The sequence below is a fragment of the Scomber scombrus genome, chromosome 15, assembly GCF_963691925.1.
Source record: "Scomber scombrus chromosome 15, fScoSco1.1, whole genome shotgun sequence".
NCBI lineage: Eukaryota > Metazoa > Chordata > Actinopteri > Scombriformes > Scombridae > Scomber > Scomber scombrus.
Window position 1 is genome coordinate 24,470,141 of NC_084984.1, and position 144,179 is coordinate 24,614,319.

At 38.4% G+C, this 144,179-nt stretch overlaps 5 protein-coding genes across 15 annotated transcripts; 1 reads left to right on the forward strand and 4 right to left on the reverse strand.

Moving 5' to 3' along the window:
* Positions 1 to 4,931: 4,931 nt before the first annotated feature.
* LOC133995522 (arrestin domain-containing protein 3-like) lies at positions 4,932 to 18,707 on the reverse strand. 3 transcript variants are annotated; one of them, XM_062434946.1, is made up of 8 exons: positions 18,088 to 18,707; positions 13,883 to 13,964; positions 13,595 to 13,742; positions 12,154 to 12,247; positions 11,776 to 12,032; positions 8,941 to 9,094; positions 8,686 to 8,840; positions 4,932 to 6,365 (listed from the first exon to the last, which is right to left on the reverse strand). In XM_062434946.1, the coding sequence occupies exons 1-8, from the start codon at positions 18,365 to 18,367 to the stop codon at positions 6,294 to 6,296; spliced, it is 1,242 nt and encodes a 413-aa protein (XP_062290930.1). In that variant the 5' UTR covers positions 18,368 to 18,707; the 3' UTR covers positions 4,932 to 6,293. The 3 variants fall into 3 exon arrangements, with proteins under 3 accessions (XP_062290930.1, XP_062290929.1, XP_062290928.1); XM_062434945.1 differs by having other exon boundaries at positions 12,154 to 12,256; XM_062434944.1 differs by having other exon boundaries at positions 12,154 to 12,286.
* Positions 18,708 to 27,422: 8,715 nt separating this feature from the next.
* On the reverse strand, positions 27,423 to 80,192 carry LOC133995538 (multiple C2 and transmembrane domain-containing protein 1-like). Of its 9 annotated transcripts, XM_062434981.1 has the most exons (23): positions 79,716 to 80,192; positions 66,752 to 66,773; positions 54,324 to 54,410; positions 54,079 to 54,221; positions 53,262 to 53,341; positions 48,130 to 48,253; positions 46,093 to 46,137; positions 44,350 to 44,388; positions 42,250 to 42,417; positions 42,020 to 42,150; positions 40,824 to 41,010; positions 40,646 to 40,739; positions 39,815 to 39,917; positions 39,042 to 39,144; positions 36,762 to 36,863; positions 36,604 to 36,678; positions 32,965 to 33,084; positions 32,763 to 32,873; positions 31,487 to 31,540; positions 31,291 to 31,400; positions 30,483 to 30,592; positions 30,293 to 30,390; positions 27,423 to 27,553 (listed from the first exon to the last, which is right to left on the reverse strand). In XM_062434981.1, exons 1-23 carry the CDS (start codon positions 80,190 to 80,192, stop codon positions 27,482 to 27,484), a joined length of 2,655 nt encoding a protein of 884 aa, XP_062290965.1. In that variant the 3' UTR covers positions 27,423 to 27,481. The 9 variants fall into 9 exon arrangements, with proteins under 9 accessions (XP_062290965.1, XP_062290966.1, XP_062290969.1 ...); XM_062434982.1 differs by lacking the exons at positions 46,093 to 46,137; positions 66,752 to 66,773 and having other exon boundaries at positions 54,324 to 54,444; positions 79,725 to 80,192; XM_062434985.1 differs by lacking the exons at positions 46,093 to 46,137; positions 66,752 to 66,773; positions 79,716 to 80,192 and adding an exon at positions 43,539 to 43,541 and having other exon boundaries at positions 32,772 to 32,873; positions 54,324 to 54,433.
* Positions 80,193 to 85,688: 5,496 nt separating this feature from the next.
* On the reverse strand, positions 85,689 to 102,736 carry septin5b (septin 5b). Its single transcript, XM_062434994.1, has 12 exons — positions 102,694 to 102,736; positions 102,523 to 102,533; positions 98,714 to 98,804; positions 95,670 to 95,756; positions 95,442 to 95,565; positions 93,399 to 93,533; positions 93,194 to 93,311; positions 90,428 to 90,529; positions 89,225 to 89,321; positions 88,987 to 89,122; positions 85,948 to 86,053; positions 85,689 to 85,751 (listed from the first exon to the last, which is right to left on the reverse strand). Exons 1-12 carry the CDS (start codon positions 102,734 to 102,736, stop codon positions 85,689 to 85,691), a joined length of 1,113 nt encoding a protein of 370 aa, XP_062290978.1.
* A 14,539-nt stretch (positions 102,737 to 117,275) lies between these two features.
* Positions 117,276 to 119,986, reverse strand: spp1 (secreted phosphoprotein 1). Its single transcript, XM_062434197.1, has 7 exons — positions 119,933 to 119,986; positions 119,731 to 119,769; positions 119,586 to 119,627; positions 119,138 to 119,182; positions 118,910 to 119,002; positions 117,951 to 118,292; positions 117,276 to 117,755 (listed from the first exon to the last, which is right to left on the reverse strand). Exons 1-7 carry the CDS (start codon positions 119,984 to 119,986, stop codon positions 117,276 to 117,278), a joined length of 1,095 nt encoding a protein of 364 aa, XP_062290181.1.
* A 22,481-nt stretch (positions 119,987 to 142,467) lies between these two features.
* LOC133994955 (THAP domain-containing protein 6-like) lies at positions 142,468 to 144,119 on the forward strand. The gene is made up of 5 exons (XM_062434198.1): positions 142,468 to 142,547; positions 142,893 to 143,085; positions 143,211 to 143,324; positions 143,664 to 143,874; positions 143,992 to 144,119. Exons 1-5 carry the CDS (start codon positions 142,468 to 142,470, stop codon positions 144,117 to 144,119), a joined length of 726 nt encoding a protein of 241 aa, XP_062290182.1.
* The last annotated feature ends 60 nt before the right edge of the window (positions 144,120 to 144,179 follow it).

The window sequence follows — 144,179 nt, forward strand, 5'->3', positions numbered from 1 at the left end:
ATTACATCGTACCTGCTAAACTAAGTAATGTAGTTTCATTCTGCAGCCGAAATGTCTCTGTTCTTCTAGAAAATGAGACTAAAAGTGTAAATCCCTGCAGCGTGAGGAACCAGGCTGCAATGTTCATATTATCTCACACTGAAACAAAAACTGATATTTAGAACAAATAACACCCTGAGGATTTAGATATTTGCTTCTTGGTAAACCTCCCGGGTCAAAATTAAACCCTAAGACAACCGGCATTAACTCAAAAATTAGATATAGAGTAATTTAACCCTCCTGTTGTCCTTGAGTCAAGGAAGGAAGGGAGGAAGAAGGAAGGAAAGAAGGAAGGGAGGGAGGAAGGAAGGATGGAAGGGAGGAAGAAGGAAGGAAGATAGGGAGGAAGGACGGAGGAAGGAAAGAAGGATAGAGGAAAGAAGGAAGGGACGAGGAAAGAAAGAGAGAAGGAGGGAGGAAGGACAGAAGGAAGGAAGAAAGGGGGATGGAGGGAGGAAAGAAGGAGGGAGGAAAGAAAGAGAGAAGGAGGGAGGAAGGAAGGACAGATGGAAGGGAGGAAAGAAGGAAAGAAGGAACAGTCAAAATAGACGGGGTAAATTTGACCCGGGAGGACGACACAAAGGTTAAATGAGGCCTATTGACCATCATTTCCATTAATATGTGTAAATCCTGTGGTAATAAGTTGTAATGAAGTTGGCTAAAAAGGTCTAACACATAACTGGGTGATAATTTATACCTTATGCTTTATAAACAGTCAAACCAGACCGGGTCAATTTTGACCCAGGAGGACAAAAGCTGCAGGAAGACAACAGGAAGGTTAAAAATAGACTGATCAGAGCGTTCCTGCAGAATAGAAGCTTCCTCTCTGTAAAATGTCACTGAATAAATAAAGGTTAAAGTACGGATGTATTATAAGAGCTGCTGCCAGTTTCCCCCCCGGTGGTACTGCAGTAAAAAAATCCCCTATGGCCCAAAAAAGCCTTTTCCTCATAGACCACCATTGTTTAAGAAACATCTGTAAAAGTTGGTAGAAAGCAAAATAACAAAGACAGATCATTAAAACACTTGTTCATGGATCAACAACATATTTTATCTTCTACTTTGCAGGATTTGTTGGATTTCCATCATTAAGTTTTACTCAATTGTCAAAGATTTCAACTTAAAGCTTCATTCAGTCACGTAGAAATCAGACATGATGTTTATATCTGAGTAAAAAGTGCTGAAGGTGTTTGTTCTCTGAAGAGTCTCTGACCCATCAGATGTACAACACGTCCCTGTTTAACCTACAAACACACACACACACACACAGACACACACACAGACAGACACACTCATTAATGTGTGAGTACGTGTTCATATTAGCTGTCAGTTCTGATTTAAAGCTGCATCGATTGACAGAAGATCGATAAGCAACTATTTCAGCTGTTGTAAAATAAGTTGTTTTTTATTTTTTATTTTAAAGACTTTATTTAACGGGTTTTCAGTTATATAAACAATCAAACATAAACAGACATACAGAATGTCAGAGAACATAATCCCATATGCCTCCCATGGGGGACCAAGAGTACACGAGAGAAAGAAAAAAAAAAGACCCATCGACATTTGACAAGATTTCAGACTTGCAATGACCGTAGTGATCTTGAAATGATGATAATGATTAGGCATACACAAAGCATGGCTTGGAGTTTGAAAAGGAAAGAGTGAAAGAGTTCATTGTTAAATCTGTCAGAGACGAAGTACACTATCGGTGGACCAGTCAGACAGGTCAGCTATACTTATCATCTAGATGACATGATCTATTAGAAATTTAACTTCTTCACATATTCAATAAATGGAGACCACCCCCTCTCAAATTTGTCATCTGACCCATTCAATGTATGTCTGATTTTTTTCAAGTTGGAGCAGAGACAGTACCTCCTGGATCCATCTTCATTAAGATCATCCTGCGCGCTATGAGGCTACTGAATGCTATTGCTCTCTTTTGTGTAGTTGTGATATGTATTTCCATGGGTGTGAATGGGTTAGGTCTGAGAGATGCATTACACAGAGCTGATAAACAATCAAATATGGAGCACCAGAAAATTTGTGAGGCGAACAAATCTGCAGATTAATCGATAATAAAAAGTAATTATTAGCTTTGTTCTGAATGAATGAACATAACAAGGAATGAAGCTCAAATACGCGCCGACATCTCTAAGCTGCTTCTGCTCTGTACTGTAAGTTATGAAATAGCTAAAGTGAAAATGAACATTACAACTTGAAAAAAAAAGCTTGTTTCTATTTTTTGCCTGCGTGCAGTTTGGTCTGTGGAGGGGAATTAGGTCAGCAGCTCACGTGATGCTGTGTCTGGCCTACATCTGCTTTTCTGTCTGCAGCAAGAAGAAGAAATCAGCCACGCAGCCGACAATTTACTGTTCTAATCTATCTGAAAGCAATCCTGAACACGTGGCAAAATACAGGATTATAGTAAATTATGTAACACTTCACTTTACATTATTTATTTTTAATGTCTAAAAATAAATAAGGATACTAAAACACAGGAGCTAATAGAGTGCAAGTTAAAAAATAAAAAACCTGGTACTGGTTAAAGTGCTAGTTCAAAAAGTGCAAATTAAGAATAGACCATGTATGGACAGACCTCCTGACTTCCCCACAACATTGGAGTTGTACAGTCTGATGTTTCGGGTACAAAAGAAGTATAATTAACAAATAACACAATGCAGGAAAACGTCTAAAAATGTGTTAAAAAACCCCAAAACATACGGTTCAACAGTGCTGATTTAGAGTTATGCCTTGTATACAGGCCTACAGTGCAAAAGATATGTTATATACATGATGATATTAATATAATACTAATAACAGTATAGTGCAGTGTGCTCGGTAATGTAATGAACACAGTTGAGGAATGACAGCAGTTTGCCACAAGGCGGACGGATGAGATAGCAGTTCAGGGCTGAAGATATGTGCAAGTCAATGTGTGTGTGTGTGTGTGTGTGTGTGTGTGTGTGTGTGTGTGTGTGTGTGTGTGTGTGTGTGTGTGTGTGTGTGTGTGTGTGTGTGTGTGTGTAAAGATGTCCTTGCTGACCCCGAAGGAGTTGAGCTTCATCAGGAGATGTCGCTGCTGCTGCTGCTGCTGACATTTCCTGGTGATCTCTTCTATGAGTTGGTGCCCAGGTCCTTCTGTTCCTCAGCAGTCTGATGGACAGTGATGATAACCTGCAGTCATTAGTGTAGGATGAAGAGCAGGATGAGGATGAGGAGCAGGGGTGAGGATGAGGAGCAGGGGTGAGGATGAGAAACAGGGTGAGGATGAGGAGCAGGGGTGAGGATGAAGAGCAGGGTGAGGATGAAGAGCAGGGGTAAGGATGACGAGCAGGGTGAAGATGAGGAGTAGGGTGAGGATGAAGCTCTGCAGAGAACCAGTAAACAGTTGAAGTGTGTTTCAGTCAGAGAAAATGTTGTTGACCAGAACTCTGTTTGACCTGTTAGTTCATCATCATGGAGGAAGGGTCAGTAAGAAAGGGCAACTGCAGGGTGACTGTAGGGTGACTGTAGGGTGACTGTAGGGTGACTGTAGGGTGCAGGGTAACTGCAGGGTGACTGTAGGGTAACTGTAGGGTGACTGTAGGGTGCAGGGTAACTGCAGGGTGACTGTAGGGTGACTGAAAGGTGACAGCAGGGTAACTGCAGGGTGACTGTAGGGTAACTGCAGGGTGAAAGTAGGGTGACTGCAGGGTGACTGCAGGGTGAAAGTAGGGTGAAAGTAGGGTGACTGCAGGGTAACTGCAGGGTGACTGCAGGGTGACTGCAGGGTAACTGCAGGGTGACTGCAGGGTGACTGTAGGGTAACTGCAGGGTGAAAGTAGGGTGACTGCAGGGTAACTGCAGGGTGACTGTAGGGTAACTGCAGGCTGAAAGTAGGGTGACTGCAGGGTAACTGCAGGATGACTGTAGGGTGACTGCAGGGTCACTGCAGGGTGAAAGTAGGGTGACAGCAGGGTAACTGCAGGGTGACTGCAGGGTGACTGCAGGGTTACTGTAGGGTTACTGTAGGGTGACTGCAGGGTGCCTGCATGGTGACTGCATGGTGTCTGCAAGGTCACTGCAGGGTTACTGTAGGGTGATTGCATGGTGACTGCAAGGTCACTGCAGGGTTACTGCAGGGTGACTGCAGGGTGACATAGGGTCACTGCAGGGTGACTGCAGGGTGACAGTAGGGTGTCTGTCTGCAGTGTTCAGGGACTCCTCGGATGCGTCTGTGTGTCTATAATGAACTTCCGGGCCGTCAGCCGCTCTGGACCGACTCCATCTGGCCGTCTTGATGATGTGGTTTATGAGAACCTTCCTCACAGCCTTCATCACCACAGAGGCGAGAGCAGCAGGCCGAGGTTATGTTTTCAACACACTGCAAGTGTTTATTAATGTAATAATCAGCAACTTGTAACTATAACTCCTCCTGTGGGCAACCAGCTGTGTTTCCTGCTCTATGAAACAAAATGAACAATACAATACAACACAGTTATAATTATATCAATTATTTCCTCATAGGAGAAATTATAATTGTAGACAGATAATGTACATTAATAAAGATTTAAATGTCCACTTATAACTATATTATAGTGAGTTTATATACTATTTATAAATGTTAAATAAGGGGACTTAAAGAAAAGTGATTCTTCCTGGTTTGTAAACTACAGTAGAGAATAAATGCATAGCCCTTTAAGTTCAGGCGTAGCTTATGTGAAGATCCATGTTAGTTTTTAGGTTCCCAAAAGCAGCTTCAGTGTCTTTTTTGATATTGTATATTTATATTGACATTATAAATTCTCATAAATCCTCTTATTGCAGCTTTAAATTAAGTTACTGATGTCCTGCTGAGGTTTAAAAAACAACAAATATAAAGACAAAACACAACGAGAGTCTCATTATTTCATAAAATAAACCTTTTTATTTTATCAAAAGTTGATCATGACAATAACAATATATAATGCACAGAAATGGAATAAACAGCAACAGAGTATATGAAAAGAAACTAGTGCAAAAAAATCACAAATACAAAAATATATTGCACTTTCTGAAGTTGTTTAGGTGGAAGAAGTCATGTTTGAACAACATTCTCAATATTCGATATATATATATATATATATATATTCAACTGTAAACATTTTTTAATATTGTTTTTATGCTTTTTTATGACTTTTCTTTGTTGTGAGCTTCTTTTAACGTCTGGAACAAAAACAAAAAATAAAATAAAATAAAATAAAATAAAATTCTACAGCGAGAGAAGCTTTTTAGTTCAGAGCAGAAACCATCAACAGGCGACTTGTGGTACTTTATCTTGGTCGGAGTTGTGCTTTTTTTTTTTTCTTTCGCTAGACCCTGTCTGGCTATAAAACCTGGTCATTTAAACCAAAACACACACACACACACTCTCACACACACATACACACACCCACACACACACACACACACCCACACACTTACACTCGTCTTCTTTCAATCTCTCTCTCACACACTCACACACACGTTCATACACATTTTGAGCTTTACTTTAAGTGCATGAGGTGGTCGTTTACGTGACACATTTCTGCTGATTCATCATCAGAAACATCTGTCGTATATTTATTCTGTTTTTTTTTTGTTTTTAAAAAAAAATCTCTCAGTGAATTTTCAGCTTTGTTCACACGTAGAGATAAAAAAAAAATCCAGCCTGATGTCACCTTCAGGCCTCCGTCACCAGCTCAAACTATCATTTCTTTGAACTTGAAGATAGCTTTTCGTCCTGTCACACATGTGATTGTTTTTAATAGTTAACGTCTGTGGACAGAGTCTCTACTGTTCATCATGTACTGTAGGCCTGCTGGGTTTTATTATAAACCACCCATAGAGAAACAGTAATTACGGTATGTGCAAAATTCACTTGTGAGGCAGGAGGTGGCTTCTTCTTCTTCTTCTTCTTCTCCTGGCCGCTCTGTCTTGTCAGTCTCACGGCGACATCAGAGAGAACAGATTTCTATTTTTCCGCTTCGTCTTGAGGAAAAAAAAAAAAAAAGACCCGGCAGATCCAGCATGCCTTGGTCCGATCGCAGTCACCGAATACTCTCTCAGCTGACTTTGTTCCCCCCGCGTCAGAGGAACCTTATTTATCGTGATATATAATCTGGTGAGAAGCAGGCGAGGGCGAGGGGGGGGGGGGGGCGAGGTCGGAGGGGGGGCCGTAGAAGAGAGTGACGACGGTGTCTGGTTTTTATGGAGGAGCCCCTCTCTGAGCTCCTGAAGCTGGAAGTAACGACTCAGCGGGACGGACACGTGTCGGGTCTCCTGACGTCTGACGAAACCTCCACGGGGTCGGGGTACGGGTCGACCTGGGGGGGGGGGGGGGGGGGGAGTCATGTTAACAGGCTGCTGATGGAACGGTACATAAAATACGTTTGAACAGTCTTAATATTTAATTTTTTAATGCTGCGGATGTTGTTTCATGCTAATGTGTTTATTTTTTCTCCTTATTATTATTTCATGTTTGTATGTTACACTTTTTATGTATATATGTTTTATACTCGTTTTATGTTTATATGTTTTATACTCTTTTCATATGACACCAGAGGAGGACTGCACCTTTTCAATTTTGTTGCATTTCTTCTTGCAATGACAATAATAATTCTAATATTTATTCATTATTATAAATTATTACTAAAAATATAAATTAAATCATATTTTGTGATAATCTACCTAAGTGTTTATGAGATGTGAGCTATGAGAACATTTTTAAACAACAGCTGAAAATATTTATTTAATCTGGATTTTAATTAGTGTCAATTTAACTTATTCTTATTAAATGTCTTTTTTTTAAAACAAATTATGTAATTTTAATTATTTATTTGCTTTTTTTAAACTAATTTTTAAATTTTATTTATTACATTTTTTTAAATTTGCTTTTTTAAATTGTATTATTTTATTATTTATTTATTAATTATTATTATTTTTATATTATTGTATTAATTGCATTATTTATATCTACATTTTGACTTAGAAAGTAAATGTGATGACATAGTGTTTTATAAATGTTATATTTATATTTAAATATATGTTTAAGTGTATATATATCTTGAATGACTTTCTTATAATCTCATAATTTTGATTTAAAAGTTAATTTACAGTTAATTTGTGTCCTAACATTTCATATAAACTGACTTTGTTTTATACAATTATTATTATTTATCTTCATTTGATTTTGTCGTATTTTAAATTGGGTTCAAACTGTTTTGAGGAACTTTATCTTTATTTTTCTTCGGGTCGTTCTCAAGTTTGTGTGTTTACACGTCAAACAAACATTTTCTGCTGACTCGACAAACTGAAGCGACAGAAACTGGAAGCGAAGACCTCGTCAACAGATGACGGTAAAACTGGCCCGACGACTCGTTGAAGCTTTTCTTTAGTTTGTTTGTTTGTTGAGCAGAAGATATGATCGCTGTGCTTCATCTCAGAGATGTTACTGATTAAAATGAACCCACACCTTTAACCCTCCTGTTGTCCTCAGGTCAAGGAAGAAAGGGAGGAAGAAGGAAGGAAGGAAGGAGAAAAGGAAGAAGGAAGGAAGGAAGGAGAAAAGGAAGAAGGAAGGTAGGAGGGAGAGAGGAAAGAAGAAAGGAGGAAAGAAGGAAGGGGGGAGGGATGAAAGAAGGAAGGAAGGAAGGAAGGGAGGAAGGAAAGAAGGAAGGAAGGAAGGAAGGAAGGAAGGAAGGAAGGGAGGAAGGAAGGAAGGTGGATGGAGGGAGGAAAGAAGGACCGTCCAAAACAGACGGGGTCAATTTGACCCGGGAGGACGACACAAAGGTTAAATACAGAAGCTCCAACTTTTTTTTGGAGGCATCGAGCAGCTTTTAAATTTACGCTCATTTTTCTTGGTGAGAGTTCGATGAGAAGTTTGATGCCTCTCGTCTTTCTGTCTGTTTGTTTAACGATTAAACAAACGAGATACGTTTTAATTAGTCACATTTAGAGAAGTTGGCAGCTGTGTTTGTGAACTTTGGACACAGTCAGACTCGCTGCTTCCTCTTATTATACAGTGTTTATGCTGAGCTGAGAAAATGCTATTAGCTTCAATGATTCCCTGATTCTTTATTATTATTATTGTTACTATTGTTTAATTTTCATAATTTAAATGATTGAGTTATTATTATTATTATTATTACTACTATATTCTGATTGTTGCTTTACATTCAGCACACTACACTACAATATAGTATGTTTATGATCACTTTTATTCCCACTATTAAGTATTCATAAGCAGCATACAAACAATTAATAAGTACTTTATAATACACTATAATTTTAGCATATATATACATTATTATTCATGTATTAGTCAACAACTAGCAGTATTTTCTGCTGTAAAATCTGATAATTCATGATATTATTTAGCTAAATACAGCTGTAATAATATAAAATATGAAATATAAAGTTATAATTATTGATAAACAGTTATAAATATCCTCACATCGGCTTAAAACTGCATGTATTTACTGCTTATATGCTGCTTATAGATGCTTTACAGGGTTACTGATATGTGTTGTGAGCTGCAGATAAACTGACTTGACCCTGAGTACGTTCGGGAGGGGAGTTCATTGGTTGTGTGTGTGTGTGTGCGTGCGTGCGTGTGCATGTGTGTGTGGGCACTAACTGTACCTCTGAGTAGAGTGGCGGGGGCCGATATCTGAACTCTGTGATGTATGTTAGCAGAGATCCCTGGTCCTCTCCCTCCCCGTCAGACCTATCACAGCCCTGCAGGCAATCCCGCCTGTGAGACTCTGATATTGCCAGATCGCTGTAGCTCGGCGGCGCTGCAGACGTAAGAGAAGAGAGAGATGAGTGTAAAAGAGATCACGGTGTTCCTTACGCACGTGTGAAATGAGGACGTGTGCATGTTTACTCGATACTTACCCTCGGGTCTCTCCGGCGGGCCCATCCAGCTCAGAGTGCTGCTGTTGCTGCTGATGCTGGAGGTGCGGGTGGCGCAGGCGTGCAGAGGTATGGTCCCTATCACCAACGGCAACGAGAGAGACAAATTCAACCCGCCGGGAACGTCCACGTACACCTGCAGGCACAGACGCAGGGTTTAAAAAAAAGAAAGAAAGAAAGACAGAAAACATTTGCCAAACATTTGCAGTGGGAGCCAGTTCAACCTGTCCATATCAGCCTGATTAAAAGTATTGATACATGCTTGAGTTGTAGTACATAAAACAACCCGCCAAATGCTTCATGCATCGCCTGTAAGGAGACGACACGGACATTTTGTGCTTTACGCAACTTCCTGCATTCCAGTGTGATCAAACCTGCGTCCTGAAGCTCGCTGTACTAAATGAACTGCCTGCCTGTCTGAGATGATAATATCACAGTCTGGCACTCCAAACCACAACCTGCTCAATAATGATAATAATAATAATAATAATAATAAATAAAGCAGTGTTTGGTTTGTTTGGTTTGCAGCTGATGCAGAAAATACAGACATAAACAGTTCATGTTCAGCAACCTCGCTGTTAAAACATGACCAAAGTCTTTATGTGTTCATTATTTTATGTGTTTCTACTATATTTCTATATAATTCTACTTAATTAATGTAAACAATGGTTTTGGTGCATTATTAGTGTATTATAAGCAGGATATTAGTAAGATATTATAAGCAATAGCAAGTTTTTACTGTGTTTTTAGCAATTTTATTTGTAGTTTTACTGTTTCTGTGTGTATTTAGCAGGGTTTTAGTGTATTACTGGCTGGATATAAGAATGTTAGTAACATGTTTTGGTAGTTTTTTTTAGCACGTTAGCTGGTTATTATCAAGTTTTAATATATATTAGGACTTTTTTGTCATTTTAGTACATTATTAGCTGCTAATAGCAAGTTTTTGTTGTGTTTTTAGCTATTTTATTAGTAGTTTTAGTGAGTTTGTAAGGCTGATTATAGCAAGTTAGCAAGTTATCAGAAGTTTTTAGTGTATTTAGCAGGTTTTTAGTGTATTATTGGCTGGATATAAGATAGTAGCATGTTTTGGTAGTTTTAGTTTTTTGCACGTTAGCTGGTTATTATCAAGTTTTAGTAGTTTTAATACACTATTAGTGTGTTATAAGCAGGATATTAGTAAGATATTAGGACTTTTTTGTCATTTTAGTGCATTATTAGCTGCTAATAGCAAGTTTTTGGTTTTTTATTTCTAGGTTTAGTGAGTTTTTAGGGCTGGTTATTAGTGTGTTATTACTAGCAAGTTATCGGTAGTTTTTAGTGTATTACTGGCTGGATATAAGGATGTTAGTAGCATGTTTTGGTAGTTTCTTTAGCACGTTAGCTGGTTATTATCAAGTTTTAGTACATTATTAGTGTATTATAAGCAGGATATTTGTAAGATATTAGGACTTTTTTTTTTGTCATTTTAGTGCATTATTAGCTGCTATTAGCACGTTTCCAGTGTGTTATAAGCAATTTTTAGTTTGTTGTTAGCAAGCTATTTGTAGTTTTTAGTGTATTACTGGCTGGATATTAGAATGTTATTAGCATGTTTTGGTAGTTTTTTAGCACGTTAGCTGGTTATTAGCAAGTTTTAGTGTTATTAGTAGTTATTATCAGGATATTAGGACTTTTTAAGGACTTTTTTTTCATTATTAGCTGCTACTACCCGTTTCTAGTGCGTTATAAGCACATTTTTAGTTTGTTGTTAGCAAGTTATTTGTAGCTTTATTAGTTGGTTCCATTAGTGTGTTATTACTAGCAAGTTATCAGTAAATATTTATATGTAATTAGCAGGTTTTTATAACATTATTAGCTTGATATAATTAATATTAATTGGTAATTACAATGTTATTATTACAATGTTATGCTGCAACTGGAACAAACTACCAGCAGAACTGAAATCAACACCAAGTGTGAACATTTTTTGAATCCAGGTTAAAAACACTTCTCTTCTCCTGTGCTTATGATTGAGCTCTTTTAAAGCACTTTAAATTTTAATCTTTCATTTTCACTGTTTGTCCTTTTAATGATTTTAAAGCAAATCATTATTTTATGCTGCAACCTTATATTTAATGCTCTATTCTATTCTAGTCTAGTTTTTATTCTATTTTATGTCTCTCTCTTTCTATTTTTCTGTATCTTTGTTTCTATTTTATTTTTTTTATCATTAGTTCAAATTGCATGTTTTTATGTTTCCGATTCTTACTGTTAAATGTTTGTTTTATGTAAAGCTCATTGAGTTGCCATTGTGTAAGCACTTGAAGACCCAGCTCTTCGGAGAGTCCCTCCTCTCTTAACTTACAATTACTTAGCACTCTTAACTTACAACTACTTAGCACTACTTAGCAGTATTTATTTATTGTCACACTAATGTCTCTGTTGCAATGTAGCTTGAAAGTTATTCTCCCTTGTAAGTCGCTTTGGATAAAAGCGTCTGCTAAATGACTAAATGTAAAATGTAAATGAAATTCTCTATATAAATAAAGCTGCCTTGCCTATAAGATATGTACTTATTATCATGTTTTTCATTTTAGCCTGTAGGTTAATGGATTTTAATGAATTAACTGGTAACTCCTGTTCCAAGAAATGTGTGTAGTATTTGTGTAAATAATAATTCCAGTTATTCTGATTAGAAGGTTTTGTTTGTTTGAGTCTCTGTAAAAACTGCTGCAGTCTTTTTGTTTTCAGCCCGGTCCTATCAGTGTCCCTGGGTTAGATCAGCGTGGGAGGAGGTTGTTTTTCTCATTTCACAGAGCGGCTTAAAGTCCGACTCACCACGAGGGCGTACTCCACTCTGATGATGGGGCAGTCCAGGATGGAGGGCGAAACCGGGGGGATTTTTAGCAGTTTACCCTCCCAGCTCTGGCTCTTTCCCTGAGGCAGAGGATCGCCCCTCAAATTGGACACCAGCTGCTGGATCTGCTTGCCCTTGCCCTTGGCGAAGAAGGTCTGGGTCTGGTACAGCGCAGCCTTGGGCACCACGACACGGGACGAACAGTTCTCCACCTCGGCGAAGATTTGGATAGACTCGCCTTGGAGAGAGGGAAGAAGAGATCAGCCTGACAGACTGAGAGAGAAGTGGAATAAGTGAAATCTCAGAGGTAGAGGATAAAGAGGAACAGTGAGAGGAAATGAGAGGGAGGCGTCACTTACCTGGTGTGTAGCCCTTTCGCTCTATCTTGGCACTGAGAGAGATTGGGCCCGACGCACAGAACCAGCAGCACAAGGTTTTCTCCTTTGTACCAGCCTGAGGGGCCTGTTGGCACACAATCATTCGTTTTAACTGCTGGCAAAACAAAACGGCATTCCTGCTGAGAGTTAGACGAGAAGAACGATACCACACATCATATCTGTAGGGTAAATACGATACGGCTAACGTAACTTGGCATAAAGATCGGAAACAGGGGTAAACCAGCTAGCTTGGCCCCGTCCGAAATGTAAGAAATACACGTATCAACACCTCTGAAACTCACGGATTAAACTCTTTGTATCTTGTTTGTTTAATCTGAACACAAACACAAGTGTGCTGCTGGGACTATTTCTAGATAAACAAAAAAAACTGAAACATCTGATAAGAACTCCTGTACAAACTGCAAGAAGTTAGTTTAATTTTTTGTTTCAGTTTGTATATAAAAAATATACTTTGTTGTGTTTGTGTTTTTCATAACAACACAGCAACAACAGACTCAAAGGGCCTTGTTATAAATATATATATCCTTCATATATTAAGTTATTTATTATTGTGACTATGATGCAACTTGGTGACAGCTGTTTCTAAATCACCTCGAACCTAATGTGGCTTTTCTGTTCTATAATAAGTTGTTTCTTAGCTAGTCTGTCCAAAGGTAAAAAAAAAAAAAAACCCCTCTAAGGCTCATTATTTAACATGTTATATCCTCATTGTTTTTTGTTCTTTTTTAACATTGCTTTATGCTTCTTCCATGTCCTTTTAAAGTGAAGCACTTGGGTGTATGTAGTTTATTTTGTTGTAAAGCACTTTGAGCTGCATTTATTGGATGAAAGCTGCTACACAAATAAAGTTATTATTATTATTATTATTATTAGAAACTTATTGCATGTGGATTTTGCAGTTTCCCTGTTTTTAGTCTTTATGCAAAGTTAGGACCAACATCAACAACAACATAAGCTTAAACATGTCTTTTAGATCGTTTTTAGATACTGCAAGCATTTTATTATCATTTATTACATATATATACACATATATTTACTTTATTAATACAACTTTTGGAGTATTTTTAGGAATACATTTTTCCCATTGGATAGTTAGAGACGTGTTTCTATGTGATGTTATGTGTGGCTGCTCTATCTATCTATCTATCTATCTATCTATCTATCTATCTATCTATCTATCTATCTATCTATCTATCTACGTATCTATCTATCTTTCTATGTATCTATCTTTCTATCTATCTATATATAAGGTATATCTAAGGTTATAAGGTGACTGTTGCTGTATATCTACAGGACAGACATGAGAAAGGGATCGATCGTCTCATCTAAAACTTTAAGTCAGACCCAAACTAGAGAAACTACTCCTTTAGAAATGAACTCGAGGCGTGTGCAGCGTTCCTACCAGCAGCAGCGGCGTGTTGATGTCGATGTGTTCGAACACAATGAACTCTTTCTTCACTTTGACCGGGAGCAGCCACGGACGGTGCAGTTCAGCTTTCACCCAGTACCTCACGCTGCCGTGCTTCCCTTCGAAGGAAGTCGCCAGAGCCCTGACAGATGGGACGAAAGGGGGGGGGGGGGGGGTGGGCAGGAAAAGGACAATTAGGAAGTGTGGGTGGTCTGTGAATGTCTCATGGTATGCACTGAAGCAACATATATATTTATACATTTATCTATATTTAGCACTCACATCTGAGGCAGGTTGAAGCTGAAGGCGAACTCGTGTAGGCCGGCGTGCAGCACCGTTAGGCCTTCCTCTGGACAGTCTTCATCTGAAAGACAGAGAACAGGTTCCCAGTCTGTTTACACATACTGTACTCATAGCAGCACCTCGCTTTATTACTACACAATGGACTGTGGACTTATCACTCCACCTCAGAGGATTTGTTTCCAACTTCTTAGAGGCACGTAAGAAGCGGAAAAACATTTATTTAATCAGCACAAAAACAACGGAAAGCCATTTGAAACACTGTATTTTCTGTGTGTCCACCAGAGTTTCCAAGTATTTACCAAAAATGTAAAACTTCTTCTATGATCAGACAGTTGCTTATATTAAAATCATGTTAAATTTCAGGCATTATATAAACAAGAGGACTTTAAACACCAACTATTCTGATAATCGATTCATCTTTGTGAGGAAAAATACTTATTCCAGCTTCTTAAAAGTGAATATTTTGTAGTTTTTTATGAGGATAAACTAAATATATTTTAGTTATGCCCAAAATAAAACATTTAAAGTGGCATTTTGGGACATATTTCATCATTTTCTTACATTTTTGTGAACAAATCGGTTAACCCTCCTGCTGTCTTCCTGTTAACCATTGAACTTTTGTCGTCCTTGGTTCATTTAGACCTGGTTTAGTTTGACTGTTAAACATAAAGATATAAATTATCAACCAAATTCTGTGTTAGACCTTTTTTAACCAACTTATTACCACAAGTTTTACACATATTTGTATGGAAATTATGGTCAATAGGCCTCATTTAAATGAAACTGTGCCTCATTTTTGGGTTAACGTCTGTTGGGTTAATCGAGAGAATATTCAACAGATTAATCAGTAATGAAAATAATCCCTAAACTGTTTAAAGTAGATATCCGTACCAGTTAACGATTATCTTCATTATCTATTAATCTGATTATTATTTTCTTTAATTAACTGATTAGTTGTTTGGTGTATAAAGAGTCAGAAAAGAAATAAAGAGAAACATAAAAAGTCTCACAACACAAAGATATTCAGTTTACTCTCATAGAAAACTAAAAAAACAGAAAATATTCACATTTAAGAAGCTGGAAACAGAGAATTTAGAGTTTTTTAATTCACAAAAATGACTCAAAACTATTAATAGATTATCAAAACAGTTGCAGCTCTGTCTGGTTTACACACATACACTTAAACGTAAAGAGAATTTCTAGTAAAAAACAGCCAGTCTTTACTATAACACCCATTTTATTTGAACACTTGAACTGTGGTGTGAACAGGCACAGTAGTTAAAGAGCTGCTGGAGAGAGAAACACACCCTGTGAGAAAAGAACATGACCTCTATCCACTTCCTCATTTCTGCTGTTATTGTTTGTTTTCAAATTCTCTGAAATGTCTCCATCGCTTCGTTTCACTCTGCTGCATCTCGCCTAGCTTTCTGTCTGTCTGCCTGCGAGTGTGTGTGAGTGAGCTCATATGTGTTTGGCGTGTGAGAGCTGTCATGAACAGCTTGCGTACGTGTGTGTGTGTGTGCGTGTGCGTGTAAGAGCGTGCACAGCCCCCGTCAAGTCACCGGCAACACAGAGCAAAGCAGGAGTAGACCGGTATGAACCAGACTGAGCAGCTTCCTTCTGCTGGAAACTCCAACGCATGCATTACAACAAGGCCTCCCATTGGTGGAGAGCGTGACATGAAAAACAGCTCGGCGTCTGATTGGTTCACGTCCGACAAGCCCCCTCCCACATTAGTACAGCCATGTGGTGTGTGGCATGAGAGGAGGAGGAGGAGGAGGAGAGGAAGGGTGTTGTACACTAACAGTGAACTCCAGGTGGACCTGCAACTCTCACGCAAAGACTTGAATGAAGTAAATAAAGACAGATAGAGAGAGAGAGAGAAAAAAAAGAGAAGGAAAGAAACATCTGTTGCTTTTATAGTTTTATTTATAAATCAGTAGAATTTTGCACACAGAAACATTTACGGGAAAGAAATCATCACATCCAGCATCGTATGAAAGTTCACAGCTTTGATACAGAAGTTAATAAATAAAAAATAACATATTTAGCAGCTGTTTTAGGTTCATTATAATGTTTCTAACCTCGTCCACGTTGGCTTAAAAGTGCTTTAAAGCAGAAATGATTCATCAAGAAGCTACTTTTACAGTCAGTTAGTGATTTGAGTCGTTTTTTTTCTACCAAAAAGTCAAAAATCATCAGTTTCAGTTGTGAGGATTTGCTACTTTTCTTTGTTTTATGTGATAGAAAACTGAATATTTGGGTTTTTTTAGACAGTTTATCAGACAAATTGACAGAAATAGAGATACGAGAGGTTGATTAATTGTCATTTTTAATGCAAAGATGCTAAAAAAAGTTGCCTCCAATGTCTCAAATATAAAAATGTGCTTCTTTTCTTTGTTTTATATGATTGTAAAGTGACTATTTTGGTTTTTTTAGAGGTTACCTTTAGTGTAGGAGAATCTCAGATGAGCGTTTTTACTCATTTCATAGACTAAACGATGATTAATAAAGAAAACAGCTGGCAGACTTGTTAATAACAGGTTTAGTCTATGAAAAGTAAAAAAAAGAAGGGAAAAACATGTGTCACAACTTCCCAAAGCTCATTGTGATTATCTTAAAAAGCTAGTTTTATCCAACCAACAGTAAACATCTACTATCACATATGGTCAAAAACAAGTGACAAATCCTCTTATTTCACCATCTAGAACAAGCAAATATTTGAGATATTTGCTTGCAAAATGACTGAAACTATTGCACTTATCTTATCATAGCAGCTGTAGCATGAACACCTTGAAAACCCCACCACCAAAAAACATTTACAATCCCACCAGAACATTGTTTTGATGAAGAATAGCATATAATACAAATAAAAGCCATAGAAATTGCCACCAAGTTGATTCAGATTTTAAAAAATTGCCCCTTAAAGTGGAGCAAACACCCTGAACACTGTCTGTCTGATGCAAACAAAGTCCTCCTCAAGTAAATCCTCGAGGGTCTTCATCATGATGACGATGACGATGACGTGGGTGACGTCTTATTTTGAAATAAGTCATCTTGTAAGAGTCCAAATGTGGGGTTTTTTTTCAGTCTAATGAGTCAAATATTTCTCTTTATACTGGTAGGAAAGTCCGTTGAGGGAGGTGTAAAAAAAGACGGATATAATATAAAGTGTAAAATATAATATATATGTGTGTTTTATAGTGTGACCCACATTCTGACAAAGAGGCTCATTTACATTCATCAAACTGTCCCTTTTTTTTCTCTCACTCATTTGCATCATGTGTGTTGTACAAAGTATAACAGAACACACAGGTAAGGAAGTGGTAACCAGCAGCTGATCTATTACACACACACACACACACACACACACACACACACACACACACACACACACACACACACACACACACACAGTCAGTCTGGTCCTCCCTCCTCCTCCTCCTCCCCTCTCTGGCAGTTTCTGAACAGGTTTGAACCGCTTCTAACAAAGGGAGTTGCCTGAGCGATATAGCCCTACTACTTCTCCAGGATGGGTTTCTTTTTTTTTTTTTGGCAGTTAAAAAAATGTTAATTAAAACAGCACTTTGCATTAATGTTCGCACGTCAAACACCAAACTCTTTCGACTGTGAATCCATTTCCTTTTCTCCAAACACAGTTTCATACATGTATTGCAACTTTTTTCCTCCTCCTCCTGAAGCAAACTGATGCCAACTGCTTATGATAACGATGATATGCACATAAAAACACCTGAAATACAAGCTGGGGTCGTCGTTTTTTAACAGCATTATGTTTTCCTCTTTTAATAATTAATATGAAGTGAGGTAAAGAAACAAGAAGACCACTGTGAGCTATCGCATCAACGATCAGCTGTTGCATCAGCACCACCAGTCACTGATGGTACTGCGTGTTTTATTTTGGAGAGGGGGGGGGGGGGGGTGATTGTGTTATTATCTGCAGTTCGTTTTTTGACTCATGATTGCAACCTTTTTATGTGTTATAATAAAGTTGTACATCTAATATGACACCGAGCACACTTCAATCAGCTGTCTGTGAAAAGTTTGCGGTGATCAGCTGACCTGCATCACTTCATACACTGCGACAACAAGCAGCAGCAGCAGCAGCAGCTATGTGACAATAAGATGCACACACTTGGTTGGTGTTTTTTAGGGTTTGTCCTTACCTCTCTCCTCTCCTATCAACGTGTCGTAATGGTGTAAATATTCCACCTCCTCCGTGTAGTTTTGTGTGTAAGCCGTGTTAGCACCGGCGTTCCGGGACTCCGTCCACCGGACCTTGGCGACTCCTTTCGCGGTAATGTCCAGGCTCTTCACCCGCACATCCCCGGTCACGTCCACCACAACCCTGCCTGACACCAGATCCCCACCGGAGAACACCGGCAGGTTGTTCTCATTCAAACTGTCAAAGTAAATCGCCAAGGCCCTCACTTTGCCCAGCACCATGATGGCAAATGAAATGAAACAAGAGTACAAAAAAAAATGAGTCTATGGGGGAGAAGTTGTGAATTGAGCCTTTTGGCACAAATACATGCGCCTAGCTCCAGGTGCCCAGCACAGAGCCGGGTCTGTGTCGGTGATGGCTCATTTGGCTCGGACAGCACGGCTGATGGTCCTCTCAGCTCGGCTCAGCACGGCTCGGCTCTCCTCCGGCTCCGGGTCTGCCTGTGTGTGTCTCTCTCTGCTGCTTTCTGCCTCCAGCCGCTGCGCTCTTAAAGCCTCTGTGCGCAAAAATAACCTAACTGAGCATGTGCGCACAGACCCGCTCACACATACATGAGCTGAAGCACAGCCTATAGCCTCAGCAGTAATCTGACTAACACACACACACAGAGGAGGAGGATATGTCTGCACTTGTCCTCAACGTTAGTATTTATTATGAAAGGTGTGAGATAAGGAAAAATGTAATTCCATACTGATAAAAACTTGCAATATATGTTTTATTGCTCCTTGACAGGTAATTTTAGTTTGAGGTGTTTACAGATGTCATAATTAAGAAATATATAAAAATAACTATGAGGTAGCACTTTACTTCACAGGTCCCTTCATTGTATACTTATTTACATGATTTTTTTAGTAATTTACAGGTATTTAGTGGTTACGTTTTAGCACATTTGACAGAAAGGATGGTGCAATTTCATACACATTTTAAGAACAAAATAAAAAAATAAAGTAGTAAATATAGAACATTTACCAACTAAACCAATGTAACATGATTTCTTCTTATAATTTGTTCCAAATTGCATCACCATGTCTGTAAAATGTCTTAAACATGTACCGTAAAAACATATAAAACAAATTCTAAACAATTCTAACAACTATACTACACATTGTGGAAAATGTAATCTACAAATTTGTGTCCAGGAACACAAATTTTCAACCTTTTTCATTATTTTTGAAGTGTGTGTAAAGTGGCGATGACATATATATGAAGTGACACATTTCTATATTTGGAGGTGGTGGATGGATAGATCCTAATTTTAATAAGTGAACATAGTGGGCTTAGCTTGGCGCCATGACATTGGTCAAACAGCCGTTATTCTGAAGGCATTAGCTACAGCGATGGATCTGGTCCAATAATTTATCAACTATCGACACAGAATGAGATTACGTGCCAGCAAACTACGGGCTGTTGGTCCGGACTATTGGTACAAAATAAGTTTCTAGAATTTATTGGCCTCTTGTAGACAACTAACCGGATATTTTTTATGTCACATCAGGCATTTAAAGCGATGGTTCGGCGTAATTTCGACCTAGCGTCATATGCACCATGAGGTCTATCTAATCACCGCCTCAGCCCTTTTTTTTCATTTTACGCCGAACCATCGCTTTAAGTACAGTTCTGAGGCTTGGCCCAGAAATCTGTGAATGGGTCTGTGGTTGTGCTTTGATGAATAAGTATTGCAATATCAATAAGTGTTTCATAAATAAACTATTATTTAGCTTTCTTTAGCTTTAACCCTCCTTTAAGATATGAAATACATTAAAACATATTCAAATATAGACAATCTTATTAAAGCTTTTACACCATAGAGCTAAGTAAAGATAGCTGTCCTGCATTGTGTTCCCTTTAATCTAGAACTGCAACAAATTAGTCGATGAATTGATTAGTCAATCAATGGAAAATTAATTAGCAAACACTTTGATAATTGAATCAAAAACGTACCGGTTGCAGCCTCTCGAATGTGATGATTTGAAGCTTTTCTGTGTCATACATGATATTAAACTCAACATCTCTACACTGTTTGTCAAATAAAATAAAGAATTTGAAGATGTCACCATGAGCTCAGTGAAATTATAATTGTTTTGTGACATTTCATAGACAGAACGATCGATTAATAAGGAAAATACTCATAATAATAAATAGTTAAAGCCTTTGCTCTACATGCCTCAGTCTAGCCTTCATGCTCTGACTTGAAGCTCGTCGGGAACACTCTGACCTTTCGCTCTGCAGACATTTTGCCATTGAAAACACAGGTGTAATTAATAACATGAATCATGGTTTAATAACCTTCACGTGTGCAGGTTTCAGGGCCCTCGTGCTGTGCGTGCCGCCTCACTGGCTGTACTTAAGGCGACACACAAATGCTATTCCTGTCATGACACGTCAAAACGTCTGCTGTGGTAGAAGGTCCATACTTGTGATATTGTTTTTCAGCTCCATCAGCTTTTTGCCCGACTATTTTGTTTAAAACACGCTGGTTCTTATGCAGCTTTGATTTGGGTTAAGTACAAAATTGCCATGCGTGATGAACAGTAAATGAAGCCCACCCACAGTGAACATAGTGGAGCATTTAGCAGCTATAGAGCCAGATATTTCCCTCAGGAGTTGGTAGAGAGCAAAAACAGAGCTAAAAGAGCAACCATTAGCTTTGGTGCAAGGTAATGGGCGTGTTTCCAGAGCGTGAAAGGATGACTGAGTACAGTTCAGTAGTTAATAAGATCACTTTCAGATATTTGTCTGTTAAAATAGGAAATCAGAAGTAAAATATGGCTCTAATCTTTCTAATTATCTGTAACTCCACAGTCTGTTCTGTCAGTGTTTAATGTGTTTGTGTCGTAGTGATGAACCTACAGAGAATTATCAGAGACTCTACAGCTCCTCTCTGCTTTACGGAGCTTTATAGTGAGTTTCAGCTCATTGTTTAACTGTCCGGCTGCAACTTTGCTGTTCTGGTTCACTCTCAGCGCTCTCATAGTGTCGTTTTCAGAGAGGAAAAGCCACTGTACACTACATGCTAATGGGCACAGTTAGCTGTAAACTAGCTGGTGAACATAGTGGAGCATTTAGATATTTCCCTCAGGAGTTGGTACTGAGTATAAACAGAGCGAGAATATTGGACTTTACATTCAGACAGAAACACGATGAACTAATGAATGATAATGTTGATCAGTAACTGCTGGATGTGGAAATAAACTGTTGTTGTTTGATAACAAGTTCAACATATAAACTTGAAAGCTAACGATATGTCAGTGTTCACTACCGACCTAGTATCACGGTAGTTCGTGAAATAGTCACAAAAGTTAACCCATAGATTCGTGTCACTCAGCACAACTTTCAAACTAACGTATTTCACTTGGAAGTATCTTTCACACCTGCACTCCACGAAACTGGTTGTCTGTGCTTTCCAAAACTGTTTTTAAAAATCACTGGTAAACAATAATGATGATTTATGGTGTGACAGTGCTGTGGTTAAAGTCTGGTTAGATTTAGGGAAAGATCATGACTTAGGTTCAAATGTTCATTTGAAGTGTGGTTTGGGTTCAGGTTACTACTTCCTGTAAAGTGAGGCAACCTTTGTCAACATCGCAATTAAAATCAACACAAGTCAACATTCACTCAGTTACGTTTTTTGAAAGAACTGTCCCAACTCGCAACAGGAAATGTGACGCTCGCAGTTGAAAGTGGGAAGTTAATGTTAACTGTCCATAAATGTCCAGTATACCAAAACCCCAGTAGTTAGAAAAATGTTCCATTAGACTCACAGCCAGACTCTGTTCATATTGCTCAGTTTAACAGTTTTGGGTTCAACGTTACACAGATGATACTGTATGACTTTGACTCTTAAAGTCTTTTCTTTTTGACTTTTGTTTGACTTTAACATCTCTTCTATGAACTAAGTTAAATAAACTAAAGTAAAACTGTTTGACATTTCGAAACACGGCCTGTCATCACGTCCACGTAATTTTTAAATAGTGATATCATTCAGTCAGAGTTCCTCTTTGTGAAATCTGTCAAATTCATCAGAAGAACGGAGCAAATTGTGAAAAGGTCTGTTTGAACTTACATTTTTAAATGAGTTACTATGAGGCAGCAACACAAACATGCCAGCTTTTAACATGTTGTTTGCCTTACAGTCACCTGTGTACCACCGATTGATTGGAAAAAGTATTATAATTATTTTGTGACATAAATAGTGTTATATTGTGAAGTCCTGCATTCAAAACTTACATAACAGTCAACATTTATCAGTTGAATGTAATTAAATATCAGATAAAGTCTTTGGCTGTTTCCTTACATTTGAGGAAAACCTCCGTTAAAGCGATGGTTCGGCGTAATTTCGACCTAGCGTCATATGCACCATGAGGTCTATCTAATCACCGCCTCACCCTTTTTTTTCATTTAGTCGCAAAATAGTGGAGTTAGAGCCATCAGCCGAATGGCTTTGTATAGGCGCTAACCGAACCACCAGTGTATCTCGTAAATTACTCCACTAATAATGCCTGGATTGTTATCAAACTTCTACAGTAGTACAAATAGGGTCTTTACTCATAAATCGATGCATTGGAAAGTTTGTAAGTACACCAGGAGTTTATTAAAATAACACTTACCTGATGGCTTTTACTCTGCTGCTACTGCTAAAGCTGTAAACATCGTCGAAATCTCGCGCGACCACTGAAATACTGTGCGCGAGATCCCGCACAGCACATCTAGAGATCTGTGCGGGATCTCGCACGACCACGCGGTATTTCAGTGTCATTATTAGTGGGGTAATTTACGAGATAGACTGGTGGTAGCGCCTGTACTAAGCCATTCGGCTGATGGCTCTAACTCCACTATTTTGCGACCAAATGAAAAATAAGGCTGAGGCGGTGATTAGATAGACCTCATGGTGCATATGACGCTAGGTCGAAATTACGCCGAACCATTGCTTTAAGGGCAGTATTTAAAGAAATATTTTCTTCTACCGCTGGTGATACAGTATGTGTACAGTACTGCAAAAAAGGTTTTAGGAACAAAAGTGAAGATGCTCTCTAAAATAATGTCATAAATAGCTTTTATTTTGCAGTTAACTTGATATAAATTTGAGTAAACAGCAGAAACTTAACTGAAATCAGTATTCGTGTGAGCAATTTTCAGGTACTCGGCGGGTCAGTTGTTGTTCCTCCATCTTGGAGAAGTTGCCACAGTTCTTCTATGGATTTGGGCATCTCAGCTGCTTCTGTCTCTTCATGAAATCCCAGACTAACTATGATGTTGAGATCAGGGCTCTGTGGAGGCCAACACCATCAATTCCTTGTTCTTCTTGTTGGTGAAGATAGTTCTCTATGACTCTGGATTCATGTTTGGACTAATTTTAATGCTGCAGAATAACTTTGGGACCAATCAGACGCCTCCATGATGGTCCTGCAAAATGAATCTAAACAACTACAAGTGTCTTAAACTTTTGCACAGTTCTGTACATGCATATAATCTATTAATACTGCTATAATTTCACCCTTTCAACCTTGTATCCATCAGACATGGGTGTGCACACTATGAGTGACAAAGCTATAAAACCACCAAACAGGCCCAGGTACACTGTCGCCAAGTGTTACTCTAGCGCTCATTTATGTGGTTATATCATAATGGGCATGTGTACCTTATTAATTTATAATTATCTTTAATAGCTAGAAAACATGATTAAGTATCACTAAATAACAGACTACCAGAGCCATCAATTATTATTGTACTGTACATGACATGACACACCTGGCACTCCCACAAAAGCTGCCTCTCTGCCAAGCTGCTTTTTTCCCTCTTGTTTTTCGTCATGGTAAATGAAAAGTGTTAAATAACACCGGTTAGTGGCTAACCACAAGAATAATTTTTCTTCCATGTTTTAGATGGAACGGAGCAGGAATTATAGGGAAGGGAAGGTGAGTGGAAATGGTGAAATAAAAACATGATTGGTTGATGCTTCACCACTCGTGAACTGGAGTGCTGAAAACAGTTGAAGCCAGCTCAGTTTGATTTATAGAGTATCACATAGCAGCAAGTGTCAGGAATCTGTTTGTAGCTTCATGTTGGCTTCCACTGAAATGACTTGTAACCTGTTGCTTTGTCAGCAGTAGTCTGAACACTGTCTCCTCTGTGAGCTGCTGGAGCTCTGAGGATCACCAAAACCTTTGAGTCCCTCTGCTGGTCAAAACTGTGATGCACAGGGTGAAACGTTTTTTGGATTTAACAAATAAAAGTTTAGAAGTTCTTAAGAGTGAAACATTGCATTGATCAATCTGTTATTCATGTAGTCGAGACACTTTTTTACAGCTTGAAAATCCAGAGGTGTTTACATTTCATCCTTCAGACCAGACTTTGTTCAAATATACATCAGAAACACCCTGAGGGTCATTTTTAGCCTCCTTTTCTGTCTGTGTTAGTTTGTGTATGTAAGTTAATGTATTTATCTGTGTATAGCAGTGGTCTCCAGCCCTGCTCCTGGAGAGCTACTGCCCTGCATGTTTTAGGTATCTCCCCTCTCTTACACACCTGATTCTAATTATTAACTCGTTATCAAGCCCGTTGACAAGCTTCAGCTGCTTGATAACAAGTTCATTATTAGAATCAGTCGTGTTTGAGTGGGGTGATACCTAAAACATGCAGGGCAGCAGCTCTCCAGGAGCAGGGTTGGAGACCACTGGTGTATAGTATGGTCAGGCCCCTCCAAAGGGTCAGCAGATAAATGTGAGGGGTGGTGAGATGATTAATGGGAGAGGAAAGAAGAAAAAACTAAGTTCTGATACACAAATGTGTTTTCACTTTTTGGACCTTTTTCTCTAATCTTTGATTTTTGCTGAAATATTGGATCATTTGAACATTTATTGAAATGAAAGCATGTGAGAGGTTTAAAGGGAAAAATCACTATTTATTGGAGCTGTTAACAACTCATAGACATCTGAAATGTGAGCCGACTACACACTGCTTTTTGGTTTCATCTTTAACAATGTGTTGTATTTTAAAAGCTTGTTATATTATCAATTGTGTCAAATCTTCATCTGACAATGAATATACTTTCCACCAAATAAAATGAAATATTGACTTCACTTTAAAATGATATGAAACACAAGAGAGCCACAAAGATGTGTGTAGAAATATATTTTTATAAGTTTTCTCACATAAATGCTACTCAGTCAGTCCTGCTTTTGACGTGATTACAATAGCAAGCAAGTACCCATGACGCAACAGGGCATATACAAGTGCAAAATGACAAAAGAGATGATTTTACAACAGGTTTTCTCTTTAGTTTCCTCTGAGAAGCTAAAGTTGAAGAGCCAAGGACGATCTGGACTCACAACAAACAGACGTATCAGATGAACAAAACATTCAGTATCTGTAAATGCACTTGCATATAATTTATGATCAGTCGTGCAAAAAAACACTTTGACACATACAAATGACAACTCACAAAGACATGCAGGAAATTCATCCATATACGGAAGACTCAGGAGATTATTAAACCGATAATAACACATTGCTGAACAGTGACATCAATGCACAACAACTCTGACTGTACACGTCACATGAACACTGCAGGATCCTTACATGTGGCCAAAGAAACACGTATTCCATCATTGTCTGCCCTGGTGCATGCAAGTTGAAATGTTGAACTTGTTAGCAAACAGTTGCTTATTTCTGTTTTTACTCTCTACCAACTCCTGAGGGAAATATCTGGTCTCTTTAGCTGCTAAATGCTCCACTTTGTTCACCAGCTAGTCTACAGCTAAATGTGTTTGCCTGTTTGGCTTTTTACAGGCTTTTTCTCTGAAAAGGAAAATGTGTTCATTCTTATTTTCAATCTGCACATAAAAAAACTCTGTGTTTAAAATCAGAAAGTGTGGAGAAACAAAAAATCATGAAATGTTAAAAAAAAAGTTTCTAACCCTGATCAAATCTGGTGTATCAATAAAGCAAAATGGAGCAAAGTGCGATGCAACTCGTGACCTAAATGTCACTGAAGAGCTGAAAACATTAAATATCTCTGGCGCAATGAGGTGACTGGAAGCTTCCTCAAATTAATACATAAAATAAACAGAAATGTCATATTTTCATCATGTTTTCCATCATTTGAGCTTTGATTGCACCTTTAAGGTATCGACCGAAATAAATCGATACCAAGTAGTATCGAAACCTCTCTTATCAAACGATACCTGCAATCGATCCTTTTCTGCACCCAGAACTAGAAAATATGACTATTTATATGGACTTGCTCACAGCCAATCAATGCCAGCATTCTTGGATTTAATGCGACATGTGATTGGTCCACGGCCACAGCAGCTACAACCCGTCTGTGGTGGTGAAGTCGTGGTGAATTTGAGTTAGCATTTAGCAATTCAGCAGCCAAGATGCCACCTAAACGCTCTAAAGTGTGTCTACACTACACGCCTGTTACACCAGATAAAAGAATGATGGGTATCTAATGAAGTACTCAGTTGGTATCAGTATCACTTTAAGGGGATTTGAATTAGTACTTGTATCGCAATTTTTTTAAACGATAGCCGGCCCTACTCTTCAGGGTTATTTCCTTAGACTTGGCAAACCTCCCCCAGAGCTCAAGTAGACATTAAACAACTGTTTACAGACTGAATGGGATTCCTCACGATTAGTAAACTGAAGCTGATATGTGAAATTAGTAGACAGCCCCTTTAACATCCAAAGAATTTGATTGGTTTGCATTGCCATGGCAACAATTCCAGTTCGCATTTCCAAACCAAAACCCAAAAAAGGTTATTTTCCACTTTAACAGTTCATAAAATCAACATGCAGAGTTATAGTGTGGGTTTTGATATAATCTGACGCGTTTCATATGTTTACTGAGTGTGTACGCGTGCATACGGTCCTACATGGAATATCAGTGACTAATAACATGCATATCTATCTACAAAACAACATCAGACTCTAACTTTACATTCAAAATATCACAAAAATATTCAAAGAAATAAAATTAAAAAAACATAAATGAGAGATGCAAATATTCCATGCAACTGTAGCACACCTTCATACACGCATGCTCTTTGTAACATACACACATACATTCATGACATACATTATTACCACGTATATAGTTTTAGCTTCATCCTGTGAAGTGTCGTTACAAGAAATAAGAGATTAAAAAAAAAAAAAAAAAAACATCACTTGAAGACATGTTTTGTTTTGCTTTTTTTACAAGGTTTAGAAAATAAATCTCAAAACTCAAACAGTCACATCTTTTCATAATCATTCAAATATATATAAGAAATTTATAAATAACATAGTTTACATTGTTCTACAGTTGAAATGTTAAAGTGTTCAGAGAGGAGCAGCTAGCTCAGGTTCGTCCGCTTCCGTTTGCTGGGACTTTGACCCGGATCCACCTTCAGCTCCCGATACTGCATCTGTCAGGAAAACAAATCAATTCAATCAATTTATTGTCATTTGTACTATACATTTCTGCAAGGCATGATGAAAAAAATGTTTCTCTGGAATCATAGTGCAAGAGACACAACTTCTTTAACACTAAAAACACGAACAAATCACAAAACACATTCAGAGTCTCTACATGTATATTTTAGGGATGTGTAGCAGCGTATAATGTAATAATGGCCAATTAAGTAATCATTTTGCCTGTTTTAAGTATAATAAAGCAGATACGGGAATAACTTGCCAATAACATAATATTTCTGAACCAATAAGGAATTCATTTTTCCCCCAATAATGTAATGAGTTATTACGTTATTGGTAAGTAAAAAAACAAAAAAACAACAACTTTACAAATGTAATAACTGGAGCCGATAATATACTAATATCATATTTAAAACGGGCAAAATTTTTACATTATCGGTCGTTATTACGTTATTGGCTGCTACAGCTCATACATGACTTCATAGAGTCTCTACATGTATATTTTAGGGGCGTGTAGCAGCGTATAACGTGATAATGGTCAGTAACGTTATCGTTTTTTGCTCGTTTTTAAATATAATAAAGCCGATAACGGAATAACTTGCCAATGAGGTAATATTTCTGAACCAATAACCTAATAACGTTTTGCTAATAATGTAATGAATTATTACAACCTATTAAAAACCTTTACAAATGTAATAACCGGAGCTGATAACTTAACAATATACTAATATCACTTTACTTCAGTTTTATTTACGGGATATAACAAATAAAGTTATTGAAAAGTTATTACAGCTGCTAAAGGTCGTACATGACTTCATAAACTTGTCTTTACAATTCAAAATAACAAAAACTGACATGCATAAATGTTTTCATAACTTCAGACAGGTGACACAGTTTATTTAGGGAAAAATGTCTTTACTTATGAAAGACAAATAGTTTGCTGAAGAAGAGTAATATTGTAATCTGATGACCCTCTGGCTGTGTGTCAAATATTTAAAAAACACACATGCAACAACAGCAGCTTTGGTCTCAGATCTCACTGTAATTTGACCAATGATGTCTCGTTTTAAAGATCACCATCATTGAGCTTCTTAGAGAGTAATACATCTCTCCTGTTGGTCCTGCTTTTAGGACTAGAAGCAAAAACTGTTTTATCAGCTTTCTTAACAGACTCTTATCTGTGCTCATGTTTAGGAGTCCTGACCTGTTAAGACTCGCTGGGAGACTGTGTGCAGGCAGAGATAAGCTCATTGACCATGAAAACAAAACAAAGAGGAGGACAAGGACCCCTGCTGTCAGTACAGAAACATGTCCCAGCATCGTTACACTTCATTGTAACAGGGAACAGTGATGAATGAAGCTTTGATTGGGATTAGACAGATAATGTGAATGACGTCATCAGTGGGAACAGACTAGGAAAACCTGGCTGCATAATGAATCTCAACTTCATTACAACAGGTAAAATATTTCAAGGTCTTATACCAAGGGTGTCAAACTCATCTTAGTTTAAAGGCCACATACAGCCCAGTGTGATCTCAAGTGGGCCGGACCAGTACAACCATAGATATATATATATAAAATAGATAATAAGGCTTTCCTATAATAAACCATCTATTTATAAAATCTATTCATACATTTGTCCTATGTTCAAATCTGAATCAGATTGCAAGTCAGTTATCTCTAGGTGTCCATGGGCAGATCAGAAGCCTTGACTGTGAATGACGAGAGAAAATAAACGAGAATAGCATTTTATTGAAAAACTGGGGTTAATTTCCTGCAATTTTTCACACTTTGCAAACTTATCCAGGGGGCCAGATTGGACCCCTTGGTGGGCTGGTTCTGGCCAACAAGCTGCAGGTATAACACACCTGTCTTATACGTTATTATATTTTATTTAGTCTTTTTCAAATAAAAGAGTCTATAATCTTCGAGTGATATGTTCACATGGTTATGGTGCATTTCCCAACACTGTGACATTATAGGAACATCTACTTTTCCTCTCATGTTGGGAACATATGGTAAGAGGAGGTGTAGTTAAAGGTGGACTTGACGGTGGAAGAGAACTATGGTGACCCCAGAGCACCGTTTACACCAGTTTACCACAATTTATAATGTGTGCAACGTGCAAGATGCAGCAATATCACAGGAATTGAAACACCATGTGGTTGATTTCACAACTCACTCATATGACCTCCAGTTTCATTTAGTTTTATAGGCTACATTTATTTTTCTGACCTAAGTTTTTTTTAGGTTTATTTCACAGTCAATAAAGGTTATATAGTGCACCTGTAAATGAAATAAATAATAAATAATGAATAAATAATTTAATAATTGAATGTTTGCACATAACCTTAAAAAGTTATTTATGTTTAGCTACATGTAAAACTTACACAGGATAAATGGGACAAATATCTGACTGTAAACTTCCTCTCGCTTCACTAGCTTCATAACAACCTCTTGACTTGGTATTAAACCTATTTACAATGTATAATGTAGTACAAATCAAGAGGTTATGATTGACAGAATCATGTTCCTGCACATGCTCAGTAGCATCTGCAGTGCTTACACACAACTGCTCTCAAACACTGAAAACATGATTACTTTAAATTCAGGCTGCTGCAACCAAGTAGTTTTGCAGATTTACTTTAAAGACAATTAAACAAATGTCAAAATAGTTGCTGATTAATTTTGTCAAGCCACTAATCGATTAAAGGACTACATGAGTTACGTACCACTTGAACATCAGAGGGCACTCTGGAGAGAAAGTCAAGAAGCTCATTGTTGTCGATCATGTACGGATCACGAAGCTTCTTTGTGAACTTATTCACACCTACAGAAAGAGAGAAATCAGTTTTAGAGTATATATATGTGTATATTTTGTGTGTCTGTGTGATGAGCTGTTGGTGTGAAATCAGGACTCACCCCATGCGAGCACCAGGTATCTAAGAGGAATGAGGTAGAGAAGAACTGTGGCCAGAAATAAGGCAGTGATCGCCAACCAGCTTAGAAAAGGCACTGTCCAGTTAACGGTGCTGCAGGGAAGAGAGAGCAGGACATAAAACAGCTGCTGCTTCACATAAAGAAAGACTTGTCAGGGTTAAATTTTAATCAGCTGACGTCAATTAACATTAGTTTTATGAGTTAGCTAAATTACAAAATGAAAGGTGTGTCTCAAATGTTGTACTTCTGTACTTACACTTTATTGTGAGTGCATAACTGCATTCACACTGAAAAGTATGGAAACATGCAGCACTATGAATACCCGGACGGTGCACTCAAAACTATGGACACTCTTCGCCCTCAACAGTCGCCATGTTGGCTCCGTAGCAGAAGGGGAGGGACCACTTTTCAAACAGGAAATGGCGGCTGAGGACGTTGTAACTACGCTGAACATTGACGCGTTATACAAATGTAAATTATATATGTGTTTTTTATACCAAGCACCACTATACCGTTGTCACATATAAGCCAGCAGGTTTAATGGGTTAACTGAGCAGTCTGTAATGATTTGGTACCATGAACAATAACACTTAATCATTTCCAGTAAGTGCGCAACGGCAGTGTTTGATTTGAGACACTAACCTGTTGAAATGTGTGCACTACACAATTAAGTACACAGTGTACTAACAGAAGAGTGTGATTTGAGACACATGGATTTTTTTGCTGTTGAAGAGCTGTGTGTGACATGTGATATGCGCCCCCCTCTACCCAGTGGAAACTACGTCCTCACTTCTTTATCCTCTCTCCGTACGACGCCACCTCATCAAGCGCATTTTGCACACTGATGAACACATCCTGGATGGCGTACAGTTTATCCATGAAGCCTTTGTGCTCCGAGTCCTGACAACAACGAGGGAAAGGTCAGAGTTTAGTCATTTAATTCACTATACTGTGTTAAATGTGCAGCTGTTTTATGATGACAACACCTTGTCGTCTTTATCCTCCTCTTCATCTTCCCACTCAAACATGGCCTCCATAGTCTGCAGCAGAAACAGAAGCAATAAACTGTTAACTGATTGAAATACAGATGTTAAAGGACAGATCTGTCTTAAAACAACAGTCAGGAACCCAAATGAACATTAAAGCTGTTTTTCTTGCTTTAATGATTCCTCCTGTTCATACTGACCATTAGAAGATCCCTTCATAATGCACTTACAATGTAAGTGATGGAGGACTAAATCCACAGTCCTCCTTCTGTGGAAACATGGATTTAAAAGTTGATCTGAAGCTAATATGAAGCCTCAGTCGTCCAAATGAGTCAAATCTTCATCTTCTATGTTTCAACGTTACAGTGTTTTTAGTAGCAAAGTCTTTTTGTTACTATACTTCCACCACAGCTCAACAGGGAAACACTAAGAGGGAATCTGATGCTAAAAAGACTGTAAATGTGTCAGATATCACTTGATATGACCAACTCAGACTGCTGAAGCTGAGTAGAAGCTGATCATCTACTTTAAATGACTGTGTGGACTCAGACTGTGGATGCAACCCAGTATCACGGCAGTTTGTGAAATAGTCACGAAATTTAATGTATAGATTCGTGTACATGGACAACATTTTTCAGATTTTTTTGTGAAACTCAGCATGACTTTTGAACTATTGGGAGTTTGAATATGAAGTGTATTTCATGCCTACAACACATTTGAGGGACAGACATCTATATAAAGGTACAAATTTCCATGTTTGGAGGTGGCGGGTTGGGTGGATGACTGTTGTTGGCCTCCCATTTCTAACCACGAGTGTCGTGTTTCTAACCAGTTTTAGTGCCGAACCAGAGCTTTAACCACAGCGTTGTCGCACCATAAAGCATCTTTATCTTTTTTAACAGTGATTTGTAACGAGTACTGACTGGCAAAAAACCAAGAACAAAAAGTTATTAGACATTTCCAATTGAAATATATTAGTTTGAAAGTCCTCACGAAAAAGTAAAGCAGTGAAAAGTGTCACGAAAAAAATTGAAAATTCGTGTCCTCGTACACGAAAATATAGATTAAACTTCGTAACTACTTCACGAAGTATACACTTCCATTAAAAGCACATTTGAAGGAGATCTTTCAGTCAGTATGAACAGGAGGAATGATTACAGCAAGGAAAACCTCTTTCACTGTTCCTATGGACACCTGACTGCTTGTTTAAGACACACCGGAATAATTGTGAACCCCTCCTTTAATAAAGAAAAGCCTGTTTTGGTAGTTTCCTCACCATGTCTGCTATGTCCCTGCTTGAAGAGAAGAAGTAGTTCCAGACCAGCAGCAGCAGTAAGGCCAGCGGCAGCATGTAGATCTCAAAGTTCCAGACCACCAACACAAACATCTGGAAGGCAAACGCCTGATCTCACTGAAGAAAACACGAAAATACCTACGAGTGTGTGTGTGTGTGTGAGAGAGAGTGTTTTGTTTCATACCACGAAGGAGAAGATGCTCCTCTGTGCCGACTCCCATTCAAAGCAGCTGTTGATATACGTCCCATAGCTGATCAGGACCATGATGCATCGCTTCACACGGTTAAAGTTCTGCTGCAGCAACTGAGAAACACAAAGCACATCATGTTTTCTATCATTTTTAATTGATAATATATATATATATATATATATATATATATATATATTTTTTTTTTACCATCATCAAACCCCATTAAAAGACCCATACCAAAGTATTGTGTGTGTATCCAAAGTCTGATGTATCTTCTATTTCTCTATTTCCTCTGTTGTTGTTCAAAAATCACCATGAACACACACATACACACAGTAGTTTATTTGAACTTAATCCCACACATACACGATCCTGCTGCTAGAAATACTCATTAGAGCACCAAATGTGGATTAATCAACCGCTGAAAATAGTCCCAAACAAATGCTCTATCCTTTACGGAGCCCGTAAAGCATAGGTGTCAAACTCTGGCCCGCGGGCCAAATTTGGCGTAATTGTATTTAGTGTAATTGTATTTGGCCCGCGAGACAATTTCAAATTAATATTAGAGCTGGCCTGCCGGTATTATACGGCGGCAGCGCTGTAACACCGCATTCATCGCTTGTACTACAAATCCCATAATGCTCTGCTGTTGCTTTGGCGCCCATACGTCCGTTCATGACTCCGCCTCATGCCCATATAAGTAGAATCTGTGTTCATTTTTTTCCCAGAATGCACCTGAAATTTTCAAGATGGCGCTGCCTAGATTCGATACTATTGGCTTCCGAGCAGCAGTCCACAAACCAATGGGTGACGTCACGGATGTTACGTCCATTTCTTATATACAGTCAATGTGCACACCCCGCATCTCCGTGCCTCTCCCCCACACTGCGACCTCAAACGACAGCTGTCACTGTGTTACCCTACCAACAAATGGCGAAAAGAAAGGCAGAAAATAGAACTTTTCTGGACAGGTGGGAGACAGAATATCTGTTTACATGTATACAAGACAGACCTGTTTATCTTGTTTGTGGAGCCAACGTGTCAGTAACTAAGGAGTACAATATTAGACGACACTATGAAACCAAACACCAGGACAAATATAAGGACCTGGACACGGCTCAAAGGAGCCAGAAAGTAAAGGAGATGAAAAGAGGTTTGGTTTCACAACAGAAAATGTTCACAAAAGCCACAACACAAAGTGAGGCTGCTGTAAAGGCAAGTTATATCGTGGCACAAGAAATCGCCAAATCAGCCCGACCCTTTAATGAGGGAGAGTTTGTAAAAAAGTGCATGATGAAGGTTTGTGACCAAGTGTGCCCAGAGAAAAAGCAAGCCTTTGCAAACGTAAGCCTGAGCAGAAACACAATAGCTGACCGCACATGCGAGCTTGCCACCAATCTGCATGTCCAGTTGATGGAGAAGGGAAAAGATTTTGTTTCTTTTTCCCTTGCTGTGGATGAGAGCACTGACGCGTCTGATACTGCGCAGCTGTCCGTCTTCGTCCGCGGCGTGGACTCAAATCTGTGTGTTACGGAGGAGCTTTTGGGATTTAAACCAATGCATGGCACAACCACAGGGAAAGAAATCTTTGAGGAGGTTTGCAAATGTGTAACTGAAATAAACCTTCCGTGGAATAAACTTGTGGGATTAACCACTGATGGTGCGCCAGCCATGAGTGGTAAAAGGAATGGACTGGTGGGCAGGATTCGTGAAAAGATGCGCGAAGAGAACTGTGCAGGTGAATTATCTGTTTATCACTGCATCTTACATCAAGAATCCCTGTGTGGTAAAGCGCTGAAGATGGAGGATGTTATGTCCACAGTAACAGAAATTGTTAACTTCATAAGAGCCAAAGGTCTCAATCACCGCCAGTTTAAGTCTTTTCTGGAAGAGTGTGATTCAGAATACACAGATGTGCCGTATCACACAGAGGTGAGATGGCTAAGCCGCGGAAAAGTGCTGAACTAGATTTTTCGAACTGCGTGAAGAAATATGCCAGTTTCTGGAAAGGCCCACTGTGAATTTGAGTTTGACACCCCTGCCGTAAAGGATCATGGTAAAAAAAAAAAATTACATTGTGGCCACAATATAGCTATAACGTGCGCATGAAATACTAATTTGTGGCCATGAGATACTAATTCGTGCGCACGTTATAGCATACTTATTTCGTGGCCACGAAATAGGTATAACGTGCGCACAAAATACTAATTAATAATATTAATATAATTCCTCGGTGCACACAAAATACTAATTAATAATATTAATATAATTCCTCTGTGCTCGGTGCACTCTCAATGCCTCCCGTATTTCTGGTGACAGCTGCACATTGTAGAGCTCTGAAACTTTAAACTTGATGCAGCTGATTTAAACATTATGCTCAAGCTCTGACACTGTCCTATGAAATCACTTTAGTCTTTGGCAGATCAAAGTGGAATGATTTTTATTGATCAGATATTATCTGTGGCAATAAAGGATTGTGCAATTTTCTAATCAGGGTTCTATTAGCTGTAATATTGCAGTGTAAAACAAACTTCAGCAAATCAGGACCAAGCATAAAACATCATCAAAGTGTTAACGTAATGGTTTAAAGGAATTATAGCACATTTCATCAGACTGATCAATAATATAGTGAACTTTTAATCTTCTGTGATATAATTGAAGGACAAATGTCCAGAGAACACTACAGACACATTCAGTAGTTCAGTCAGAGCAACAACAACCTGCAAATCAATACAAACTTCACTGATAGGCTATAGGTTCCCTTGGCAACGTGATACATACAGTGAGCGCTACTGTAACTGCACGGCTTCGTCTGGTGGCATCATTAAATGCTGCGGTTCATATAACCTATGTATTCCCTCAGCTGAGTCTGACACACATGATGCTACTTTCAAAGGCACTTTTTTAAGATGATTTCAAGCTGAAACTGTGAACAGAATTTGGTCCGGACATAGGCTATTGCAGGTTCTAGAGAAGGTGCGCTCGATTTGCTTACCCAGCTGTCCAGGAATGATATTAATAATATTAATTAGTATTTCGTGCGCACGTTATACCTATTTCGTGGCCACGAATTAGTATTTTGTGGGCACGTTATAGCCTACTTATTTCGTGGCCACGAATTAGTATCTCGTAGCCACAAATTAGTATTTTGTGCGCACGTTATAGCTATATTGTGGCCACAATTTAATTAAACATGCACACGAGTTAATAAAACGTGTACATAAGTTAATAACGTAAGCACGAATTAATGAAACGTGCACATGAGTTAATAAAACGTAAGCACGAGTTAATTAAATGTGCTCACGTTTTATTAAATCGTGCGAACGAGTTAATAAAACGTGCGCTCGATTCTGTCAACATTAAAAATATATTGCATGATCCTTTACGGGCTCCGTACTATTCTCTCCTGGCTGTTTGATTTTATTTAAAAACCCCAAAAAAAACAACTACAGTGGACAGCTGTTTTAGGAAATTACTGAGCCTTTTAGTTTTGAGCTTTTTAAAAAAAAAACATGAATATTTGAAATATGATATTTCCAGTCACTGTGTAATTATAATAAGTGTAATGTAATTAATGGTCTCTTCTTATTACGATGAACATACTAGTAAATACTAAAAACACATTATCATACGTGTTTGGAGACTTTTGGTTCTTCCTCGATGTACTTCTGCTCAGCAGGGACGACGGTCTTCAGAGCAGCTTTCACCTGAAGAGAAAAAAACAACTCAATCTTAAAGCCAGTCAGGCGTCACATACAGTATGAATAAAAACACTCTGGCTGACACTCACTGTGTTGTAGATAACATCCACTTCTAGGTAGATGACTCCTTTGGTCGTACCTGTCAGCTCCTTATTCTTCAACACGTATCCCTTCTGCTCTCCGTTACGGAACTGACAGATAAAAGATGGTCGGCGTTAAAGACCGTGTAAAGTTAATTCAGACATTTTCTTCTAAACACATTAAATAGGTCATAAATGTATTTCTAAAAAAGGTGTAAAAAGCATTTCAACCATTTAGATTTGAATTGTGGAGCTAGGCTTCACAAACTGTGTTTCAAGATTTCTGTCTGGATTTAATGGGTGGGTCTGAAAATCATTACGTTATGTAACCCGGCGGTGTTAACCAATAGCACGGTTACACACCGGAGCATAAACCCGCCCCTGCTGCCGTAGGTATAAATACATTCAGCGCACACTACTACTACTAGTACTACAGTCTACAGTTAGCTGAGTTAGCCACCGAGCTAGCTGCCGAGTTAGCCGCCGAGCTAGCAACTGAGTAAGCAGCAGAAAGCTCTCAGGCCTAGCGTCCATGTTTCTGGTAGAGGTGGTGACTTCGATTGACAGGTGACACTTGGTAGGGGGCGGGGCTTCAGCGAACTCGGCGGCCACTCCCACAGCGTTTGGGAGAAGAGAAATAGGCAAACTTTTACACAACTTTGAAGCCTAATTTCATATATTTGGCGATTTTTTTAATCATTCAAATTTGGCAGGGTGGTTAACAAAACGTTTTCTGTGGTATGTCAAACTCATATTTATTTTTACTTTACACAGACTTTAATTAATTATAAAGACTTCAAACACACTTCAAGACTTTTTAGTAGCTTTTTAATGCTAACTGGAAATACATTTAGGACCAATTTAAACATGCAATATATATAAACTACTGAGTACAACCCTACTGATGCATGTTTACTGTTTTTACTAAGCTTCCTCCGTCACTATATGTGTGTAGATGTTGCTGCAATTCTTTGTCGTTGAAACTACCTCTAACGGAAAAATCGGAACACTAATCGGGACACCAAGTCAAATTTCATCCACTTTTACTTTATGTAGTGTTAGGGCGTGTACACATGTAGCCAGGTATCTGGAAAAACGGATCTAGCTTTTCATCCACACGAAAACGATTATTTCTGAAAACTTCGGCCAAAGCGGAGATTTGGGAAAACTATCTCGTCATTGTGTGTACAGGGGAAAAATTTGTTTTAGGTTCCCGAACGTCATAGTATACGACAGAAAATGCATCAATGTCAGGTGTGCGACCGTTGTTTAGGCTTTATGCAATCTGGTGTGGACGATGTTATTATTGAGAACGGAGGGGGGGAAATATCCGTTTTTATAAATACCCGGCTACATGTGTACATGGCCTTAGTCTTGTAGGATCATCCCCATGTTCCCACATTTCTAAGAAATGTTCCTCCCATCACAATTAGGCCCTATGTTCCCTCAAGGATTTTCCATCAGTTTCCCTAATGCACATAACATTTTTCATCTAAGACAGGTTAAATTCTTTATGTTATTATTAAACTGAGGGAACATAGACACGCTCCTGTGTTATGAAACTATATGCCATTTACATTCAGTTGATTTATGTTTGAAAGAAGTCTTTTAGAGCAGGTGTACTATACTAGCCTACTCCCTCCATCTCTTTTAAAGTGTGTTAACCTGCTAAATCAGCAGCTGGAATGAGACTCTGCATGTACGTGATCCTCCTAACAGTTTGCTGCAGGCGTCCATGTTTTCCAGAGCAGATGCACTGAGACGACTTCAGATTCAAAATTAGGAATATCAGCTCTGAACTATCCATTTCTGACTTGCAGTAGATTGCAGCATTTGTAAGTAAGATGTATGTAGATACTGTTTAGAGGCAGGTGTACTGTACATACAAAAATACACTTTTCATTTATAAAGTGACTTTCAAAATATGCAAAGATGCTTTTTAAATAAAATCTATTAGATTTCTAAAAGGTGACCTCAAAGTTAACAGTGGAGGTTCTTTGGATGTTTTCATCTTTAACTGATATGTATGATATACTGTAATGCAAGAATGTGATGCATTAACTTATAAACAACAGAAAATTGAAAAAAAAAGAAAAACTGCGTGCAATATTCATGTCTCCTATTGTAAAAATATACAGAAGTACATCTCTGATTTATGAGATGGTACAGCTACACGTTTCAATCTTAATTATGACCCTGAAACCTTTATTAGGACATTTTTATACACTGTAGATTTTAATTTTAGGGCGTATAGATAACAAGACACAATCTGTTGTTTCATGCACTCACATATAATAAAGGGATGGCCACTTTTCCCAGGAAGTCAGCGCTTCTGTCTCTGTCCTCGTCAAACACTGTCACCTCCAACACGGAGTGAATGTCTTTCACATTACTGACAGACAGAAAGAGAAACACAAGGTGATTCATTCAGACTGATGTAAAGAGCTGCCAACATGTGGAGTTTTATTATATAAGGTTTCAGCCAGTGAGTGACAACCACTACAGCCGCTTTATTATTTAATGAATCTGTTGTGCTTTTAAAGATCTATCATACATTTAATATCATTGATTCATCCCAGAGGTTCCCATAATTTGAGTCTTAAAAAGCCACAAAACCAATCGATAAACAGAAAATGAATCTGACTTGATCAATCATTTAATTTTTTAAGCATGAATATCACACAGTTGCTCATTGGAGAATCTTAAATGTGAAGATTTTGAACTTTTTTTGTGTCGTACATGATAATAAACTGAATTTCAGTTTTTTTTGTGGCTTTTCATCAGACAAAACACAACATTTAAAGTTATAACAGGCATTTTTCACTTTTACACTACACTACCAATTGATTAATCTATAAAAACAATCGTTAGTTGCAGCCATAAAATAAAACAAAAAAACAATGATAACCACATAATATATAAAGGTACTTAGAAGCAGCTCCATTCAAAATGTTATTAGTAACATATTTAAATTTGTAATCAGAAATATGTTAACAGCAGGGAATGAAATCTTTCTGTATTATGGGGATAAATGAATAAAACATGGCCACAGATTCACTCACAAGGTGAAGACTTTGTTCCACTCTGGGTTGAGGTTCTTGTAAACGGTGTGTGTCAGCAGTCTGTCGTTATTCAGCTCCAAAACGCAGAAAGGATCGCTCTTACCTGAGAAAAACCAATGTGGGTAAGTCACATTATATTTAATATATACTGTAACAACAATCACAGAAAATATAGCAATAAATAATAATTAAAATGTTTATATTATACTGTGATAGCAGCGATCTGTCTTACACTGAACTACTCCCCAGAGACTGAAAACATGATCACTGTTATTAGTCTTTGCAGCTGTTTAATAGTTTTTATTAGTCAGTTTTTATTAGTCATTCACATATGTGTTGTTACTTCACACATGTGGTGAAAACTTTAAATTGTATTTTTAATTCTGGCAGTCATGTTTTTTTCATGACTGTGAGTGTTTCACTGAAAAAGAGGAATGACCAAACGTTGTTCTGCATTTAAAACAGAAAAATATTGAACACCAAGGGTTGTAATGTTAATGTTAAAGAAGACCTGAGAGCCAAAAACATCCTCATCCGAATAAAAGAGAAATACATATGGATCTGGGCTGCACTTTTTTCCTGTTGTTCTTCACCTTTGACCCCTACAGTTAACACCTGATGCCCTGTTTTTGACATTCATTATATCACAACCGATTATGAGCCAATTTATGCACTTAAATATTGCTTTATGAATGAAAACCTTATAAAAATTCTCAATTCATGCAAAGATCTTTTGTAACAGCTTAGGACATCCCTATTAAAAACATGTACAACAAGTAAAATAGGGAACACATGATGAAGAAGATTTTTTGATGATTATTCTAAGATTACCATTTACATCTGCAGCCATGAGTCCTTCAGCTCTCATGACCTTCACCTGCACGATGCCGATATCCTTCAAGTTAGAGAACGACTTCAACACACTCTAGAGAACGAAAAAAGAGAGATGTTGTTAATGCTGTAGAGATACTCCAGCATCATCATCATCAGCACTGAGAAAGCTGCTCACGTAGCGTTTGAGTATCTCCGTTCGCTCTTGCGGGTCGTCCAGTGGTGTGACGGACAGGTCTGCAATGGAGACGTGAGCGGTGGCGGTCAGCGTGAGCAGCAGCACCACGTAGCCCCGCGACTCCTCCAGAGGAAGCTCCAGGTGGTGCGTCTGCTCTTTAGCCAGCGTGGAGAGGTCCAACTGACAGCTGAGCATCAAACAACCAACACACACCGTCAAATCATGAAGTTACACACTGAGTTATAGCTGCAATTAAACTTTTTAATGTCTGTTTACCATTTTAAAAAGGCCGTTATGCAAAGAAATGTGTTTGTGAAATGAGTAGTAACTATAAAACTGAGCTAAACACCAAACAAACAGCCTTTAATTATTCCCCCTGGACAAACTGGATATTAATAGATCCCTTCATAACACACTTTTAATGTGATTCTTTTTATTTTCAGTGATGAAAAACATAATCTGCAGCCCTCATTTTGTGCAAAAAGAAAAAGTAACTCATAAATACGAGATCATTTTCTCGTAATTATTAGATAATAAGTCCTAATTACAACATAAGAACTCACATTTTTGGGGGCTTTGGTGTTTTTAATGAGCTTTTATACAACATTAACAACTTCTAGTATATTACAAATTAAACAAATGCATTAGGACCCGACCAATACTGGATTTATGGCCCGGTATTAGAGATTATTATGGGCCGATAAAAAAACTAAATTTGGATTAAATAAAAGAATCAAATATACATAAAATGCTGCCTATTTAACCCTTACTCACTGTTCACTGTCAAACTTTTAACCCATTTTTATATTTGAGAGCTGTAAAAACACCCTATACACATTTCTTTTAGCCAGCTCTTTCCTAATGTGACCCGCAGTATACAGAAATGGAAATAAAATGCATCAGTTTAAAAACAAATGTTGTGTAGCTGATACAAATATGTACAGTATATATGCAAATGTGAATGTTTAACCTGTGTTTATTATTATCAAAAATCAGCAAAATAAAATGTTCACCTGGACCATAAAATAGTGATTGATAACATTTATTAATGACTGACGGGGTATTTATGAATGGTGTAGAGACAAAAGAGAGAAAAATATCAGCACATATGCCGATACCAATATTTCTCTGATCGGCCAATATCGGCTACTCGATATATCTGTCGTGCTCTAAAATGCACGTAGACAGAAACTGACCGTCCGATGAAGTCGTCTCTCCGCCCGGTGTCTCTGTCCCACACTGTGATCTCCAACACGCCTCCTGACTCCTCGTACAGATGGAGGTCGAACTGCTCCCTCCACTGTGGACTCAGGGTCTTTGGCACCGTCTGCACACAGGACAACAACACAGGTGACATCCCCCAAAATAAACCTCAGCAAGACGCTCAACAGAGACTGAACTGCGGGGGTTTGGGGGTTAATGATACCTTGCTTCTGTACTTCTGGGGTCCTAGCCTGAACTTGACGTATGGGTCGCTCAGACCGTTGTGGTCCATGGGGATGAGGTTTCGCCCTTCGATGAGCGCGATGCTGACGATGCCTCTCCACAGCTGCCATTTTCGATGTAGCTCTGAGAGACGTGTTGACTGCTGCTGCTTGTCACACACACACAAAAAATCACACACACACACACACAAAGATTTATTCATCACATGTTGAAAATAGATCTCTGTTGTTTGTATGCAGATAACTGAGTAAGACTGATGATGATTTACGACAATTGGACCCAAGTTTATCTGGAGCAACAAGTCCTCAAACAGACTAAAGACATGTTCTGCTTTTTTGTGATTTCCACTTATTAATACCCTGTTATAATGTTGTATATTAAACATGGTCAAAGTTCAATAACTTGAGGCGAACGTATGTAGACATGCTGCCTACAAGTCAAAAGCGAAGGCTTCAAGTTGCTTTCAACACATCGCACAAGCCCGTAAACTGCCGTCTGTTCCGGAAGCTTGGTTGCTAAGCTGGTTGCTAACGTGGTTGCTAAGGTGATTCAGCTCCAACATGGATTTGAGAAGTTAACATTTGGTGACATTAGGAGTTTTTAACTGGAAATCATATAAAGATATTCCAGTAGAGACCCAGAATATAAATACAGAGCTGGAAACGTACAAAAAACTGAGAGTTAACATAATAATTTTAGGCTAATACTGTTAACCATGGTCAGTAAGCCACGTTTAAAGACTGCAAGAAGTTCAAATTTAGCCTTGTTATAACACCAGTCTTTAAGACGTGTAGATTTACATAACACGAAATAATACTAGTTGTTACGTAGATAGTAAGATTCACACCCACTAACTGTTACGTTAGCTAACTGAATTAACCAACGGATAAAGTTAAAATTTGCTTGCTTATATCAGAGCCTGTCACTTTACATTTCACAGAAAATACACATTAAACCTCAAATTATATACCATTAATGTTAAATTACAATAATTTAGCATAACTGAATACTGTTAATTCCTAAACACACACAAAAGATTGGCAGTTTATTTTATTTTTTGGCTTCTAAAACATTTTTTTTCTCAATAAATTTTGGTCATGATGCAACAGTCCCTCCTGTTCACATAACTTGTTGCTTCTTATTGGATGTTTCCTAATCTATATATTACTAAAGTGTTTACTAGCCAAGACATTACATAAAATGCAATGGTGCAACCTGTTTAAGTAAATCACAAGATTGAAACTAGTTCTTAAGAAGGAATTAACACACAAACTTAGTGAGATATATATATATATATATATATATATATATATATATATATATATATATATATATATATATATATATATATACATGAGCATGGAAATGACAGCAACAAACAACAAAATTTAAAAGGACGAGTTAACAATATTTCAATTCTGTCTTAAAACAAGAGTCAGAAGCCGAAATGAACATTGAAACATTGTTTTTTCTTGCTGTAATCATTTCTCCTGTTCATACTGACCATTAGAAGATCCCTTCATAATGCACTTACAATCAGTCTTTTTAGCATCAAATTCCCTCTTAGTGTTTCCCTGTTGAGCTGTGGTGGAAGTATAGTAACAAAGAGAGGGACTTTGGCATTAAAAACACTGTAACATTAAAAGAAACCTGCTTGATTTGAATCATTTAGACAGCTGAAGCTTCATATTAGCTTCAGATCAACTTCTAAATAATTTTTTTGCACAGAAGGAGGACTGTGGATTTAGTCCTCCATCACTTCCATTGTAAACATTATGAAGGGATCTTCTAATGGTCAGTATGAACAGGAGGAATGATTACAGCAAGAAAACACACTTAATTTTCATTTTAGGACCTAAATGTTTGTGAACTTATCCTTTCAATACCCAGCAATGCAACTTGAACAACACCACTAAAGCACGTGCTGAAAACTGTCAAATAAGCCTCTGATAACACAAACAGCGAGCATACGAGGCAACACCGACAGACAGATGATCAGCATGAAGGCGTCAAGACAGCAGATGGAAAGCTGTGACAGCACACACAGATGGAGCAGTGATGATGATGATGATGATTTTACCTTAGTGGATCGTTTCCAGGACCTCCTGAGCAGCATGGTCTGAATATACATTAAAATACATTATTTCAACTGAAAAAAGCTGAAAAAAGCTCTCTATCAGGGCTGAATATTCATTATTATGCTCATTAGCTTTAATGATATTTGTATGTATCCGAGTTCTTTGTCTCTGCATGTCCTGATTCTGCTGTTTGTGTTTTACTGCTGTTGTTGTATGTTGATATTCCCACATCTTCATCTCTGCCTTTCATTATCATACATCTAAATATTCTCCATCTCCTGCTGTCAAGAGCGGAGCTGCAGCACAGAATAACAGTTGCCCTATAATTAATTTATCAACTGAATAAAACATGAAGGAGACTTGCTGTGTTTAAATATGTCAGTGTGTGGAAACTGTCTTCTGTCTCTGTAATCTGATAAAGGATAAATGACCAGGAACTACATGTACTGTAGGAACTATGTATTACATTTGGGTTACATGTAATATTTCCTCCCAAACACCAGGAGGCGCGTGTTAAAGGGTGAGCTGGACACAGGTTATTTAAGTTCATGCAATTGATCACAGGTGTTACTGATGGAAAGAAGCAGACAGTTTGTGACTCTGCTCTGGTTTATGTTGTTATCTTAATGTCACTGCACTATGGTTATTACTTTGTACTGCAAAAAAAGGCCATAAAGAATTGAATCTGTTAAGCAACAGAAAACCTCATTTTTAAATAAAATCACAACTTAATATGTAATTTACTTTCAGTTCAACTGTGCAATATATATATTATATCACTTTAAATATGTGCAACACCAATATTACTCATGTACATAATGTTACTATGTTTTACTACTATTGTTTTTCTTTCTGTAACACTAAATGTCTTCATTGTGGGACTAATAAAGTTTTATCTAATCTTAAACACAAATGAATTTATAGTTTAGCATTAAAATATTTTACTTATTTAAAAAAACAAAAACATCTATCTGAATTTACGTGGTTTGAATTCCCGTCTTGGACGAATCAGTGAATTTTCTAGCAGGTTATTTCCAGAAGTGCAATTTTAAAACCTTAATTTTAAAGCTAAAAGTGAGAATATCTTGATCTTTGCTGCTTCGATTGTGATGAAACTTTCTCTTGTGACTCTCCCATCTTCGTGTAAGTCCCATTACTGCAAATATACAGCTGTGATAACGTGTATTATCATTTTTATTATTATTGTTCAATTAAATTCAATGGAGACTGTATAAAGGACATATAGCTCATAGGGGATCCATAGAAGTAGTTTTTGTTTTTGCACTATACTTTTAATTAGAGATATTACAATTTGTATTTGTTTATTATTAGTATTTATTAAAATGTTGACCTTTCTTAGCTTCCATACAGATATCTGTGGAAATAACATTCAGTAAAAGCTAACTAAAAATATATATATATAAAAAAAAAACAAGCATGAATTTCTTTTGGTTTCAGCCGTCAGATGTCACACTTAGATCAGCAGTCAGAGGAACAGTCAGACACCAAAACCACAAAGCTAACAAAACTACAGCTAGAAAACTAACAAAAAAGGATTAAATGACACATTAGAAGTATAACATCACATCACTAATACTATAGTTACAGCACATACTCTCTATTAGACGACATGGAGCTAATTTGCTGGACTGATAAGAGGAGAAGCTTCTCTCTAGAGCAGGAAAGGGTCAACCTGAGCTCAACTAAAGGGAATCACTAAGCATTTAAATCACCACTAAACTCACTTTATTCACATAGGGCCTCCAGCGACACATCCTAACCTCTCTGTGCTGCAGGAAACACAAAGACTGTGTGTTGTTATAAAAGTTACCACAGAAGAAGATAGAAACTGTATATGTACGCTCATGTCATTTCTTAATCCAGTAATGCTGAAATAGTGCTAACATTTTAACCTTGTGACCTTTTTAAAGTCTGTAAAGTAAGAATAAATATGTGTTCTGAGTTTGACATACCACAGAAAAGTGTGTTGTTAACCACCCTGCCAAATTTGTATGATTAAAAAAATCGCCAAATATATGAAATTAGGCTTCAAACTTGTGTAAAAATCAACCTTTTTCTCTGCTCACAAACGCTCTGGGAGTGCCCGCCGAGTCCGCTGAAGCCCCGCCCCCTACCAAGTGTCACCTGTCAATCAAAATCACCACCTCTACCAGAAACATGGACGCTAGGTCTGAGAGCTTTCTGCTGCTAACTCGGCGGCTAACTTGGCGGCTAGCTCGGTGGCTAACTCAGCTAACTGGCTAATGCTGAATGTATTTATACCTACAGCAGCAGGGATGGGTTTATGCTATCACCACTGCGTTACGTAACGCAGCAGTGATTTTCAGTCCTGCCCACTAAATCCAGACACAGTAATCTTGAAACACAGTTTGTGAAGCCTAGCTCCACAATTCAAATCTAAATGGTTGAAATGCTTTTTACACATTTTTTAGAAATACATTTATGACCTATTTAATGTGTTTAGAAGAAAATGTCTGAATTCACTTTACACAGTCTTTAAAAACAAAGCAATGTCTACTTATCACCAGTGGTGTGCAGTCAGGGGCAGCAACCTCTTTCCTTTCCTTCCTTCTTCCTCCCTCCTTTCCTTCCTTCTTCCTCCCTCCTTTCCTTCCTTCTTCCTCCCTTCCTTCCTTCCTTCTTCCTCCCTCCTTTCCTCCCTCCTTTCCTTCCTTCTTCCTTCCTCCCTCCTTCCTCACTCGTTTCATTCCTTCATCCCTCCTTTCCTTCCTTCCTCCCTCCTTTCCTTCCTTCCTTTCTCCTTTCCTCCCTCCTACCTTCCTCCCTCCTTTCCTTCCTCATTCCTTCCTTCCTCCTTTCCTCCCTTCCTTCCTTCCTCCCTCCTGTCCTTCCTCCCTCCCTCCTTTCCTTCCTTCTTTCCTCCCTCATTTCCTTCCTTCCTCCCTTCCATCCTTCCTTCCTCCCTCCCTTCCTTCCTTGACTCGAGGACAACAGGATGGTTAAAAAGTGGAGACAATAATGTATTCTTTCTGAATGGAGAAAGTACCAGTGTTGAATTATGGCTTGTTTCTAGCTTTATTAATGATGCGATGCGAGCGAGTTTGTTTAAAGAGAGCCGAAGTGAAACAAGAACTTTTAGTTTTTTATCCAGAAATCAGAAAACCTCATTGAAAATCCCTCAAAAGTCTCACAGACACTTGTTCTAACTTCAATAATTAAACATCCTCAGAACAAAACCTCTCAGCAGTAGGATGTGTTTTTCACTACATATCCTTAGACAGGAATCTGAATTTTTTTTAACTTTGACAGTCTGGGGGGAAAATGCATAATTAAATATTTTACTTTTACGAGAGGAAAAGCTTCAAGGACAAGACTCTCTCCTCCTCAGATTAATAATATCTCTGCACACTTCCTCCAACAGAACAAGTAGAAAAAGTGGAGCTTTTCTGATAATGGAGGTCATCTTATATTTTGGCCAATATGCTGATAGTCATTTAAAAATTCATTTAAAGAAACCGCTGAACATTTGCTGGTTGAGGCATCTTTGTGATGGGTATTTCTACTATTTTATAGGTTGAGCAATGAATGAATTAATCCCCCCCAAAAATGATAGATTCATTGGAAGTAAAAATAACAATCATTGGTTGCAGCTTTTATACCAATAAGTTCTGACTACAATAACTCACTTTGTCTTCACTCTAATATAACATTTGTACAATTTTCAACTGATACTCGTGTCAATAACTTAAACTGAGCTGAAAAGAGAGAAAATGATGATGTAGTTTCATCATCATTCGTACCGTGGAGTCTCGTCGTTCCTCTATTGGACTGTCTTTGGGCGTCAGGTTGACGGTGAGCTCCAGGGAGCCCAGGTCCTCATCGGGATGGTGAGGGTCCTTCAGCACCAGAGTTACAGGTATCGTCCTGTAACACACACACACACACACACACACACACACACACACACAGGTATGACAGGTGTGAATACGGTTTGTGCTGCTCTTTCTCTCTCTCTCTCTCTCTCTCTCTCTCTCTCTCTCTCTCTCTCTCTCTCTCTCTCTCTCTCTCTCTCTTTCTCTCAACCCCAACCAGTCGAGGTAAATGATGATCGCCCACCTAGAGTCTGGTTCTGCTTGATGTTTCTTGTCGTTAAAAGGAGAATTTTTCCTCGCTGCTGTTGCCAAGTTGGGTCTCTTTGAATTCAATGAAAGCGTAGAGTCTAGACCTGCTCTATATGAAAAGTGTCTCGACTTAACTATTGATTGATTTCTTTCAATAACATTCTCGCATAAAGACTGCCTTTCTGCTTAAGTCCTGAAAATTAAATGGCATTTCTTCTACAGCAACTTCTGCTTTTTAAAGCTCTGTGTTCAACTTTGACAAAAAGACCCAACTACGATGCAACAAATGTAATCTTTTAACGTGTCACACTGAGCCTGATTGCATCCTGACACTAAACACAAGAACAACAGACTCTGAACAACAACACACATTCACTCTCCTGATGAAGTCTCCTTCTTATCTCACTTACAAACATGAACACACGTCTTCTCCTGCAGTTTAGCTTGTTAATGAGCCACCGAACAAGCATTCACAGGGGAAAGGTGCCCCCCCCCCCCCCCCCCCCCCCCCGCTAACCCCATGTTAGCAGAAAGACTGCTAATTAGCTGCTCAGCTGCAGCACATTCATGTCACTTAGGACCTGATAGATGATGGTTTGGTCTTTAAAACTCCTGTTAGTGACATGCTGTTTGTCCATGACTTAACCTGACAGCTAATGCCAAGCAAACACACATTTTTGACATCTGAATGTGTTTTTTTCCTCCATTTACCAAACCCTCTAAAAACACGTTATTATTATTATTTTTTTTTACAGTGCAAGAGTTTTAAAACTACACCTACCAGCACCTCTAAAGATGAATATGTTATATCTCTTTGTTTAATCTGCACACAAACAGAGAAGTAAAAACAACCATTTGTGACTTCCTGTCGTTTTACTGCGAGGCTGACTCCAGGTCAGTCACATGTCTGACTGAGAAACAGTTGCAGCATATAACACATAAAAAAACAACTGCTGTTCATTTTAAAGGCTGTAGTCGTAGTACGTCTATGCCTGTTTATGAGCTCTAAAAGAGTCACTGAAGAGCTCTTTTTTCTTCTGTTTGGTAATATGAGATGGCTCCACAAAAACTGTGGCCTGACCCAAACCTCGACAAACACACTGAAAGTATGTTGGCAGGATGTATTTTGGCAACTCAGCGAACCATCACCACAAAACAGCCTCAAACATCCCTCTGACCCACTTTCACAAAACTAAAACTGAATGTTGGAGAATCACAGAGGTGTTTTTTTTATTGTGTAGAGCTGTTATATGTGGCTGTGTCAGGTTTTATTAATGATACTGTGTTTAATTTACAGTTTATTATAATACATTTATATATGGGTATATGAATGAGCTAATGAATGTAGTACAAGTGTATAAGGGTCAGTGATAAATAAAGGTTGGCAAGATGAACAATTCAAAAATATCTTTAAACTAGTTTTAAAAGCAGCATCAGGTTTGTTAAAATGTACATTTAGTATTTTTGTTGGTTTTATATCATTTGAAATGACATTTGCACCATTTTTTACCAAAGTATGACTGAATGCTCCTGAAACTGTCAAATGGTGTAACCACAAAATAATGATAAATAATACATATTGTATCACCTACAGTGTATTTAAGTGGACTTATACTAATAATGACTTCATTTAAAACATGTAAATGTTTCCTGATCTCCATGATTCCCCAGATGAAATGTAATATTTAGAACAATTGTATTCCATTACCTTTATTTAATATAAAAAGTTATAATGTAAGATCACGCCAAACTAGTTGATATGGTGTTTTATTGAGAATTTACTGTTTTTAAGCAAGTTGAATTATTTGGTATAAAGTTTTTATGGTTACACCACTTAGACATTTTTGCCATAATCCTCTAATATATTCTCTCAAAATGGATTAAAAGCAGAAATTTGCTGGGTCCACAAAAAAAGAATGTGTGCAAGTTATTCATACGTTTATTTTCACATTTTAACCCCTTTAAAATTAAACTAATTTGTCCAAGTTCCCATGTGTGTCAGGATTGGAAAACTATAAAAGAAAATAATGCATGAAAAAAATGTGACATGTTATAAAATGGTGAGAATATAAGGACAGTTTTAATGTCTCACATTGTTCATAGCTTCTTACTGAGTAGAGCAAACGTATATCAGTCTCTGTTATCAGCTCTTTGGTGATCAAATTAACGTGCATTTAGAGTCTGACTGAGAGCTGATAGCGATGCAGACTAATGGCTTTGGATGAGATCATATTGACATGCAAAACCACGAAATGTGACCGCTGAGACGGCCCTTTAAAACCTGCAATCTGCCCTCTCCTCCACCTGCCATCATCTATACTGTGTTTTAATCAGTGGTGGAAGAAGCACTCAGATCCTTCATTTAACCCTCCTGTTGTCCTCGAGTCAAGGAAGGAAGGGAGGAAAGGAGGAAGGAAGGGAGGACAAAGGAAGGAAAAGAGGAAGGACGGAAGGAAGGAAGGAAGGGAGGAAGAAGGAAGGAAAGGAGGGAGGAAGGAAGGAAAGTAGGAAGAAGGAATGAAAGGAGGGAGGAAGAAGGAAGGAAAGGAGGGAGGAAGGAAGGAAGGGAGGAAAAAGGAAGGAAAGGAGGGAGGAAGAAGGAAGGGAGGAATAAGGAAGGAAAGGAGGGAGGAAGGAAGGAAGGTAGGAAGAAGGAAGGGAAGGAGGTAAAAGTACATGTGTGTTATGAGCTTGATGTAGTATTGCAGTGAAAGTTGTGATGATCACAATCTGGCTCTATGTTCCGTAGTCACACTAGTTGTGAAATGAAGGGTTTAACATTTGTTGCATCATCATGACATTGTAAATAAGAGAGTTTGCAGGTTATAGTGCATGTTGTGTTTTTCCCCGTCACACCCGCCCAAAGATTTAAACAGCCAATCAGCTCCTCGCCTGCTCTTCGTCTGCTCATCTGTTTCCAATTTATCTCATTAGTTCTGTTTATATCTAAGTTCTGGTTTTCAGTTGAGTCACGTTGGATCCTTTCTTCTGTTTTGGTCTGTTTTTCTCGGCCTGCACGCCTGAATCTCTTAACCTCCGTGTCGTCATCCCGGGTCAAATTGACCCCGTCTGTTTTGACTGTTCCTTCTTTCTTCCCTTCCTGCCTTCAGTCTGTCCTTCCTTCCTCCCTCCTTCTCTCTTTCTTTCCTTCCTCTCTTTCCTCCCTTCCTTCTTTCCTTCCTCCATCCCCTTTCCTTCCCTCCTTCTTTCTTTCCTTCCCTCCTTCCTTCCTTCCTTTCCTTCCTTATTTCCTCCCTCCCTCCTTCTCTTTCTTTCCTCCCCCCTACCTTCCCCCTTCCTTCTTTCCTCTGTCCTTCCTTCCTCCCTTCCTCTTTTCCTTTCTCCCTCCCTCCCTCCCTCCTTCCTTCTTTCGTCACTCTCTCCTACATTCCTTCTTTCCTCCGTCCTTCCTCCCTTCCTTCCTTCCTTCCTCCTTTCCTTCCTTCCTTCCCTCCTTCCTTCTTCCTCCCTCCTTTCCTTCTTTCTTCCTCCCTTCCTTCCTCCTTTCCTTCCTTCTTCCTCCCTTGACTCGAAGACAACAGGAGGGTTAAACAGATATTCTTCACTTTCTACCGACTGTTTCACCTCCTGCTGCTCCTCTGACAAAAAGTAGTGTTTGGTGCCTCTGACTGATATATTATTATCAGACCCAAACAGACTCTGCTGCCTTTTTTAGTTTTCAGCTGTGATTGTTGTTTTTTTTTCGCTTGCAACATGATGGATAACATTCATTCAAGATAAGAATTTAGAGCTCAACCACATTGTTCTGGTAATTTTTGCACACTGATATCAAAACACATATTGCTTTGTTAGCTTCTATGACCCACAAATAGTGAGGTGCAGTTTAATATATCCAGTGTGGCGAGCTACTGACACAAAGTCACATATGACCTCTGAGTACATTATGAGCAAACATTGGAAACTATTTTACAGGAAAAGGCATATAATATAAATATAATAAGAGATTAAAAACATAACATTTATAAAAGTGGGAAGGGTGGGGCCCCTCCAAAGGGTCAGCAGATAAATGTGAGGGGTGGTGAGATGATTAATGGGAGAGGAAAGAAGAAAAAACTAAGTTCTGATACACAAATGTGTTTTCACTTTTTGGACTTTTTCTCTAATCTTTGATTTTTTCTGAAATATTGGATCATTTGAACATTTATTGAAATGAAAGCATGTGAGAAGTTTAGAGGAAAAAATCCCTATTTATTGGAGCTGTTAACAACTCATAAACATCTGAAATGTGAGCCGACTACACACTGCTTTTTGGTTTCATCTTTAACAATGTGTTGTATTTTAAAAGCTTGTTATATTATCCATTGTGTATAATCTTCATCTGAAAAGTAACTAAAGCTGTCAAATAAATGTAGTGGAGTAGAAAGTACAATATTTCCCTCTGAGATGTAGAAAGTAGCATCACATGGAAATACTCAGAGAGATAACATGATTACATGATAACATGATGTGGGGCAACAGCTCTCTAACATTTACTCATCGTTTTATTGTCTTATTCAATTAACTCTAGGTTTTATTAATCCATTATTTATTTGTATTACCGTCCAGTGCATTTGTAAAGCACTTTGGATTGTATATGACTTGTATGAAAGATGCTTGATTGCTTAAACTTGACTAAATCTAATTGAAAAGTTTAAGTTTTTCTACATTAAAGTACTTTAAAAGGAATCTGATGGCTGTATTTTCAACATATAACAGATGTCTAAGCAAAAGCACTTCAGAAGTCAAATCCCTTACATATCACACAACACAGTGACAGGTGCAGGTGATGTACAGTACAGTGCATTACATACCTCTGCTGCTCTAGAGACTCCATGTAAAGGTAAGCAGAACCCATGAAGTCATCTTGAAGGCCGAAGTCATAGTCAAAAACCTGCAGACCAAAACAACACAAGAGTAATCTCCCCGGACTCTTCAGCTCATTAAAAATTCATATCAAAAGATTTCTCTTCTCTTCACTTGTTCTACTATCAGCTGTCCATTAGAGACAAAAAGATTACTAAAGCTGCATCTTAACCCTCCTGTTCTCCTCGAGTCAAGGAAGGAAGGGAGGAAGAAGGAAGGAAAGGAGGAAGGAAGGGAGGAAGAAGGAAACATTAAGGAAAGGAGGGAAGGAGGAAGGAAGGGAGGAAGGAAGAAGGACGGAAAGGAGGGAAGAAGGAAGGAGGGAAGGAAAGGAGGGAGGAAAGGAAAGAAGGGAGGAAGGTAAGGAAGGACGGAAGGAAGGAAAGAAAGGGAGGAAAGGAAGGGAGGAAGGGAAGGAAGGAAGGGAGGAAAGGAAAGAAGGAAGGACGGAGGAAAGGAGGAAGGAAGGTTGGAGGGAGGGAAGAAAGAAAGAAGGAAGGAGGGAGGGAGGAAAGGAAGGAAGGTTGGAGGAAAGGAAGGAGGGAGGGAGGAAGGAAGGAAGGACAGAAGGAAGGAAGAAAGGGGGATGGAGGAAGGAAAGAAGGAAGGGAGGAAGGAGAGGGGAAGGAAAGAAAGAGAGAAGGAGGGAGGGAGGACAGAAGGAAGGAATGAAGGAAGGAAAGAAGGAACAGTCAAAACAGACGGGGTCAATTTGACCCGGGAGGACGACACAAAGGTTAAAAGAGTGAGCGTCCGAGCCTTTACCTTCACATACAACGGTTCACTCAGACAATCCAGCAGTAAAGTCGTCTTCTCGTCCCACACAGGGTTGAGGTTTTTGTGGATGGTTTTGCTCCTGAACACTTCCTTACCAGCCAGCTTGAACTTGACATACGGATCACTGCTGCCTTAAAAAAACAAAACAACACATGGATTTCACAGATGCATGAAAACAAGAGCAGAAAAGTGGTGGTGGAGAAAGAGAAGAATACCAGCAGATATGACTCTACCTCCTCTGTCTCGGATGGCCAGGTTGTGTCCTCTCTTCAGCTCGATCTCCAGCTTGTACATGCCTGATGTGGGGAAGAGACGCTCAGCTGGAGCATCTGAGGAGCTCGGTGCACCCATCCCCTGTTTAGAGGAAACAGATGCTTTGATTACCAACTGAAACCAGCCCACTCCTGCACCGCTCTGTCCCAAAAAAAAAAACCTCGCCTCACAGGAAACTCACCAGCATTGTTTTTTAAGAGGGAATGAAAAGCTGCTTGAAACTGACGCTGCTGCTAAGTCGAGGTTTTAACTACCTCCTCCTGCATCCAACGAGTTTCTAATTCAGCTCGGTAACTCGTCCCGCGGGGTTGAACGCTGACAGGAAATTACACGAGAGTAGCTTCCTCCCTATCTGATCAGTGAGTGTTTTTTAAAAGCTGAGTGTTTTTCCATTCTTGTATAATCCTCACTTCAATTGCAGCACCGTCACTTTGGCCGCAGCAAAAGCAAAGCAAAAAAAAAACTGAAGATACTTAAGTGGCATTCACAGGCTAAAAAACTGCTGCTGCACCGCCTCAGAGATGCAGGAGAGGTACGGATGCTTCACTGAACACTTTGCAGAAACATTTAGATAACAGTTTGGACTGAAATCTCTATTATCTCAACTGTGACCACAAACCTAAATACAGAGACTTCAGTCATTCGAGGTGAGAAACTCGACTGAGACGGCGACTTATAGCACAGAATAAAATAGCACAGCGGAAACTATTAATCTTTTACATCTCTAAATTGAGATTATTTGAATCGTTCTTCTCCTTTTCTTTTTGGCCGCAGCATAAAGAAACTGTAAACACCCTTTTAAAAGTTTAAACATTAGGAAAGAGTTGGAGAGGTGTTGTAGTAAAATAGTAAAAAGCAAGGCTGGATTAGTACTCGCCCACCGATGTTTCCCACCGTGGCCGTTAAAATACACCTTAAATATTTTGATCTTCCAGTCAAGCTGACATGTTCAATCACACAACTGTTGGTCAAAAGCTGAATAGCTGCCTGTACAGTTTAATAAACCAAGTGCTGAAATATTTCTGCACTCACAAATCACAATAGAATAATTAGAGCTGGGTATCAATACTACATACTTTTAAGGCATCAACCTACATAAATTGATACCAAGTAGTATTGAAATGTCTCGATACCTGCAATCGATCCTTTTTGCACCCAGAACTAGAAAATATGACTATTTGTATGGACTTGCTCACAGTCAATCAACACAAGCGTTAAATATTAATCATTTGAAGATTTTCAAAAATGAATTTGTGTAAATCATTTAGATGTGGAGGAGTGGTAGGGCTGGGCGATATGGACAAAATCAAATATCATAATATTTTAGACCAAATACCTCGATATTGATATCACAACAATAATGTAGAAATGTTTGATAAATAATCATCAGTAATGTGGATATAATGACAAAGTGGGTAAAAAGTACATAAAAGAACAGCTAGAACAGTCTGTTAAGATCCGAAAAAAATATATTTTACTCTAATCCAGCATTTAAAACCAGGAAAAGACGACTCTGATGACATATCGTGATATTACGATATCCAAAATCTAAGACGATATCTAGTCTCATATCACGATATCGATATATTATCAATATATATTGCCCAGCCCTAAGGAGTGGTGACATTTTATGTAAATGAATGCTTCTATTCACATGATTGGTATCGCTTCATCATTTTTTAAACAATACCCAGCCCTAACAAGGATACAATGGTTTGAATCATGTGAAGGCAGTGTATGGCTCAACACGAAGGTAATATCAGTGTTACACAACAGTTACTACTGATACATGTGACTGACTGTACAACAATACCATCCTGAGATACACACAGCAGCTCAATGCAGGTTTCAAATTAAGGGTCAATAAGTGAGCGAGGCAACTTTACACATTGCAAAAGCCATCATATAACACACTAGACAAATCAACTCCTACACATATATGAGCTATAGGCCTGCAGCAGCAGCACACCACAGTGATGCAAAACACACCAATAAACTCATCCACTATATTATTATATGTATGTATGCATAACATTACCTGGTCATCCAATCACAACAGATAATACTACTAAATGCACTCACAGAATAATGGTTCTTACTGTTAGAGGGTCTTCTTTCTTGCCTTAAATCAGAGATCAGGTGCTAAAAGTCGAGCTCCTTCATAAGCTCAGACCTAACGTACATCAAAGAGAGCACAGAAATACTTTTTATTGCAGCTTCTTCTTTTCTCTTCCTTTTCTTTCTTTCTTTCGGCTTCCCTGCTAAGTAATCCTTTTCCCCACACACTAGTTGATAAGACCTGCTGACCAAAGATCACTTACCAAGCCGTGAAACAGAAAAATTAAGATTGATCTAATTATCAAGATCAACAGAGTGTGTCTAATTCCTTTCTGATCTTGTATGGTAGAACGGGGCCAGGTAAAATGCAGCTGGGTACTTTTTTGTTGTTGTTGTTATTAACGTTTTTTATTCGTTTTGAAGCATTTTTCTACATACATCGGATTCACGCCAATATACACTGATTAGCGCATTCCATATCCACATAGAAAACAAAACAGAGAAATAATACAAAACAAAAACAGAAACCAAAAGGCAGCCCATGAACCCCTGCAGCACCCCATCCCCAATACACACGCTAACAATTACATCATGTGTAACTTTCATTTACACTCCTCTCCAGTATTCTCTTATATTCTGTATGCTTTCTACACGTTTGTGTCCACACTGTAGTCAAAATATAACCATGCTTGGCTGGTTTTACTTGAATTAACCTGCACCCTTCCTATCATGAGTTTAAAACATAGACTGTATATAAGAAATGGACGTAACATCCATGACGTCACCCATTGGTTTGTGGACTGCTGCTCGGAGGCCAATAGTATCGGATCTGAGCAGCGCCATCTTGAAAATATCAGGTGCATGCCGGGAAAAATAAAAACACAGATTCTACTTATATGGGCATCAGGAGGGGCATGAGGCGCCCTCCTGAACCTTTGAACCAATCAACCTGTCAATCACAACGTAGCCACGCCCTAATACATACCCTGCTTTATCGTCAAATATAAAATCAGGGAGGCCAACATTTCACAAATGAACATCATACTGCATTGAAGAAGGCTTTAAACTAGCGATTGAGACCATAAACACATTTTGAAAACGTTTACTGAGGTTAGAAATCAAGTGAGAAGTTGGTGAATTCTCCATTGACTTGTATAGAGACGGAAGTCCTTTTGACACCAAAACGGTTGCCCCCTGGTGGCCTTTTGATAGAATGCAGTTTTAATTTACTTCCGCGTTGGCCTCATTTCAGAGGACTGGAACTCCCGATCTATCTTTGGTTAAACCCATTTTATACAACCTATGAGGAGTAAAATAATACCTATGAACAATTTTATAGTGTATACATTTATTTTCTAGCATCTCTGGTTATCCCTCCAACATTTGAAATGATATCCTGCCAGATGTCCTCACCAATATTCATACCTAGATCTTTCTGCCATATTATTCTCAAGCCATCACACAGCTCGGTCTCCATGCTAGATATCTTCTTATAAAACATTGAGGCCAGCTGAGTACTTTTTAATTATTTCCATTTTAGGCTGCTTTATATCTCCACTCAACTACATTTATTTAAGAGCTATAATTTACTTTGCAGAATATTCAATGAGTTTATAAAACATGATGGGTTATTATCGATTTAAACCTCCCAACTGTGTACATAAATGCAGCTTATTAATTGATGTATCAGTAGTAGTAATAAAACACTCATGAGACTTGTTTTCTTTTACCACTGAAGTACAGTTCCTTTTTATTTTTAGCCCAGTAAACTTTTGTTGAACTTGTTGCCAAACTTATTTCCACATCCAGCAGTTACTGATCAACATCATTCATTAGTTCATCGTGTTTCTGTCCATCTGCTGAATGTAAAGTCCAATATTCTCTCTCTGTTAGCTCTGTTTTTACTCTCTACCAACTCCTGAGGGAAAAATCTAAATGCTCCACTATGTTCACCAGCTAGTCTACAGATAACTGTGTCTTTAGCAGGTAGAGTACAGTGGCTTTTTTTAACAGCTTTTACTCTGAATACGACGCTATGAGAGCGCTGAGAGTGAACCAGAACAGTAAACAGCTAAACAATGAGCTGAAACTCACTATAAAGCTCCATAAAGCCGAGGAGCTTTATAGTGAGTTTCAGCTCACTGACAGAGAAGACATGTTATGGAAATAAATGTTATAGATACTTTAACACATCACATACTAAAAACTGCAGGATTCAGGAGTGAAGGAAACAGTTTAACCATCAGAGATGTTCTTCAGATGGTTGAATCGCTTTGGAAACTTCCAACAAAAACACTTTTCAGACGTTGGAATTGGAAACTGTCAGAAATCAATCTGATTATTGTGACCACTTAACATAGAAGCTGGTCAGATTTGGTGTGGAGCAGGTAGTGTTTTGTCTGAAAACGACGCTATGAGAGCGCTGAGAGTGAACCAAAACAGTAAAGTTGCAGCCAGACAGCTAAACAATGAGCTGAAACTCAACTATAAAGCTCTGTAAAGTCAAGAGGAGCTGCAGAGTCACTGACATTTCTCTGTAGGTTCATCACTACGAGACACAAACACATTATCCACTAACAGATGACAGCTTTAAAGGTGGAGTCAGTGATTCTAATCCAATAAAAAGCAAATAGTTCCTCCTTTGTGTGTGCTGAGAAAGATTCAGACAGATATACAGCACTGACTCTGTTAATGAGCATATAAACAGAGGCTCAGACAAAGCCACAAAACAACAATGCTCCAACCAATCAGCAGCAGCTTCTGCTCATACACAGGAGAGAGGAAGGGAGAGAGGGCGGAAAAGAGGCAGTAGGAGCAACGGACTGTGTCTAAAAATCACTCCCTATTTACTATATAGTGCTCTACGTTTATCCTCCATTGTTTTATTTGACTGTCTGAATGCAACGCTCCACATTTTAACCGTCACATACTGTTCATATTCTACCCTCGCTGTATGTTCCCCTCATAAAAAGTGTCTATACCAAATGTTGAACCACAGATGTGTTTAGAAAACATCAATAGTCGATCTGACTGATCAATAAATGTGATTAAACCTTGATTCATGTTTCAGAGAGCAGAGAGAGTGTATTTTTTTAAGCTTTTACACCACTAAACATCTCCTATCACACAATATCATGTCCTATTTTACCTAAGACATGAAAATATAACATAGCAATAATGATTGAAATGTCTCTTTTTGGTAGTTTTAAGTCTCCTTAGTCTCTCCATCTGATAGTTACTATGGTAACCAAATGGCAGCTGTTACTCAAATTAACTGTAGGTTGATTTTAGTAATCTTTGCATCTCTTTTTGGTAGTATTTGGGTTTCTTAGGTCAATTTGTCTCTTTTTAAGTCATTTTTATTTTGTTTTTGGTGGTTAAATGTTATTTTATTGAAAGTGAAAGTGACAAGAACTTTATGGAACTATGGGGTTTATTGTATAACCATTAGAGCCATCAGTCTTCACTGCTACATCATAAAAAGAAATCCTCATAACTACTATCTTATTAAAACTATTAACTATTCATTTCACTAAAACACATGTCAATAGATACGGAGATAATATGACCCAGAACAGCCTCAATGGACAAACATTTGTAGCATCTATACAAAAGTAGAATATTTTTGCAACACTTTAGTAAAATTCATCAAATTTCACAGTAAAAGACATTTGGGTAGGGTCTTTTTACAGCTGTCAAATGTCAAATTGGACCCGAACTGTATGTAAGTGTCAAAGATGTGAAAACTACTGTTGCGTGACTCTACAGCTGAAGGTGACGACCAGGGATGGAAATTAACTTTTTTATCCACCTGCCACTGTGGCTGGTAAATTCTAAAATCTACCAGCCACTCAACATTTTACCAGCCACTTTTATATTTAAGCGTTGATGTGTACCGAGCAGTACATCAGTTGACTTTCCTCCTCGTACACAAGCCAATACCGGCGTTCCCCACTCTCTGCTGTTCTCCATTTTTCAATAAAAAATCTATTCTTGGCCTTTACTTGGCTTGGCTCCCTTTTCTCCTTCACACTCTCCTCAGCGGTTCTTTTAACTTCCGCTATGTAACTTCAGTTCTTTTAAACTCTGACAAAAAGTAGCTCCCGCTTACCTTTATTCATGCGCCACAATAAATAGTCCCAATTTAGAGTCGGTGGTTGCCAAGCAACGGGGTAGCCGGCTCCATAGATATATACTGTATACGCCGGCTCGGCTCGGCTGACCGGAGCGCGGAGTAATAATTAGTAGCAGTGAAGAGTCCAAGTGAAGGCTTGCTAGTGAAGTCCAACTCACACTTTGGTCCAATCAGAAACATATAATTTGACCGGCTCTAACTCTAAGGTTTTGGAAAGCGCACTGTTATGCCTTAACCAAGATATCGATCAGATCTGACTGGAATGAAGCCGCCTCAGTGGCTGGTAAACTGACCCGTATTTGGCGAGTGCTAATTTCGATCCCTGGTGACGACACAAAATGATGAGGATTAGTTACAGTCTGACATCTGGATTTACTGCTCACTACTGAGTGAACTATGTAATGTTTATTATACAGAGAGTAGTGAATGAGTTAATAAGGGAATGATTTCGGACACATTGTTGGTACAAGTATCATCCAGAAGGAGATACGGCCGAGAAAAAAAGCCACAGGAGGAGAAGGTGAAGGAGACCAAAACTATAAAAAGAAGCACTATGATCAGGCAAAGGTGAAGAGCTGATAGTTAATAAGGTCTAGAGATAGATGCAGTGGCTGTTGTGTTTGTTAATATTAGACATTCAGCTAACTGTCAACTGTGCAAAGAGTTGTTGACCTTATGTTAGCTGTGTGTTCTCTGCATGTTTGCATTGAAGACCTTGTTTGACAGGTCTGCGAGCACAGTGGGATTATTTGTAATTGATGCACGAGTTGAGATATCTGGGTTGGGAGTAACACTGTGAACATTAGGCTGAGTAAAGTTTACCTTGTTAGGTTAGCTACAGAAGTACAGACCTCCTCTCTTCAGATAGATAGATAGATAGATAGATAGATAAATAGATAGATATGATAGATAGATAGATAGATAGATAGATAGATAGATAGATAGATAGATAGATAGATAGATAGATAGATAGATAGATAGATAGATAGATAGATAGATAGATAGATAGGTAGGTAGGTAGGTAGGTAGGTAGGTAGGTAGGTAGGTAGGTAGGTAGGTAGGTAGATAGATAGGTAGGTAGGTAGGTAGATAGATAGATAGATAGATAGATAGATAGATAGAGGTAGGTAGGTAGGTAGGTAGGTAGGTAGGTAGGTAGGTAGGTAGATAGATAGATAGATAGATAGATAGATAGATAGATAGATAGATAGATAGATAGATAGATAGATAGATAGATAGATAGATAGATAGATAGATAGATAGATAGATAGATAGATAGATAGGTAGATAGATAGATAGATACATAGATAGATAGATAGATAGATAGATAGATAGATAGATAGATACGTAGATAGATAGATAGATAGATAGATAGATAGATAGATAGATAGATAGATAGATAGATAGATAGATAGATAGATAGATACATAGATAGATACATAGATATAGGAGACTAGATATCATCTCAGATTTTGGATATAGTAATATCGTGATATGGCAGAAGGGTCTTTTCCTGGTTTAGATGAAGCTTAATAATGTTTATAGACTGACAAATAGCTGTTGAACTAAAAGTATTATACAATACTTGATATGATATGATGTTGATAATATGGTGACGATGACAGTCAGCAGAAAACATCAGAACCGTACTAACTAACCCTACTTTGTCTAAAAACTCCTGCTGCCACCAAACAGAACCGCTAAAATAAGAGGAAACTACAACTATATGTCAATGCTCTTACACTCAGTTTATGACTGATTGAACCTCATAAACTGTTCAAAGTGACAGATTTGTTGTACAGCCTACAGTATTATTTTAAGAGCAGAACATGTAGTCTTTTTATTTGTACTTGCAGTGATGACTGTAACATGTGTCGTAAATCAAACATCTTACGTATACTGACAGCCACACACACACACACACACACACACACTGTACACATTAACAGCTTCACACAGGAACAACCCCACACCCTGTAACATTTCCTCCTCTATGGCCATTTACACAGGAAGCACTGAAATTATTTGAAATGAAAAACAAAATTCAGATCAGACAATTCTCTGTACAGACATGACTGTGACTGTTTAAAGTGTATTTATGCTGCTGTACTCACTATTGTTCATGTCATCAGCTGATTTGAATAAGGACACACAGTCATGATGACCTCAATGACATTATATATGTCGCGTGAAGTTGCTGTGTCAGCGTGTGTGTGTGTGTGTCTTCATGTCAGCTCCTTAAGGTCTAAATGCAAAAGCCCCCCCCCCCCCCCCCCCCCCCCACACCTCTTTTATTTGCATTTACAATTGCATCCCTTTGTTTAATACCTATTTACATATTAGTGTTTTCTTTTCTTTTTGTTTTAAGGAAGGAGCATTTACATGTGTGTGTGTGTGTTTGTGTGTGTTTTACTTTCACTTTTCCTTTCTTTTTGTACAGTAGAATAGAAGTCACTGTTATTGTCTTACTTACTCTAAGTTATCAGCAACAATATTATCAACAGAGGTGTACTCACATTCTGTACTTAAGTAGAAGTACAAATACTAATGTATAAAAAAAAGACTGGTAAAAGTAGAAGAACTGATTCACCTCCTTTACTCAAGTATAAGTAAGAAAGTACAAAAGTTAAAAGTAAAGATTATGTTTTAATCGACCTTTGTAAACTGTGCACAGCATGTATTCATATAATGGGAGTCTTCCTGCTGCTGTCATACTCCTGCACAGTCTGCACACATTGTTGGGACTTTCCTGCCAGTAGCAGATTTTGATTTGGAAAGCTTCCCAGGGTGGCATCTTACCAACGGGGGCACGGAGCTCACACGTCAAAAGGAAAAAGAGTTTTCTATCCCTTATTTGCACGTCATGTCTTCTTTTTATAAAGTCACCGAGGTTGAAACAAGTAACGAGCCTGTTTTGACAATGTGAGGAATAGAAAGTCCAGATATTTGTGTCCAAATGTTGCAGCTGGAACAGGAGAACAGGGCAAGACACAGGAAGGAGGGCAGCTAAAACCAAAAAAACAACAACCAGAAAACACAACCCTGTAAAGTCTGTCCCAAAACTCACATTAACACTCAAATAAGTGCATAAGCACACACACAACACTATAACATACGTTGTTGTCAAATAAAACATGAATAAATCAGTCTGTGGAGCATATATCTCCCAGTATAATACATGTAGAGCTTATATCTCCCAGTATAATACATGTAGAGCGTATATCTCCCAGTATAATACATGTAGAGCGTATATCTCCCAGTATAATACATGTAGAGCGTATATCTCCCAGTATAATACATGTAGAGCGTCTATCTCCCAGTATAATACATGTAGAGCGTATATCTCCCAGTATAATGCATGTAGAGCGTATATCTCCCAGTATAATACATGTAGAGCGTCTATCTCCCAGTATAATACATGTAGAGCGTATATCTCCCAGTATAATGCATGTAGAGCGTATATCTCCCAGTATAATACATGTAAAGCGTATATCTCCCAGTATAATACATGTAGAGCGTATATCTCCCAGTATAATGCATGTAGAGCGTATATCTCCCAGTATAATGCATGTAGAGCGTATATCTCCCAGTATAATACATGTAGAGCGTATATCTCCCAGTATAATACATATAGAGCGTATATCTCCCAGTATAATATACTATATGGCCCACACATCCTTTCTCAAACTCCACTTTATTGCGTATGACTTTGCAATATCAGTATTTTTTGGTACACTATTACTTCAGTTCAACCTGCAATAATGTACATTTCCCCACTGTGGGACTAATAAAGGATTATCTTATCTTATCTTACATAAATCAAACTAAAAGACACTGTCAGTTCACTTTAATTCCAACGAGAGGCAACGTAGAAAGCAACAGCATCTCAAGTAGTCCTTTTTTTTTCTCTTATGTGTCCGTCTTCCCACTCAGTCCAGTCTGAAACTGGCAGAAAAGCCTGAGGGGCAACTGGTGGACACAGAGAGAGCCAGACTGGGACAGAAACACAGGACACAGATAGTTGAGACAAACAGGATCTGACAGCGTCTGAAACATCAAATAATAATGAGGGATAAAAATAAAGATAATAACCTTTTTATCTATGTAGCAGGATGCATGAATGAAATGCAAACATGCGTGCAGAGTTGATGCTTTTTTTCTCATAACCCAAAAAAGTTCTGCTCCAAATTAAATAATTAGGTGCATGAATTTAAGCTGATATCTGAGGTGTAACGTCATGTACTATCTCCGACTTTAAAAGCATTATGTCAGCCGCTCTAGCAACCGATTCCTGGATGTCTCAGTAAAAGCAGGAATCAGTTACACACACATTGTGAAACGCTGACGTATTTCCTGAAGCTGTAAACACAGTGTGCCAACGACTGCAGTGGCAACACAGTGAAAACTCCACATGGCTGAAAGCAGGGTGGTAAAATAACGTCTTTGTAACGTGAGGAGGCAGGAATGTGAGGTTGGCTGTATGCGTGTGGAGGAAGAGGAGGAGGAGGAGGAGGAGGAAGAAGAGGAGGAGCTGTTGAAATGTTATGTAGCCTTAGCCACGTCGCTGTCGTCGTCCTCGGCCGAGAGTGTGACAAGTGGGGCAAATCCAGTTCAGACATGATGATGATGTTAAATAAGGAGATAAAGTCAACCAACTGGGAGAGGATGAGGTATTCCAGGTCAACTTAATGTGAGCTCAGAGCAGCTTGAAAAGCCTTAAAACACTGACATATTATCACCTTAATGAGTGTTAGCAAACAGCTGCTAATCTACACACACACAGCAACATTATTAGATTTCATTTGGAGTTGTGTTTGAGTCCGATATTCACTTTAATTTTAGCTCCATGCCAACTCCTGAGAAACATATCTGACTCTTTAGGGCATCCAGACTCTCAATAAACACACACTGTGACTCTTCAACCACTTTAAAACCTCATTATATACCTGTGCAATATATACTAGTGTATTTGTTGTATAGTTTTATAAAGGGTTGTGATTGATTGTGTGTGTTGCCGAATGTATGTATGTATGTATGTATGTATGTATGTATGTATGTATGTATGCAGTATTATGTCAAAATACCACTGTGATGAGCACTTGTAATTTCAGTGTATTTTAAGTACAGTGACAATAAAGGCATCTTATCTTATCTTAGCTGCTAAATGCTTCGCTACATTCACTAGCTGGTTATTAACTTGCAAAAAACAAACAAACTAGGAGTTGAAAATGTAGTAAAGTAAGGTAAGTAAGTAAAGTAACTGCTTCCTGTCCAATAATATCAGCTACCATATCGGTTATCTGTGAATTTTTCTACACTAAAAGCAGTATCGGTTTCAAAAATCCCATATCGGTTGGGCTCTAGTTGGTATTGGTATCACTTTAAGGGTACTTGAAAGAAAATGATTTAAACATGTTCCTCAAAATGCTTTAAATGTGAAGACTAGTGAAGCTCAGCCTCCTGCATTTGATGTCTTTTCTTCTTCTTCTTCTTCGTCTCTTGAAATTGGGCCACTGTTTTTACGAGCATGTCTGGCAGCTCTCACATAACGAGTCGACTTGTGGCCGAGGTGTTTTAAACAATGTGCCGAATATTGTCTTTGATACCTGCTGTCTAACCTCAGAGAGAGAAACAACGGCCTGACTGAAGCAGAGCGAGTCTGAGGTGTTACTTTTCCTCTCACGATGACAGCCGAGGTTTGGTTTTACCGCTCCGTCGTGGCACGGCTCCAACGTGTCTCAACTCACACTACGTCTGATCGCCTCGGCTGCGTTATGAATGGGGAGGAAACAAACGAGCGCTGCAGAGAGAGCTGCTCCGAGGCTGAGTCACCCAGTTTAACAAGCTGCTTACTGTGGATTAACTGTCCTGTGGCACTAAATCAGGAAGCAAAGTGACTGACAAACTGAGAATAGCATTAAATCTCATCAGCTACACGCTTATTTTAGGAGCGTGTGTTTATGTTTACACTCACATCTGTGCGGCCGAGGCTTCGTTGTTTAGTCTGTCAGGATGCAAGCCAAAACACATTTCAGTTATTGTGTTAGACGTCGGAAAAATTCACAACTCAGAGAGCATAAGTGCTTCGACCAGGCAGTGACTGTGTGAGTTTCTCTTTCTGTGACTCTCTGTGTCAACGCTGCCAGTATTTAATCGTTTCTGTCACACTGCCACGAGATCCCAGAAGACTCTCACTGCACACTGTCGCAGGTTTATTCTCTGACTCCTTCATCTCTGAATTATCTTAAAATGACAGCCATGCTAGCAGCTCTTGACCAGAGTGCTGCTTTGAGCTAATAAGTACGAAACATCAATTAATTTAGCATGTATTTGGTCATGAATCAAAGTATTGGACAGCTGAGGATGTTGACCAGATAACGGTGATAGATAAAAACTAAATAGATCAGTAAAGACGCTATAATTCATCCTCTGGGGAACATTTTATGGCCGTCCATCTGTTAGTTGTTGAGAATTTAAACTGGAGAATTTTGCAAACTATGAAGATTACAGAAAATCAAATGCTATTCTCACTTATTTTCACTCGTCATTCACAGTCAAAGGCATCCGACTTGAGATAATTAACTTGCATTGTGAGTCAGATTTGAAGGACACATTTTCCTCGGTGGGCTTGGACACATTTTATCAGTATCTGTTACCGGGGTAACCCCAGATTGACAAACCTGGCTGCAAAAAACGTGCATGTTTGGGACGACTTTATCTCTATCTGAATTTTTTCTGTGACTTTTAATCACTGGTATGAAACAAACAATCATTCATATCTCATTGTGTATCTCCATCATTTCATTTAAGCCTCTCTGCATGGAAACGACACAACGGTCAGTAAATCAAGAGAAGGAAGGGATGAAGGAAGGAAGGAAGGAAGGTAGGAGAGTAGTGATGATTACACATGCTGCAGAGGAAGCCTAGAAGAACGTCAATAAAAGCAGAGAGTAACTCATCCTCTCCTCGCCATGATGCTCAAACCTCAGGAGGCCAATCAAATCAATCCTGCTGCCAATACAGATCAGGCGTGATCAATACAGACACAGAAAGGCAGGAAAAGCTTCCAGACAACAGAGGAGAGGTTTAACATGTTAGAGACACATTTTCTTCATGAACTATATTTAAATTTAAGGCTGTAATTGGTGAAAAAAAAAAAAAAGTGTGAGAGTGTGAGCCCAAAAACAAAATGTAATGTTTGTGTTTCCATAAAATGTAAAGTCAGAGATAAAGGAGGCACTGAAACAGATAAAAACCATAATAAAGCAAAAATAATTGCCTCATGTTTCGGTAAAATTGATCACAATCAATGGACAAAATGACAAATTTGCCGACACGTTTCAACATGAAGTTTTTCATCAGAGCCTCTATGATGCAGCTGCAGGAAAATCCTCCACTCAATAATAACATTATACAAAATAAAAAGAATTAAATTAAATGTTGTGTTTTGAGTATTTTATTTGGAACTGTCTTCAGATACAAACATAAATCCGTGAGAGAACTTTTCTTCTAATGACCTGAACACTGAGATTCTCCAAAACACACTATATATTGACCAATATATTATTATTGTTATTATTATTATCATTATTATTAGGGACAGGTGTTGCAAGTTAGCATTCAGTATAAACACTGTGATACTTGCATCGGACAGTTGTTTTATCTGTATGTTGTATCTGTCCCAATGAAATAATCCAAAAAGACAAAAAATTATTATTATTATTATTGTTGTTGTTGTTGTTGTTGTTGTTGTTGTTGTTGTTATTAGTTGTTACACTGGCTTCCTGTGAGTCAAAGGATAGATTTTAAAATCCTATTGCTGGTCTACAAAACACTGAACGGTCTTGGACCAAAATACATGCTCTATTAGTTCCCTACGAAGCATCCAGGCCCCTCAGGTCATCTGGAACCGGACTGTTGTGTGTCCCAAGAATGAGAATCAGACAAAGTGAGGCAGCAATTAGTTACTATGCTCCTCATCTGTGGAACAAACTTCCTGTAGATCTGAAGTCTGCTCAAACTGTCAGCTCCTTTAAATCAGGGCTAAAAACTTTATTGTTTACTGCTGCGTTCTCTTAAATTTAATACCTACTTGCTGGTTTTTATTGCTCCTATTTTGTTTTATTTTTTATTTTTACTTTAAACCTTATCTGTTCTTATTCCAATTTTTACTTAGTTATTTACTTGTGTTTTCTTTTGTCTTTTAACTTCTATCAATAGATCCTTTCTCTGCTCAAGAACAGAGCAAGTGTATTGTCGTTGTATTTTTTATAATGTGTTTTCAGCTTTTGTAAAGCACTTTGAATTACCCAGTGTATGAATTGTATGAACAATAAGTCAATCAAATCAAAGAAAATGAATGAATGAATTTAAAATGAATTATGACTATTTGTTACGACTGTAAACTGAAGATCTTTGTGGACAAAACATCTGAAGATGACGTCTTAGGTTTGTGGAAACAGAGATGGACATTTTTCACCATTTTCTGGACATTTAATGGACGAAGGAAACACTGTGCTCTCATTGTGGGAACATTGAGCTCATGTGGTCGACTTCGACTGAAAGCATCATTGAACAGAGACAGAAAGTTACTGATTTGTTGTTTCTGTGGCTGAATAATTGAGGAAGTGGCAGCAGCACGTCAGTATCTGCAGAGATGAAACAACCAGCAACACAAATACACATATAGACTAAAACACAATTCTGATCTCTCTGCTTCCTGTTCATAAACCAACAGGAAGTCATCGTTTTGTCAAGAGTTGTTTCAAGTAGGCAAAACTAATGAAAGCAAAGCTCCACTTCACAGCTTCAGTTTGTCTAACAGGTGTTTGAAATGTGTTGTTATTATTCGTGCTGCTTACTTAAATTTTTTTCATAAACATTTAAATATATATTATTATTTGCCATTTTAATTCCAAAAACAGAAAGCAAAGGAAAAATTCCAAGCAAAAATGTCAAATATTCTGTTTCCAGAGCCTCCAGTGCAGCGGTGTGACTCATTGACATGTTTTTAATCGTTTTTGGACTCCTCCATCCACTGGATTTACAACCATTTTAAAACTGTATATTTATAATTATCGTTATAGTTATAGTTCTTTGTGTGGACGGGCCTTTATTCTTTAAGGTTAGAGGCCCTTCGTCGTCATGGTTACAATAATAACCACATTGTGAAGGTTAGGGGACGATTGTAGTCGTGTTTCACCTGATTTCCTCCTTTGCTCCTTTCATTTTACTACTTAGAGGTTACTGTCACTGCAACGTAAACATATTTTGTATCTTTTGTTGTGGATTTTGTTGTTATGCTGTTGTTTTTTTTTTGGGAGGACAGTCTCTCATACATATTTGATTGCGGAGGAAGACGAACCCCCTCGTTGGCAGATGATCAGACTCCAAAATCCTTCTCACTCTACTTTACACTCACACACAGCTGGATCAGCGAGGACTCTTTCATTATTAATTTAAATCTGATCACACGACACAAGGATTTCCCCCTTTTCTGAGCTTCTCCAAACACTGGTGAGCCGTACCAACAGTGATTTAAGTAGGGATGAATGAGGACTGACTATTTTTAGATGGATTTAATTTATATTAATGAGGCTTTTTTTTATGTGCAAGAGGAGAAAAGCTGAGTTCAAACTTATTAATCAGTCTTTATTTAGAGGTGGAGCCAGCAGTTGCAACACAAGCATGATAAATGAATAATATCAGTCACATTTCACAAAAAGAAAATACTGAGCTTCATCTCTGGGCTTGACAATGAAAATGATAGTAACGCGTTGGGCGTCAGCTCATATCAACTGTCACTAATTCAATCTGTCGGTAATAACATTAAACTGGTCTGTTGTTGGTTTGTCATTATAAGATCATTATTACGGGAAGACGCTCAACTCTGAACAAACTCTACAAACTCCAACGGAGTGAGAGTCTTCTCTCTAGAGGAGCCACAAACAGCCACACCAGTAAAACCATTGCATGAAAACCTATAAATAATATATGATATAACTTTACTATAATAAACCATCTATCAACTGTGAAAAATGAGTGCAATTTAAACAATATCTCTCTCTTTTCTTAAAGATTATTTTGCACAAAAGCTGCTGGCTGACAACATTTTTGCACAATGTTTAATATATGAAGGTTTAAATATGACCACAATATGTATTCATTGTTTTTTCAGAGAATTGTATTCTGGTCAGGTGGGGAAAAAACACTTTGAAGCAGCAGAAAAATTGGAATTACTTTTCTGTAATTTCTTTGCAAAGTTATCCAGCAGGCCAGACTGGAGCCATTGGCAGGACAATTGTACCCTAGAGGATCATTTTACGTCTCTTCCAGCAGAAGTGAGAATGTATGTCATAGTGTCAGATAGAGTTGTCTGTGCTTTCTCGTCTCACAGGTAATCTGGGCCTGTAGACGTCCGGATGACAGATTCCAGTCCCGGACCTACTAGCTTCAATGTTGATTTTCAATGTGCTTCTCTCTCTCTCCTATCCTTCCTCTCTTTCCTCTTTACCCCAACCGGTCGAGGAAGATGGCCGCCCACTTTGAGCCTGGTTCTGCCTGAGGTTTCTTCCTGTTAAAAGGGAGTTTTTTCTTGCCATTGTCGCTAAGTGCTTGCTCATGTGGGAATGTTGGGTCTCTTTAAAATTAAAACCTGAAGAGTACGGTTTAGAACCTGCTTTATGTGTAAAGTGCCTTGAGATAACTTTGTTGTGATGTGGCGCTATACAAATAAAGATTGATTGATTGATTGATTGATTGATTGAGATACATATTAAATCAACGCTGCATATCCTCTGCTACTGTGAATATAAATATCCGATCAAACTCGATATAAACAGATATTCGATATTACATTACTTGGATTGGGGCCAGAAAACCTTCTATCGATCAGTAATAATCAGAAATCAAACATCCTGGTTCACCACAAATACTCCTGTTATTACTCTTAGCCAAAACACATCGGGTCAACCCCGATAACACAGTCTGGGTCACTGCTCAAACACAAGAGGATGATGAGTAATGACCTGCTGAGGGAAAAACCCGTCAACATCCATCAAGTCAGAGTGGAGCTGTCCATCACTTTGCATTCATCTTCCACTCTCATATATGCATGTTTTAATCTCTTACAGAGATATTTTTAGCCTCAAAGTGTGACACATGACATGCTTTAATCCTGTATGTCATAAGATGCTGCTTATCCTGAAACTAACCTACATAATGATTATATATGTGTATATAGGTATGGGATTATATGTAAGCAAACTGTTACTCTAGTGCAGGAAGTTACTGTGTGGTCGGCCGCAGTTAGGCAATATTTTTACCTAAATGATGTGTTCGCAATTTTTACATGAGTCATGTGTCAAACAATATAGTCAGGTTTCTCTTACTGTGATCATTCCTCCTGTTCATACTGACCATTAGAAGATCCCTTCATAATGCACTTACAATGGAAGTGATGGAGGACTAAATCCAAAGTGCTGCTTCTTTGCAAAAAAGTTGATCTGAAGCTAATATGAAGCTTCAGTCGAAAGAAAGAGAGGAAGAAGAAGACGAGGAAACAACAAGGAGGAAGATGAAGAAAGAAGGAAAGAGAGAAAGAAAGAAGGAAAGAAAAAGGAGGAAGATGAGGAAAGAAAGAGAGAAAAAGAAAGAAAGAATAAGGAGAAAGATGAGGAAAGAAAGAACGAGAAAGAAGGAAAGAGAAAAAGAAGAAATAGGAGGATGAAAAATCAGGAGCCCAAATGAACATGAAGTGTGTTTATCTGTCTGTAATGATCCCTTCATAATGTTTACAATGGAAGTGATGGAGGACTAAATCCACAGTCCTCCTTCTGTGTTAAAAAAAGAAAGTATTTTTAAAATTTGATCTGAAGCTTCAGTCGTCCAGATGAGTCAAATCTTCATCGTCTATGTTTCAACGTTACAGTGTTTTCAGTGTCAAAGTCTCTCTTTGGAGCTGACTATTGTTTTAAGGCAAAATTGGAAACACTGTGAACTTTATCCTTTAACTGCAAATAACACAACATGAATACAGAGCTGCACACTATCCAGGCAGGTATCAGAGAGTGATGGTGCTCACCGACAGCAGCCGTCCACATGTGGAGGCCAGCGAAAAGGCTTCATCGCACGAGGAGCAGCCAAATAACCCTCGAATCGCTAGACGCGAGTCAGCCACCGGGGTCTCGCTGATCAAGAGATCCAGGGTCGAGGAGGACGCAGGCAGGGATGCGGGGAGGTTTACAGACAAGGTGAGGTGGAGGAAGACGGAGGTTTTTACAATAGAGCAACTATGTGGGAGACATCATGGAGACACTGAGGATACATCCACTTCCAGGTCAAACAAACTGCCGTTAGCTCAGAAAGGTAAGTCCCAGGAAAACTGATAGCACTGAGCGTGGTAGAGTTGGTGTTAAGCTGAATGAAAGGAGCAACAGGTGAAGAGGAGGAGGAGGGAGGAGAAAGGGGAAGACCGGTGCTGGTTGGACTGATTATAATCCTCTTACTCTCTTAAGGTCACAGACAGATTTAAGGCCAGTCTACTGTCTTAATATACAGCCTTCACACCTCATGTGTATGGGAAGTGAATCAATTATACTGCAGCTATTGTTTTTATTTTTTTTTTTTACTTTTTAAAACAGGATAAAGGGTGTAGGCATTTCCAGGTTTTGTTTCAGAAGTAAGAAAACCTCAAAATCCCACTGACATTTGCAGTTATTTAAACAACTAAAGATCCAGCGGGTTAGGGTTAAGTCCTGTTTCAGACAGAGGCTGAACTGAGCGGCTGCATAAAGGACCGATATAAGATAAATAAGGAGTTTTTAACTGGAAATCAGGCAAAGATATTCCAGTAGAGCCTCAGAATATACACTGAACAAAAATATATCTGTGTTAGTGAGCAATTCTCCTTTGCCGAGATAATCCATCCCACCTCACAGGTGTGGCATATCAAGATGCTGATTAGACAGCATGAATATTGCACAGGTGTGCCTTAGGCTGGCCACAATAAAAGGCCACTCTGAAATGTGCAGTTTGGCTTTATTGAAGGGGTCTGGGGGGGGGGGGGGGGGGGGGGGGGGGTCAGAACACCAGTCAGTATCTGGTGTGACCACCATTTGCATAACCCTGCTAAACCATCTCCTTCGCATAGAGTCGATCAGGTTGTTGATTGTGGCCAGTTAACAGTATCCAGCAACTTCACACAACCATTGAAGAAGAGTGGACCAACATTCCACTGGGCACAATCAACAACCTGATCAACTCTATGCGCTGGAAATGTGCATGACCGTGGCCGTAGCTACCATTGAGGACACCGAGGTCATGTCCTCGGTATTTTTTTCTTGAAGTTTCGTTTCATTTTGAAGTGAAAACAGCTGACGAGACAATTATCCTTGCATCAACGGACAGTCACGTGACACGTACTTGCAGATACTGCTGCCATGTCAAAACCAAAGTAATCGGCTATAGCCAGCGGTGGAGTGAGGCCTTGAAATCGCCAGAAATATGTCTACATTTGTGAATTGGACTTGACCCGATTTTGCAAACTGTTCATTCATTGGATGAGCCCTTTTCTCCATTTCCCAGCAGGCCGTGCTCCATTCCACATTTTAAGGACAAACAAAGAAAATAATATATTGCAGTTATAATTTTTAAATATACAACCATGGAAGTTGTAGAATACTGAAATAGGAGTTGATTTAAGTTGCAAAATTGGAAGTGATAAGAAAGAACTGGACCACAAGAGTGAGCATGACTGAGAAATGCACAGCAAGAAAGCGTTATATAAATACATCATGGATTACATTGAACTGATATATAAATTGTGGTCTCATTTTTTACCTCAGTATTTGAAAAATCCTGGCTACGGCCTTGTGCATGACACGTCCTCTTGAAGGTTTTGGACTGTTAGACGGTCAAAACAAGCCAACTGTAGACATTACAAAGGCCTCTGAGAGATTTTAAGTTCTATTTTATCAGTATTTTCTTAGTAAGGTTTATGTTCGTTCCTGACTGGGGTAAGAGCATAAACCATCTGGTCCCAGTTGGTGGAAACAATCTTAATACGTGGTATGTCCAGTCTTTGTAGGTTTCAGTTGGGTAGATTAACTGATAATGAAAATAAGTGTTGCTGCAGCCCTACCATCAATTAACAAGCAGCCACGATTGTAAAGAGCAATCATGTACTGTAATCATGTCCTAGGAACAAATGTAAAGTCATCAAAACTGATTCCAAAAAACGCTACCTACAGTCCAATTTTCACCTCCTGCACCAACAACAAAACTTTATATTTGCCTCAGTGATGATACATTACACAACAATTCCAACATTTATCACTAAAACGCAGCAGTAACTGCACAAAAACCCTGAAGAAACACAGCTATCATGCTTTGACAAAAAGGAAGACCACATGAGCTCAAACACACACAGACACACAGACAGAAATATTTCTCGACAGTATCTAATCTCACCACTATCTGTCTCGTGATTTCAAAAAAACAACCCATTCACAACCAGCCTTAGCAACACATGAGCTGTTTGTTTTCCCCCGATCCACACAGTGAAAACTCAATAAGTGACACATCTTCAATAGCCAATCAGCCATTACGAGGCACCCTCATAAATACAGTCAGACATGGCTCACAGCTAATCACAGAGATCAATAACAACTGTTCAGTCAGTAATATAACTCTTCTTTTCTGGCACTGTGTGTGTTAAACATGCTTTACGGGGACGCTGGTGTTTATGAGGACCTGTATACAGTAAATGAGCCTGAGGCCAAGTTTGCAGCTTTTGTCTCTGTGATACCCGACACGTGACCCATACATGCCTCAACAGGTAGAAACAAAGCTTCAAATGTCTCAGAGGAAAAGGGCAAGAATGGTATTTTTTAATCTTATGAACAGCGGAGGCAAAATCATATCTTATGATAATATTTGTGACCTTTTTTTTAACCTTTAATCAAGTCATGGCAGCTAAAACACAGACCTGGAGAAGAAGACTATCATTATGTGCAAAACAAATGGCATGCTGCCCCTTCAGTAAGGACAAAAATAAACAGAAAAATATATCTTATACACACATCTCAAAAAAATATCTGTAGCACTGTAGCTTTTCAGTCAAACTGGGCCGACTTATTAGAGAAATGTACCTCATTACATGCATTTCCACCAAATACTTTTGATATACTACTACTTCCTAATTTCTTTTGTCATTTCCTTTTCTAATCTGTCAGTGGTCGAACTGTTAAGTTTCACTATATGTATGTGTGTCTCACACAATGTCATGATAAGTAAAAGAGAAAACATGAATCAACAGATTTAATTTTATTCATATTTTATTTAAACAGGGGCAGCTAGCAATAAAAAATTAGCCTTTGCATAAAACAAGAAGAGATGACATGCACTGGGTTTCAGTAAGTTACTATTTTCCGCCAGTAGTCATTGTTGATCTTTGGGTCCCTTTTGACCCAGGAGGACAACAGAGCTATATAGCTATAGTATAATGTAAATGAACCATATTGACCATAATTTCCCCTAAATATGGGTAACACCTGTGGTAGTAAACTGGAATCAAGTTCGCTAAAAACATCTAACACAGAACTGGGTGATTATTTATACATTATGCTTTAAAAACAGTCAAACCAGACCTGGTCAATTTTGACCCAGGAGGACAAAAGTCACAGGAAGACGAATGGGAGGGATAAATAACTAACAATACACACTAGTATATAACCTATACCTATACCTATACTCAACAGTACAGTATGTCAGATTGTTCACATTCATGTTTGGACAAGAACAGTAAATAAAAATAAGATATTCTAGTGTTAGCAGTCTTTAACAACTCCATTTCTCCAAAGAGATTTCATGCAGCTGAAGATTTTTTTTTCATTTGATTCAATAGACCAACGCTGGTGTTTGCTGAGTAAGAAACCCTCATTCAAAATTCAATTGACATCTGTGGAAGGTGGCCGCAGACTTAGGCCAGAGGCTCTGCTTCCCAGCTGAGATTGTGTCGACCAACCTTCCACCAAACCTCACAATATGGTCGGCCTCACTCCAGCTCATCTACATCACTGAGCTCACAGTTCCCTGGGAGGATGCAGTGAAGGAGGCCTACAAAAGCAAGAAGCTGAGGTACGCAGAGCTGGCAGCTGATGTGCAACAGCTAGGCTCGACAGCAAAGGTCTGACCGGTTGAAGTAGGCTGTAGAGGGTTCATCGCCACATCAACATCAAAACTACTCCTGGAGATGGGAGTGCGAGGGAAGGTCCACCAGCAAGCGGTCAAAGAACTGGACTGCTGAAATGGGGAGCCAGTAGGGCTGGGTATCGGTACTCGATACCTTTAAAGTATTAACCAAAATAAATCGATACCAAGTAGTATCGAAAAGTCTCCTGTCAAACTATACTTGCAATCAATCCTTTTTCACCCAGAGCTAGAAAATTTGTATGGACTTGCTCACAGCCAATCAACGCAATCAAGTGTTCTTCAATTAATACATATAAATAATTTCAAGACTTTCAAAATGCATATGTGTAATAATCAAGTCATTTAGATGAGGTGTGGTTGCATTTTATGCAATTTAATGCTTCTATTCACATGATGGTCAATGAAGTACTCAACTGGTATCAGTATCACTAGGAGCCAGTGGCTGTGGATTAAGAGAAAGGACTCCACCTGGGCCCCCAAGTGAGCTTAGCATCTAAGGGTTGAGCCCAGGACGCCAGGATTCACTGACGAACCCTCTTGAGGTGTCATGGGCCTATCAGCGAAACTCCGTCGAAGGAGGACGTCCACTTAACAACCCAGAGGATGCCATCACTCACTTGACCATCCCCCAGAGTCCTGATAGCATGACTAAAGTGTGCAACTAATGGATAATAACATCTAGTCCTACACAATAGATCTGTAGTACTTTGAATAACTAACAATCCAGACTGAATATAACCTTATTCAACAGTACAGTATCACGTTGTCCACCCAACATGTTTAGACAAGGACAGTCATTTAAAAGAGGTGTTGCAATAAAACATTGACATTTGTAGTCATTTAATTTCGGGCTCTATTAATCACAACTGTCAGGCAGTTGCTTTTCTAATTCTTCCCTCGTTTCCTGGATGGCCTATCCCACTTTCGACCTCCTACAGTAAATGTCAGCTCTCCCTCTCTCTCCAGTGAATATCTTTTCGTGAGGCGTCATATCAATTAGATCTCCAAAACTTGGCTTAAAGTCTTTGCGCCGCTTGAGCCTCCCTGCCTAATCATGCTTGGACGCTTGCCAGTTGTACTTCCAAAAAAGGTGGTGCCACGGGGGATTATTTTTACCCCTTTAAACTGCCTAAAATACTTGTAGACTTTCCCTCTCTTCCTTCACACCAATAGTCCTGCAGGCTACAGACTCCAGGATCCTGCTGGTCTCTACTGTTCTTTTATTGGTTTTCTGCCTTCATTAGCCTTTGATTTTTAAGATGTCACAGTAGGAGAAGAACATGTGTATAAATGTGTGTAAATAATAAAACGACTAATGGCTGAATTAAAGTTAGCTTGCCTCAAGGTTTATGTATTAGTTAAACTTATGCTTTCCCATCTAGGACAAATCAAACTGTCTGCTGTCAAAAAGGCCTTCAGCAGACCTTCCAAACCACTGTGATGATACTGATATAATAATAAGACTGCAAGGGGATAGTTTGGTGAGACAGGCTTATTCATTTTCTTCAGAGGAGTTAGATTACAAGTTTGATACCATGATATGTGTCAGAATTGGAGCCATAGCTAGGAGGCAATCTTGACATAAAAAACAGTTCTGTTTAAAGCTCAAAACTATGCCAACCAACACCTCAAAGTGTGTTAATTACCACTTTGTAATAAATTTTAATGTTTAATCTATACACAAAGTAAATGGCTATTGTATTTTAAGAAGCGTTACACAGTGGAAGACCTTTGATTTGTGACTTTATGTCTACTTATTAAAGGATTTTACTGGTGATTCTCTATATTTGTCTTATTGTCAGTAAATCTCATGTTCCTCTTAATGTCCTACACTGTAAATGTGCACGATTCAAAGTTGGTTGACTTAATTCAGTCACAGGTTGTCCATTCAGTTCTTCGCTTCACAGCCATCCCTGGGCTCGTGTTACGTAAAAGTGGCAATCTCACACATCTTCATTTCTTTCTCTCATATGACATTAAGCAGTAATTTCAGGTGTGTTTTTTGGACCTCGCTCTCAGTGATCCAAACTGTCCCATCACGGATCAAGCGGATCATCCACTCTGATGAGTCACAAACTGCGCAGCTTGTGATTTGAATGCATGGTGTGAAAGTCGCCACCTTGTTCCTAATAATCATAATACTGCAAATGTAAAAGCTTTCATGAGCAGGCCACAGGCTCAGTCACCAATGTGTTCCCTAATTTGGTGATAGATAGTGACTTTGCATTTATTTTAATGAAAATCTTCGAGATTGTAATGATAGGTTTAAATGTGAGGAAAACAGACCACTGGTAATGAACTGGTACTGGTATCTAAGAGTCAGTATTGGTACTATGTCCCACACCTACCTGGCCTCTCTTAAACTCTGAATGATGTGATTGTTAGTCTTATAATATCACTGAATTAGTTGCATATTTAATAAGCAATGCTAGTAAATAAGTAAACTAAGTTCTGATAAACAAATGTGTTTTCGGTTTTTGGACTTTTTCTCTAATCTTTGATTTTTTCTGAAATATTGGATCATTTGAACATTTATTGAAATGAAATTATGTGAGAAGTTTAGAAGGAAAAATCACTATTTATTGGAGCTGTTAACAACTCATAGACATCTGAAATGTGAGCAGACTACACACTGCTTTTTGGTTTCATCTTTAACAATGTGTTGTATTTTAAAAGCTTGTTATATTATCCATTGTGTCAAATCTTCATCTGAAAAGTAACTAAAGCTGTCAAATAAATGTAGTGGAGTAGAAAGTACAATATTTCCCTCTGAGATCTAGAAAGTAGCATCACATGAAATACAGTAAAGTACAAATACCTCAAACTGTACACAGAGTACTAGTCAGCTTACTTTCCACCACTGGCCCAATCATGCATGTGATCCTGCTTTCAACCAAAACTGTTGCATGAATCTTAATAATAATTAAAAGCCAAACCACCACCACACTGAACTCACCTGCTGCTCATCCTCCGTCTCCAGCTTTGGTGCAGATGTTGCAGCTTCTCCTCCGCTGCTGCTGCTCGGAGCCTCGGCCAGCATCTCCAGGCACGCGGACCCCAGAGAGGAGCTCTTATGGTGGGACTGCACCAGTTGAGCCACCGTGTGCTTGATCGGGCTCGCGGTCTTCTGCTTGGAAGACGACTGCAGGGCCGTTTTGCCGCAGAGCTGAGCCTCCTTCGTCTCTACATCCAGCGGAGAGGAGAAGAGGAGGTCGGGCTGCGAGGAGGAGATCACCCGGTCCATTACGCTCTCCTTCCGCTTCATCTTCTTGAACATCCACATGCCTTTCTCCTTCTTGTCGTCGGGCTCTCTGGCGCCCAGCTTGGGGCTGAGCAGCGGCTTGGCTTTGGCTTGAAATTGTTTCCACAGAGTGTTTTGTGGGTTTGAGCAGCTCTCATTCTCGTCCACGTCGCTCCTCTCCATCCTCCGCCGCCGCGCACAGCTCCGCTCTCTGATCCGCCGTCAAACTTCCGCAGGCTGGGTGTTTGCTCCTCTAGCCGTGCACGGAGGTAAACACTGAAACACGGGCTCAAAACAATGTGGACATGTTTTCTGAATCCACTGCAGGCTCGTCCAGCCCCCTTTCCACGGAGATATTTACAAGCCGCGGAGGGCAGGGCATGGATCCATGAGGCAGGGCCGGCTTTAGCGTTTTTGTAGCCCTAATCCGCCCACCACGCCCCTAACTTTGAAGTACTGGCACAATGGCATCAGCTCCAATTAAAAACCTTTTGTAGTTATTTTTAGGTAGACTTATCAGGGTCTTTTGTGTGTGTGTGTGTGTGTGTGTGTGTGTGTGTGTGTGTGTGTGTGTGTTGCCAACTTTGGTTTAAAAGGAAATAATACAGTGTAATTTAATACTCCTAATACAAATCTTCAAGCAAAAGGGCTTGATTGTCCGTATCAAACATTAACTACATTTATTTTATATCTGAATGTACAGATAAAAAAAGCTATTAAAATTAACTCCTGTAAGCTTTTCAATATGTTAATTTGATTATTTCTTTTTCTTTTACTACACCTTTTACTCCCCCTGGTGTTAGATCACAGGTAACAGTGTTGTTAACTTGCTGTAAACAGTGTTGGAGAGTAACTAGTTACATGTAAAGACGTTACTTAATTTAATTAGAAAATAAATGTAAGTGTATTCTGTTACAGTTGATGAGAAAAGAATGTGTTATTAAATTACAGTTACTGATGAAAATGTTGATGATTACAAAGGAGGTTATATCTGAAGTCAGACCTTTAAGATTTTACTCAGGTTTTTTCCTCATTTTTTAATATTTAACATGTTACTGAATACATATATTGCTGTTTTTAATTCTTTGAAATCAATATTTTTATATAAATTTAGTAAATAAATCATGACGTGGGTTTATTTGGAGCACACATGGAGTCACAGTACCAATTAAACCCACTTTATTCATCAAATATCTTTATTTTATATTCCAAAATCTACATGAACTAATGAATACATTTTCAAATGAGAGATAAAGAAATGATCTCCCTTATAAATCATATCACTATCAATGAAAAATAGCTGGACTTAGATGTTGTTGCTTAAGGTGGAACACACCTAACAGCTGAAAACATTGGTTAGAAAATTTGAAAAGTCATCAAAAATGTAGATTCTTCTACACGCTTGGAGGGGGAGGGTGGTAGTCTTTAGTTTCTCAGCACTAGATGCAACTAAATCCTACAAACTGAACCTTTAAGACAACTGGATACCATTTTTCCAAGAGGCCATTTGCAGTACTGCAGTGTAAAAACCCTTTTAGCCACAAAAAGCTTTTTTTCAATATGGTAAATGGCACTTTTCTAGTCTTCAGACCACTCAAAGCACTTTTACACTACATGTCAAATTCCCCCATTCACACACATTCATACACCGTTTGTCGCAACCATCGGGAGCAATTTGGAGTTAAGTATCTTGCCCAAGGATAGATCGACATATGGACTGAACGAATCAAACCGCCTTTCTTCTGCTTAGTGGCCTTCACTCTACCTCCTGAGCCACAGTCTTCATTACCACCGTTATATACCCGTTGACATGACACCTCAAACTGCAAATAAGGTCATTTATGTCTCTCTGTTTTATGATTTTTTATGTTTTATGTTTTATATTTGTAAAACTGTCCCCAAAGCTAAAGCTGTAAAGTCAACAGGAGAATCACTACTGCACATTTTCAGTGAGCTGCAAACCTGAAAGCACGACACGTTTTTTGGCTCATGCACCACACAAGCAATTTTTTATGTGATTGAATCAAGCCCCCAGGAACAGCACTGTGAAGCCAATTATAGGGATTACGTACATAAAGGGACATATATACAGATTATGTACCCACAGTATAGTGTGTGTTCCTTGTTTTCTATATTCAGATGTATGCAACACAGGAGCCCGAGGCAAATTTCCCCTTGGTCACGATAAAGCGTATTTTATCTAATTTAGCTCAGAACTGCTGTGCCTGAACATAGCCTCACATAGCCACTAGCCTGTTTGTAGATTCTCAGTAAAAGGTCTTTGCCCCAAAAGACTAAATAAAGGCTTGAGATCTTATTATGGAGGATTTGAAGTTCCTTAATTCAAACAAATGGAACAAAATGAAATACACTGTTATCCGTTTCCTTTTCTCTGAATGCATTTACTTTGTCATAATTAAATGAAAAACATGTTAAATGACAATGATATAGCTTTTTGTCTCTTTTAACCATATTAAAGGAGCAGTGTGTAGGGTTTAATGGCACCTAGTGATCAAAATACTTTAAACCTGCACTAATCATTTTTTGTTTAAAATATTAAAAATGACTCAAATGACAATGAGTATGTGAAAGGGGTCTCTATAACAAACCTACAGAGATTTAGTGGAGAATTTAGCAGTTAAAGAGCCAGATATTTCCCCCAGGAGCTGGTGGAGACCAAACACAGAGCTAAAAGAGAGTGGATATTGTACTAACGTTCATCCAATTGAATGAAACATGTTCTCCATCAAAACATTAAAAGCCTATAAAATGTCAATATTGTGTTTTCAGCTTGCTCTGCTGCCCCCAAGTGGCCAAAAATAATAATTAATTCAACTTTTAGTCAGTAATTTAACTGAATTAATTTTACATTGCAGGGAGGAACGTTGCAACCTCCTCCCCTCCTCTTCTTCTGTATTTGTCTTGAATAATAGTTCACAATAAACAAATCTTCCAGATGTTGGGACAGTGTGGACTTTGAGACAACCTTCCCGTGCTTTTGACAAATTTGCATTAAAAGGACTTACAATCAATTCATGACAAAAAGTCAATTACACTATTATTAAATTAAACATTTAAATTAAACAGAATTATCTCCAACATTGATTAAAGGTCTTTGTGCATGTTTGAGTCCAGAGATACGTGGAAAAAACAACACTGTAAGAGGAAAAAAGCTTTATTTTTTGCCATGTAAACAAACAATATTATTATTACTATTATCATTATTATTATCATCATAATCATAAAGCATAGATTGTTGATATTACTGGAGTTATGGCAGTGTGTGTGGAGGCTTTACTTGAAGTGTATATTATGCACACAAACTTTAAAACATGTGCTCTGAACATTGACTTGGTTTTTATGTATGCAGATATCAGATAGATTTAATTTTCACAGTTATGATTGTACACTGCAATCAGCAAATTTTCTACTACTTTATTATCTACTGTAAGAAAGTGATTGTCTGAAGAATGCATGTATTTATAACAGCTGTACTGATGGCCTTAAACTCCTCATAATCAGAGATGGAGATGGAAAAGTTACTGACGGTATGCCACTGTTGCTTTGTTGTACTGTTTCTGACACTGTCTAAATTTCAACACAATCTCTTTGGTCACTGAAGCTCATCTTTCATCGTCTTTCTCTCCCGACTACCAACTTTCACCTGGAACAGCCCAAAATCCCTCAGTGTACAGAAGCCACTATTTAAATTAAGGGGTTGTAATTGATATTTATATATAACACCGCAGTCTGATCTGTCAGTGTATAATGTGGTTATGGCTCATAGTGATGAACCTACAGAGAATTATCAGAGGCTCTGCAGCTCCTCTCAGCTTTACAAAGCTTTATAGTTGAGTTTCAGCTCATTGTTTAACTGTCCGGCTGAAATTTTACTGTTTTGGTTCACTCTCAGCGCTCTCATAGCGTCGTTTTCAGAGAAAAAGATGCAACAAAAAAAAAAGTAGTAGTCGGCATTTAGCAGCTAAAGAGCCAGATATTTCCCTAATGAGTTGGTAGAGAGCTAAAAGACAGTGAATATTGGACTTATGAATAACAAATGAATGATAATGTTGGTCAGTTACTGCTGGATGTGGAAACAAGTTTAACATATCAACCTTTGTAGTGAAAACCTGATCCAAAGCTATGGCTTACTATTGCTGTTAGCCACATTAGCTATGGCTACACAGTGACATACCATCATCAGCATAAGTCAATAAGACGTCTCACATTGTGGTGTAAAGAGGTAAATGACAGTAAAACACGAGTAACATACTGTACTGTTCTTAGTGCTTAAAAGTCTTTAGAAGGAAAACCCACAGCAGCACTCACAATCACAATGATGAACCACCAACCAACCACCGTTCAGTCTCAGTGTAACTCTACACATCAGTGCCAACGAAATCAGTGCATAAACTAATAAGGGACTGTACATAAAACATTGGGGCTCGGTTCAAACCTTAAACTTCAGAAAACAACGTAATACCTTCGGGCAGACGATATAGAGTCCCTAACTGCAAACTCAACCGTTTTAAGAATTTATTTGTTCCTACCTCCATCAAATTCCTAAACAATGCTGCTTAAGGCCGAAGATTGCGCAATCATTTTATAGTGCTTTTAATATGGCGATCTTTTAGCATGTGTTTTTCCCATTGGTGTATGTATGTGTTGGGTGTAATATTATGGGATATGTGCAATACGGTTATGTAATTGTTGTTGGGATGTTAAGGCTGGTGATGTTTTGTTTGTTGTCATTGTGGCTGTCAAGGCATTTATGGCGCAGTTGCTGAGTCCAAGACAAATTTCCCTAAGCGGGACAATAAAGTATAAAGTATAGTATAAATGGAAAAAAACGCTTGTAGTTTTTCTTTTAAGTGTATTATGTCTTTTATTTTCTATTGTGTTTTATTTCCATATCCTTGGAGGCGGTGGGTTGGGTTAAGACTCTTTGAGTGTGAGTAAACATCTGTCCAAGTTTTCCTTTGTACCAAATATAATTTAATAAACAAATAGTGCTAGAATATCTTCCCCAAGCTGCTTAATATTTCTCACCCTTTTGTCTTCTATTGTACATCATTTAGTTTCTATGTGAAAGTTATTAATCCGTTGAAATTTTCCAATTTGTTTGTGCAGGTTTAGTTTATTTAATGGTAAAAATGAATTGTACCAACTCAGTAGTGTTATATTACTTATATTATTATTGATCTAATATTTAATAATTCTATATATCTAATAATTTATACTACTGTTGAAGGGAGATATTGCAGGAATTGTGTTATATTTGTTCTCTTGGTGTGACAGTTTAAAAAAAAAAAAGTGGGAAAAAAGTGAAAAATAATGTCCAATAGTTTGTGTACAGTCCCTAAATTAAATATGGTGCATTAGTGTTGAGTATTTCAACTTGGATATCTATCGAAATCTAAAGGTAACAAAGTGCATTTTACTATCTATTGCTAATTAGACTCACTTGGCTAATGACTGCAATAAAAAAGTTTAATTCAAGTTTAAATAATACTGAAAAAAAACATTTAAACTAATAAAATATCCAGCATGCTGTCATTCATCCATGCATCTAATGTGTCACATCTGAACTGTTCTCTGAAGTCTGAGCCGTGTGATTGATTTTCTCCCCCCCCCCCAAAAAACAAAAAATTAAAAGGTATTAAGGTGAGGGATAAAGGGTCACAGGTCCTGCTCATGCATCTGCTGCTGCATCTTCTGGAGCATCTGCTGCATCCTCCTCAGCTGCAGAGACGACGACACAACAGAGAAATGAAAAAGAGAAGAAGAGAAGAAAGGAAAGGAAGAGAGTTGGTTACATAACAACACATATGGGTCATCAATTCACATCAGAGTCCGTTATGTAATAGCTGCTTCGATGTATTATTCACTCTCCGAGGTTTAGAAGACTCCCTGTCTTGTTTCTTATTTCTTCACTCACTTCGTCATCTTTCATTTTGATGAGTTTCTCTGTCTCCGCGTCGGGTGTGGCGGCCAGCGGCAGGATCGGGATGGGACTCTCCACCCGCTTATCTGCGTTCATCTTACTGCAACAGATCAGATCACACAGAGACACTTCAGCTTCCCCCTGCAGCATGGAAATCAAGCTGCAGTGACAGGTAACAGGGAACAGGTATTCCTCATAGCCCTCACATACTGTAGCCCCTTCATAAAGATAAGTCTCTACAAAATCATCCATCAGTCACACATAAACAGCAGGATTGATCCTTAATGTTTTGTCAGTTTTGACACTTCCCATTCATGGAGAAATAAACATGAGCTATATTAAATGTGAAGAATGCAACAGTATTTTTTAAAATTAAATATGGGTCAAACACTGCAAAAATATGTATCAGCTGCACTCAGGTTTTTTTTTTTTTAAGAAGTTGAAATATTCCCCTTTTGTATATTCTGGAGCACATTTGGAGAAAAGTCATAGGGGTAATTTCAGGCTAAAAGTCAGAAGTATTTAGGGTGTTTTTACTGCTCTCAAATGTAAAAAAATGGGTCAAATTTGATCCTCAACAGTCGAGTTTCTCCGCTCCCATGACATCCCGGTGGATATAGCCAGGCGTCCCGGCTCTCCGTGGATAACCATCCCTGAGGGAAGGCGACGAAGACGGCGCAGGGAGAGGAGGCAGAAGAGAGGCTGCAGAGCAGGGGTGCTGGTGAGACTACGGAGGCGGCCACACAAACCGCTTCCCAGCATCTTCCTCACCAATGCAAGATCCCTCTCCAACAAGATGGATGAACTGAAGCTACAGGTTGCCACAAACAACATTGTGAAGAACAGCTGCATTCTGCTTTTCACAGAGACCTGGCTTCATTCATCCATTCCAGATGCATTTATTGAATTAGCGGGCTTCACAGTACACCGTCATGACAGGACTAGGGACTCTGGTAAGAGCAGAGGAGGGGGGTTATACATGTATGTGAACTACAGTTGGTGTACCAACACTAAGCCTGTCGCCAGTTATTGCTCCCCGGACCTGGAGTATGTAACTCTTAAATGCAGGCCCATATATCTACCTCGGGAGTTTATTGTTGTCATGGTAACAGCTGTTTACATTCCACCGGATGCAAATGCTAACTCGGCCCTGGGACATTTACACGACATCGTTAACTGTCAGCAGAGTATGTATCCTGAGGCTGTTCACATCATTGCAGGTGCATGCTGAGGGCTGTGAACCCGAGGAAAGCTGCAGGACCTGACGGCGTCTCTGGACGGGTGATGAGGGACTGTGCGGACCAGCTGGCTGGAGTCTTTAGCAAGATCTTTAACCAGTCACTGTCTCAGTCTGCCGTCCCTTCCTGCCTGAAGTCCTCCACAATTGTCCCACTCCCGAAGAAGAACAACACCAGCAGCCTGAGTGATTACCGACCAGTAGCTCTTACACCTGTCATTATGAAGTGCTTTGAGAAACTGGTCCGGAAGCAACAGCATCATTAAGTTCGCTGATGATACCACTGTGGTGGGGCTCATCTCTGGGGGGGATGAGTCTGCATATCGGGACGAAGTGGAGCAGTTGTCAGTGTTGTGCACAGAAAACAACATGGCACTGAACACTACCAAGACAAAGGAGCTGGTCATAGACTACAGGAGAAATAAAACGGACACTCTGCCCCTGCTCATTGGCGGGGACTGTGTGGAGAGGGTCACAGACTTCCGGTTTCTGGGCGTTCACATAGAGGATGACCTGACCTGGAGCATCAACACCACTGCTATCATTAAGAAGGCAAAGCAGAGATTGTACTTCCTGAGAGTACTCAGGAATAACCAACTCTCACAAAAACTGCTTGTGTCCTTTTATTGTTGCTCCATTGAGAGCATTTTGACCTACTGCATGTGTGTGTGGTTCTCTAGCTGCACAGTTGCAGAGAGGATAGCGCTCCAGAGGGTCATCACCACAGCCCAGTAGATTATCGGCTGCCCTCTCCCCTCCCTGAAAGGTCTGTACAGTTCCCGCTGTTTCAGGAAAGCTCGCCATATTCTCAGGGACTCATCTCACCCAGGACACTCGCTGTTTGAGCTGCTGCCCTCAGGCAAACGCTACAGGACATTGAGAGTACACACAAATAGATTACACAACAGATTTTACGCTAAAGCCATAAATGCACTAAACTGCATTAAATAATGGCAATTATTTATTTATTTTTGTTTCTGCACTTTAAAGACGGCATCTCAATTTCGTTGTGTTTTGTACAATGACAATAAAGACTTTCTATTCTATTATATATATATTTTATTCTATATGTAAAGGCTAAACTGTGAGCAGAGACTATTTTAAACACTAAATCTATGTTTTGTATGTCGACTGCTAAATAGAAACCTTTTTTAAAATGATTCTGATGGCATTTGTAGACAAAAAATTAGACAATACAGGAAATTATTGCAGAAGTCATGTGTTGATTATAACTACTAATGTCACTCCCACACTAACACTAAAGGGCACCAACATCAGAAATGTTCAAATTTCACACATAGTGGGAAGTGGCAGTAAGTTTAGTAGTCCCATTAAATAAGCTCTTCCTGATTTGTTTCCACTCTAAAATGACTCTGAATATCGTCGTCTACTGGCTGCTAAACTCCAGATGAGAGAAGAGAGGAGCTGGTAAAAACTACAAAACCACACTTAGTCAGGACTTATTCTGTTTTTCAATAAAGAGGTAATTTACCCAGCAAAAAAAACCCTAACCCTAACTGTTATAATAAAATAATATTTCAGGTTGTTGACATTTTAACGGTCAAGCAGAAACCTCCATCATATCAGAGATGGATGACACTCAACTCACACTTAATAAAAGGTCAATATGAGCCCCAAGTTATAACAAAACAACACATGTACTCACACACACTTACCCTTTCACACACACTTACCCTTTCACACACACTTACCCTTTCACACACACTTACCCTTTCACACACACACACACACACACACACACACACACACACACACACACACACACACACACACACCTGGTCATGGTCTGGATGCACTGAGCTCTGTAGTTCTCATAGTGACAGTCGCTGGTGAGATCCTTCAGGTCGTGCATGTGGCTCCTTATCAGCATCGTCCTCAGCTTCACGAAGTCGCAGTGGGACGGGTTCTCCACTGCACACACACACACACACACACACCGGAATATTAGCGTTGTCATGGTAACGGGAGATTGATAGACAGATGCAGAGTTCAGTTTTAGTTTTAGTCTCGTACCCTCCACGATGCCCCAGGGGTAAAGCCTCCCTCTCACTCGCTGACCTCGGGCCTCTACCACGGTGTTGCTGCCGATCACTGCGAACGGAAAACTCTCCTACATCACAAAAAACCAGACAAAGAGACACAGGAAGCACTCGTTTAAAGATCATTTAAAGAAGGAACGTATCGTGCACATTTACAGGTTTGCATTTACAGTCTGGAGTTCTGCTGGAATAAATCTCTATAAACAGATATCTGAAAAAACACAATCTGAAGGCAACAGGATGAAATTGTGTTATCGGAAGCCATCTGGTTTCTTTTTTATAAATGACAGGAAATCATGAAAAACATAACTTTAATTAACCTTTGTGTCGTCCTCCAGGGTCAAATTGACAGTTTTGACTGTTCCTTCTTTCCTCCCTTACTTCCGTCCTTCCTTCCGTCTGACCTTCCTCCCTCCTTCTCTTTCTTTCCTTCCTCTCTCTTTCTTCTCTTTCTTCCCTCCTTCTTTCCTTCCCTCCTTCCTTTCTTTCCTTCCTCCCTCCCTCCTCTCTTTCTTTCCTCCGTCCTACCTTATCATGTATAAATGTGATAGTTTTTAGATTACAAATGTGGCATTAAACTGATATATAATAGATTTAGTGGTGAAAGTATTTAAAACTGCATTTTGAGAGACAAAATGTACAGAAAATATGACTAAACATTTAAAGAAATTACTTAAATTACTCATTTTCTTTGGTGGCTTTCCAATAAGATGTCTGATGTGATGTTGGAAGTATTAAAATCCTGGCTTTGGCCTTGCAGTTGCTCAAATTTATGTAAACCCACATATCATATTTATAGGTTTAAATTGACTCGTTGTATAAAATCTTAATTAGGGCTGTAACTAATAACTATGTTCGTTATCAATTAACATCAACTACTCAAATACCTTGTTATGTCCAACAACCAAAAGATATTCAGTTTACTAAAGAAACCAGCAAATATTCACATTTGGGAAGCTGGAATCAGAACATTTGTATTTTATTTTGATTATTAAAATAGTTGGCGATTAATTTTATGTCAATGGACTAATCGGTTGCAGATCCAATCTTCATCTGTAGACTAACTATAACTACAACTGTCAGATAAATGTAGTATAAATATACAATAGTAGAAAACTGTAACACACAAGGACAGTACAAGCATCTTCTAACATGCGGCTGCATGAATCAGACTCACCTTCAGCTCTTTGTCCTGCTGCTTGAAGTCCTCGTCCTCGTCTTCGTCAGAGTCACCGAACTGGTAGATCTTTATGCCGTACTTATCTATCTCTTCCCTCAGCTAAGAAGACAAAACACACACACACACACACACACACACGCATATACACAAGAGAGACGGGATGGATAACAATAGAAACACACACTCATCCTCCCACTGAGAGCTAAATTTGAACAGGAAGTCAGTGCCCTGTATGAAAGCTTTAAAACGTACACGTCTGACTCATCCAGCAGTACACTGAGCCGAGATGAACCCAAATCTGTTGCAGTGTTTAATTCTTATTTCCATACTCTAACACTCAACATTGTACCAATTAATCCAGAATGTCAATATATGTATATTTATATAAGGTAAAGGTATTTTATTTATCTCTGAATTTAACCTACACTAAGCAGTGGGCAGCCGTAAGTTATATATAATTTAAAGCCACCACAAAAAAACACTTGGTTAGGATTAAGGTTAAAACTGTAAAATGTGGTAAAAATGTCCCGTTTAAAGGCACTTAAATGACTAAATGATGGTCAAAAAGGTTGTTTGGTTGGTGGTCTTGTCACAGCCCCTTTGGATGTCTTTTAGGGCCTGTGCTGGTCACTCGGGTGTCTCTCTTTCTCTCTGTCTCTGTCTCTGTCTCTCTCTCTGTCTGTCTCTCTCTCCTCAGATCCTGAGCTGATTGGAGCACGGGGCTCTGATTAGATGCAACTCAGTACACCTGGCCAATGTCCTGTGGGGTGGTGATTAAAGCCGAGTCTCTCTCATTTGGTCGGTCTCGCTCCCTGAGGACAGCAGCGCATTTTTTTCCTTGTTGGCGTTACTCTTTTGTTCAGTTATTCTTTTGTTGCACATTCAGTTTAGTTTTTAGGATTATTGTAATAAATTAAATATTTATTTGGTATCTTTTAAACCGTGTGCTTCCTCCTATTTTGATACGGCCTTTGAGCCAGGTCGTGTCAGTCTTGAACAATGCTTTTCTGCTGCTTGTGCAATTTTTTTGCCAACAAACTATCAATCAATACACCTCCTAATAATCAGGAACAATGACCTCATAATAAATAAAATAAAGTCATATTTATATTGATGCCATCCGAAGTGCGTCAATTCCCGCCGTCACTTAAATTCAGTGGCGTGAAATGAGACACAAAAGGCTCAAAATGTGTTGTGATAACATGTTAAATGACTTAAAGGTGCACTGTGTAGAATTTAGTGACATCTATCGGAACAAACTTGGCAGACATTGAATATAACATATTTATAAGTATGTTTTAATTAGTGGTGAATCACAAAAAATAAGAATTTATGTTTTTTCATTACCTTAGTATGAGTCCTTTACATCATAGGGGAGCAGGCAGAACGGAAAAACCAAATATTGGCTCTAGAGAGGGACTTATTGTGTTTTTTATGATTTTTGTGACCATTGTAGGTTCTGCTTCTCCTCCTTACTTGGAAAGGGAGGAAGTCGGGTATTCAACTGGTTGCAATCTGCAACCTCACCACTAGATGGCACTAAATCCTACACTGCACCTTTAAGAATTTGGCGCCATTTGATGAGACCAGGCTGGACACACACACAAAATAAATATATTTAAGACCAATCATATTCTTACTAGAGTTAGTTTGTCATTTATTTTTAGCTACTGGATATATTGCCATGAAAATGTAATGAGACATTAATGTTCCCTAGACAATGTATTTGTATTACTTTGGTGAACTTTAAATTTGTCCAGTACCACAGCTGCACTTTGCGTTTAGTGCATGCTAACGTGCTAAACTAAGATGGTGAACAAGGTAAACATAATACCTGCTGCACATGAACATGTTAGGATGTAAGCAGGTTAGCATTTTGCAACGTACAGCCCAGGCAGGGAGTTCCGGTCCTCTGAAATGATGCCAACACGGAAGCAACTTAAAACTGCATTCTATCAAAAGGCCACCAGGGGGTTTTGGTGTCAAAAGGACTTCCGTCTCTATACAAGTCAACGGAGAATTCACCAACTTCTCACTTGATTTCTAACCTCAGTAAACATTTTCATAATGTGTTTATGTCCTCAATCGCTAGTTTAAAACCTTCTTCAATGCAGTATGATGTTCATTTGTGAAATTTTGGCCTCCTTGATTTTATATTTGACGATAAAGCAGGTTATGCATTAGGGTGTGGCTACGTCGTGATTGACAGGTTGATTGGTTCACAGGTTCAGGAGGGCGGACAGATAGACTGCAGGAAATAGCCATGAACTTGTTTCACACAGACAGTTTTGTGGTTATAGTTAGTCGTAACAGCTAACTTGGTTAGCATCACCAGGTTGCCGGTGTAGACTGTGGTAGATCCAGCCCTCGCAACCTCCCCTGCTCCTTCCTCTTGCTCCTCCTGATGCCCATATAAGTAGAATCCGTGTTTTTATTTTTCCCGGCATGCACCTGAAATTTTCAAGATGGCGCTGCTCAGATCCGAAACTATTGGCCTCCGAGCAGCAGTCTACAAACCAATGGGTGACGTCACAGATGTTACGTACATTTCTTATATACAGTCTATGGTTAGGATGTAAGCATGTTAGCATTTTGCAACGTACAGCCTCACAGAGCTGCAAGCATTACTTGAATACCGAGCAGCATAAAAAGGTGCAGTGAGAGATGAAGGTCAAAATCATAAAATATATTTGGGTGTAGCAGTCAGCATTGTTGGTTATGGATTATTTATGAGATCTACATGTGAGATATTTAAGGTCTTACCCGCTCTTTGAGTTTCTTTATCTCGGTGGGTGTGAGGCAGTCCGCTTTAGAGATGAGAGGAACCACGTTAACTTTATCCTGAAGAGCTTTCATGAACTCGATATCAACCGGACGAAGCCTTCGGGAGGAGATGAACTTTACTCAACATTTTAATATATGCATTTACATAAATACTGTGTGTGTAATACTGCAGTGAGTTTATTACCCGTGTCCAAACGGAGGTATGAAGTAGAGGCAGCAGTGAACTCTGTTGTCCAGGATGTTCTTCCTGTTGAGTCCGCTCTCGTCTCTGAAATACTGCTCAAACTGCTGATTAATGTAGTCTGTGACGGGCATCCAACTACAAAACACAAGCATGTATGTGTAAGATAAGAAGATCAATATCAGTCTGGTGTATGTACGTTAAATATGGAGCGAGCACCCGAAGGAGATCAGGTTAGCTTAGCATGAAGAATGAAACGGCTAGCTTTAATCTGTCTGAAGTAGAGTTATCTAAAAATTAGCCAAAACATGTTAAAGCTTCCTGCATATATGATGTCACTTCCTGGTGTGACTTTTTAGTGATGAGAATTTCGTCTCTTTTCAGTGAGCCAGATCATTTGGCTCAGTTCGGCTATTTCGCCCCCAAACGGCTCTTCATTAATTACGACTTCTGGCTTTTATAATTCAGTCAAATTTAACATTTGTTCCACCTATGATTGGTGTGTGTGCACTAAATTATTCAGTGCAATTATGCTAGACTTAATAATTTCCAGATTCCTATCATTTTTAAATTATGTTTAGTATAAAAATATTAATGTAAAACACCAGACACTATTACAACTGCATTTAATAGTTTATTTATGTTAAATGTTCTAAATTTGATTTTTTTTTTTTTAAACTATCCAAAACAAACACCAAATCAAATCACACTAAAAATGGTTAATGTTACATAAATTATGTGCAAAACAGCAGCATCAAACCGTTTTAAAGGTGGAACAGTGTAAGACTGGCTTTAGGGTAGATTGGCATTAAGAAAGACACTAAGTAAGTGTCTCAGCTTAGAGGGGCTGATCTAGTTACTTCCCTCTGTTATTATCTGTCCTTAATATTCCATGTTGTAAATTAGATAGAAGAAAATATTAAAAACCATTACAATCTGAGTCTACTGGCAGCAGATATCAGATCCGCCACATGGCCTTCGTCTGTTTTAACTGTTCCTTTATTCCTCCCTTCCTTCCTTTCCGTCTGTCCTTCCTCCATCCTTCTCTCTTTATTTCCTTACTCTCTCTTTCCTCCATCCCCCTTTGTTCCATCCTTCTGTCCTTCCTTCCTTCCTCCCTTCCTTCTTTCCTCCCTCCCTCCTTCTCTCTTTCTTTCCTTCCTCTTTCCTCCCTTCCTTCTTTCCTTCCTCCATCCCCCTTTCTTCCATCCTTCCTTCCTTCCTCCGTTCCTTCTTTCCTCCCTCCCTCCTTCTCTCTTTCTTTCCTCCCCCCTACCTTCCTCCCTCCCTTCTTTCCTCTGTCCGTCTTTCCTTCCTTCCTCCCTTCCTCTTTTCCTTTTTTCCCTCCCTCCCTCCTTCTTTCCTCCCTCCCTCCTACCTTCCTTCTTTCCTTCGTCCTTCCTCCCTCCTTTCCTTCCTTCTTCCTCCCTTCCTTCCTCGAGGATAACAGGAGGGTTAAATTTTTTGTGTGTGCCTTTCTTCTTAGTGAATTATTACAATTAACAACAACAACAACAACAACAACAACAACAACAAAAAGCAGGTCGTCCATGGGAGCCGACTTGGTCACAACCGACACATGACTAGTAATTTTACAGCACAAGAGGCTCTACCATCACCCTGATCCATATAATAATACCAGCCCTTTAAAGATGTGTGTCTGTCTTTAGTAGATATAGACAGTAATGAAGTCAGAAAGTTACATTGTAACTAACACATTGTTAGTTTTGGTCTTTTAATGATATGTGCTTACAATAAGAAAAACATAGACTAACATCAGTCTAATCCTTTAAAAATTATAGTTCCTAACACTGTTTACTGCAAACAAAGAACCCTTGCTTGCTCTAGAGTGTTAGTGCTGGTAAGAGCTTGGTGGGCTGTTGTTGCAGTTTCTTTTATCTAGATGTTGAATAGAATAAGTGGAGAGTCTTTTTTATTCGTATGTGGGTGAGAGACACAGCTGAAAACACAGGGTTAGATAAGTGTTACTGTATGTAAGGGGGGAGTTATTTCCCTCAATGCCTCGATCACAAAGTGAAAGCTTACCACTCTGTGTTGTTGACAGCGTCTCCAAAACCGGGAGTGTCCACAATCGTGAGTTTCAGTTTCACTCCTTTCTCCTCGATGTCCACTGTGTGCTTTGTGATCTCCACAGTCTGACTGATGCGCTCTTCAAAAGACAGAGGAAACAAACATGTCATTAAATCTGAACCGCGATCGTAGAGATATGAGAAGGTAGAAGGCTCAGAGAAGTCTGACTGACAGCTGACTCACCTTCAGCATTGAGCAGCTTTCTGTCTTTATGCAGATCGGTGAGGAACAAGCTGTTCACCAAGGTGGATTTACCGAGGCCGGACTCACCTGTAACACAAAGGAAAAGACCGTTTTCAGTATTGTTTGGATGCTTTTAGTCAATATTCATAACTCTGATTAACCCTTACAAACTGTGTGAATCAAATTTGACCCATTTTGACATATAACAGCTTGTAAAAACACCCCAAATGACTTTTCCTAAAGTGGCCCAAAATACACAAAAATGAAAATATCTTGTTCTACTTTTGTATAGATGCTACAAATATTTGTACATTGAGGCTGTTCTGGGTCAAATTATCTCAGTATCTTTTGACATGTGTTTTAGTGAAATGAATAGTTAATAGTTTTAATAAGATAGTAGTTATGAGGATTTCTTTTTATGATGTAGCAGTGAAGACTGGTGGCTCTAATGGTTATACAATAAACCCCACAGTTCCATAAAGTTCTGCTCATTTTCACTTTACATATAAAATAACATTTCAATCATTATTGCTATGTTATATTTTCATGTCTTAGGTAAAATAGGACATGATATTGTGTGATAGGAGCTGTTTAGTGGTGTAAAAGCTAAAAAATACACTCTCTCTGCTCTCTGAGACATTAATCAAGGTTTAATCACATTTATTGATCAGTCAGATCGACTATTAATGCTTTCTAAACACATCTGTGGTTCAACATTTGGTATAGACACTTTTTATGTGGAGAACAAACTGCGGGGATAGAATATGAACAGTATGTAAGGGTTAAGCTCGTAGGTTTTTTATAAGAAATGAACTCCAAAGTTTTAAGTTGAAGATACAGGACAGTGCAAATGTTTAGAGTCTGTTATTACACCGATTAATGTAATGTGCTTTTGCTACCACTAGGTGGCACAAAAAGGTATGAATGAGGACAAGGTCAAAGTTAAGCAGAATGAAGTGATATGAGGATGTAGGGTTGCAGGAGGTTAAATCTAACCTCCAAGCACGTTTTGTTAATAGCATCCAAACAGGTTTATTTAGAAGACAATAACATTTTAATTTCATGTAAATGTAGAAAAACTGTACTGTAAGGCAAGGCAGCTTTATTTATAAAACAAAATATTAAACAGTAAAAATTGGAAACATTAAAACATACAATTAAAAACTAGAAAACCCAAAAATATTAAAAAGAAAACAGCAAAGAAAACAAAAAGCTAGACTAAAGACTGCAGCACAAGAAGAATATTTCCTGCCTTCTACATTGATCGTTAGCCGATGAGGAAGCTAACGTTTTGCCAGGCAGGTTAGCTTCTGCCTCAGTTCATCATCATAGTTATAAGACCATAATAATAAGATCCTTTACAGAGTTTATCATTTAAAACAATTCAGCTGGTAACATCGGAAAGTTTTCAGCCAACTCATGGTGTTAGCGTAAATTAGCTAGCTAGCAACAGCTGATAAAATTGGCTAACGTAATTTTAGGCGAAAAAATCAGCCAGAAATTAAGTTGTTTTTCTCTACATCTGTTTGAAATCAGGGACCCATTGTTTCACAGCAAATCTGCCACCGTTATCACTGCTTACTGAATAAAATAACTTTTTTTTATGTTGTTGAGTAAAAACTAATGTCCAGTCTATAAACAGCACACATACACATTGTTGTTGTTGTGCTCCACCAACACTCAGACACATTCAGATCTAATTTCAGCGGCCAGACTCAGACACACTCTTAGAAATTTAATTTGACTCAGATATCACATCGATGTTTTTTATTTTATTTATTTTATTTTATTTATTTTTTGCTTTCCAGACGTAATAAAAAACATGATATCCCACAAATGGGACTTTGGACGCAAGTCTGAACATAAAGCTTTGATCCTTCCACTGATTATAAGAAATTAGGTCACAAAACGTAAAAATCAATCCAGCTCTCATTGTAATGGAGAACTTAATGGGGTCAAAACTGTTTAAAAAGATGCGTGTGCCCTGAGCGCGTTTAATGGGTTTAAAGTGTAATTAAATATGTTGGGGCTTTGGAGCTTTTGTTACTTACATTCAGTGATCAGTATGTACATATTCACACCAAGAAAGTGCTATTTATTTAATAGTAATTAAAGGGGTGGGAGAAGGTTGCAGAAGGTTGATTATGGACTCATGTATGGGGGTGCAAAAGTGACACAGGAAATAAATTATCAAATAATAAATAGATTAATTAATTAAATAAAAAAAATAAATACCTACATTTCAAATTTGTCAAGAAAACAAAAAAATAAAATTTGCCAAAATAAATAAATAGTGACACAGGAAATAAATGAACAAATAAAAAAATAGATTAAAAAAATAGATAAATAAATACATACAAAAAAACAAATAAAAAGTTGCAAAAAATAAATTAGTGTGAAATAATTAAATTATAATAATGTATATTTTGGTATTTTCTTCATTTATTTACACTTTTTAATTTCATTATTTATTTAAGTATTACATTTATTCTATTGAACAGATTTCTAATACATATATATAATAATTTGTATAGTACATGTGGAAATAAATTAAGAAATTTGAAAAAAATTATAATGAATAACATATTTACTTAATTATTGTTTTTGGCTAAATTAAGATGAGTTTCTCTACCTTTAATACATTTTTAATTATACAGTTATGTGTTTGTGTGTATGTATTAATTATTTAATTAATTGATTTATTTATTTATTTTGAGTGTCATGTTTGAGCCTCCATACAGAAGCTCATACACATTTGACACACATTATTTATTATTTATTTTATTTTTATATTTTATATATAACAGATTTTTAATAAAAGTATATAATAATTTGTGTAGTAAATGTGGAAATAAATAAATATTAAACATTTAAAAATAATAACTAATAACATAACTTTTATTTACTTATTTATTCTGTATGTATTAATTAATTAATTTATTTTCAGTGTCATGTTTGAGCCTCAATACACACATTCAGAGTTAATTAAAAACCCAGAGTAGTGACGTAGCAGCGTTTCATCTCAGCTGATCATCTCGTCTCACCTGCCACCAGGAGAGTGAAGTCAAATCCTTTCTTCACCGACTTCCTGTGCACCTGGTTGGGCAGCGTCGCAAAACCAACGTAATCTTTTTCCTGGAAACACAAAATAAATAAGTAAATAACTAACAGAGTGAGATGTGAGATGTTAGAGGCTCAGCAGCAGCCAGAGAGTTGGGTCAGATCTTCCCTCAGTCGCTGTGTTAGTAGGACATTTCCCATGATTCCCTCTTAATGTTTTATTAAAGCGTGGCCTGCAGTTCGGCTCCCAGAGTATTCATAATACAGTATGGCAGGCAGCCACGGACACAAGAGGAAGGGGGGAGGGGGCGTGTTCAGTGACCGTGATGATGCAGAAGCAGAAAGAAAAGCTGGAGGAAAAAGGGCTAAAACTAACCTTCATTCTCATTACTGATGAATCTGCCACCTGCCTTTTCTATTAATCTATTAAAAACTGAGTCGTATTATCAATAAAATGTCTGTAAAATGCTCTTCATAAGTTCTTTAGATGTCTTATCTTGTCCACAGCTCAGACAACACTTCATTATTATTGTTAAGAAAAACTGATGTAATTCTTTGGTTCTGGCTCCGTAAATGTGAATATTTTGGGTAGAAGACAAAATAAGACCATTTTAGGATGTCATCTTGGGCTTTGGGAAGATTTTTCACCATTTTCTGACATTTTATAGACAAAATAAGTAATGAATTAATCGAGAAAATAAAAAAGGCATTAATCAGCAGATGCAAATAATCATAACTTGCAGCTCTTATTCAGTTTACCGTCACAGAAGAGACAGAAAACCAGCGTGTTCAGTGACCGTGATGATGCAGAAGCATAAATGTGCAGCTGAGAAGAGACGAAGAGAGGGAGAGCTGGAGGAAAAAGGGCTGAAACTAACCTTCATTCTTTATTAATCTGCCATCTACTTTGTCTATTAATCTATTAATTTATCAGTTGTATTATCAATAAAATGTCTGTAAAATGTCCTTTATAATTTCCCACAGCATAAGTTTACTTGTTAGGATGTCTTATTATCTCCAATCAACAGTCAACAGCTTAAATATTCAGTTTAGAGCATAAACACAGTTTCATAAACTGATTGGACTGAATTAGATATTTGAGGATGTTTATCTTGATCTCTGGGAAATGAACGGACAGTTTTTCATTATTTGTTGGACGCTGGTCAACGAGGAGACAAACAGGAAAGAAAGGGAGGAAGAGAGAGAGAGAGAGAAAGGTATGACAGGCAAGAAAGTTCCTGACTGGAATCGAATCCAGTGTTTGACTTTTTAAAGACTAAATATGAATCAATTAATAGAAAAAATAAGTTGATAATGATAATAATGGTTACCTGCAGCCCTAATCTGATTCTTTTTCAGTTCTTTAATTAATCCACTGACTGCAGACTGGTTTAATAACTCCTCCCATGATGCATTTCAGCCTGAGGATATAGCAGAGTGCTTTAGCTGGACTACTTAGAGAGTTCTGCATAAAGGTCAGTGATAAATAAGTGTTGGCAAGATGAGCAATTCAAAAATCAGTTAAAACTAGTTTTAAAAGCAGCATCAGGTTTGTTCAAATGTACATTTAGTATTTTTGTTGGTTTTATATAATTTGAAATGACATTTGCACCATTTTTTACCAAAAGTAAGACTGAATGCTCCTGAAAATGTCAAATGGTGTAACCAAAAAAGAATGATAAATATTACATATTTTATCCACCTAGAAAGGAAGAAAGAAAGAAAGAAAGAACAAGTAGGAGGAAAAGGAAAGAAAGAAGGAAAGAGGAGGAAGAAGAGAAAGAAAGAACAAGTAGGAGGAAAAAGAAAGAAAGAAGGAAAGAGGAGGAAGAAGAGAAAGAAAGGAGGAATAGGAGAAGGAAAGAAAGAGAAAGAAAGAACAAGTAGGAGAAAAAGGAAGAAAGAAGGAAAGAGGAGGAAGAAGAGAAAGAAAAGAAGGAAGAGGAGAAGGAAAGAAAGAAAGAAAGAAAGAACAAGTAGGAGGAAAAAGAAAGAAAGAAGGAAAGAGGAGGAAGAAGAGAGAGAAAGAACATGAAGTTGGAGGAGGAAAGAAAGATAAAGGAGGAAGAAGAGAAAGAAAGAAAGAAACAAAGAAAGCAGTCAGGTTCCTGATCTCCATGATTCCCCAGATGAAATGTAATATTTAGAACAATTGTATTTCATTACCTTTATTTAATTGTTTTTAAGCAAGTTGAATTATTTGGTACAAAGTTTTTATGGTTACACCACTTAGACATTTTTGCCATAATCCTCTAATATATTCTCTCAAAATGGATTAAAAGCAGAAATTTGATGCTGGGTCCACAAAAAAAGAATGTGTGCAAGTTATTCATACGTTTATTTTCACATTTTAACCCTTTAAATTTAAACTAAACCACATGGACCCCTGTATGTATGTAAGGAGGTGTTGGTGTTTCTTTCTCTTTGGTTTTGTCTCTGGATGTAAGTGACTACTCCCCCCCCCCCCCCCCCCCCCCCCCGTCTCTGTCGCCGCTCTGACTCAGACGCTGCACTGTCGTCCAACAAGACACAAAAAAACCATGAAGATGAAGAGAGAGGAAAAAGAAAATAATTATGAAACTGCTCCGTGGGCTTTTTTGGGGGGATGTAAAGTATCTAAAAATAAAGATGCTCACAGTGAAGGCGGTGATGTTGTAATGACTGTGATGTTTTTTCACCCTTGATCCTCCATAGATTTTGGATCCAAACCAACAATGAACTCATCTACTAACAAGTATTGTGTGTGTATCAAAGTCTGATGTATCTTATTCCTCCTTTAGTGTCTGAAAACTATTAAAATACGTCACAAACACAATATGTTCCTTTATTATAAAGAGTTTGGGCCCATTAACCTTTAACATTTAAACAGCTAGAATCTGAATTTTGTTTTTGTTTTTTGCTTTGAAATTGAAACCATTTTCATTGTGAGTTTTAAATACTGTTTACCTTAATCCTTACATACTGTTCAGGGTCTAATCTGACCCATTTTAACATTTGAGGGGGAAAGAAACACCTTAAAAACTATTTATTTTAGCCATTAATTTAATAACCTTTCCTAAAGTGACCCAGAATATGCAAAAAAAACAAAAAAAAGGAAATATTTCGACTTTCTAAAAAAAATTGTGTGCTCATGTATTCACATTTAATATAATAAATTGAAATTGTTATATTTCTCCATTAATACAAAAAGGCATATTACTCTTTCTCTGCTCTCTGAAAGCTTAATTTAGGATTAATCACCAATTTATTAAAGACTGATGATGATTTATGATCCCAAAATTATATAAACAGACTAATTATAAGGAGATATTGTGAAATATGCCAGTATATTAACAATGTATAAGGGTGTATAACATAAGGGGAAAAGTGCATAAAGTAAATATCAATAATCATTGTTCAGAGTGACTGTGACTCAGCTCGATGCTCCAGCTGTTAGAACCAGTGTTTGCAGATGTGTGCAGATGTTACAAACTACAGGTTTTATACAGTACACGTGAATGCTTCAACTTCCGGGTTTTAATTTACAGCCATGCAATTAAAGCAGGACGCTGTCAATCTTAATCTGTTTTATTTAAACCCAGTGCGTGCGTGCCTGTGTGTGTGTGTGTGTGTGTGTGTGTGTGTGTGTGTGTGTGTGTGTGTGTGTGTGTGTGTGTGTGTGTGTGTGTGTGTGTGTGTGTGTGTGTGTGTGATATGAGACGTTTAATGACAGTCAGGACAAAGCTCTACTGTAATAATACAAATAGAATAAAAGCATTATCATCGTTGTGTGTTCGTGTTGTGCATCTCTCACCTCTCCATCATCTGTGGCGCGAGGAGGCAGCAGTCCGGGTTTTAAGAGAGGAGAGAGAGAGAGAGAGATCAGCAGCATCCAGCGGTGTGCACGAGCAGAAAACAAGGGGATAAAATGAGTAAAACCAGCCTGTTAATCGACGCTTTAATGAAGCATCCAGCTGTTTCTTACCTGACCGGGGCGCGCGGCTCCTGAACCTGCTGCTGCTCGTCATCTTGGACTCACAGTTGGTGGGAAATGCGTCCAAACTGGAGGAAGAGGCGGGTCTGGTCTGGACTGGACTGGTCCCTCTGGTGTCTTTCTTTTTGTTTTGTTTTTTGTAATAAATAAAGATGTGCACAATCTTTTATTAAACCACCACAAGAGGAAGAGGAAGATTCATCCGCTGATATGTGCAGGAATTAATGTAAATGTAAAGAAATGAGCGCGTGGATCATGATTCAGCTGAGGACGCAGACTGATGCTGAGTGTGAGCTGCTTTTATTTTTTTTATTGTGTGTAAAACTGTGTGCAGTTCATGTGAAACACCACAGGGAGGCGCTGTTACTCTGCTACTGCTCCTCCTCCTCATCATTAGTGCTGCAGAGACTCCACAGATGTTCCAGATGTTGCTGCTCGGTGTTTATTGGCTTGGACTTTTTTTTATCTTCTGTACCCTTTATTTCTAAGGTGTTTATATGTAAAGATAGATTAATAAATTAAATTCAAATTGACAGCATACAGTGGGAAAAAGTAGCTTCCGGTGAAAGTGTACTAAAAAGAATAGAATCAACTATAAATAAAACAAAATAGGATAAAATAAATCAATAAAACACTAAATACAGTAAACTGGAATATATAAATGTGCAATAAGCAGAAGTTCCTGAGGTTATATGGCATGACATCACGACCGAAACATGGGATGTTTTGTTATAAATAAAGTACATTGAGTTATTAACTAATATGTTATAGTAATGTTTGGTTTAATGTGTATTAAAACTAATGAATCCTGAAGTTTGAAACCAGTTTGATCAAGTTTATGTTCTTTACAAAGAAAAATCAGATTTAAAATCCATTGAATTTAAAAAATGACACTCATACATTATTAAAATTTTAATTGTTATAGTTTTAAATCTGAAAACCTTTTAATAAAATTGCAAAAAATGACATTTCTAAGATAAGATAAGTTAATATAACCCTTTTTATTATACTGTATATAAAAAAAAATAAGTTAATATAAGCCTTTTTATTTTACTACACGGTCGCCCATAAAGTTGGAATAATTTGGTTTTCAGACACATTCCACTTTTTAATTTCTATTTATACACATAAGTGATCACCTTTGACCAGGTGCAATGAGATTGATCAATACAATTTTGAGAATATTTACCCTTTATCTATCAAGAATAAATCACATTGTCACAATCATTTCATGGAGAGAGGTAAAAAATATTTTATTCCAACTTTATGGGCGACCGTGTATATGTTGTGTGTTTCGGTTGTGACACATTTTGGGAAAAGGAAAAATATTCCAAAAATTTCTGAAAATACAAAGTCAGGATTAAGTGTACAATTACTAGAAATGTAAACTTTAGATATTATATCATTTGTGCACATAAAAAGATTTGGGGAAAAGAAACAAGATTTTTCCAACCATGACTTTGAACCAATACGATAGAAAGACTCATATACAGAATAAACAGTAAATATATATATTTAAACGTTATGTATTATTTAATGTCTATTGTTTAACTTTAGGTTTATTCATGTTGAAAAAAAGTTTGTTTCTGTTTTTATGTTTAATTAAAGGTATTTTCTACTATCTGATTGACACTAGGTGGATATTTTGGGTTAAATATAATAACAGATTAAGATTACTTTGTTTATCCCATAGTCAATTAATTGTTTACAGTCTATCTAAAAACCTAAAAACACACAAAGACGAACAGGATTAGTTACTGATGAAAATATAGATGATTATAATGGAGGTTACATCTGAAGTCAGACCTTTAAGATTTTACTCAGGAGGTTTTTTCCTCATTTTTTAAATATTTAACATGTTACTGAATACATATTGCTGTTTTCAATTCTATGAAATCAATATTTTTGTTTATATGTAGTAAATAAATCATGATGTGGGCTTATTTGGAGCACACGTGCTTAAATGGAGTCACAGTACCAATTAAATTCACTTTATTCATCAAATATCTTTATTTTATATTCCAAAATCTACATGAACTAATGAATACATTTTCAAATGAGAGATAAATGTTGCTTTATAAGAAATGTTCTCCCTTATAAATCATGTCAGTATCCATGAAAAACAGCTGAACTTAGGAAGGATGCTAGGAAGGAAAGAAGGAAGAAAGGAAAGAAGAAAGAAAGGACAGATGGAAGGAAGGAAAGTAACTTACCTCATAAGCATAACTGAAATCAAGTTAAGTAACGTGTACACAGCTACACTCGACCAGAGCAGTCTCAAAGCTACTGCTTATATAGAGCCCTCCATCAGCCTGCACTCTGAATTAAGGTGGACTATACCACTCCTCAGGTAAGTCCTGACCCCCTCCTGAAACAGGTAAGTAACAACAAGATTAACATTTAACTAACATTCAAATGGCATCACTTTTATACAGCCTGCCTGTATTACATCTGCAACCAAACTTAATCAAATCACAAACCCCCTTAATAATTTATGCAATAATTCACCGACCACCCCTCCACATGGTTCTACCCTAGTGACACCAGTCTATAAATTCAGGAAAGGTAGGCCGCCTCTTCCCTTTGTCTCCTGAGCACATGGTAAGTAACAAAGAAAGAACTTACTAAACTTATGACCTCAAACTAAACTTAATACAAGTGTTTTATTTTAACCAAAAGTCTGCTGAGATGTAACTTATAACCAAATATACTGCACAACACAAACAAACCCGGGATAGTAAGTATCTTGAATGTTTGATTACTGACTAACTTATGGTCCAAACAAACAAGTATAGTTAATTTAATAAGTTATGGTACAAATGTGGTGTTTGGGGACAAATGGTGTGCTCTCACCCACTTTGTCACACTCTCCCACCTTTATCTTTTCTGTTTGTACAGTGACTTAATTTCTAGTGTCTATAGCTTCTTGGCCTAATTTCAATCTGAGCAGGTGTAGAATGAATCAGACTGAGTGAAAACATCTGTGTGGGTGTACAGGATCATTATGTTCTCTTTAAAAGCTTTTGGGCTTATTGTTTCCAAATGTTCTCTGATTAAACAGTGTTATGTGTGACCCTGTAGGGGCGGTGTTGCACCATGCTTGCTAGAAGAAGCACCTGAGGGCTATTTGTAATCATCTGAGAGGATTTGAGGAGGACTGGGAGGAATCCTCATTCTCTCCCTCGAACCACTCCCCGAAACACAGATCAGGGGAACTTTTTCTTGTTCCCTCAGCATGTTTTTGAGTGCTGGGGTTTTGTTGTGTTAGGGGTTATTTTAGTTTGGGGAGACATGAAGATTACAGATGTTTTTTGTGCATTTCAGCTGGTATCTCCATTTCCTTTTGTTTGGTACTTTGTTTTGAGCTTTTTCACAGTTGATATAACAATAAAAAGCTTTATTTAATGGTGAATTTTGAATTCTGAGCGTCCTTTCCATTGGCCAAAATAAACTGATTTCCTGACCTACCTCATATTATATTAAATTGTCTCCTGGGTCTGTGCAATATACACTGCTCTCTCTTTCCCTTTATATGGGTTTTTATGCCCTTTTTTTATTTCTAGAGAAGTATGTTTTATAGATTTGTCTTGTCTTTTTAACTTGACAACTTGACTCTTTGAACGAACGACCACACAAGAGTTCCTATATGTGCATACACAAATGGCAAATAAAGTTCTTGAATCATGAATCTCTTCTGTATGTTGCGGTCTCTAGTTAACCCTTAAATACTGTTCAGAGTCAAATATGACCCATTTTTACATTTGAGAGCTGTAAAAAACACCTTTTATAGACTTTTCTTTTATCTGGACTTTTCCTAATGTGACCCATAGTACACACAAATCTTAAATAAATGTATACTTTTTTCATTTTTGTACAACTGATATGCAGTTTCATATGTGAAAATGTACAAATTGGACTTGTATTTATTAAGTCTAATAAATTTAATCTGTATTCATCACATTCTATAAAATGTTCTCCAGGATCATAAAATAGTGATTGTGAAGGTCTTCTCTCGGTTAGATTAATCAAACATTTATTAATAATCACTGATGGTGTAGAGACTAATTATGAGTCAGAATATGAACAGTATGTAAGAGTTAAGCCTGTGTTAGAGGGATTGTACCAAACTGAAGACATTTTGTAATGTAAAAAGAAGCTACTGATTATTAGGGACCGAGCCGAAAGGCAAGAGGGCGAGGACTCCAGAGGAGTCCTGCCCTTGCCTGGAGGCAAGGACCCTATTGAATTTGTGTCGTTTCTTGTCCTAGGGCATTCATCGTGACGGCTTCAAATTTAAATAGCTGACTTAGCATACCCTGGTGCACACAAGTTAACTGAGCTAGCTCTCAGCAATAGCATCCATGTTTAGGGTAGAGGTGGTGACTTTGATTGACAGGTGACACTGTGTGGGGCGGGGCTTCAGCGAACTCGGCGGGAACGCCTACAGGGGTGGTGACTTTGATTCACAGGTGACACTCGGTAGGGGGTGGGGCTTTAAAAACGGAGGAAAATTTGTGCTCTCTCCAAAACACCAAACTATTTTTACATGTAAACTTTTCAAACTATGAGCAGTCAAACGAGGAGTGGGAATCACTTTTTCTTCAAAGTTAGAGTGGAAGCGTCAGTTAGCTTGAGTGCGAGAAGCACTAAAAAATAAACTTAATTTTTATTTTTAAGTCGAGCTCACGGCCAAACCGTAAAAAGGAGACAAATAATGTTTGGTCAAAATGTAGACATAGGTGTCTACATTTTGTTTTCATTCATAAAATGTGACGTTGACAGGCGGGGTCTGCACAAAATGTAAATGGGGGGGCCGAGACCGGCGGCAATACCTGTCTCGCTCCCCATTGACCCTAATGTAATCGTCTTTTTTTTTCTCCAAAAGACTCACTCTGTCTTCGCACTGAGCTTCCGCACTCATTTTAAGGAATATGTAGCTGATAGTTATAATTTATCACTGTTTATACTATATTGTCATTTTGTACATGTTTCAGGTGTCTTTGTGTGTGTTACTTAAGAGGGCTGTCAACTTTTATTTTGAAAATACCGCTTTTATTTTGACATTGTGTTTTGCTGCGCTGCTCTGGAGAGTGAGAAGTAAACATGAGAAGGTGAAGACGCACATGTGCTGTAGTTAAGTTAAACCGTAAAGTTAAGGACCAATTTAAGTGGTTACAAAGTGTGTTTAAGTATTCAAGAATCATCCGAAGACCGGAGATAATTCCTCCTTTACTCCTCGGCACGCAGCCAACGAGGTAATTCATGTGTTTTTTCTGATGTAATCGTTAATATTGTGTGTGTATATGTGTATGTTATAGTTTTCACGGTGGATTTGGAGGGAGCTTCAAATAAACCAGTACCAAGAAAGCCACTTGTGTTGTTCGTGCCTCGAGGGAGTTATAGAATATCTGAATAAAATAAACGCTGTCAGAATCTGCTGGCTTCTGTGTCTCTCAGTGTTTTTGGTTTTTGGACAGGAGTTTCAGTTTTCTCACAGTTTGCAATTGTTCGGGACCTTGTCAGAAGCCAACTTCTGGGGCATTTTGAGAATTTTTTCGAAGCAGATTCTCAAATCGCTGTAGCAACCATAGAGCCTTTGCTGTCCTTGGCAGCCTGTTGCTGGGCAGAAACTGACCTACTTTTTTGTGATTGGCTAATTTCTGTCTGTTCTGCCAGTCAACCGAGCTAGCTCTCAGCAATAGCGTCCATGTTTAGGGTAGAGGTGGTGACTTTGATTGACAGGTGACACTCTGTAGGGGGCAGGGCTTCAGCAAACTAGGCGGGAACGCCCACAGCGTTTGAGGGGCAGAGAAAGAGGCTGATTTTTACACAACTTTGAAGCCTAATTTCACATATTTAGCAATTTTTTAAATCATTCACATTTGGCAGGGTGGTTAACAATACACTTTTCTGTGGTATGTCAAACTCAGAACACATTTATTCTTACTTTACAGGGACTTTAATTAGTTTAAATAAATATTATTTATGCTTAAATATGATTAACATTTACTTAATATTTCAGGGATGTTAAGTTGAGAATAAAGTACATTACACTTGATACTGTCTAGTAAGATGTACTTAATACTTGAAACCAGAATATGATCAGGGTGACTTTTGAACACTGGAAATAAATTGTGTATTCGTTCCTGCAGCAGCCCCGTGGCACTCAAAATTTCCCTGGAATTTTCTAGTATGCGTATATAATTGGGTCAATGATGCAACACTGTCTTTTGGTGTAACCAGTATTATTTCATATAAATCTGATTATATACAGGAAAATAAATATAAACACAAACCACTTCTGCAACACAACACTGTTTAAAAAAATGTTGCTTTTCTTTTCATTTGATGTTTTTAAATAAAGTCATTATTAGTATAGTCCACTTAAATACACTGTAGGTGATAAAATATTTAATATTTATCATTCTACTATGGTTACCTCTTTCTTTCCTCCTTTCTTTCTTTCTTTCCTCATTTCTTTCTTTCTTTTTCCTCTTTCTCCTTTATCTTTCTTTCTCCTTTACCTTTCTTTATTTCTTTCTTTTTTCTCCTTTATCTTTCTTTCTTTCTCTTCTTCCTCTTTCTTTCTTTCTTTCCTCTTTCTCCTTTACCTTTCTTTCTTTCTCTTCTTCCTCCTTTATTTTTCTTCCTCCTACATCTTTTCTTTCTATTCTTCCTCCTTTTTCTTTCTTTCTTTCCCTTCTTCCTCCTACATCTTTCTTTCTCTTCTTCCTCCTTTATCTTTCTTTCTTTCTTTCTTTCTTTATCTTTCTTTCTCCTCTTTCTCCTTTACCTTTCTTTCTTTCTTTTTTTCTCCTTTATCTTTCTTTCTTTCTTTTTTCTCCTTTATCTTTCTTTTTTTCTCATTTATCTTTCTTTCTTTTTTCTTTCTTTATCTTTCTTTTTCTTCTTTCTCCTTTACCTTTCTTTCTTTCTTTCTTTCTCTTCGTCCTCCTTTATTTTTCTTCCTCCTACATCTTTTCTTTCTATTCTTCCTCCTTTTTCATTCTTTCTTTCTTTCTCTTCTTCCTCCTACATCTTTCTTTCTTTTTCTCCTTTCTCTTTCTTTCTTTCTTTCTTTCTTTATTTCTTTCTTTTTTCTCATTTATCTTTCTTTCTTTCTTTCTCTTCTTCCTCTTTCTTTCTTTCTTTCCTCTTTCTCCTTTACCTTTCTTTCTTTCTCTTCTTCCTCCTTTATTTTTCTTCCTCCTACATCTTTTCTTTCTATTCTTCCTCCTTTTTCTTTCTTTCTTTCCCTTCTTCCTCCTACATCTTTCTTTCTCTTCTTCCTCCTTTATCTTTCTTTCTTTCTTTCTTTATCTTTCTTTCTCCTCTTTCTCCTTTACCTTTCTTTCTTTCTTTTTTCTCCTTTATCTTTCTTTCTTTCTTTTTTCTCCTTTATCTTTCTTTTTTTCTCATTTATCTTTCTTTCTTTTTTCTTTCTTTCTTTATCTTTCTTTTTCTTCTTTCTCCTTTACCTTTCTTTCTTTCTCTTCGTCCTCCTTTATTTTTCTTCCTCCTACATCTTTTCTTTCTATTCTTCCTCCTTTTTCATTCTTTCTTTCTTTCTCTTCTTCCTCCTACATCTTTCTTTCTTTTTCTCCTTTCTCTTTCTTTCTTTATCTTTCTTTTTCTTCTTTCTCCTTTACCTTTCTTTCTTTCTTTCTTTCTTTCTCTTCGTCCTCCTTTATTTTTCTTCCTCCTACATCTTTTCTTTCTATTCTTCCTCCTTTTTCATTCTTTCTTTCTTTCTCTTCTTCCTCCTACATCTTTCTTTCTTTTTCTCCTTTCTCTTTCTTTCTTTCTTTCTTTCTTTCTTTATTTCTTTCTTTTTTCTCCTTTATCTTTCTTTCTTTCTCTTCTTCCTCTTTCTTTCTTTCCTCGTTCTCCTTTACCTTTCTTTCTTTCTCTTCTTCCTCCTTTATTTTTCTTCCTCCTACATCTTTTCTTTCTATTCTTCCTCCTTTTTCTTTCTTTCTTTCCCTTCTTCCTCCTACATCTTTCTTTCTCTTCTTCCTCCTTTATCTTTCTTTCTTTATCTTTCTTTCTCCTCTTTCTCCTTTACCTTTCTTTCTTTCTTTTTTTCTCATTTATCTTTCTTTCTTTTTTCTTTCTTTCTTTATCTTTCTTTTTCTTCTTTCTCCTTTACCTTTCTTTCTTTCTTTCTTTCTCTTCGTCCTCCTTTATTTTTCTTCCTCCTACATCTTTTCTTTCTATTCTTCCTCCTTTTTCATTCTTTCTTTCTTTCTCTTCTTCCTCCTACATCTTTCTTTCTTTTTCTCCTTTCTCTTTCTTTCTTTCTTTCTTTCTTTATTTCTTTCTTTTTTCTCCTTTATCTTTCTTTCTTTCTTTCTCTTCTTCCTCTTTCTTTCTTTCTTTCCTCTTTCTCCTTTACCTTTCTTTCTTTCTCTTCTTCCTCCTTTATTTTTCTTCCTCCTACATCTTTTCTTTCTATTCTTCCTCCTTTTTCTTTCTTTCTTTCCCTTCTTCCTCCTACATCTTCCTTTCTTTATCATTCTTTCTCTTTCTCCTTTACCTTTCTTTCTTTCTTTCTTTCTTCTCCTTTATCTTTCTCTTTCTTTATTTTTTCTCCTTTATTTTTCTTTCTTTCTTTTTTCTCATTTATCTTTCTTTTTTCTCATTTATCTTTGTTTCTTTATTTCTTTCTTTTTTCTTTCTTGTTTTTCTTTCTTTCGCCTCTTCCTCCTATACCTTTCTTTCTTTTTTTTCCTTTATCTTTTTCTTTTTTCTCCTTTATCTTTCTTTCTTTCTTTCTCTTCTTCCTCCTTAATTTTTCTTCCTCCTACATCTTTTCTTTCTATTCTTCCTCCTTTTTCTTTCTTTCTTTCTCTTCTTCTCCTACATCTTTCTTTTCTTCCTCCTTTTTCTTTCTTTCTTTCTCCTCTTTCTCCTTTACCTTTCTTTCCTTCTTTCTGTCTTTCTCTTCTTCCTCCTTTATTTTTCTTCCTCCTACATCTTTTCTTTCTATTCTTCCTCCTTTTTCTTTCTTTCTCTTCTTCCTCCTATGTACATCTCTTTCTTTTCTTCCTCCTTTTTCTTTCTTTCTTTATCTTTCTTTTTCCTTTATCTTTCTTTCTTTCTCTTCTTCCCCCTAAATCTTTCTTTCTCTTCTTCCTCTTTCTTTCTTTATCTTTCTCTCCTCTTTCTCCTTTACCTTTCTTTCTTTCTCTATCTTTCTTTCTCCTCTTTCTCCTTTACCTTTCTTTCTTTCTTTCTTTCTCTATCTTTCTTTCTCCTCTTTCTCCTTTACCTTTCTTTCTTTCTTTCTTTCTCTTCTTCCTCCTACATCTTTTCTTTCTATTCTTCCTCCTTTTTCTTTCTTTCTTTCTCTTCTTCCTCCTACATCTCTTTCTCTATCTTACTTTCTCCTCTTTCTCCTTTATCTTTCTTTATTTTTCTTCTTCCTCTATCTTTCTTTCTTCCTTTCTTTCTTTATCTTCCTTTCTCCTCTTTCTCCTTTACCTTTCTTTCTTTCTTTCTTTCTTTCTGTTTTTCCTTTGTTTCTTTTTTTCTTTCACCTTTATCTTTTTTCTTTCTTTCTTTCCATTTCTTTCTTTCATTTTTTCTCCTTTATCTTTCTTTCTTTCTTCTTTCTTTTTTCTTTTTTCTCATTTATCTTTCTTTCTTTCTTTTTTCTCCTTTATCTTTCTTTAACTTTATTTCTTTCTTTTTTCTCCTTTATCTTTCTTTCTTTCTTTTTCTTCCTCCATCTTTTCTTTCTATTCTTCCTCTTTTTTCTTTCTTTCTTTCTCTTCTTCCTCCTTTATCTTTCTTTCTTTCTCTTTCTTTCTTTCTTTCTCCTCTTTCTCCTTTACCTTTCTTTCTTTCTTTCTTTATTTTTTCTCCTTTATCTTTCACTCTTTCTTTATTTTTTCTTTCTTTCTTTGTCTTCTTCCTCCTACATCTTTCTTTCTCTTCTTCCTCCTTTTTCTTTCTTTCTTTCTTTCTTTCTTTCTTTCTTTCTTTCTTTATCTTTCTTCCTCCTCTTTCTCCTTTACCTGTCTTTCTTTCTTTCTTTTTTCTCCTTTATCTTTCTTTCTTTCTCTTCTTCCTCCTTTCTTTTTCTTCCTCCTACATCTTTTCTTTCTCTTCTTCCTCCTTTATTTTTCTTTCTTTCTCCTCTTCCTCCCTTTTTCTTTCTTCTTTTCTAGGTGGATAACATATTTAATATTTATCATTCTTTTGTATTTACATCATTTGACATTTTCAGGAGCATTCAGTCTTACTTTTAGTAAAAAATGGTGCAAATGTCATTTCAAATGATATAAAACCAACAAAATACTAAATGTACATTTTAACAAACCTGATGCTGCTTTTAAAACTACATATTTTTGAATTGCTCATCTTGCCTTATTTGTCACTGATCCATAAACAAACACACACTAGACCAAAGTTATAAATTTATTGAGCTCACAGCTGGTGATTGAGGTTGTTCAGGCATCAAGTTATAATAATTGAAAGGTACTTTTTGCTTTAAAATGAACTTAATTAAACTGTTAATTGGCTGCCAAAAGTAATAGCTGAGTAATTTTCTGTTTGTTTGACTAGTTAATAAATCCACTTATTGTTCGGCTTTAGTGTCTTTATTGTAAAATAGTAAAATGATGGACTGAATAGTAAATTTCAGACACAATCAGTTGCCATGACTTGTTAAATCCCAGCCGTTTCCTTCACAGTGGATTCATTGTTCGGTGTTTAAATGTCCGGACAGGTTGAAGAACATTTCCTAACAGCTCAAGTTTCCAAAAAAGAAAGAAAAAGAAAAAGAAAGGGTAAACATGTTATCGCAGGTGGAAAACACAGATTACTATCCGGAGCTTCACCTGTTTGGCAAAACAGGTGGAAACGGCGAGCGTGTTCAGACGTGGTGAAGCAGCAGGTGTAGTGCTCGGGCAGGTTAGTCAGAGTCAAGAGTCAGAGAGAGCTGTTAGCTGCCTGAGGCGGGACGACGCCAACAACACCAACGCCTCCATCATGGTTAAACAGCTGACGCCTCTGTTCAGCTTGTTAATGTCAAAGTTTTTTACTGCAAATAAGCAAAGCCGAAAGATTAAAAAAATATATTTAATAGCAATTATTTTGCCTTTAAATGTATGAATTTCGACGATTTTTCAAGCTTTTTTCAATATATATATATATATATATATATATATATTATTCCTGCATAATTTCAGCTACTTCATTCAAACGTCAAAATGTAGCCACAATCTCATCTATAGATGTGTGTAATTTGGTCTGGCTATGTTTTATACTTTTTGATCTGCGGACACACATGTGCACCCTGTTCCTCTCCCATTCATTCAATCCCGAATCTCCATTCTGTCTGTGCATGCTCTGTTGTCATGCTCTCCAGTCGTTAACTACCATGGCAACAACTGTGTGTGTGTGTGTGTGTGTGTGTGTGTGTGTGTGTGTGTGTGTGTGTGTGTGTGTGTGTGTGTGTGTGTGTGTGTGTGTGTGTGTGTGTGTGTGTGTGTGTGTGTGTGTGTGTGTGTGTGTGTGTGTGTGTGTGTGCAGCTGGCTCAGCCAGGTTCATTTGTGGTCTTAGTGTGCCACCCAGTGGAGAAAACTTGTCATGATACCTGATAAGGAAAAGGTGCCTCAGTTTTCTGTTTCTAGTTCAAGTTTATTGACTGTATTATTATGATTTTAGATGTCTGTCAACTATTTCACTGACATTGCTGTCAAAGTCTAGATCAAACATAAATTACATGAGCATGAACTACAAACATATCTACAGGTTTCACTGGAAATAAGTTCCTCTCCTGTTTGACTCATCAAAGTGGCAGTTCATTTCAGTTGCTCAGTCTAAATGTCTACACAGACGGACAGAGAGAGAGAGATAGTGTGAGTGTGTGTGTAATGTATATCTACTTATTGCAGTGTTCGATAAATGCCTGGGTCTGAATGCGTCTAAATGCACCTGACGGAAACGCTTCCGCTTCGCCGCGGCCCTACTTGCGCAAGGGGGCGAGGCCCCTGCCCAACGCTGCTCGCAGCTTTAATATTTACTTGTTTTTCCTTTTTTCTACAATATGATTTTCTGCGTTGTCACTATTTTAAATGACTGACATACTGCTGCTGACTGTCTGAGCATGTCTGAATTGGTTTGTAATGTTCAACAAAGATATTTAAAAAAAGAAAAACACCTAACAGACCACAGAAAAAACAATAACACCTATACATACAATCCTCACTGTAAGTTCATTTGGATCTTAGAGTTAATATTAACTGAGTTGCACCGAGACAACATCAATCTTTTAACTTGTCTGGACTTTTTACCTGAGGGGTTTCACTGCTGCAGTTAGAGGGGCACTAGTGATACGAAGCCTGTTATTAGTCTGACTGTGTGTCTGCTGAGGTGTCTCCCTATAAATATGTGTGTAACTACAGTATAAATGTGTGATGGATTGACACTCTCATAGTGTTGGTGGATATAATGTCTCGCCTTATGCAGAAACTGGTTGCCTACCTGAATTGGTTGTTTGTTAGATGATTATTAATTGGAAGTAAAATATGTAAGGAAAAAAACTGAACAGTCACAAATCTGCCAGTATCTGGAGGTTCTGGTTTCTGTGGGTTTATCTGACTGGTGAACATTTTATAAAACTGCTTTTCACCACTGTGTTCTTGTCACATTTACGCAAACAGCTGCATCAGTTTATTTAGGAGTTGCAGAGATCTCATCATTTCTCGGTTCAGGATTTTTGGGCGGGCCTGAAATGGTGGTTAGATGATGTAGCATGACCCCTCTCTCCCCAAAATACTAGAGCACACATACTCATAGTTACTACTATTTATGCACCAGATGGTTCTACAAACATTCATCGTAGATAACTGTAATTCACTTCAGTTAATCCACTGTTACAGGTGAATGGGGCCATTTTCGGTCAATGTTAGCACTCAAGGAGATTTTAAACCCAGCTGAAGGATCAGTTGACGGGTGAAGCTGCCAGCAACTTTGGCTTCAGCACCAACCGTGCAGCCGGGAGGTCCCCACCTGAAGGAAGAGCATTTGCTGGGCAACACAAAATCACAGCTGACAGGCAGGAGTTAATCTGCCATGGATGTTTCAGCAGAGATGTGAGTAACACTAAGAAGACCAAATTCTATTGAAAAAAAACAATAATTTAGCATAATGATTGGTGATGGATAGCTTAACTTGTCATTTAAGGTACATTTTTGCTGAATTAAGTTCACATTTACTGACAAAATATGAGCCAAATAAAACTCCTAACTTTACTTTATTTTTAAAATATCATCAATTTAACTTGCCTTACATCTACAAATGAGGCCGATTTTAAATTGTGTATTTTTTAATACAGGAGTTCGGTATGAGTGTTATTAACTCAGAGGCTGTTCCATTGGGCCGTGCTGTCAGCTTCTTCAGCGGACATTCCCCCTGCTTTACAGAGCAGAAAATTACTGCTTATTTTTCAATTATTTTGAAAACTAATTTTATATACTTGGCAATTCTTTTAATCATCCCATTTTGACTGGGTGGTTAATTGCATATTGTTATGTGGTGTGACAAACTCAGAACACATATTTATTATTGCTTTACACATTCATTCTTTTAAAGCTGACCCAGTTCCATGTACCACCATTTTATGACTGTTTAAGGCTTTTCTTATTCATCAGACTTCTCAGTAGTCTGTCTTGACCATGTAAAACAAATGTAAACAACCAGTGTCTTGTTTTATGTAAAATGACTTTATTAATACTTTAGAAATGGTACAATATGATACATTACAGTAAACAACATGGGACAAACAACATGTAGTGTAGGTAGGGGCTGTGCAAATGAACAGGACTGTGTCTGTCTGTGTTTGTGTGGTTGTCTTATTGTCTTATACTTGATTGAATCCTGTATTAGAGGATGAGTTTCCCTATGTCTACATCCTTTTATCTACACCAGCAAATTTGATACTAGCGAGCAAGAAAACTAAGCCACACAGGCAGCAGTTGTATGGCTTAATGTCAAGTTTAAATTTTATCAAGCTTGAATGATTACACATATTTAAATCAAACTGTGCACCTTCTCTCTTATTGAATAAGCACATTTAATGTTACTATTTAATGATTGAATGCAGTGTTGCTGGCGTAGATTTCAGGACGTTCTATTCCAGTTTTGACCTTTTACCCTGCAGTAACGGAGGAGAAAGAGGGTTAGGGTTAAGGTCACGAGGTCAGTTAACCTTCTGTTGCAGGTAGCAGTCGTCAGTTTCAACTTCAACCACTTTCCCCTGCAGGGCCAAAAATGAGATTTACCAGGGCGACTAGACCACAAGATTCAAAGAGTTATTGGTTTATTTAAATACAACTCAGCAGAAAAAAGCATCTCTGCTCATATTAGATGAACAAATAAACAGAAATATTGGCTGAACACTTTAAAATCAGTAACTGCAAGAGCTGATAAGCCTTGGTTATCTCTGTTTGTCCCTGCAGTGGAAGGTGGCTCAGGAAGGGACGTTTTGCACCTGGATGCAGTGTGCACTTCTATTTTGTATCTCTGACACCACCATCCACTCCATTTCCTGGAGGAGTGGGACTTATTTGGCAGTAATGACAGCTGGCATGTCAGTAGTGGCGTCAGGTACTGCCTTGTCCTCATCTGAGTCACTCTCAGAGCTCTCACTCTCATCTGAGTCGCTGTCAGAAGCTCCGGGCGTGGCAGTGGCCTCCTCGCTGCTCTCCTCGTCCTCGGACTCCGGGCTGGCGGTGCTGTCGCTGGTGCTCTCCTCCTCCTCTTCTGCCTCTGGAGCACTGGAGCTATCGCTTGTGCTGGCATCACTGGCGCTACTATCGCTGCTGCTGCTACCATCACTGCTGCTAGCGTCGCTGCTACCGTCACTGCTGCTAGCGTCGCTGCTACCGTCACTGCTGCTAGTATCGCTGGAGCTAGTGCTCTCCTCTGGGAGGGAGGCCTGGCGGAAGCTGGCATCCTGGTCCAGAGTGGCGTCCAGACCCTGGCTTTCTACATCAGGGGTGCTAGTATCTTCCTCCAGGAGATCTGAGTGGATCTGAAGGGCCTGGAGGTGAGGCAGATGAGACATAGCAAGATTAGTGAGTTTGATTCATTTGTAAGTCAAATATCTTACATGTTGAGTATTTAAAATGTATTTTTTGCAGTGCTACTACTAAAGTTGAAACTCTTAAGGGAAATGAATTTGCACCTGAAGTTGGAGTACTGAAAGAAGTTGAAGTGGAAGTTAACTGACCTTTACCTTGTACACTTTCAGTGTCTTCTCCACCTCGTTGCCGTTGTTCATGTCGTAAGCCATCTTCTTGCCTGCGCCGACAAGTTCGTAGGACTTGTAAGCGGGAACCTTGTGGTAGGATTTGTCCTCAACGTAGACGATGGACTTGTAATCGCCTGGGTAACCTCCCAAGCTGTCGCCGCGGCCTGAGTCTGCATCGGTGACGATGGTAGGCAGGATGGGCTCGGGGGTGGTCTCAACCACGGGCTCCTCTGTGACGATCACGGGGGTGACTGTCACTGTAGCAGCGGTGGAGGACTCGCCCGACTCTGAGCTGTTGCTAGATTCCTCGTCGTCCTCATCGGTTTCCTGGAAACACATAGGTGGAGGATATGAGCTGTCAGAGGTTTGGTAGGTAAAAATGTGCTTTGGTATTTGGAACATACAGGCAAAATCATATTAGCTATTATAAGATTTTAATGGCTCAAAGGTCGATAATGTCTAAATGGCTAAATTTGCTACTATTCCTGTCTGAAGTTAGACTCTAATGGAGGTTCTGGATTGTGTTGGAGCAACAACAGTGTCTGGGGCATTTCTGGTCTCACAGCCATACAGACCATTACATAGGCATGTAAATGATGTGTTTCCACTCCCACACATGCAACACACACCCAAAGAAACTAAATTACAAGCAAAGCCTTTGTGGTTGGCAGAAGCAGCCCACCATTACACCCAATCTTTCATGGGCAACCGGAACATTTCTTTAATGTCTTTCCTTGTTTTTGTGACTCTCAATGCAAAAAATCATATTCTACAAATAGCTATAATATTGTATAATCTAAAGACATTTTATTTAATTGCCCAACAATCAAATTTTAATGTTTTTAGCACTGATTATTCAACTTTTATGTTGCTGGCAGCTTATGTAGCATCACCCCCACACTGTATATGTAGCCAGGTTTGCTCTCTCTGAGGTTTTTACTGACACTCACGTCTGATTCATCATCATCATCGTCACTGTCTTTGCTGTCGACAGAGGCTGTATCAGAGGACGAAGTTGTGTCTGGAGCTGCTGTGCCCTGTAGCAAAATCAACCAAACCACACAGTCAGAAACATCACCTGTTGTCTGGCTCCAATCTGACAGTTTAACAAGAACAGCCCTGATAGATTTTTGATTTATTAGATTTTAAATGATTGATTTGACGTCTCTCACCTCCTCGTCTGAACTCTCGTCTGAGCTGGTGGTTGCTGCGGCATTCTGAAATATCACAGAGACGCAATAAATATGATTAATCCTCTTTTTTACCTTTCACCGCTTTTTAATTGCTTCTTCATTCATGGCCTCAGGCAGTCATTCTATATGAATAAGTGGGTGAGTCATTGACTGCTAAGCATTACAAAATGGATGAGTAACATTACTGGACAATTATATACAGTATATGTGTTTATGAAGGAAGTCTGGTGATTTTAGTCAACTTATGGCCAGATTAACCCATTATTACTCCTAAATGGAGGAAATACAAGAAAAGACACAGAAGAGAAGATAAAAGAAGTGAAGAGAGGAGAGAAAAAAGAGGATAAATGAAAGTGGGAAGAGAGAATTGAACTGAACTGGATGATGTGAAAGGAAGAATAAAAGAATGAAGTGAAGAAGAATTTACCTGTACAGTTGCATCATTGGTTAGAGGAGCATCCGCTTTCACCTGTAGACAAGATCATCATCAATTAATGTGGATATCTCTCTCGCTCTCCCTTGTTCTCTCTGTCTCTCATTCTCTCTCTCTCACTCTCTCTACAGATACTCACCACTTCTTCAGAGCTTTCTGAACTGCTGACTTTTTTCGCCTAAAAAGAAAGCAAACATAGAGTAAATGAACCAAAACTCATGCCGAAATGGATTGAATCAAGTGTCAAAATCAGAAATGGACCCAAAAACAAAGCTGCTGTGCCGAGTTCAAGAAAATAAATCTTCATGACAATTTAACCCAACAGACACACAATGACTTACCGGCCGACAGAGAACTGTGGCGAAGAGCAAAACAAAAACAATGGCCACCTTCATTGTGTCACAGTTTGGTGTCTGGAGGAGAAAAACACAGAAACACGCAGGTTGAAGTTGCACAATCAAAAATAATCATATAAAACAATAAAACCAAATGTGGACACAAAGCGAGATATTCCAAAATACTCATGGGAGGCCATAACTTCACAGGAAACACAATGAAATGTCAAACTGAAAACTAAATACGGAGCCTGGTCACATGACTGCTACAGTAAATAGCACGGGCACATTCTGGGGCCCTGGCATGTCGGAGGAAGTCATTACATCTTTAATTACAGGCTGAAAGGAGTGGTTATGATCCTTTTTTCATACAGTAAAACATTTTCTCTGTCATCACAGCGAGAAAATCACATCGTTTTGGAGCGTGGTTTGTTAAACCATGAGATAGGCGATCCTGGTCCAAACGATGTGAGAAAATAACAGGTACGATTTAGAGGGAGGTGAAATTAGTCTTTGGGTGTGTGGCTGAAAGGATTTAAAATGGAGAAAACCAACATTGTTTAGTTACAACACTGCTGAGTCAAGTTTACATTGCCATCTATCATTCGGCAAATCACTCCGTAAGAGTCAGTGATAATCCTACTTTAAAATGACTTGTTATTGTATAAACAGATATCCTATAACTTGACTCGACTTGACAAACTAATTGCACCTTTTTAAGCCTTTTTATAACATTTATTTCCTAAAACTGCTGGGAATTGTAGTTTTGAGCAAATGTTATCCAAACAGGGAGATACTGTATATGTTGGGGACTATTTTCTGTGTGTATTATTACACATCTAGTAAATTTTAACAGTAGCAATTCAGCATATATTTGGGATTGAGTTAAATTAAAACAGTGTGTGTGTTCATAGTAATAAAGGATCATGTCATAGGTCATTGATGTCTTCTTAATAGTTTTCGGACAAGAATGGAGCTTTATGGCACAGAGGAATATGATATATCAGGCTTTGAATACTATTTTGATTTGTTGTTGGTTGTGATCTTTTGGACTCCTGGATGTTTTTCACTTTGTTCGGAAATAAGATTCGAGGATTCCGATAACTACTTCATGGACATTATTCTTTGCTCGGACGATGTAATGCAGTAATACTGAAGCACACCAACAAATAGATTATTTACTGTAATACTGTTGAGTTATTTAAGTGAGTATCAGAAACTAAAACCATTACATGAGAGATATAACAATGCCATAACTGTGATAATGTCCTACATTTTAAGTAGCGACAGTAATTTACACTTACTTTTGCGTTACTATTTCTACAGCATGTAATAAATGACATGAACCACAACTTTAATCATAATTTGTATTTTTTTCCCCTTGTCTGACAGACTGTACTGTGTCTTTGTAACTTTTCATGGAATATCCTGTTTGTGCTGTGGGCGGAGCAGTCTGCTTGCGTCTATGTTTAATGATGGACTCTTCCTATACTATGTAATTCACCAAGTTATAACTGGAAGGCTTGAAAAGCCACAACGCAGCAGAAACATGACAGACGCCCATATGACTACACGTGGGTGTATTTCTGCACATCTATCTTTGTTAGAACCAGTTTGAGTTTCAGACCTTGAGAGTGCCGAACATTTTTTGGTCCTCACTTTGAACAAAAGGCTGTTTGAGGGATAAGATTTGGTTTTAAGGTTAAGGTTGGACTGGGGTTTAAATAAAGGTAATGGTTAGGGTCGGGGTTTGATTAGAATAGTTTGACATTTGGGTATTTGCTTTCTTGGCAAGACTTAAATGAGAAGATCAATATCACTCTCATATCTATGTGCTAAATATGAAGTTTAAGCCAGCAGTCAGTTAGCTTAACTTAGCATTATACTGAAAACTGAGCCGTGGTCTGCCCAAAATCTGCCTACCAGCGGCTCTATAGTTCACAAATGAACAACTATCTCATTGTTTGTTTCATGGCCCTCAACCCTTATTATGAATAATCATCATACGCACAGATTTGCAAGTTTTGTACGCTTGAAATTCCCCAATTTGCCAGATCGTTTAAGAAACACAATCTACACACAGAATCCACAAATGACCTGATGTGATTCATTGCCTGCAGGTACTGCTGGTAGAGAGGAGGGGCTGTGATGGGACACTGCAGGCAAAGCAGTTGAAAATATAACTTTGCTACATGTTTTTGTTTGTTAAACAGGTGGCACTGCCTATTATACTTATTATTATTGTTGCATAACATAACATGCATAGTTGTCATCAACTTGATTAAAGCGTTATCTTTCCTAGTAATCTTAAAATAGAAAAAACAGACATAAGCTGGTAGTTAATTGCTCTGTGTGTGTGTGTGTGTGTGTGTGTGTGTGTGTGTGTGTGTGTGTGTGTGTGTGTGTGTGTGTGTGTGTGTGTGTGTGTGTGTGTGTGTGTGTGTGTGTGTGTGTGTGTGTGTGTGTGTGTGTGTGTGTGTGTGTGTGTACATATTCAATGTTGTTAGTCTGAGCTGGCCCTGGTCATGTGACAAATCTTCAAGAGGTTAGTTTCCTGCTGCCCACTGCTTCGTCTTCCTGCCCTGATGTCACCATGACACTAATCAGCCACTTACACACAACAGCTGCACTGGCTTCACCTCCAGCCAATCACAGGCACTGTAAAATCTTTAAAAATAACTCCTAATTAACTGCAATAAACTGCAGAGCTGCAACGCCGGATACCCAAACCCTCATGAGGCTCCAGAAGTTTAATGTGCATTTGCTTGACACTGACTTTTAAATGCTGATAATGTTGTACACGTGTATTAATCAGTGTATGAATCACTAAAAACTTCTTATAAAACTGTCCTTTTACACCAATTACATAGAAAAAAGTCTTCATAAGGTAATTGTGTTCTATTATTGAGCCCTAAATGTACTTTCTGTATCAATTTTCTCTACAATAACATGAAAAATCAATGCGAGTGCTCCCAATGACGTTCAAATCAACTTTAAGACTTTTCTAGAAATTAATGTCGGCGTCCGAAAACGACATTGGATAAAAACACTACAGAACTAGAATCAAGACAAATAACACTTTTAAAAACATTTTTAAGAAGATTTAAATGTGTACTAGATTTTACTTGAAGGAAATAACACTAAACCAGCTGCTATTTGATGAGAAATAAGACTTTTTAGACTTAATTACAGCGAAGAAATGTAATCATTTTGCAGTGTCGCTCTGTACTACACTTTTAAAACTGCTGTTTGTTTTAGTTTACCTAAATTCACAGTGTTGCAATTTTGAATCCATAAAGTAAACAGGCTGCAATTTGAGGCCAAAAGTATGTGGACACCATAACAAAATATCTTACATCTCATACCAAAGCCATGGTTATTAATCTGATGTAACAGCCTCCACTTTAGAAGTTTGGAACCTGGCTGCAGGGATTTGCTCCCATTCAGCCACAAGACAATTAGAAAAACCACTGATGTTGGAAGATAAGGGTTTGGATCACTGTTGTGTGTTCCAAGGTGTTGGATGGAGTTGAGGTCAGAGCCCTGTACAGGCCAATAAAGTTCTTCCATACCAAACTAGAAAAACTGCTTCTTTATAAAGCTGTTTTTTTTGTGAGCAGGAGAAAAAAGAACTTGGACATTGGAAGGACACTCTAAAATATGTTTGTTTTCTGCAGCATTAAGATCTCCCCTGATTAGAACTTAGAGGCCTAACCCAAACTACGTAAAAAAAGCAGCACACCAGAAGTACACAAAAGTACCTGTACAGATGTGTTCACCTACTTTTGTATTTCAAATGCATGCAACAGTCCTCACATTGTAAGTTTTCAAATGTTGACTTGTGTTCTCTGAGCTATAAAAATCAGCTTGTACAAACATTAACCTGCAGTCCCACCTCTCATTACACCACCAGTGCTGCATTAAAACTCAGCACACAGTCAAATAAACTATTCACTTCATTATAAATTCATCCTGACCTTGTTTGCAGAGGGAGAAAGCTTCAGGTGTTCAGCGGCTGCAGAGACGTCGAGTAGTACCAGACAGATGTGATATGTCTTCACTTTAGCTCAGTATGCTCCTGGGTTTCCCTGGATGTTGCTCGCTGCTGGATGATGCTGCTGCTGAAACTGAGGCTCCTGGTTGGTTTATAAACCCTCCAGCCTCTGGCAGCAGCCAATCAGCTGGGAGCTTGTGATGTCATGAGGTTAACCGCTCCGTCGTGGTCCACCTCTCTCCTCTTTCTCTCCCACTCTTCCTGTGGTTGGTGCTGTGGTGGTGTGGGGGCAAACACACACACACACACACACACATACACACACATACACACAATGCAAAGGCAAATACATGGATAAAGACGTGCAGACGCTTACAACCCAGACAGAAGCATGTGACTGTATTTTTACACACACACACACACACACACACACACACACACACACACACACACACACACACACACACACACACACAAACACAAACACACACACACACACACACACACACACACACACACAAACACACACACACACACACACACACACACACACACACACACACACACACACAGAGTTAAGTTAATTTAAGGACATGCAGTGACATGCTTTGGGGAAAAACAGCAACATATATGGCTGGGTGGTATGACAGTGATTCAGCTTCCTCACAGACAGAAAGAAACACATCTTAGGTCTCGCTGGCTAATTTGTTATAATTTGAGAACGTGTCTGTGAGACCAGACTGATTTCTCTTAAACTATAGAACAAGTGGAGGAGAGGGATGTCTGCTTGGCATATTTCTCCTTATGCATCTGTATAACTGTCTTTGTTAGAAACAGACCAGATAAATGAAAGGATAGAGCAGGGCAAAGGAATTTAAAAAAACAGGACAACTACACAATTTATAAGAATTTATTTTTTACAGACACATAATTATAGTACAATTAACTGTGCTATAACTTGATGATTTATAGAGACTGTTTCGAAGATGCTCAAATATATACTATGAATATTCTCTGTCTGGTATTATGAACAAATGTGATGTAAGCATTTTGATTGCATGACAGTGTGTTTGTAATGTTTGATTTTTCATGATATTGTACTTAGCCCTTAAACAGGCAACGTACTCTCTCAGCCCATAGACTTTACATTGGGGTGATATCACAGATTTTCAAGGGAAGTTCTACACATAAAACATCCAGGGACCAAAAATAATCATAATTGCAGTTTGAGGTTTCCTGTCAACATTTTATAATTGTGCTCTATGGGGAAAATGCTTTTTGGGCGAAGATTGCCAGGAATGACCTGCAACAGAAGGGTACCAGCAAGAGTGAAAAGGGATGGTTTACAAGAGGGTAGTGAGACTGATGTGCCACTGACGAAAAGACAAGAGGTAGAGCTGGAGGTGGTAGAGTTGAAGATGCTATGATGTTTTTTTTATTATATTAGTATATTTGAGGGATAGCTCAGGTTTGGACACAAAACGAGAGAGGTGAGAAAATAGCGCATTCTTGATCAAGGAGTGTATATTGATGGACCGTTTGAGGTCGTCTGAGATGTAGGTGCCAAGGAAAATAAAACTGAAAACTCTCCACTGTCCATTTTTGTGCAGTGGTGGGTGGTTGTTCTGCTTCTTCCTCAAGTCAGTAATTAGTTTTTTGTTTTTTTTTGGTGTTGAGTACCAGGTTATTTACTGGGCACCAGTCTGTCAGCTCCTCTCTGTAAGCAGACTCGTCACCCTCAGTGATCGGTCCCACCAATGTTGTGTCGTCTGCAAATTTTAGTTTTGATTGTATTTGTGTTATGGATTGGCGCACAGTCATGTGTGTACAGAGAGTAGTCAGCACACAGCTTTGTGTGGCCCCTGTGGTGAGTGACATAGTGGCAGAGTGGTGAGGGCCCAACCTGACTATCTGCGGCCGGTCCGTCAGGCAGATGTTGCTGTTGAAGATTAGATCGGCCAGTTTGGAGACCAGTCTGCAGGGGATGATTGTATTGACTGTAGTCTACAAACATCAGCCTAATTTGGACAGCCTGCTCTGGCACTTTTTTCATTCCAACCCTGAATAAAAAACACATGCACACACCTTTTGACACTGTTGGTATGAGGTAACGTTAACCTTTTGACAGGGTTAGTGTGCAGTAATGGTAACATAGCATTGCCAGCTGAGCTATAGTTTTCTACACTACACCAAAACTAGTCTAACGTTGTTCACACAAATTTAAATTTCATGGCACAACAAAAATGCACCAATTAGTTGAACTCAGCAAAATGCAACATTAACAAAGAAATGATATACTCTTCTCGTTGGCACATTTTTCTGCTTTGTCTGTTCCTTTTTCTTATTTTGTACTGCACCCCAGTTTTCATTTTCTCCAACTCTAATTCTCTCCACAGAAACTCCACTCCATCATATCCATTAATGCTGTAGCGTGTTCTGACTGGGATGATCACTCACTGATGAACACTTTTTTTTTTTTCTGGGAGCAATTTTGGCAACTTAGGTGGCCACCTGTATTGCCTATAGGAGAATGGGTGAGAAACATTCACATAAGATTGACATTACATTTCACATAATAATTGTGTTTCTTCTATGATTCTGAATCAATTCACAAATCAATTTTCTAATTGTCAGTTAATAACGTTAAGTTGATGGAATGAAAAAGGCAGAATCTGACTGCGGGGCCAGCGCAGCACTCTACAGCATGTACATGCAGTAGTTAAATTGTAGCTCATCTTTTTTATTTAATTACTAAATACTGGTTATGATCATTTATTTTTCACATATACAGTTGTACAGTGAAAATCAGTCTCTGCATTTACCCCTTCCTAAGTATTAGGAGTAGTGGGCAGCCACTGTGCAACGCCTGGGGGCCAACTCCAGCTCTATGTCAATGCCTTAGTCAAGGGCACTGACAGAAGAACTAACCTTACATAACCTTACATACATGTTTTTGACAGTGTGTGAAAACTGCTGCAAGCAAAGGGAAGAACATGGAAACCCCACACAGAAAGGCCCTGCCCCAACTTGGTACTGAATCCAAGACCTTCTGTGAGGCAACAGCACTAACCACCAAGCCACCACGCCGCCCTTTGTGAGTCGAACGAAGTACATGTGAGTACTTTCTACACCATCACTCAAAGACTAAAGTTAGCACAGTGGAGCTCTCGCTCCAACAGTAACTAATGAGACCTGCTGGACAACACATACTTCAGCACTTAAATTAAACCAACTCTGCTGGGGTGAAGAAAATAACTCGGTGCTAAGTCTGTTTCACTTCAAAAAACCCCAGGCCTAATTCAGCTCAGATTGCCAGTTATGATTCATATTGCATTTCAGTGGACCACCAGTGAAGGGGTTGGCACACAATGTACTCGAATGAGAAACTAAAATTATTTTTTTCAATGCATTCAATTGGGAATCGATTTTGAATCGAGAATCAATTCTGAACCAAATCGGACATCATGAATCTGAATTGAATGCTGAGATTTCCAAAGATATCCCTCCTTATTACCAACCCCAACTGTAAAGTGAACCCTGGGGACACATTTTATTACATAACTTTGAGTTTGTATATTGTTACATTGTTTTTTAAAGTAGAAGTGTAAGTGCTTTGAGACAGACCAGAGCCTACTTGCTGGATGTGTGGATTGGCCGTTAGTCACAGTAGTACTGTCAAATCCTGGCGGGAGCTGTCGTTTTTTGAAAATAGTTGTTTTATTTAGTTACATTGAAGAGATGCACAGATTTGTTTTTTAAAGACAGATGAAGGAAGTTGTTTGGGAAAATCCTGTCTGGTTGTCTAGTTAGTGGAAGAGGAGCTAGCTGGAAAAGGAATTAATGAACACCCACATCTTTTGCGTCAAATAAATGAGTCAACCTATGACTTTTCCATTATGAGGACAGTATGATGTGTTACAAAAACGTTTGTATATATTTTTGTTTTCAAAGGTCAGATGAAAAGTCATGAGAACACCAGAGTTATTATAAAAATAGTGCCAATAATAATAAAAAATAAAAATAGTTCCAATCCATTCATTAGATAATGAGATATTTCACAGGATTAATGGAAACTTTGACCTGATGGTGGCTCCAGAGGAAAATTCAAGGGATCAGTAAACATATTACAAATCACCCTGAAGAGGACATGAAAACTGTGACAGTTTTTATGACGATACATCTTGAGTTTTTTGAGACATTTTATGGATATCCAAAAATGTCAGTGATATTTGTCCTACCTTTGTGGCTTAATGAAGTCATAAGTTGTTGCTGATTGTACTGTCACTTGTGACCTTTTTTTCAAATTTGTATTAAATAAAAGATGTAAATATACTAAATACGAATATCATATATTTTCAAGTCTGTCTACTGTATACTATTTGTATATTAGCTGTTATAATTGACCATAAAAAGACCCTCTCTTAAAGTGATTTCAGTCACCAGTCCGTCACAGGGCGAACATATAGAGACAAACAGCCACTCACACTCACACTCACACTCACATTCACACCAACGGGCAATTTAGAGTGACCAATTTTTTGTTCTTTGGGAGGAAACCGGCATACCCAAAGAGAAACCACACAGTCACGTGGAGAACATTCAAACTCCACACAGAAGGGCCCCAGCAGGCCCCTGGGTTCATACTGAGAACCCTCTTGCTGTGTGGCGAGAGCGATAACCACTACACTGCTTGATATAACTTAATATTGCAAAATTTCTGATTTGTGTCTCAGTGGACAGAGTTTCCTTGCTAAGGTCTTTTTGTAACCAAAATAACTCTATGTGGATATTCATATACAGATATCCATTGCATTTGTGTAACTCAGATCGCTAAAGCTGAAACTGTATCTCGTTTTTTCCATTTTTTATCACATTTTTAAATGTTTGTAATAATGCTCTGACAGGAATCTGTTCACCATTTTGATTTAATACATTAAGAAGGTCGGCACTTAGTTTTACATGCTGATGACTAATCTGAAAAAGACTTTGATGGCTGACTGAACGTTATAAAAAGAATTAGCTAAAGTTAGTATGAGGTGGGATGTATCCAGACAGGCATGCATTCTCTGAATTCATATGTAATTTGGATTTTATACTTGCAGCATTGTTGAGACGACAGAATCATTAAACCTGATTCTCTCTGATTCACCCTGCAATTACAGTAAAAGTGTCTGAGTCTGTGTGAGTTGATGTCTAACACACTGACATACTGGCTGGGTACATATACATACAGACACACATTCACATTGCAGATGTAGGGTTGTTTACTACAGTGAGTGCACGGAATTAGACACATGAACACACATACCTACATATTTCCAGACAGGTGGTTTAGACACAGACAAATGGACTAAAAACACACACACCATTCTTAATATACCAGCTTAATCTGTCACACATCTCAGAAATGCTGGGTTACATTTTAGTTTTAGTTTTTGTTAAGCTTTGCCCTTAAGGGACTCCAATCCAAACACCGGAAACATAATGATTCTAACATTATTGTTTATATCTGAAACAATCTAAGAAAAGCGTACTTGGTTCAGCAGTCATTAGATGTTTTTCTTTTTCTTTTTTTACCATAAAATGAGTCAAGAGCACTGTTGCCTAGACCGGCACAATATGATTTTCTAGGAACTCTTTAAAAGAGGAAATGAGCCGTAAACATATTTAAACCTCCATTGTGGAACTATTACGTATAATGATGAAGCCTATCACTGCCAGATAAATAAAATATTAAATAGAAAAGACTATACTAGACTTTCCACATGTTATCAGACCAAATGGATCAAATTCTTACAGAGAAATGAATCGTGAGGGTTGTGTGACCCTCAACGCAATTAATCCCACGTTTTACACCTTCAAAAGCAGTGACCGAGCCTCAGACGTAAATGTGTCGACAGCGTTTTTGTAATTACTCTCACTGCCAGAAGGGGGACACCAAAGTCCTGCACTCCAGATTTAAGTTGATAGGATGAACTTGTTAGCAAAAAGTTGCCAGTTTTCACATCCAGCAGATACCCAGCAACGTTAGCATTCACTTGGAGTCGTGTTTCTGTCCACCTGACTGAAGTCTAATATTTACTCACCTTTTAGCTCTATTTTTACTCTTCACTAACTCTACCTGTTTGTTGCTAAGCAGGTAGCATACAATGCTGCTACAACTGGAATCACACTACGAGTGACACGTACAAAAACGTTCACATACAAGTATTTGATCCATTGGTGATATACAAACAAAGGCATCTATTACTTATCGGTGTGACTTTGTGTTAATGTATGCAGGTAGCTACCTAAGCTACCTTCTCTGAAATTAATTGTGTGTTAAATCTGTCTTTGGCAGTCACTTGTGTGGGTGTAAGAAGCCCAAAAAATGTATTTCTTCACTTCCTGTGTAAACAACAATCTAAAAAACTAAATATGGCAATAAACTGCTTCCTTAATGCAGGGATACATAGATCATCATATACATATATACAGGAGAAGGAAAGCACTCCACTTCTAATAAATATAAGCATTTACATGCATTCACAATTCAGTTGTCAGTGGATCATCTCCTTTAGCCACGAAGGAGCGGGTTAACATTGGGGATTATATGTACATCACATTACTCCCTGCTTTGACAATATTGCTATCAAACCTAAATCACTAAATGGCTGGACATGAAGATAACTCAACACAGGGCTCAGATTATACACAAACACATTTACACATACACCCGTGCACAAATGTACAGTGTTGTTCAGCTGACCACATTCACTTCCACAGTCTTACACATCCCTTTATGAACGCACCTGATTCACTGATTAATGGAACCTGAACAAAAAAAACATTAGTTTCAGTTAATCTGAACACACACAAATACACACATACTTACTTACAGTAACACAGTCTGTCATCACTCCTATCGTACTGACATGTTACGAAAGGATCAACCTCTGACAGCATGATGAGTTCTGAGGCCTCCAAGTCACAAACGTACAATTACACAACTACTCAGATCAAAGTTTTTTTCTTCTTCTAACAACACTCAGTGGAATGTCTCCCTCGAAACACAGCAGGAGCATCCTGCTCAGTCTTGTATGACTCTGAAGAACTGACTCTGTTTCATAATTGAAGGTTATATCTTTAATGTTTTTAAAAAATATATGTCCTCACTACTTGCACTACCCTGTACGAACTTGTATCAGGATCACTGACTGAAGTCTTTCACTGTCTTGTCTTGTCCCTCCATCAATGTGTTGTCACTATATAATTGATGTTCTTGTTATTTTATCCATGAACTGTAGACTATACAGATCATGGTACTTAATTTAATTTTGCAAACCTTGAACCCTGCAATAACATATTTACAGTATTTACGTGTGTGTGAGTTTATCTCTTTCTACACAGTATTCCACATAGTAAAGGCCCCAGTATGCTTCAAAAGAAGTGCTTGTTAGATCATCTAACATCTGAAATTCCCTCTACGATGGAACTGGGGTACAACAATTTTTTATTTTGAACACCACCTCCTTTTTTATCATTACAGATGTCTTCAAGAAGAGGCTCTGTGTGAAAGTGTGAGCCGCTATCCCCATTTGTCTTATTGATCATGTGTCATTTCTTCTTATGAGAAGCAGACTTTTCATCCCCACAAGTCATTTGGTCATTGTGAAACTTTTTCTATTAGACGTGATCAGATGACACATCATACAGCATACTGAGACATTGATACTGTACAGACAAAGTAAACACTGTGTAACAATGTGCGTGCTGCGGCGGGGTATACAAAATGTATTTCTTAGAAAACTGGAAGTGACACAAGGCACACTGCGTTATATTGTTATAATGCCACAAAGTTCTTAGGCATGAGGTCAAGGTGGGCGGTTGGTCCTGCAAAGCGTCTGACTTTGACAACAGAGACAGTTGTTCATATCCTGTTTTCCAGTCAGTGTTGGTTTCTTTTAACCATGACAACCACCATTTACTAACTTTAGTTTGCTTAACTTAATCAGACCTCAACCACTAACGGGACAGAGAAGAAAAAATGCTTATGATGGTTATTTTAGAAGACACTGACATGAGGACTTGTTGTGGAACGCTGCAGATTTAAGAAGCAGCTTCTCCATTTTCAGTGCGAGACACTGTCCAGTGAATTCAATCAGGCAATCTGTTAAGTCCAATGTACTTGATGTTTCCATGTGTGAAAACCCAACTTACATACTCAAGACACAGAATCAGAATATGGTCACAGCTACTGAAGATGGAAACCAGAAGTCAGAACAAAGTGAATGTATTGAACACAACTCAACGTAATTCAGGACTTTTAAGTTTCAAGCATATGCATCATGTTCTTGCAAGGATTTTTGTGCACCTATGTGTGTGTGTCTGTCAGGGACATAAATTATCAGGGCATTTGGCTCATTTAAAAAAAATATATGTTGCCATGTCTTGTCTCTGTGAATATTAAGGTGTGGCTCAATTAAAGTCCCCAGTTTGACACTAGAGGTGTCAGCCAGTGCGCTGGTGAGTACAGTGAATTCTTCACACAAGACAAACAATTAAAGAACTAAACTAGTGACACGAAGCAGTCTCAAGAAGAAGAAAACGCCAACTAAGAGAAACCGCAAAAAAAACTTGCAACAGTAAAAACATCAAACGCGAGGAGTGTAGGATGGACTGGTCTGGGACACTGAGTCTCCTGTAAGATCTCGTACAGTTTCCAACATCGACAACAAAAACAAATCTTACTGGTGTGAACTGGTGGCGCAAAATGTTTATTTGGAAAAACACAAAAGTGGGACTAAAATACAGCTAGAACAGATCAAGTGGATCTGGACAAGTCTTTGTCATGCTGCAGAATAATTTTGGGACCAATTAGACCCCTTCCTGATAGTACTGCTTTATGGATAAGAATCTAATGAACATCTAAAGTGCTTAAAGCCTTTGCACAGTACTGTATAGGTATGGTATATATAGCATTCTGACCAGTCAGTGTGTCTATAAAAGTCCTCCTCCACTCAAAAATGTGTTTGACATGTCTTCAAATATGTATGGGGGGATCTTTAACTATCACGTGAACAGCTGAACCTGACACTGTGTTCATTGCATTTTCTTCCAGCAGTGGTAGACATTAACATTTTGCTGTATTGTAAAATTGGTCACAAATCTGCTAAAATGTAAGTTAAAGATGGTCACAAGCAGCAGATGCCAATCTACATGAAGCAACACATTACCACCTGTATTATGAAGCTGATGTCATTGGTCATTTTCTACTTGTGGCTTCTTGTTAAATGCATATGAGGGGCTTCGACTGGGCTTGTGTCGTTACTTCAGCGTGGAAATATTACACATTTGTGTGTTCATACAAATTGCTGCATTAATCTTTAATAGACTATTATTCCATCAAGTTCTGTTACTGTAAAATATATTTTATTTATGAGGGTGTTAATAGACGCTGGGAGAGATCAGATGTGGTCTGGCTGCTGGTGGAGACGGAACAACTCGCTATGGAGTTACACATACACACGCACACAAACACACACACACACACACACACACACACACACACACACACACACACACACACACACACACACACACACACACACACACTCTCAAACATATGTGCAATGCATGCAAACACACACACACAAACATACACTCTCCAGGCTATAAATGTGTGATGGAACACTGGCTGTCAGACAGTGGAACAAGACATAAATAAGTGTGAAACCCACAAGTGTATACATGTGCGTTTTTGTATTTTTTTCTGCATGTCATCAGTTTACATGCAGTTTATGTAACTGCACATCATCTTCTTTATCCGAGATTCATTTTGTACATCAGAGCCACTGACTGTAAGTTAAAACTTGCTTCAGGTTTTTCTTTAGTTTCTTTTGTTTTTATACCCCCATGAGCAGCAAACCCTAATGATGGTGATGTCAGTCCATCACTTTAGGTTTGGCCTCCTTTAGCTCCATCATATCAAACACTGCACACAACAAATATTAAAATCTAAAGAGCAGATTACTATACATTTGCACATGTTCTCAAGAAAAAAAATCATTATTATGCTGTTTTAACACCTTCAGGGCATGTTCAGACCAAACCTGCTGTGTGGCACAACCGTGCAGGGGTCTGTGCGGGTGAGGGCCCGGTTTTGTGATGTCAGGCCATGCTAATAGTAGCTCAAGTAGAAATTCTGACTTGCAGACTGATACAATGTTTTTATACTCCCTCATGGCAGGGTTGTACAGCTCTGCAAAGGTCATCACCACGGCGATAAGTTTCTCTCCCATCATTACAGTTCCTGCAATGATGGGAGCAAAGTCAACAACAATGTTACACAGTAAACAAGGTTTTTTGTTTCTTGAGCGTCTTGGTCTGATCTGCCACTTATGTGATTGGCCAATGCAGGGCCTCGCCAAACATTGTAGCAAAAGTTGATTCCGGTTCAGTTTTTTGCCTGAAGACCGCTATGTTTCTTTTGCTTAGTCCTATGCAGACCCCTCCCCCACAGTGTAAAACCCCACCCCATTGATATAATAAAGGGGAGGGCTGTGTTTTTTCATGTTGTGCTAGTTTTGGTTTGAAAGCAACCTTATTCGATATTGTGGAGTGTTATGAACACTCAAGGAGCATGAAAGCTGGTAGTCAAAGTTATTCCATCTAAAAACACTAGTGTAAAATTGGTTATGACACAAGCTTTGCAATAAAATTAATTTTTTTGCAGCCACTGTTTAGACGTGACAGTGCCTTTGACTAAGCAGCCATTACTTGCTGTAGTTTACACTCCATGATATTTTGTGTTTCAATAAATGCATCAGTTTGGAAGGAGTATTGTATGAGATTGCATTGCATTGTTTAGGTATTCCTGTTGTGTGTCATCCCTTTTTTATCTGACCGCATTTCAACCTGGAGACATGCAATTTTATTTTGATATCTTATCTTGATCAGTAAGTACTTCACGCAGTGTCAGATTCAGAAGGCAATCTGAACCTGGAGGCCTGATCTCATCCAGGTGTTGTTTGATGATGCTGTTTCTCTCTTCAGTTAAGCCTCATACACATATGAACTTACATGACCTGCTTCTTCACAAAACAAAATATTGCTCTCTGGCAGTCAGAAAGGAACTCTCTTAAAAATCTTTTCACTTAACCAATAACAATGACTGTGTTAAACCTGATTTGTTTCTGTTTTACTGGCTGAGCTAGACTGGCCACAGTTTGGATGTTTGCCGCTTCATTTTTGCATCATCCATAAACAAAGTCTGTATAAGCTGCGGTGGTTGAAGGAGGAAATAAATACATTGTGAAACAGACAAGGCTCCAGCTTTATGTGGCTGGGGTTGCCTATGCACCACTTATAATAGCCAACTGTTAGACTTCTGCAATACAAACACAGAGCTCAGTAAGAATAATATAGTTAATCTGGTGGAAAGCTCTTAAATCAAAACAGTCGCCGCTCCGAGACAGGGTGTGAAACCGAGTCCAATGAGGACCAAACCTGGCAACCCAAGAAACAGTTCATCTGGGACGTTATTGTTGACTTTAAAGCAGACATTGTTTTCATGTTCCAAATGAAATATAAAATAAGCAATAAGTCCAAATATGGGACAAGAGAAACAAACAGCTTGAAGCATGTTTTGTTTTTTTAAACAGAAAAATTGTTCTTTCAGAGTTTATATCACTTCCTGAAGTGATTCTGCAAGCCACAGCGTCACAAATTATTCACACACACACACACACACACACACACACACACACACACACACACACACACACACACACACACACACACACACACACACACACACACACACACACACACACACACACACACACACACACACACACACACACACACAGGTCTGCAGTATTCTTAGCTTCCGCCCCCAGTTTCCACGATGACAGGGTGGTGCACTTCCTGTATCTGGTTTGGCCAGTCTCTGACTTCCTGGTGTGAGCTGCATGTTCCCATGGAATTACATGATTATCAATGTGTGTGTGTGTGTGTGAGTGAGAGAGTGTGAGTGTGTCAGATCACGTGGCCCTGACAAAAAGAATAGAACAGAATGAGCCCTATATATCTACATAGAGAGCAGGTCCTCTTCCATGGAGCCCACCATGTTGAACCGCCATGTTGCACCAGTAGCAAGAACAACCAAACACTTGTTCTAGAGGGGGCCTTTCATGTTTTTTTGTGTTTTTCATGACTTTGTGAGTTTCGTGGACACTTTAGGTTCTTCTATACACTTGGAATCTGCAACCTTGCCACTAGACACCCCTAAATTCTACACACTGGTCCTTTAAATTGTAAATGAAATTCAGTAAAGTTGATTTTTGGATTGGTTTCTCAACGTGACTGTGTGATATATACAACCCAAAAACCAAGATTACGGGTTGGATGAGATTGAGGCTGACATCTAACAGCCAACAAGCTAACTTCCTCCTACTTTGAAAGCTAAGGAGAACAAACATGATTGAGTTTAGACTGATGCTAAAATTAAACGCTGTCTTCCCCAAATCCAACCGGCTGAGTTAAATTAACAAAAGCCCTGCTGTTGCCAGAATCTTAAACCTGGCACAAAGACAGCCCCCCCCAAACTCCATCCAATAAATGTGTGCAACATGTGATTTCTGTAAACCCTGGATTACTCGTAGATGAGCGCTGTGAACCTAAACAGACTAAATATGACAACAGCGATAGAGTCAGCTTTAGTTTAGACCAAATAAAAATAAACTTTTGTGGTGACAAGTTTTACCTAAATGGCGATGGTTGTGGAGAGGCTGGTTTGGTGAAGGATGCTGCATTGTCCCTCAGTTTGTCAACAATGGTACGTGCTGATTGTCATATGGGGAAACAAGATTGGTGTTTGGGAGATTTTTAATCAGAGGGGGAGAGTTTGGTTTCCTCCCTCAGTTTCTATTTGGAAATCTACAGGTCCTGATCAGGGAGCAGAATTACACAAGTGAGACTGAATAAATGCCGTATCACAATATGGTGGTGGTGTTGGGGGCGAGGGTGGCAGACCTGGGGATTTGTAGACTGGAAAGTTTATGATTTATTCTGACCAGTGTAACTTAAAACCTAACCTAACCTAACCTAAAAAAAAGTTTCTCCAAAAAACATGAAATGAAAAGTCAAATAAGTCAAACTTGACACAGAGAACCTTTTTTTCTTTCTGTTCTCTTTCAAACCATCAAACTCTCCTCTAAAATAGGCCCTCCAACCATTCTAGGCAGTTAACATTGTTCATGCACTTTATACACACAATACTACTCACCACAAGGCAAAAGAAGTACAAATCACCTAACACCAAACCAAACATTTAACTGAGTAAAATAATTCCCCTCATACTAGGTCTAACCCATGACATCAGTGGTGATGTCAGTGAGAGTTTAAAAGTAGGAAGCGGTTGGGTGACTCCCCTTATTACTGAGTTAATCTGTAGGGGCATAGTAGTTCCAACCCTACTAAAGCCAAACATACAGGTCTATGTAACATACAGTACAGTCCAACAGTCCCTTACTTCAGCTATCCCTCTTTGGTCATTTGTAATGCCATCAATAGAATTAAGTATGCAGCAAAAATAGAGACAGCAATCCAATCAGGCACCTGCTGGATGGATAGCACTTAAGAAAAGAACCACAGGGCACTTATTGCTGTATGCAGCTCAGCTAGTAGCTACTTGGATGGCTTTGTAATGGTTTGAGGAGATGCATCTAATTGGACAGCACTCACTAGTATTAGATATGGGAAATCATGCAGGCAATAGCTTCTCTTTCAAATTCACCGTTTATTGTACAGAATTCAGAATAAAGGTCTGACAGTTTGCTTCGTTTGGGTTCCTGCCCATGTAGGAGTAGAAAGAAACAAGCATGTGGATATATTCGACACACAATCATTCAAATCACTCAAAGTAAAGCAGAGTCTAAAACTATCATAAAGAAACAAATGCAAAAAGTATGGCAAGGATATTGGGTTATAAATGACACTTGAAGACATCTGTATAATGTACATAAACATGTAGGTTTGAGAAGGAGGAAGGGCAGAACACGATTACTAATCCCTGGCTACTAAAGAGAATTTGAGAATTTAGGGTGGGTTTTTTGCCTTCTAATCTACTGTTACACAGTCCAGATAGGTGGTGGTAATGCACCTTTAAACTGGTCTGCCAAATGCCAATCAAACCAAAACAGCAGAGGAAGTAGCAACTCCCCTTTTCAAACCTAGATAAGGCATTTTTCTAGGATGACAGTTGAAGACATTCATACATGGCCTTGTTTTCTATACAGAAATGTCCCTCAAGTTGATCACAATTCAATATACAGTACCAGTCAAAAGTTTGGACACACCTTCCCGATCACTTCAATTAGAAAGTGTGTCCAAACTTTTGACTGGTACTGTAAGTTGAGGCTACAGCAGTTACAAAAATATGCCCAAAATGAAAGGAATGTCCGGGGATCACCAAAGTCATTAGGAGTCATCATCTGGGTACCACAAATGTCTGTACCAATTTGTGCCAATTCACCTTTGTAGATGGTAAACATTTCACAGGATAAGGGAAACCTTTTCTGGTGGGCTTGAGGGAAAGGATCACCATCATTCATCAATCCATCTAATGGTATACATCTGTCTACGTCTACACTACGTCTGTCTTTATACAGTATATAAAGATTGACAGTGCAATGTGTGACATCACCCACTGGTTTGTATGGAGTCAGTTTGATGCCCAGAGTTGCAGCTTATGGTCGGCGGCATCTTTTCTATTTAGAGCCAAGCACCTCCAAACAGGGAGTGCAGCGTGTTGCCCTTCACAATCTGGAAACACCTCACTGCAACCAAGTACTGAAATGAAATGGCTTAAGGGGAAACCATGCGGTGCACATTTGGACTAATGTTTGCTACTTAGGCTAAATTCTGCTTACAGGACAGGCATCCTCGTCAAGTAACATTAAACTTACGTAAATATCGCAACAAAGGTACCACACAGTGCAATCTGTGGAAAGCAAAAGCTGAGCCAAATTCAAATCTTATTAACGAAGCAATAATGACCTAAATGACCACCAGCATACTTATTAGAGGGCTAGAATAAAGCAATTAAGACCATAATGACTGGTTGGAAAAATTATTCACTCTATGCTTTTTTAATGTGGGGTCTATTGGAGCCAGTATCTAGAGGCCATCTGTGACATTGCCCTTTAAGGTCTTCCACACTGGTTTCACCCTCAAGCTGTGGTAGTTGCCACTTGGGACCCACAGACCAACATTTCCATCCACAAAAATAGCTCAACAGAACATCAGGTGTGGCTTCTCAGACTTGCAGGGTAAAGCAAAAACAGGAATGATGACACCATGGGGCAACATAATGCTGTAGGATTAGGTGATATTATGTAGTTACAACTATTTGACAGCCCAATTTTTACATTACTACATAAGTGCCAAGTTTATTTACTCAGTTCACATTTGAGATACAGATTTGTAGGTTTTTTTACTGTATTTTTTGTGCTTCTGTTTATCTTTTCTTCATGCAGTTGTAGCCGTAGTTTAATTTTAAGCTTCTGTAACTGCTATATAATCACCTCAGTCTTCTTTGCTGTTCCAGTGTGTAGTTTTCCCTCCCTTTTACATTCGCTCTGACATTACAGCAGCTTGTCTGTCACTAATTACAGATGCTCTTTTTTCTGCAGTAGTCTGGCACTGACAACCAGGCCACTAGGTTTCCTGCCAAATCCCAACTGTAGAGTCTGAATATAGACCAGTACCTCTGTGAGCACGCTGCATGGAGCGATGATGCTTTTCTTAGAGATAAATTCAATCTGCCTGCCTGTTTACGCTGCCTCTGGGTGAAATTTGTACAATAAAAATCTCTGGTGTTTTTAGGCAGGCAGGAATTCCTCATAGTAGAGTTTATCTGAAGTTCAACACAAGACTGAGTCCAGAGCCTTGAAATAAAACTACATGAGTATCAGGCCTGTTGGCAGCTCCACCAACTTTAGTCTAGTGATGGTAAAGCTGGCCAAAACCCTGTAGTAACTAAAGAATGAAAAGGACAGTTAGACTTTGAATACAAAGAAAAATGTTTATTGCTAAATACCACAGAATATCTGATAATACAGGTTTTGAAGAGTACCAATCAATGAATTATTACATGGTTTAAAACTCACTTTTTGACTTTGTTTAGCAACAAGAACTCCAAGAGAAGTTGCACTTCAAAGTCAAAAAGCCTAATCAAATGAAAATGTATTACCATCAGTTTAATGTCAATTAAAGCAGACACAGCCATTATAAACTTTATGTTTGGTTTGGTGTGGTTTTTAAGTTTTTTCATTGTGCAATAAAATTGAAACTCATTGAGGAAAATTCAGTTCAAGAACTCCCCCTGATGACCTCAGGTCAGAGAAAAAATGTCCGTTATATTTAAGTTGATTTATTTATTTGATTTGGCTGAGCACAACCAAATAAATAACTATTGAACCATGACTACATTCTTTCCCGAATCTGCCTGCATTAATTAAGCTGATTTAAATGTCTTAACCTAATTGTGTACACGCTTAAAAAACAGTATTCCACTGATTCAGATTTCCACTCCCATAATGTTTTTATTCCATGCATTTCTCTTCCTTTTCAAATCCTGGCACATTCATTATCCACAATGCAGTTAATGTAGCCTGCAGCTTCTAGTCTCAAGCAGAGATGAAGAGCGGGCTACAGAGGTTAGTCAGAGGTTTGGTAACTTCACTTCTTTCTAACGCCACAACCCAATATTTTACTCATTTTCAAACTTGTAGTCTTCAGCCCGAGCCAGCGTTGACTCATGTGACATCACTTGAGGCAATTTGTCAGATTTCATACAACTCCCTCTGGAGACACAGGCTTTATACTACTTTTTCCACATATGCAGTAGTAGTCCACAAAACACACACTAGTCACAAAGCAAGCCGAGCAGATGAAAAGCATGAAGAGCACAAGTATTTATTGAAAATCCAAAGGAAACTGAACAGGAACTGGCTACTCAACCAAGACTGACCTGATAACTGGACTTTAATACTAACTGAAATAACGAGGAGATGAGGAGGAGGTAGGGAGATGGGTAGAAAAGCTCAGGTGGAGGGGGGGAGGGGGGAGTGGTGATGAAACAGGAGAACAGTAAAGGAGCTGACTGGCTGGGGGAAATACAGGGAGCAGGGCAGGGAGGATGAGACTGATACAGGGCAGGTGTGAAAGGAAGAACAGGCTGGGGGGGGAATGAAAGCAGGGCAGGGATAATGAGATTGATGCAGTGCAGGTGTGACGAGGAAACACAATTACTCTAGATAACTTTGACTGAGTAAGCGGTGTGAGTACAGACCAAAATAAATACAAATACAGACAACAACACAAATCTGTTACTATAAAATTGTAATTCTTATGATATTGTGATTATTTTTCTTTTCATGCTATGACTTAATTTTAGAATGTTGTTTTACCTTTTACATCAGTGGTCCTAATTCACCACCATAATACTACAGTCATCCCAAAATGCTCCACATAGTTTCAAGGCAATTAAAAGGAATGATGTCATACTTCATTGATGTTATTCATATCTAAGCATCTGATCTGGCATTTTAAAATCCTGCAAAAGCATCATCAAAGTGTGTGTGTGTGTGTGTGTGTGTGTGTGTGTGTGTGTGTGTGTGTGTGTGTGTGTGTGTGTGTGTGTGTGTGTGTGTGTGTGTGTGTGAGTGAGTGAGTGAGTGAGTGAGTAAGTGAGTGAGTGAGTGAAAGGGACTCTATAGGTACTCTATATAAGTTACCTTTGTTTTGTATATGGTAATTTACACAGTAGTTGTACTTTAAGGATTTTCAGTTGTGGAGTAGATTATGACATTATGTGACGTGTAATTGATTTTAGCAAGCTTACATCACTTAATTGAGATACAATCAAGCGGGGAGTTCTGAAATGATGCGTACGCGGAAGTAACTTAAAACTGCATTCTATCAAAAGTCCACCAGGGGGCGACCGTTTTGGTGTCAAAAGGACTTCCGTCTCTATACAAGTCAATGGAGAATTCACCAACTTCTCACTTGATTTATAACCTCAGTAAACGTTTTCAAAATGTGTTTATGGTCTCAATCGCTAGTTTAAAGCCTTCTTCAATGCAGTATGATGTTCATTTGTGAAATGTTGGCCTCCCTGATTTTATATTTGACGATAAAGCAGGGTATGCATTAGGGCGTGGCTACGTTGTGATTGACAGGTTGATTGGTTCAAAGGTTCAGGAGGGCGCCTCATGCTCCTCCTGATGCCCATATAAGTAGAATCCGTGTTTTGTTTTTTTACCCAGCATGCACCTGAAATTTTCAACATGGCGCTGCTCAGATCGGATAATATTCGCTTCCAAGCAGTGTTGTGACAATCATAGACATAATAAAGAGTAGACGTCTCATTGGCTGCTGGGATACGAGAATTTCGGGCGCCATCTTGAACCGGTCATCCTATCCATAGACATAATAAAGAGTAGACGCCGAATCAACCGCTACTGCCTACTGGCGCTGACGAGACAACCACCAAAACAGTAAGATGCCTGAGCACTGTGCGGCGTATTCCTGTCAAAATCGGCGGACTGTTCAAAACAGGGCTCGGGGGATTACTTTTCACAAGTAAGATTGAACATTATTATTGGTTGTACTTAGTGAATAGAATATAACTGTACTGTATTTATGTCCACCAGCGAAATCAGACAACAGAACATCTGACTGTAGAATAGTTTGCAAACAAGCTTACTCACAATTTCAGCAGCTTTGGTTCATTATCAACATCAAAATAGGAGTTTTGTTGAAGAAAGGTTCTAAGACATTTGAAAGAAGAAAATAGGAAAAAGAAGTAAATAGGAATAATAGGAAATATGAAGATAGGAAATAGAAAAATAGGAAGAAGAACTTAGAAAAATAAGCTAACCTCCTTTGTAAAAAGTTTCTCACAAATCTCCCGTTTTCCTTTTGAAGGTTTCCCAAAGACAGAGATGTTAGGAAGAAGTGGGACGTGGCTTTGAGGAGGGAAGGATTCACTGCAAGTGATTCATCAGTGCTTTGCAGTGAGCATTTTAAGCAGGACGATTTAGATAGGACAGGTCAGATTGTCCGACTCAGAGATGGTGTTATTCCATCCATCTTCAGCTTCCCGGTTCATCTCCAAAGAGTAGGTGTATCATGATAAGGCTATTAGCATTCATAAATGTAAATATATCAATCACAGGGCAGGGTGTGATACTTATCCCTGTATACTGTATATATATTTTCAAGTATTATGCTTCTTCATTTTAGCCGGAAAAGGGCAGGACTACGTGTACCTCCAGAAGATCTGAGGAGAGCCTGTCTGTGGCCTCTCAGGATGCCTCACACACTGCAACCTCACACCCACAACCTCAGCCTAATGATGTGAGTATTTCTATTTTAAACATCATATCATAATGGTCCTGGACATATTAAAATCTCACTTATTTGCTGCCACCCATATTAAACACCTATACACACACAATTGAAGACATGTTGAACATGCATTCCTGCCACACACACACACACACACACACACACACACACACACACACACACACACACACACACACACACACACACACACACACACACACACACAGTGCTGGCAGAGGCTTTGACAGGTGATGACTATAAGAAAGAATGTGGGTCATACTCTAGTGGTGTCAAATTGATGTGTGTGAAGTGAGACAATCAAACCATGTTCATCCCTCTTTCTACTAGGATCATGGCTATGCCTTGCCTGCTTCTCCTACCTCTCTTAAGGCCAAACTCAATGAAGCCTTAGCAAGAGTGGAAAGTCTGGAACGAGAGAAGAAGAATGCCATGGCCAGAGAAAAGAGGGCAAAGACCACAGTGAAGAGTCTTTTAGGAGATTTGAGGGAAAAAAACCTTATTAATGAAGAGCTCGAAGAGAGGCTTGAATTCTACTCAGGTAAGATGAAATTAGCACTTTGAAATCCACATCTACATCTTATTCTTACACTCTTTATTAAACTCCTTAGTTGTTATCTGAAGGGGACTTATTCTTCTTCTTTATTATGTCTATGAGTGTCACTGCCCGATTTCCGGAGCTGCCCGATTTGCTGTACGGACCGTCTGCGCATGCGCGAACGAGCCGCCATCTTGTATGGTATCTCCACTTGGACAAACTTCATTCCGTCTCTGCCCGATTTCTAGCTTTGTTGTGATTCTTATACATATATTTATAACTATATATCAGTCTCTCAATTAGAATAC

Coding starts and splice junctions, on each gene's coding strand:
- LOC133994955 (XM_062434198.1), top strand. CDS start 142,468: ATGCCTGAGCACTGTGCGGCGTATTCCTGTCAAAATCGGCGGACTGTT. Junction 142,548..142,892: donor CGGGGGATTACTTTTCACAA/GTAAGATTGAAC, acceptor TTCCTTTTGAAG/GTTTCCCAAAGACAGAGATG. Junction 143,875..143,991: donor GAGGCTTGAATTCTACTCAG/GTAAGATGAAAT, acceptor TATGTCTATGAG/TGTCACTGCCCGATTTCCGG.
- spp1 (XM_062434197.1), bottom strand. CDS start 119,986: ATGAAGGTGGCCATTGTTTTTGTTTTGCTCTTCGCCACAGTTCTCTGT. Junction 119,628..119,730: donor CAGAAAGCTCTGAAGAAGTG/GTGAGTATCTGT, acceptor TCTTGTCTACAG/GTGAAAGCGGATGCTCCTCT. Junction 118,293..118,909: donor ATGATGAATCAGACGTGAGT/GTCAGTAAAAAC, acceptor ATGTGTTTCCAG/GAAACCGATGAGGACGACGA.
- LOC133995522 (XM_062434944.1), bottom strand. CDS start 18,367: ATGGTGCTGGGCAAAGTGAGGGCCTTGGCGATTTACTTTGACAGTTTG. Junction 12,033..12,153: donor GCGAAAGGGCTACACACCAG/GTAAGTGACGCC, acceptor CCTCTCTCCAAG/GCGAGTCTATCCAAATCTTC. Junction 9,095..11,775: donor GAGTGGAGTACGCCCTCGTG/GTGAGTCGGACT, acceptor CTGTGCCTGCAG/GTGTACGTGGACGTTCCCGG.
- septin5b (XM_062434994.1), bottom strand. CDS start 102,736: ATGACGAGCAGCAGCAGGTTCAGGAGCCGCGCGCCCCGGTCAG. Junction 93,312..93,398: donor ATACCTCCGTTTGGACACGG/GTAATAAACTCA, acceptor CTCCTCCCGAAG/GCTTCGTCCGGTTGATATCG. Junction 89,322..90,427: donor AGCAGGACAAAGAGCTGAAG/GTGAGTCTGATT, acceptor TTTGTGATGTAG/GAGAGTTTTCCGTTCGCAGT.
- LOC133995538 (XM_062434981.1), bottom strand. CDS start 80,192: ATGGAGAGGAGCGACGTGGACGAGAATGAGAGCTGCTCAAACCCACAA. Junction 53,342..54,078: donor GTGAACCGTTGTATGTGAAG/GTAAAGGCTCGG, acceptor TTTGGTCTGCAG/GTTTTTGACTATGACTTCGG. Junction 40,740..40,823: donor CGGAGATACTCAAACGCTAC/GTGAGCAGCTTT, acceptor TTCGTTCTCTAG/AGTGTGTTGAAGTCGTTCTC.